We start from the raw sequence: 141,801 nt of genomic DNA, 5'->3' as shown, positions 1-141,801 counted from the left end.
AGTTCAGTTGACAGAGTGCTTGCCTAGCCTATACCAAGCCCTAGATTTGATTCCCCAGCATCACATAAAACTGGGTGTGGAGGTACACTTAATCTTGTAATTCCAGCACTCAGGAGGTAGAAGCAGAAGGATCAAAAGTTCAAGGTCATCCTGGGCTACAAAGAGAATTTGAGGCCGACCTGGGCTACACGAAACCCTGTCTCAAAACAAACAAACAAATAAATAAATAATAACAACTATATTGCTGATAGTAATAATAACAAACTTTAACACCAGATAGGTTGGGACTCAGAAGCAAATGAAGGCGGATATTGATTTGTTCTTCCATGGACAAGGTGAAGAGCTTGGGAAGGAGCAACTTTGAGGCTCTGAGCTCTTGAACTTCCCAGTGGCCAGAGGAAAATTTCCTAGGGACTTGAGAAAGCTGGCCAAGGATACCACCTGCCAGTATCCAGAGTGGGAGCTGTCAGAGGCAGAGCAGGGCTGAGGACAGTGTAGCTTCAGCCCTTCCCCGGGGTCAGCTGTGTCAGTGGAATGACAGAGAACAAAGACCAGCGACACACAGTGCAGACTGGGTGGGAGAGGGGCCTGCTTGGGCCCTGTTGGTGGGAAGTGAATTGGAACAGCCTTAGGGAAAGGCTTGGACCTTTCATGGGTTCATTGCTTGTCTAGCATGTATGTACAAGGCCTAGTTTTGCCTCCTATGATAGTTTCCTACTGTTGCAAGGAAATAAACACATTTAAAATTAATAAAATACTCCCCAAGATTTTTTATTTATCTTTTTTTTTTTTAATTTTTTTTTCCAGAGCTGAGGACTGAACCCAGGGCCTCGTGCTTGCTAGGCAAGCGCTCTACCACTGAGTTAAATCCCCAACCCGATTTTTATTTTTAATTATATACATAATTACATATATATATATTTTATATCTATGTGAAGGGGTGGGGGGTGAGGGTGGGGAGGAGAATATGTACATGAGTGCAGTGTCCTCAGAGGCCAGAAGGGGGCGTAGGATTCTCTGGAGCTGGAGTTACAGGTGATTGTGAGCCTCCTGATGTGGGTTTTGGGAACAGAACTCAGGACTCCTGGAAGAACAGCAAGTGCTCCTAACCACTGAGCCATCTCTGTCATCCTCAACAAAATAGAAATCCATTCTTCTGCCTTCCTCCCTCTGTGTGTGTGTGTGTGTGTGTGTGTGTGTGTGTGTGTGTGTGTGTCTGTGCGTGTCTGTGTGTGGTTTCAGTGTGACACATCCAAATGTTAATAGCAGTTTCCTCCTAGAATGGGGTTTAGCAATCCTTATCAGGAACTTGACTTTGTTTTGAGTTTTATGCGTTTCCTGTGTCCCTGGAGATAGAATCTAGGGCCTTGCATAGGTTAGACAGGCACCCTACCCCTGAGTTACATGGACCCCAGCAAAGGACATGACTTTCCCCTACATACCCTTGTGAGTCATGGATTATTTCGAAATTGGTTTTTGCAATTAAAACATTTTTGAAAACCCATGAGAATGAAATTACTTCACAGAGGTGCCTAGCACAAAGTGGGTGCTCACTAAGCATTCGTTGTGAGCAGGGACCTGGCACCCGTGGGCAGCAGCGCCAACCCCAACTTGGACTTAAGACTGGGGTGTGTGTGTGTGCCTGGAATGGAAGTTTCACGCTGGTCACCACGTTGCTCTGGGGGATTGCTGGAAGGGCCAGAAGTCTGTTTGACTGACCAACATTTTTATTTGTGGGGAGACAAAGACAAAATAAAATAAAAACATTTAAAGCACTGTAGCCTTCTTCTGTCCACGGGGGCATCCCGGGGCTTCAGGCAGGAGGTCCTGGCGCCTGCACAATCACAGGCCCACAAAACAAACAAACGAATCTTGGGGACAGACAGGGACATTATGCAAGGCCCCCTCCTCCCTGGGGCTGTCACTCTTGAGCCAGGCGCAGACCCCCCTCCCCTTGTATGCCAGTGAGGAGACCCTCCCCGCTCCACATCCCCCCCCCACCTCCTCCCTCTCCCACCTCCAGCCCCTGCCAAGGACTTTTTGAAGTTGATCAATCAAACATGTTTTATTTCGGGGCCCTGTTCCTCCGAGGGGACTCTGCGCGGCCTTCATTAGTTCCACATAGTGAAAGAATGGAAGGGTTCGAGGAGGAGGGGAGAGAGACAAGGGGGGAAATTAGAGTTAGGTCTGCACACTTAAAAAAAAAAGAGGAGGGGGTGGGGTGGACGTGCGGGTTTGCTAAATAGAGCCGGCTGCATTCAGGGAAGGGTCCCACTCAATCCTCTTAGCCTGACAATGTCAGGCCAGGACCGGAGATCGGCTGTCCAGCGGCCCGGTTCCTTGGGATGGCAGGGCAATGGACTGTTTAAATTGCTACTTAGGGTTCCAGCTGTTTTACCAGGGATTTGCCCAACTTAATGGCTCTTTAAAGCTTTAAACGAGAAAATAGGTCTTCTCAGGACTCAAAGAAGAGGCTCTGGCCAGCTCAGATGGCGTCCATTGTCCCCAGCTTAAACCCTGGGCGGCCCTCACCCCTTCCCCCTCTGTGGGCGCAGACTTTGTCCAGCTCGGCGGCGGCGGCGGCGAGACGATTTATCCTTTTCACATTCTGGGTCTCTGGGCCTGCATCCAGGGGACTTCCTAAGTACTTACATGAGGGGGCGGCCGGGCTGCTTTGAGCACGCCCCCACATCTTGACAAGTAAAGATGACAGTAACCACATCTCTCTAGGGAGTGCCTACTGTGTGCCAGGCCTTGAGTTTGGCACTGAAAAAATAAACGAATTTCCATTTTATTCTTACCTAGGTCTACAAAGGAAGTGCCAATGATGGCCATTTTACAAATGAGGAGATTGAAGCATGGGATGAGGGGTCCACTTGGCCACGTTCACACAGAGGCACCCCTCAGGGTGACTTGCACAGGCTTGCAGGCAGGTAGCGAGCCATGGATGCTTAGGGAGTTTAGCAAGCTAGGCAGGGGACTCCTGGGACAAGGGGCCCTAGGTTCATTTCTCTGAATGTAAGATCTTAGAGGCTGCTGGGTGGGTTTTCATGGAGGCTGAAGGAATGGGGCCTAAGAAGGAGAGGGGGGTCAGACACGTGGGAATGTCAGCCAGAAGGTGGAAGGCTCTGACCTTAGGTGTCTTTGCCCGGAACCCTGCTTCTTGCACACAAGACATCTTTACCTATCACAATTTAACCCCAGCACACGAAGAGGCAAGCCTTATTTTTCTGGTCATAAAAGTCATGGAAATATATCACAGACAACAGACAAAGCAAAGATCGAACCGTGAAGGAGGGGGGCTGTGGCTCAGCAGAAAAAGGCACCGATCGGCCTGCTCAGGTTTGAGCCCCACAAAGGTGGAGGGACGGAACCGACTCCACAGAGTTGTGCCCTCCGATCTTACACATACACACGCACGCACGAGAGAGAGAGAGAGAGAGAGAGAGAGAGAGAGAGAGAGAGAGAGAGAGAGAGAGAGAGAGAGAGAGAGCAGGCTATGACCGTACTCTGAGACTTACCAAGTCAGAAGGCTTTGATGCAGACTTGCAGATAGTCCAACTCTGGCCTTTGATTGCAAGCTCGGGTCATACATTACGGGGTGTGTTCGGAGCAGAGGCAGTTGCTGGAGATGGATGCAGGAACACTGCAGGTGACCGAGGCCAGGAGGAAAGAAAGAGCCCTCCCCGAGATATAACGTGCATGTTTAAAATCTGTTTGTGGGAAACGGAGACTGTGTGTCTGGCCAGACCACAGAAGGACGCTGGAGCCAGAACCCTAAGCCTCAGGCATTCAGTCAAGAAGTTGAGCGGAGCTTTCCAAGGCCGTGGGGAACTAGGTCGGGGTTGGGGGCCTAGATCGGTACCCGGTGACAAGTACCTCGAACCTCAGAAGCCAGGAAAGTAGGCCTGGGCACCAACACACCTTGTGGCAGGAAAGCCACACACTTTCAGTGAAGGAGCTGACGTCTCAACCTTCAGTGACCTCAGCTGGGGGATGGGACCAGAGCCAGTTCTGCCCAGGTGGTGACAGGTTGGAGGTCCCGGATGTGGCTGTCTCTCAGGTCACTGCCACCTGACCCCTGCACTCCAGACACTCAGAGCTTCACTCTTCTCTGTCATGTGCTAAGTAGGTGTGTGAAAAGCAGGTTTATTTCAGTCCCCTGCCTTCTTCTTCTCCCCCCCCCCCCATCCCCCTGCTGAAACAGAGTTTCTCTATGTAGCCTTAGCTGTCCTGAAACTCTCTGTAGACCAGGCTGGCCTCGAACTCATGGATATCCGCCTGCCTCTGCCTCCCAAGTGCTGGGATTAAATGCATAAGACACCACTGCCCGACATCAGTCCCCTGGCTTTACAGATGTGAAAACAGGGCCCGAGGAGAGGAGGGGACACACTGGGGACTTTATTGCAGGTCAGTGGCAGAACTAATACAGATTTCTTAAGTGTTAATCAATCAACTGTTTTATTCCAGGGCCTATTCCTGCGAAGGGGCTCTTCATTAGGTCTCGCTCCCCCAACTCCATCCTGCTGGGGTGTGTGTGTGTGTGTGTGTGTGTGTGTGTGTGTGTGTTCCTGAGTCACTGGGGTGGAACCAGGCATGGCAGACTAAGCAAGTGCTTAACCACAGGGCCACACCCACAACTTTCCTTTGTTGCTGTTGTTTTAGGCAAAGCACAAATGTGGCCTAGGTTGGCCTCGAATTTGCTATGTAGCTGAGAGTGACCTTGAACTCCTGTTCTTCCTGGTTCTGCCTCCCAAGTGCTGGGATTGCAGTCATGTGCCTGGCTTGTCTTGTCTCCACCTTTCAGAAAACACATTTGACAAAGTAATGTCATTCTTGGGTTGAGAGCTGTATATGAACACAGAAGTCCTCACACACAACGGTTCAGCATGACCTGGATGTTCATGAGATCTGTCAAAACTTCTAGGGTGTGGAGATGGCTAATGGGGTAGAGTGCTTTTTGTGCAAGTAGGAAGGCCTGAGTTTGGACCACCAGCATCCTACAGATGAACCTAGGTGTGGTGGCAGGATCCTGTAACCTCAGAGTTGGGGACAGACAGAGACAGGGGTCTAGGTTCAGTGAGAGACCCTATCTCAAAAATAAGGTGGAGAGCAAAGAGAAAGACATCTGAAATTAACCTCGGGCCTCTACATTCACAGATATAGTCTCTCTCTCTCTCTCTCTCTCTCTCTCTCTCTCTCTCTCTCTCTCTCTCTCTCTCACACACACACACACACACACACACACACACACACACACAGTGTTTAGGACTGGGGCTGAAGCTCAGGCTAGAACCCCTTAACAGCAAAGGCTGGTTCACCCAGTAACACGTCATTGAGAACTTTTCATATAAATCTATTCACACATGTCTGTAAAACTGTGCATGCCAGCCATTCATCACAGCAATGCTTCTCACGAGAAATCCAGGGGAAAAAAAAAAAAAAAAAAGCTTAAACGGAGACCGGTTAAATATTTTTTGTTATTTTCAAACACGGACTACTAAATAGCTATCAAAATATGGTATAAACCAAATTATATGTTTATTAATGGTGTTTGAGACATTTCTACAGACATTTGTGGGTTGTTTTTTTTTTTTTTGGTTTAACAGATCTTGGACAATTCTATCTGTCTGTCAGTCAGTCTGTCTGTCTGTCTGTCTGTCCATCCATCCATCCACCCATTCAGACTTTGTTATACAGCGCTTGAAACAGAACAAAAATCCTTGTCAATTTTGACCTATCTTTCTTTTGTTTTGTTTCTAAGTTTTCTTGTAGCTGAGGCCAGCCTTGAATTCCTGATCCTCTTGCCTCCACCTCACACGTGCCAAGATGACAGGCATGGTTCATCCCGTGGTATCATTATTATTATTATTATTATCATTATTATTATTACTATTATTGGTGAGTGCGATGTGTGTGTGAGTGTGTATGCCGTGCATCCTTATGTGTGCAAGTCAGAGAGAAATTTTGTTAGTTGGTTCTCTGCTCACTGGGGTACAAAACTCAGGTTGTCAGGTTTGCGTGGGGGATCTGCAAACACCTCTACCCACCCAAACATCCTGTCAGCCCCATATGTTTTTAACTGGGCTGTGTTTACAGAATCTAGGTCTTCATTTTATTTATTTTTTATTTTTTATTTTTGTCTTGTTTCTTGGCGATGCTGGGGCTAGAAACCCTTGGGTATGCTAGGCAAACGCTCTACCACTGGGAGGCATTCTCAGCCCCAGCCCTTGGGTTTTGGAGACATGGTTTTGCTCATGTAGACCAGGCTAGCCTTGAACATACAACCTTCCTGCCTCGGCCTGCATCCCTAGAGCTGGGACCACAGGTGCACGCCACCCTGTCTGGCAGGAAGAGGTTTTAAGGTATCGAATCGGTCCCGAAGCCTCTGGAATTGCTCGGTCCGTTTTAAGTCCCACAGCTCCTCATCCACCCAGAGAACTGCTTGGTGTTCCCATAGCATCAGAATGCCTTCTCTAGGACTTTGAGTTGAAATGGTTGATTTTCAGGCTAAACAGAGATGGATTGTTTTCCCTAGCATTTCCCAGAGCCCTTGTTCATCATCCAGACACTGTCCCATCTCAAGCCATCTTTTCACGTGGAAAAGCCTGGTTTCCTTCCCTCTGTCAACCAAACCCTTTAATACCAGCAAGCCCATGAGCACTTAACTCTCAGCTCTTTTCCCGGACGATGCTTTTTACCCCAGTGTGGCCTCCGAGTTCTCTCTTCTGCTCAGAAAGACATTTCCAAGACTATAAATAAGTTTACCTACGTTTTCTTTGAGAACGTTTATGGTTCAATTTTTTTGTTTGTTTAAATGTTGGCTCCATCTGGAATCTATTTGGGTATAAGGGGTGAGGTAGGGATTCTGTTTTATTTTTTCCAGCTGGCTGACTTCCAGTTATCTCGGCGCCTCGCTTTGAACAATGCATTTTCCTCTCCGATAGGAAGCACCCGCCCCCTCCCATTTCCATGCTGATTCTGCAGCGCGCTCCCACCAGCCTCTGCCTGGCCCAAGCCGGCTCCTTTTCCAGCGCTTTCAAAGAGGCTGCACCTTCCCATTCCCAGCGGCTGAACATCTGGCAAAGCCAGCCAGCGCGCCTTCATTACTTCTGTGTCTCCTTAACGTTTTCCCCTGCCTGGTCCCTCGTGTTTATTTTTCCAGATGAAATTTGGTATCATTTTGTCAAGTTCCAAAAAATAAAAGAAAATAAAAGCCTTGTTGGTTTAAGGCTTCCCTTACCAGGCAGGCTGTGGAGGTTAACTGGCTGCCCTTGGTCTGGTTGTCAATCTCTCCTCCCATCCCCCACCCTTGTTAGTTTTGTCTGTGACACAGAGAAGCCCTGTTTTCATACATCCAGATCCATTCCACCTCCCTTAAAAAAAAAAAGAGTATCCTCGATGGCTTTAAAGCTCTGCTCGCTTTCCACATAAAGTTTTGCTAATCTTCCCAGGGTTTGTTTTATGAATCATCTTTGTTCAGCATGAGTGGTAGGTGGGAAGAATGCATTCAAACTGATCTCTTTTTCCTCTCTCTCTCTTCTCTCTCTCTCTCTCTCTCTCTCTCTCTCTCTCTCTCTCTCTCTCTCTCTCTCCATTTATTTATTTATCCTGGGGGAAGTGCATGCCACAGCTCACAAGTGGAGGTCAGGGGACAGGTTGTGGGAATCCGTTCTCTTGCTCTGCCATGTGGGCCACAGGATTTGAACTCAGGTTGTCAGTCTTGGCGGCAAGCGCCTTTACCCACTGAGCCCTCTCTCTAGCCCTTGGATTGATTTTTTTTTTTTTTTTTTAATTTGCAGCTCCGTTCTCAGTCTTTGTCCCATGCTGACAACTGTGTCTTCTTTCAAGTTCTTTTCTGTCCAGCTGGATGCCTTCTCTGCTGTTTCAAGGGAGACATTGTCACACCTCCCTCAACACCCAAGAGTTCCGATTGCTCCTGTTTCCCAAAATATTCTTTGGATTTATCACCCTTTTATTTCCTTAAACAGGCATGACTCACGTGAAGAAGGTGAGAAATGCCTGCTTGGGCTGGGACAGTCAGGATGGCATGCCCCCATTAGCCCAGCTGTGAGAGAACAAGGAGGCCCTTAGGAGTCAAATCCCCATAGGAGAACTAAATCCCTTCCAGGGTGACTTCGGTGGCTGAGACTGACCTGGAGAGGGAGAAGGGGCAGAGGTGTATATTGTATCCCTTAAACTTCTATCTCAGACATCTGCTCTGGGGACTGTCACCTGTGACTCCTTAGGGACCGGGCTGCCATCCTCATCTGTGAATTAGAGCAGGGAGAATTAGGGGTGAGGGCCAGGGAGACCCCTTTAGCTTGGAGAGAGGTGACATCGTGTGGTTGGAGATGGAAAGAAGGGCCCTGTCTCCTGAGTACTGGTTCTACATTGTCTGTGACTTCAGACGTGGGGGTGTCTCTTGAGGACCACGTGTCAGTGGCTGGTCGTTAGCACCTTCTCTCAGACAGTGCAGGCCTGGGCCGAAGGGCCACAGGGAAACCTTGGGGGGGTGCTGCTCTGAGACTGGCTGTCCTTGACAGGGATGACAAACAGGACTAGGCAGATAGGTGCAGATGGGGTCAATGGGAAATGTCACTTCCCTGTGAGGCCACAGGGCCCGGAAGTGCTTTTCAGGTCAAAGGTCAAGTGTCAAGGTGGGGACCAGAAGATGGTCCCCCTTATGTCAGGCCACACGCTGGCTTGAAATTTAGCCTCAGAGCAGAAAAATTGTTTTTTTTTCCCCCTTTATCTTTGGCTTTTATTTTAGTCAACCGAATGTGGGCAAATTTTGTCAGGAAACACTGCGGTTGCCGGGTGTGATAGATCTCTGAATTAAAGGCCAGCCTGGTCTACCTAGAGAATTCCAGGATAGCGGAGCTACATAGTGAGACCCTGTGTCAAAAAAACAAAATAAAACACTGCAGTTACCTGCCCACCCCCTCCCATTGCTTCTGGACTATTGAATAATGTTGTTTCATGACTGTAGTTGTTGTTGTTTTGGTTTTAATTTAAAAAAAAATTCGTTTTACTTTCTATATATGGGTGTTTTGCCTGCTGGTACGTCTGTGCACTGTGGGTGTGCCTGGTGCCCAAGGAGGCCAGAAGTGGACCCTAGATCACCTAGGACTGGAGTTATAGATGGTTGCAAGCCACCAAGTGGGTGCCGGGAATCAAACCCAGGTCCTTTGGAAGAGCGGTCTGTGTTTTATCGTTAACCACCTTTCCTGTCTGGCGTATTGGTTGACTTTTTTTTCTCATCTTGGGGTGGATTTTGCTGGTCTCTCTCCTCAGACCTCTCCACATAGCTTCCCATTTCCCTGGATCCTGGGCATAGAGTCCGGAGCTGTGTGCCTGGCTTCCAGTCTCCCTTGGTCGCTGTATGCTCCTGGACAGATCCCTTTAACATTTCAGGTGACAGTCATCCACACAGATTTGTTGGCTGTAGCTTTTGCTTTTTTTTTTTTTTTTGTTTTTCGAGACAAGGTTTCTCTGCGTAGTTTTGGTGCCTGTCCTGGATCTTGTTCTGTAGACCAGGCTGGCCTTGAACTCACAGAGATCCACCTGGCTCTGCCTCCCGAGTGCTGGGATTAAAGACGTGCACCATTGCTGCCCGGTGGCTGTAGCTTTTGTGTGTGTGTTTGTTTTGACACAAAATCTAGGTCTTACTGTGTAGCCCAGGCTGGCCTTGAACTCATGGCAATTCTCCTGCCTCTGAGGGTCTCCCAAATCCTGGGATTACAGGCCTGAGTCACTGTGACCAGCCTTGGGCTGTATCCTTAAATAAAGTATAGGCATCAAACAGTAAAGTGAAGTCCCCTGCTGTGGTTGTTAGCCCCACATACTGTAGGCCCTCTTCCCAGGTACTATTTTTTGTTGTAATCCATGGCCAAAGGTGCTGCAGCCCACACTAGGGGCCCTATAACCCACACCAAGAGTGCTGTATCCATGGCCACAGGCTCTGTAACCCATGGTTAAGGGTGCTGAACCCATGGCCAAAGACTCTGTACTATGACCCAGAGTGCTGTGCCCAGAGCCAAGGGCTCCATCATCTGTGCCTTAATGAAGCTCTCCCAGAGCAAGGGTGGGCTCCCTAAGGAACCTCCCAGCTTCTTTTTCCTTAGGAACACAAGACAGCTGCCTAGCACTGCTCCTGTGTGCAAAATTTCAAAAAGTGAGGAACCCAAACCCCCCACCAAATCTGTGAAAAATGTGCCCACGAGTGGACGGTGGACAGGGTGTGTGAGAGCTGACACAGGAAGACAGTGTCCCTTCATGGGGTGTGTCTGGTAACTCAAGTGCTTTCTTTTCCTTTGGAGATGGTACCCAAGGTGGTAGGGATGCTCAGTGTTGACTGTGGTCCATCCATCCCAGAATGTGACTCTTACTTTCTCACTGGGCCTATGTCTGGGAAAGACCCTCAGAGACCTGCAGGAGAGTCGATTTGGAGATCCATGTCAGCAGGTATTCCAGCCCCCACATCTGGAATGCGTGATGAGGGAGGATCCTGCCTGTGTCTCCCAAGCTCTCACCCATGGAAAGGACTCCTCACTCTGGTCTCATACCGGTTGGTAGCCAGGCTCGGCCGCATTATCGTTGCAGACACTGTTCAGTAAGCTATTTTCTAATGATCGTTTGTTCTGGTGCACGGCTCTCCTCTGTCTGTGGATTCCCTGTTATCTGTTCATAGGGACAGTCACTGCTTGGTCTGTCCCCAAATACGAAGTGTCCAAGGTGAGCTTGTCAAGGAGCCCAGAACCTGGGTGGATTCAGGATTCACCAAGGCAATGTTCAGAAAGCCCTTTCCTGCAGGCTGCTGAGCCTCCCTGCACAAGCTTTCCTATTTTTCTGTGGATGGTAAAGCCAGAGTCAATACTCCAGGATACGGTGGGATGGGGTTCTGGGGTTCTCAGCACCCACCCATCCACTCACTTGTCCAGAGGTCCCTCTGCCTCACCACCTTCTGGGTACAGACCCAGGCTGCTGCCCCCAGAGGTTGGGGTTGGAGTTGAGGGCTGATGTTACATTTCTAACTATTTCTGGATCAGGGATCAGTTAACTCATTTGTGTGTGTGTGTGTGTGTGTGTGTGTGTGTGTGTGTGTGTGTGTACAAATTTGTGTGTGCAAGTGTGCATTAATTTGTGTGGGGAACCTGTGGTTGATGTGGGTGTCTCCTCTGATTGTTCCTCACTTTAGTCTTTGAGGGTCTTCTTGAACCTAGAGCTCACCGATTGGGCCAGTGCATCCTCGGGATCTTCCTGCCTCTGCCTCCCCTACGGCTGGTGCTGTCGTGCCTGTTGTTTGTTTTGTTTTTGAGACAGTTTCTCTGTACAGCCTTGGCTCCCCTGGGACTTGCTTTGTAGACCAGGCTGGTCTTGAACTCAGAGATCTACCTACTTCTGCTTCCCGAGTTTTGAGATTAAAGGTGCGTGCCACGGTGCCTGGCTTTTTTAGAGACATAAAAACTACAAGTGCTAGGCGTTCAGATTTAGGTCCTCGTGCTCATGTGACAAGCACTGTGTTGACTGAGCCGCCTCCCCAGACTGCAGAGACCATTAAAAAAAAATGACCTTAATCCCGCCTCTTTCTCAGATTCGATGTCTTCTACACCCTCCTTGCTGTTATCATTGTCGTCACCACCATCCCCCTCATCACCATCACCATGACACCATCCCTAACACCATCACCACACTCATCACCATTATCGCCATCACCGTCACTACTAATACCATCAACCACCACCACTATCCTCACTCACCATCACCCTTACCTCTACCATCGCCATCATCACCATCCCTATGATCACCATCCCCACCCATCATCTTTTGAACCTCGGTACAACATCCATTGCCCTCTGTTGTACCAAGTAGCCGGGAAGCATTCGGAACTTGCTTGGCACTCTGGTTCTGTAAGGAGGCGTAGATAACAACATTTACTCCGTAGGTGGGCTGACTCCTGAGGTTTGACCTCATCTTTGCTGGCTACAGGAGTGGAGCCCAGGTCAGGTGGCTTGCCCAACCCCACACTACTTTTTCAGGTTTCTACCTCCAGAGGCCTCAGAGTCTGCTGAGCCTCCAAGGTCCTTCACAGGCTCTCAGCACAGGGTGTGAAGCCGCGCGCTCAGGGCTGGAGGCCACCTTGTTCCCCCGAGCTAGTGTGTTTCTTTCCCAGCTCGCCTTCTCCCCGATTTCACATCCCAGGCCATCTTAGGTGTTTTTGTGAGTGGAAACACGCTTTCCCTAGGCTGGCAGCTCAGCTGTAGACTTTTAGACACTGTTTGGCTTGGCACAGCTTCCAAGCGTTCCCCTCCGCCACTGTTGCTCTAGATTTCTTTCTGCCAGAACCGGGATCAGAAATAACTCAGCTGTGAAAAAAAACTTCGAAGCTCTCGGGCAGTGCTTGAGGAAGACGAATTGCTGTTGGGTTATTTTCCCCTCTGAGTCAGAAGTGTGACGGTAGGCGGGAGGGAGCTGGAGGGAGAGCTTCAAAGACCCGGGGATATTTAGGGAGCAGGACGGAGGGCTCCATTTTAGGAAAAATGAGGGCTGAGGTGTTGGCGCCCACCATACAATCCAGCTTCCTCTCTCCCAGTCCTTCGGATTCCGGCCTCTAATACCCACCAGCCCAAGTTTGGTTGGTGTGAGACAGGCTTACATTGTTCCATTTCAGTGTTATGAGACTGAAGCTTTCAAAATTCAACTTCATTTTGTTTCGTTTTTTTGGCAGGGCTGTAGCTGGAACCCTGCCCCGCCCCCCATGTGCTAGGCAAGAGTTCTGCCACTGAACCACACACACACACACACACACACACACACACACCCTTACCCTTTTGGTTCTGAAACAGGGACCCGTCTAAGCTTGTAGTTAGTTTTCCTGCCTCAGCCTCCAGAGTGGCTGAGGTTATAGCTTATGCCATTAGGCCTGGGGGAAAAAATCCCTCTCTTTCTTTTTATTTATATACTTTATGTAAATGGGTGCTTTGTCTGTACCCCAGAATGTATGTTTGCACCCCAGAAGAGGGCCTCAGATCCCATTATAGACTGTTGTGAGCTACCACGTGAGTGTAGGGGAATTGAACTCAGGACCTTTAGAAGAGCAGCCAGTATCCTCTCTGAGTCATTTCTCCAGCCCTTTTTCTGATCTGTCTGTCATCTGTCTGTCTTTCATTAAACAGGTCCATTTGGAAACTTCCTGTGACTATATCCTGGTTAAATGTGGTCCTCAGCACAGAAGGAAAACCATGATTGACCTTGAACAAAGGGCACATATCATATACAAATGCCCTCCTTTCCCCTAGCAGTTGGGGGACCTGGAGATAGGCCTAGGGCCCTGGTTGTAACTTGACGTTCTCTTTTGGGTTGGGAGTTCCAACTGGCTCTAAATATAATCGCCTCTTCAGTCTATGTGCCGTTTTCAGGTACCTGCACAGCCATGCTGGGGTGAGAACACTGAGGTCCCCCTCCTCCTGGTCCTGGGGAGTTCACGCAAAGGGAACACAACTCCCGCAGAATCAATAACAACCACAGATACAGTATGTCACTGCGTGTGGGAAGGGGATGTAAGAGGAGATCCCTTCAAAGCGAGAGCCCACCGGGCCAGTGCCCCTCAGAGGCTGATGGCCATTCAAAGCGGGAGTCTGCCATGCCAATGCCCCTCAGAGGCCAATGTCCAGAGTGTTGGGAAGAATGAAAAAGAAAACTCACCTCGCTGAAGGGCAGAGAGTGAAAACCTGCTTGTCCTGCCCTCATCGTGGGGTCGAAGGGGACATAGCCCTCCTCATAATCGCCTTCACTAGCTGCTTCTCCCTTGACCTTAGTTTGAAGTCATAGCTCCGCCACCCCTGCTTATTTACCAGAAGGAGCCTGAGTCAGCATGTCAGAGACACTTGCATGTCCATTGCTGCAGCTCTAGCCTCACCAGCTAACCCAGAGGCAACGCAGGAGCAGATGCAGAGAATGCGGTGTGAATACAGGGAGATTGCATTCAGCCATGAAGAAACACGGAGTTACGCCATTTGCAAGAAAGTGGACCGAACCAGAGAGAATCCTATTAAGAAAATTAAAACAGACTTAGAAAGTCAAATACAGCTTTTTTATCTCATTTGCAGAATTTAGATTCTATAAAGAGACATGAAACGCGTGCGTGCGTGCGTGCGTGCGCTCACACACGCGCGTGCACATGCATGCACACACACACACACACACACACACACACACACACACAAGCTACAGTGTCACCTGACAGCATGTCCTTGAGGCAGTTTCCAAAGACAGTGAACAGCTCAGGGTAGGAGAATGGCAAAGTCTCAGAACAGAAGGGAAGAGCCTTGGAAACGGGCTGCAGTATGGGTGAGTCCTCACAGCCTTGGGGTCTGACATGGTCACATCGGGACTACAAACAAATGAAACACAATGATTCCTGTGGTTTTTTTTTTTTTCTGAGAAAGAAAGATAAATCTCTAAGAACCAAGCAGGGACTAAGAGACTGTATAGAGCAGTCATCTTTGAAAAAGAACCAGCTGGCCGGAGGCAGAGGCGGGCAGATCTCTGAGTTCGAGGTCGGCCTGGTCTACATGGAGAGCTCCAGGACAGCCAGGGATACAAAGAAAAAAAAGAAAAGAACCAGCTGGGAAGCCACCGAGCTCGGAATCGGAAACTCAAAGACAGATCAGCACAGTAGACAGGGCTGCGGAGAAGACTGGCGACAGACTGATGGAGTTGTCTAGAAGAGTGGAGTAGGAGGGGCCTAATGAACCTCTGCTTAGAGATCTAGAAAGCCATGGCAGACAGGGTTCCAGGCAGCAGAGAATAGCTGATGGGTGATACCAAGCCCCAGACCCAAGAGGTCAGTGATGCCTCAGTGAGGTCAATAAAGGAAGATTCACAGATGGATACGGGAAGTCAGACTGCAGCCATTGGAGGAAAAGAGACAAGGTTAAATACACCAGAGAAAACAAGGACCGCTTTGGGAGGGCGCGTACTATCATCAACAGAAGGCAGGATGCACTGGCTTTTTTTTTTTTTTTTTTTTTTTTTTTTTTTTTTTTTTAAAGATTTTATTTATTTATTATGTACACAGTAAGAGGGTGCCAGATCTCATTACAGATGGTTGTGAGCCACCATGTGGGTGCTGGGAATTGAACTCAGGACCTCTGGAAGAGCAGTCGGTGCTCTTAACCTCTGAGCCATCTCTCCAGCCCTGCACTGGCTTTTATTTGTTGTGGGGAGGGGATAGGAAGGGCCTCCCTCTGTAGCCTCGGCTTTGAAGCAGTGAGCCTCCTGCTTCCGCGTCCCCAGTGCTGGTACCAATGGCAGCTGCTTGCACTTTTGGGGTGCTGAGAAGCAGTGATTGACAGCGTGGAGCTCCACTCTAGTCTCCCAGAAGGAAGATGAGATGCGGCTGCATTCAGACAAAGGAGCACCATCAAGGGCTCCATGGATGGGCCCTTGTCATGCACGCATGAGGGCCGGAGTTCATGCTCCAGAACTCAGGTAAAAATGCCAGGTGTGGTGGCGCGTGTCTATAATCCCAGTGTTGAGGGGGCTGAGGCAGGCAGACCCTCAGAGTTCACCAGCCAGCCAGCCAGCCAGTCAGCCAGCCAGCTTCACCTACTTGAATCTATCTCAAAAAGCAAGGCGAATGGGATCTGAGGAATGACCACCCGAAGTATCCTCAGACCTCCACATGCATATACATGCAGGCACCCACCCCATGTGTACACACACACACACACACACACACACACACACACACACACACACACCCGTGAGATGCCTGCCACCAGAATAACCTCTCACCAAAGAAAGCCCTCCACACAACGTACTCGAGACAGACTCAAAATTATTCTGGAGAAAAGACCAGCTATATAAAAAGGAGCAGCGGGCACAGACATTGGCAAATATTTGGGGAGGAGATACATAAGTGTGGGCTGTACGACTCCGCAATAATGACTCCTAATTTATGGTGGAGAGAGACAGGCCAGCACTAAAATACTGGATGGTACCATATAATTTGGAAGAGGATGCTGAAAATTAAAGCTTTCAAATGCTTTCTGTTATTGAGGAGGAGGGCAAAACAGACTGGGCAAGCTTAGATGCTGTTAGGTGCTGTGCTAACATTCTTTCAGCAAGCACTGAAAATTAGCCCTGGGCTGCAAGATGGCTCAGGCAGTAGAGGTACTGGCTGCCAAGCCCGACTACCCGGTGTCAAACCCGGGAGGCCACAGTGGAAAGAACAGATTCCAAACATTGTCCTCTGACCTCCACACACCCACCATGGCACATGTGAGCACACACTAATAGAATAAAGAAGAAATGTGGGCCTGGAGAGTGATTAAGTAAACTCTGAAAGCTAAAAGGACCAAGCTCTTCTTAAAAGACAATTATTGGATTGAATTTTGAAAACACCTAGAGTACAAAGACCTACGTTTGATGACACAAGCATCTAATCTTGGCTACCCAGGAGGCTGAGGCAGGAGGATTGTGAGTTTGTGGCCAGCCTGGGCTACATAGTGAGCCCACCTCTCTAAAACCAACCAAAGAAACAAACAACTAGGTCATACTGGGTTCACAAGAGATGCGCCTTAAATACAAACACCACCCAGAAGTGTTGAAAGTCCACGTGTAAAAGCTACAGGCGAGATCACTGAGGCTGTGAATGTGAGCTTAGCATCCAAAAGGTCCTGGGATAAGTCCTCAGAAACAACAGAGACAGATGAGCAGGAAGGGAAGGAGGGGCTGGGTGATGACTCTTTTGGTAAACAGCTTGCCTTGCGGACTTGAGTCCCACCCACAGACCCTTGTATAAAAAAGTCCAAATGTGGTGGTGCATCCTGCTTGGAATCCCAGCACTGGGGAGCTGGACATAGACCCTGGGGCTCACTGGCCTGTCAGTGCTGCCTGGTTGGTGAGCTCGAGGCTCCCGAGAGTCACTGTTTCAAAAACAAGGTGGGTGGTACCTGAGGAACAACACTTGAGATTATCCTGTGATATGTACACACACACACACACACACACACACACACACACACACACACAGAGAGGGAGAGGAAAGGGAGAGAGAGGAGATGGAGAGGGGAGAGAGACAAGAAAGGAAAAGAAAAATTATAGTAGATAAGAGTCAACCAAAAAAAAGCATGTGTAGCTGTGTTAATAGATGGAGAGGTAAGGCCTGGGCCTTGGCACTGTGATAGAGTACCTGCCTGGCACACACAGGCACTGAGTCCTAGCCTCAGCACCAAAAAATAATGTGCGTGTGTGTGTGTGTGTGTGTGTGTGTGTGTGTGTGTGCATGTATGTATGCACCCATGTGTGTTTGAGTATGCATGCATTCATCTGTGTATGCACACATGTACATACTTGTGTGCTCATGTGTGTTGCATGTGAGTGTGTGCTCAAGTGTGTGTAAAAAATTGACTTTAAGGAAGAAAACTATTATCCTGGATGAGATGGTTGCTGGATAGCAATAGAAGGATCAGTTCTCCAGTAAATCTTAACTGCTCTCAACTCATGTACAAGTCCCCCAGTACCTATAAGGAAGGTTCCAGAGTCCCTGGAATGTATCACAATCCTTGGATGTTCAAGCGCACCTTTTTTTGATGAGGCACGGTGTGTGTGTAAACTGTGTACAGCTTCCTGTAGACTTCAAATGCTCTCTCAATGGCTTCCCTTCTGTCATACAGCATGGGGTACCAGTAGCCCTTGTGCTGCATAGTTCAGGAATTGGGGGGAGTGTCTACACATATTCAGTACAGATGAACTGGTTTCCATTTGTGGCTGTTTGGATCCGTGGACGTGGCACCTGAGGATGTGGAGAGCCCGTGGTACAACTGAAAATGAACACATGGAGAAAGAACACAGGTCCATGTTCACTGAGAGTTTGGGGTCATCTCAGGGATGATGGGGAAGGCTGAAGGAACACAACTATACATTTAACACAACGAACATGTCACGTCTGGAGTCCTCTTTTGGCTGGGGGACATCTTCTTTCCAAAGTATTCATGGGATATGTAGAAAATATGCCGGATCATGAAGCCAAGCTTGACACTTTGCAAAAGTTGGCTCTCTGGGATCGTGGGAGCCTGGCTTGGAGACCCACACTGGGTGCAGGAATCTCTCTCTCTCTCTCTCTCTCTCTCTCTCTCTCTTCTCTCTCTCTCTCTCTCTCTCTCTCTCTGTGTGTGTGTGTGTGTGTGTGTGTGTGTAGGCCAGTGGTCAATCTTGAGTGTTGCCCCTCAGGAGCAACCCACCTCTTTTCTTTTTCAAGACAGGCTTTCTCTTTGTCCTGGAGGTCACTGCTTAGGCCAGGCTGGCTAGCAAGTCCCGGGGACCCTCCTGTCTTTGCCTCCCCAGAGCTGGAATTTCAAGCATGTGCCACCATGGCCAGCTTTTTACATGGGTCCTAGAGATCAGACTTGGTATCAAGCACTTCATCGGCTGGGCTCTCTCCCCAGGTCCTAAGCACAAGGCCTTTAGTAAAGCTGGATCAGGCGCAGTGGACAGCGGGCAGTTACAATGTTTTAGCCAGACCCCCGGGAACACTAGAGCTGGAGGGCCCCTCAGGGCTGTTTGGGTGGGTTTGAGGCCGGGGGTTTATATTACTGCATTGAACCACAGTCTCATGGAGGTGTCCACTGAAGGAAGCCTGATGCTGTTTGGGAAATCACCAAAGACAGCTGATGGTCAGGGCCATCTCCCAGCAGCCAAGGAGGAAGGCTGTCAGGCCAGAAGAGGAAGTGGGTCACCCATACGGCATCCACCACAAGGTACATGTTGTGAACACAGTTCAAGTTCACAGAGTGAAGACATATAGTCAACCTGCCTCAGTTTACCTAAGTTGCCATAAGCCTGATAAGACAGAAGCATAAGGCACTTTCAAGTTCACATAGATTTCAAAAGTTCTTCTACATTATTTACTCAGTGAATTTAGCAAGAATAAAAATGCTGTATTACAGTTAAATTGTGTTCACTTGATACATTAAAGGTTGACTTAAAGTCAAAAAGTTAATTAGTATAATTTATCACATTAATGGTTTAAAAAAAAAACATAATTTCAACAGATGGAGATTTATTCAATGGAACTTTCCAGTCAGCCAGGTGTGGCGGTTCACACTTGTAATCCCAGCCCTTGAGAGGTTGAGGCACAAGGGTGGCCAGCTAGAGGCCAGTCTGGGCTACATACTGAAAACTTGCTTCAAAGAATAGCAAGAAGGCTGGAGAGATGGCTTAAAGGTTAAGGGTGCTTGGTGCTCATGCAGAGGACTTGAGTTCACTTCTCAGTAGTTCATAACTGCCTCTAAGTCTAGCTTCAGGGCATATGATGGTCTCTTCTGGCTCCTCTTTCTCTAGCTCTCTGTCTCTCTGTCTCTCTCTCTCTCTCTGAAAAATCCAGGAGGTGAAACAAAACAAAATTTTGATATTTCTTCACTATAAAAATGATTTATGCATTGAAATTCATGTCCTTAACTTCATAAAAATGTGTGTAAACAGGAATGTGTAAATGTAGATAATACCAGACGCTCCAGCACGATATAGGAAGTGTTAATTTAAGAGAAGAAGCTGATTGATTAAATTAGTTCTAGGAAAGTCTTTTCAACCCTGTGGTTTGGTCCTGGTTAGCATAGTAATATAGGAAAAAGTTCTAATTAATGCTATTTGCAGATGCTATGACTATGTAAACAGAAAATACAAATTAGAAGAGTCTAGTAAGTTTGTTTAATATAAAAAACACAAAAAACAATTTCATTCTTTTTTTTTTTTTTTTTTTTTTGGTTTTTCGAGACAGGGTTTCTCTGTGTAGCTTTGCGCCTTTCCTGGGACTCACTTGGTAGCCCAGGCTGGCCTCAAACTCACAGAGATCCGCCTGGCTCTGCCTCCCGAGTGCTGGGATTAAAGGCGTGCGCCACCACCGCCCAGCAACAATTTCATTCTTAAAGGTTTATTTTGATTATTTTTAATTATTTGTATGTGTGTAAGTGTGTATATGCACATGAATGCAGATGCCCTTAGAGGCCAGAAGAGGGCACCAGATCCCCTAGAGTTGGAATTACAGGTGATTGTGAGCCTCCTGGTGTGGGTGCTGGGAACCAAATTCAGATCCTCTGCAAGGGTGGCGAACGCTCTTAACTGCTGCGCCATCTCCAGCCCCCAATTTCATTTTTTTTTCCAATTTCATTTTTATATGCCATCAACAGTTAGAAACTGTAATTTAACAGTATATGTCAGTTATTATGAATTCTGGAGATAAATGGCATCTGCTGTACCACAATGGATACACTTACTGCTACGACACTGTGTGCTTGAAAGTAGTCCAGATGGTGAGTTTTATATGAACTGTGTTTTACCACAATTAAAAAAAAAATGAAACTCAGAGGTAGTAAATTTTTAAAGGAACACAAAGAAATGTTTAGCATGAAACTCAGGGCAGAGTCAGACCTGATGGCGTGCACGCTTGTCACCTTAGCACTCTGTAGGTTGAGACAGGAGGCTTGCTGTGAATTGGAGGCCAGCGTGAACAGCACAGTGAGATTAGACCAAGCAGGGGTACATCGTGACAAGACATCCTCAGAGTCAGCGTGGTGCGGCTTTTGCTGGACTCAGAGGGGTGAGCGCATCATGGGTGAGGACTTCGCTATGGGTAGGGATGTCATGATTCTAGCCACTCTTCACAGTCAGTACAATCAGATTTTTAAACACTGAAAGGTCGTAAACATATATGCAGGACCACCAGCCTTGTGGCCTGCAAGATAAAGTCTGTGCCGGGGCTGGACCCAGAGGCCGGGGAAGGGGCCAACCTGGATTTGAGCAGAAATGGCAGAAATGACGTGATTCTGGAAGGTTCCTTGGCAGAGTTGGGAGGACCTGTGTCATTTTCTGTGTGGCCGTGGAGTGAGGGGTTTGGGGGACACTGGATCCTTTCTTTCAGAGCAGCGGTCTGAAGATGGCTTGTCACCCCTGGAACTCGTGCTGATTCTGTGGCCAAGAGAAACCCGAGCCTTCCTCTTGCGACTGGGTCAGTTCCCGCAGCAGCGAGTGAGCTCTCGGGCCTGGGTGAGCCATCGAGAGAACAGGTTGTTAAAGGCGAGGCTGGCCCGAGCGTCTTGTGTATGTGTGTCGGTATTGCGGTGCACGTAAGTGTGGACAATCGTGTCCATACATGCAGAGCCCAGAGTGCATGCATGGGGGGGGTCCAGACCAGGGAGCTATGTGTCCTCCTCCATTTTCCTCTACCTTATTTCCATGAGATAGGGTCTCTCAGTTAACAGGAAGCTTTGGCCAGATTGGCTGGCCAGGGAGTTTTGGGGACCTGCCTGTCTCTGTGCTTGCTACTGTGCATGCTACAGCCAGGGCCAGCTTTTCTGTGAAGTTCTGGGGAGTCAAACTCAAGTCCTCATGGGCAAGAGCAAGTGTTCTAACCACTGAGCAATCTCCCTAGCCCCTCATGTTGGCTTCCTCGCACGGTCGATGCCCTTCCAACCTCTCCCAGGTGACATGGCGGCACAAGGGCCCCTCCGGATGTGACTGCCTGCTCCCAAACTTCCCAACCTTTAGAACTCTGAGCAGCAAGCAAGGAACGTGTTTCCTTTACGAATGACCAAGCCTCAGGAATTCTGTTACACAGCAATTAAAAACGGAGAAGACGGCGAGGGTTTGGAGGAAACATCCATCCCCACGAGGCCCCAACTTTGGGCGTGGGAAAAGGCATTCTGTGTATTGGCAGGATGTGGGGTGCCCTCAAGGAGAGCTCTCTTGTCCCTACATATGTCCCCAGCTCTCTGCAGGACCTGGGTGGCCCCAGGCAGCACTGCTCACCTGGCTAAAACTTGGGAGCTAGCTCAAGGCTTGCATTTGGGCAGGAGGCAGTGGAGGGCCGGGCGGAGGGAATCAGGTGTGTGTGTGGGGGGGGAGGGGCACGGAGGTGGCAATGACTGTAAATTTGATGGAGGACAGTGACCATACCCTTCCATGCTGGGGACTGGAGAGGCCACCTAAGTTAGCTGAGAGGACTTGTAAATTCCTTGCTGTTGGCCTCTCCTATCCACTCCCATCATGGTTGTTTGCTGTGATTCTGGCTGGGGCTGCAGACTTCCCAGCCTGTGGTCGTCAGGTGCCCCCAGTGGCCAATGGAGACATTGCACAGTGAACCACAGGCTAGGCCCTGTCAATGGCCTTCTCATTAAAGCAGATTTTCTTAGGCAGAAAATTGCCTCTGAACTTTTTTTCTTTCTCTGAGCGGACTGCTCTGACCAGCTTTCTTCCCTTCACGCCTGCTGGAGAAAAGCCCTGCTTCCTTGCACTGTAAAGGGCGTGCTTCGTAGCCTCAAACCGGCCAGCGGCTGGCAGTGGCCCAGGGGCAGGGGCCCACCACCAGGCAGGGTCAAAGTGTGTGTCAAGTCCCAGCGGACAACTAGATCTGCTTCAGGGTGGTCTTCATCATCCCACAAGGTGGGCCAGGAGGACCCACAGGCTTGGAAGGTGTGACTAGGATCCAGAAGTTGAGTATGACTCCGGGTTTCAGCTTTGGGACGTGACACACGGTGGTGGCACTCACTGAGAGGGTTCGGAGGGAGAGATGGTGTCTTAGTTAGAGTCTTTATTGCTGTGACAAAACGTCATGACCAAAAAGTAAGTTGGGGTGGAAAGGGTTTATTTGGCTTACACTTTGACATCATAGTCCATATTGGAGGAAGTTGGGACAGGAACTCAAACAGGGCAGGAACCTGGACGCAGGAGCTGATGCAGAGGCCATGAAGGAGTGCTGCTTACTGACTTGCTTCCCCTGGATTGCTCAGCTTTCTCTTTCTTTCTTTCTTTCTTTCTTTCTTTCTTTCTTTCTTTCTTTCTTTCTTTCTTTCTTTCCCCAAGACAGGGTTTCTCTGTGTAGTTTTGGTGCCTTTCCTGGATCTCGCTCTGTAGACCAGGCTGGCCTCGAACTCACAGAGATCCACCTGCCTCTGCCTCCCAAGTGCTGTGATTAAAGGCGTGTGCCACCACTCCCCGCCCCCTTTTTGGTTCAGCTTGCTTTCTTATAGAACCCAGGCCCACCAGGCCAGGGATGGCACCACCCATCATGGGCTGGGCCCTCCCCCATTGATAACTAAATGAGAAAATGCCTTATAGCTGGACCTCAAGGAGGCCTTTCCTCAGCTGATGACTTCCTTCCTCTCTGATGACTCTAGCTTGTGCCAAGTTGACCCACAAAACCAGCCAATACAACTGACCCCTTGTCAACCTGACACACAAACACATCACTACGAAGCCACAGCCCTTTCTTTCTTATTCATCTCCAAGATCTTAAGTAACTTTAATAGTTCCACAGTCTTTACAAATTCAAACACATTAAAATTTCAGTTCCTTTAAAATAGTCAATCTCTTTAAAAATCCAAAGTCTTTAAATTCAAAGTCTCTCAACCGTGGGCTCCAGGAAAATATGTCCTTACTCTAAGAGGGAAGAATCAGGGCACAGTCAGAATCAGAGCAAAACAGAATTGTAACCGTCTGATACCTGGGATCCATTCACGGTCTTCTGGACTCCTCCAAAGGGCTTGGGTCTCTCCTCAGGCTCTGCCCTCGGCAGCACACACAGCTCATCTTCTAGGCTCTGGCTGGTCCACTCCACCGCTGCTGCTGTTCTGGGTGGTTATCGCATGGTACTGGCATCTTCAAAACGCAGGTCTTCTGCTGTCACTGGGCTTCACCTTCACCAATAGCCCCTCACAGGCTCTCTTCACGGTGCCAAGCCTCCACTTCTCCGCATGACCCCTGCAGTCCTGGGCCTTCAACTGCCACTGAGGCTGCCCCTTCACCAATGGCCTCTCCTGGCCTCTCCCAGTGGTGAGCCTCAGCTGCTCTCCATGACCCCTTCATGCCTTCAAAACCAGTACCAGCCGGATGACTTACATATTCTCAAGTCTGGCTGCCAGCACGAGGTACGACCTTGGCCGCCTCTAGGACACAGCTTCTCTGTGTTCTCAGGAAACACCTCCTAGAAGATTTCACCTCAGTGATGCTGGCCTCTTCTTAATCACCGCTAATTTCTTAGCTTCATCTGAGCAGCATCAAGTACCCCAGCAAAGCAAAATTTTGCTTTAGTAGTTCCAGTATCTTGTTAATCACAGCCCCAGCTGACCAGAACCACAGACTCTTGATTCAAAATAGCAAATGGCCCCAAAATAGTCTTTAATATTCCCTCTGAAACTTCACAAGCCAGGCCTCCATCCTCTGCACTGCTCTCAATGTTCTTTATCTTCCAATTCTTTATATTCCCACAGAACACCCCACAGAGCTCTTAACACTCAGTGGCTCTTCTAGCCCAAAATTCTAAGTCCTTCCACAATCCTCCCCAAAACATAGTCATGTCTGTCACAGCAATACTCCACTACAATGGTAACAATTTCTGTCTTAGGGTTTCTATTGTTGTGACAAAACACCATGTCCATGGCAACTCTTATAAAGGAAACATTTAATTGAGGTGGCTCGCTTACAGTTTCAGAGGTTCAGTCCATTATCATCATGGCAGGGAGCAGGGCAGCATGCAGGCAGACGTGGTGTTGGAGAAGGAGCTGCTACATGTTGACATTCAGGCAACAGGAAGTAGACTTTCACTGGGTGTGGCTTGAGCATATATGAGACCTCAAAGCCCACCTCCACGGTGACGTACTTCCTCTAACAAGACCAGATATACTCCAACAAGGCCACACCTCCTAAGAGTGTGTCACTGTGGATGTGGGCTTTGAGGAACAGAATGGATAGAATGAATGTATATTAGACAGGAGATTCATTAGATTGGCTTACACAAGGCACACTGGGTAGTCACCAATGGCTGTCTGCACAGTGAAGAGGCAGAGGAGCAGGTAGCTGCTCAGACCATGGATATGGAAGCCTCAGCAGTTCCAGTCTGGCCCTGCGGCGGCGTTGGTGGTGGTGGTGGCGGCGGCGGCGGCGGCGGCGGCGGCGGCGGCGGCGGCAGCAGGGTGGAGGCACTCATCAATAAGAAGACAGGAAGGCAAACCTTTCCACCTGGGCCCACTAGCTGCAAGGTGTTGCCCACTCTGGGGGAGGGTTTTCTCTCTTCAGTTAACCCTTTCTGGAAACATCCCAGATTCAGCCACTGGTGTGACTCCTGGCCATTTCAGATTCCATCTAGCTGACAATCAAGATTAATCATCACAGAGGGACTGAGTTGTCCCTGGCTGGGTACTGTTAGTTCAGAATTTCAGGCAGCAGTCCAGAACTCTCCCCCCCTCCCCCCCCCCCGAGACAGAGTTGCTCTGTGTAGCTCTGGCTGTCCTAGAACTTGCTCTGTAGACCAGGCTAGCCTCAAACTCACAGAGATCTGCCTGCCTCTGCCTCCCAAGTGCTGGGATTAAAGGTGTGCGCCACCACACCTGGCTAGAACTCTTTAGAAGACGGAGAGAAGGACTATCTCTCCTGCACCAACCAGAGACAATTCATCTCTGCCCTTAGAGCTTTCCCTCTGCCACCAGGGACCTACTGACATCAAGCTACTGCTGCCTCCAATAGAGGAAGTGGTTCAAGGGTCCCTTTCATCGGCCTCCCTGACACTGGTTCCCACAACCTGGGCTGCTGTGGTGGAGACAAGTGCCCCAGCTCTGCAAGACTAGCCTACCGAGATCAAGCTGAGAACCCCTTCTCACGGTTTCTCTGATAGCTGGGTCACCTTGGGGTGAGCTGGGACCAGGGGTTCATTCGGTCTCTGGTGTCTTCCTAGAAAGCTGTGTTTGTTCAGTTGCATGGGGTCGGCTCTGGGTTAGGAGTGGGGGACTTCTCAGGCATCACTCCACTGGAGTGCAGGAGGGGACTGTGTGTGTCATATGCACATGTGCAGGGCCGAGGGCAGATTTACACACACACACACACACACACACACACACACACACACACAAGCTCACACTTCACTATCCCTCATGGCTATTTCTACAGAGGAAGAAGAGCGAGGTAGAAGAAAGAAGTCTGCGGTCGTGGTACCCAAGGCTGAGGCTGGCTTCATGGGATGCCTTCTTAGACTCCAAGCTTTTCTTGGGGTCAGCTAGGCAGGCAGAGGCCAGGCTTTCCAGGTCTGACTCCACCCCTGATAGCCCCTGACCTTCTCTATAGCCTGATCAGAGAACTGGGAATGCCCTAGATCCCACTTCTGAGTCGGCAGAGGCCAGAAGACAGGAGGGAGAAGGGAGGAGGGAGGAGGGAGGAGGGAGGAGGGAGGAGGGAGGAGGGAGGAAGGAGGCAGCCAGTCAAGGCAATTTTGAAAAACCTTGTGTTGGCTGAACAGGCTTGAGATTGTCAATTTTCAACCCCCCACTCCAAGTGACAGATGCATTTTACAAGGAGACCAGGGCCCAGAAGTGAGCAGGGACTAGTCCTTGTCTCATATCAAGACGGATACAGAACTCAAGACAGAACCTGGCCTCGGTTGGCCCTTCAAACCACCCCACCCTTCTTTGGTATTTGCGCCAAGGAAGCCAGGGGGTCTCTGCTTCCTCTGTTATGGGATTTCCTATCCCAGGCTAAAGTGCCTCCAAGCTGTGGATGGATGGGATGCTACTGTCCTCTTGTGGCCAAACTGAGGAAGTGCCAGCTAAGGTGTGGTTAAGAAAAGCAGTTAATTGTTCATTAGGCCAGGCTGTGGTCTCTCCCTGCTCCCCCACCCCCACCCCATGAGCGAAACTGATCTTGTGTGCAGACCAGGGTTTGAATCCCACAGTGCCCCAGGGACGTGTGACACTGAGAGGAGTGTCGTTCCTTCTCTGAGCCTCAGTTTCTCCAATCAAGGGAAGGCTTTTGGTGGGGCTGAGTGAGGTAATAGATTATAGGCGTGCTGTAATCATGCAAGGTATGATAGTGTTAGCATGTCCCGTCCTCACCGTACACTGTGGAGGCTGGCCCAGGCTGACCTGAACCACGCCCTCCATCGGAGCTGACTGGGTGCTAATGACATCCTAGGTGCTCCGCTGGACCATCTCATCTGGTCCTGACACCAGCCAGCAGGCAGGTCCCCATGGCCTGCTCATGACACATGAGTTCAGGGTCCTGCCCCTGGGCACGTGGCTAGGACGACAGTTCAGGGACTGTTTCTGGGTCTGGACCTGCCTGGCTTCCCATCATGGGTATAGGGGACACATGGCTTGTCCCAAGGGGCTTCAGACTCCAGCTCAGGGAGGTCAGGGTGAAGCTCAGAATGTAGTGTTGCAGTCGGTGCTTGGCCTGCTCAACCCTTCAGCAGGTGGCAGGTTGTGACTGCCCTATGGGAACAGGGTCTGCTGCCCATTCATCTCCACTGGCTGCACGGTCAGAGGGACCTGTTTGCCCCCACAGCCAGCAGACCATTTTGACTTTAGTCTTCCAAGGACGGATCATCTTGGGACCACTGAGTATATCCAGAACCCCTAGGGTCTGTGTGTCTCCACACTGGTGAAGGGGGGTGGGTGGGTGGAAAGGGTTAAACGACACTTCAGATAAACTTTTACACTGTCCAGGGTGACCTTTCACTCCTCAGGAGGGGACACTGAGGCCAGGAGGAGATGGCTATTCCTAGGTGTCCCAGGAATGTTGTGTTTTCACTCTAGGGCCCCCTCCTCATGAAGCCTCTGGGTTTGTTTGATGGAAAGGGATGAGGATGGAGGAGAGGAATGTGGTCCCAGAGGAGAGAGTTTGAAGACTCAGCATTCTACTCATTGTCCCGTAGCGCCTCTCTGGGAGGGAGCTCGGTCCAACCCTGGCTTTGGCTATGACTGGCTGAAAGCAGCTTCCAGAGAAACAGTTGTTCCCTGGGGCCTTGATAAGAGGAGCTTTTTTGTTTATTTAAAATGAAACAATATTTTATTATTGCGGAGGTGGAGGTGATGGCAGCGGGGGTGGGCGTTGCTCTACCCTGGTCGCGAGTGCGCTCTCCCAGCCTCCTGGGGTCTGGCGGTCTTGAGTCTCTATTTGAGCCCCACCTTGTCCGGCTGTGTGATAGTAACCATTAACTCTACTTGTAGACCAGGTGGGATGGCTAACACTGTTGCCCCCTCCTCGTTAAGCATGGTTATGTTGTCATTAAATGTTGTCTTGTGTAAGGACTTGCTGAATCTCGGCCTCCAGTCCTCAGTCTGCAGGGGCCACGACTGTCTGGTTGGTCTCTGCACCCCTGGTTTCCACCTGGCACAGAGCAGGCTGGCTCCTCCCATCCCACTTGGGGGGGGGGCGCGGTAAATGAGCAATAGGAGCAGAAACGCCCCGAACCTGTGAAAATAGCACATCTTTGAAAAACACCTGAAGAAACTGTTGGAGAAACTCATGGTGAGGATGGCGCTGTGTCACCCGAGCGCGCTCAGGATACAACTCTAGGGGGTAGGTTGGGACCGGGCGTGATCGGACCTGGCGAGAAAGCGCCAGCATGCAATTCTCACCTGTGCCAGCAGGTGGCGCCAGTTCTCACACGCTGCTTGTATGGCTGTGGGGGAGGTCGCAGTCCAGGATGGGCTTTCTAAGGTGAGGTCTGCTCTTAGCTCTGCAGGGGAAGCATTCGAGGACCGGTTGTGGGCAGCTCCAGGTGGGGCGATGACCACTCAAGGGAGAGCCTGGGGTTGGCATGGCAGGCGTGCAGGCGCCAGATGGAAGAGATCTGAGGAAAGGGGAGGAGCCTGAGAAACAATTCACTAGTTAAAAATGGGCACGTGTGACGGAGCGGGTGGACATCTCAATCAGAAAAGTGCTTGCCATGCACGATGGCTCACACTTATCATTCCAAGCTGGGGAGGCAGAGACAGGAAGATCTCCAGGGCTCACTGGTCAGCTAGCCTAGCGTGACAGCCTCCAGGTCCCACAGAGGGACCTGCCTCAAAAAGCAAGATGGATGACATTGGAGATTGTTCTCTGGGTGCCGCATGCCCACGCTCAACCTACACACACACAAACATGCACGCATGCATATCCACACACAAAGTGGCAGAAGACTAAATGCATAAAATCTTGAATACATAGGACGGGGGAGGAAGGAAGAAGGCTGGCGGGCAGCGGGAACACAGGAAGTAAGCTATACAGCGGCAGAGTACATAATGTGAAAGCTGTCACTCTCCTCTAGTCCCAATGCAGCTCCCCATCCCAGAGGAGCCTGTAGCCTTGGCGTCTGGCGAGTGAGAGAGAGAGAGAGAGAGAGAGAGAGAGAGAGAGAGAGAGAGAGAGAGAGAGAGGGAGAGGGCGCACTTGTGTGCACCTATGGGCATGTGGTGCACAGAGCCCTTTGATATACTGTGCAGGAGAAAACAGTCACCCCAAATTCCTCTAGTCCAGAAAGACTTCTAGCGAAAGTCTTCCTTGAGGGTTTGGAGGGGTGAGGACAGGGTGGGAACCAGAGTCTGAGCAGGCGTGCTGGGGTTCAGCTGTCCATGCTGGCTCTCCTCATAGGTCACAGTCCTCTGCAGTTTTCAGTTGCCCTTTTAGATTTACATTCAGTTTGGTCCCCAGGCAGCCCAGGCAGAGGAAGGGATGTAGGGATGTTAGTGGCTCCTCAGACCAGGACCATCAGAGCCAGAGAGAATAAGGGACAGCTATGTGCCAGCTGGCTGGTGGTAGAGGGCTGGAGAGTAGTTTGGGGTGTCCTGCCCCACTCCCCAAACTGTGGTGATTCTCTAGATGGCTGGGGGAAAGGCCAGATGTCTTGGGGTCCAGGACTGTGTGTCTGGGGGGACACAGGGCGGGAAACAGACGCCAGCCAGTTGACTCTTCTCCGGTCCCTTTGAGTCCGTGTTCTGACAGCTGCTGGAGAGCAGCTTTGAAATAGTCTCCTCTCCTCTTCCCTCTCCCTCCTCCCTCTCCCTCCTCCTTCTCCCCCCTTGTCAGGAACGTATAAGAAGAGTGGAGAGCCGGTTATAATTGCCCCCCGCGGAACTCACCTGCCGTGAAAGGGCGTTAAATAACACGCAATTTACATGTCTTCCCTGTAGGAAATTATAGAATCAGAGCTTTCAAATTAGCAATGGATTTTTCTAATTGAATCTGTTTCCTGTAGGGCAGGTGAAGTGAGGAGTCTTCAGGAACTTCACTCTTCCCAGCAAACAGACTGCCAGACAACTGAAGGAGTTCAACCCTCATTAGAGACACAGGGAAAGCTGACGCTGTGTTCCTGGGAGAGAGCCCTGCGCAAAGACATGGGGATGGGGCAGAGGGACCGTGGGATCCCTCTGGTGACAGGATCAAGGGTGTCTGCACCCCCAAAAGGAAAGAGGTGCTGGTGAGGGACGGAGCAAGGCAGAATAAAAAAATGGATATGAGTGTGGCTGGCTCACCTCTCCTCATTTCTCTCAGTCGTCAGCTCAGAGTTAGGCTCTGGGATGTCCCAGTGATTTTAAGACTTAGTGGGCCTCAGTTTCCCCATATGTGAACAGTACCTATCATGAGGCTGCGGTTCACAGGAGGAATGACTAGGCCAATCCGTGGGAAGCCTGGCACACAGTAGGCACTAACAGACGCAGACACGTTTTTACAGGATGACTCATGATTGTAACCTTTTGTACATGTGTGTTTGTAGATGTGCATAGTTCCACACTCAAGGTCAGAGGACAACATTGGGCGTTGTTCCTCAGATGCCGTTTTTCTTGAGGCAGGGTCTCTCATTGGTCTAGAACTTTCTGAGAAAGTTAGGCTGGCTGGCTGTCAGGACCCAGGGATAGGGGTCCACCTGTCCCTGCCTCCCCGGCATTATGATTGCAAGCATCTGGTGGCCTGTCTGGGTTTTTATGTGGGTTCTGGGGATTGAACTTGGATCTTGGTGCTTGCAGGGCAAGTACTTTACTATCTTCTCGGCTCTGTTATTGTTATTTATTCATTTTTATTATTTGGTGTTTTGCCTGCATGTATGTATGCTCACCGTGTGCATGCAGTACCCAAAGGGACCAGAAGAGGGCGCAAGATGGTTGTGAGTCACCACGTGCCTTCCAGGAATCCAAGGCGAGTCCTCTGGAAGAGCAGCTCACTGTTACCTGCTAAGCCGTCTCTCCACTCTCCTCATGGGATTTTTTTTTTTTTTTTTTTTATCTGTGTCCCAGTAGATTGTCACTACAGGATAAGTCCCACAAGCCTCATTTATTCTGTCACAGTTTCTTGGTTAGAAGTTTAGCTGTAGCCCCTGTGCATGGATCTTTGCCGAGGACACATGAGGGTGTCAAAGGCTCAGCTGGGGAAGGACCAGCCTTCCCATGCCAGTTCAGATTCAGTCCCTTGCTCGCTCCTGGCCCTGTGTGTGTGTCTCCTGACATGGTGGTCCTGTTTGTCCCCGTTAGCCCAGGGCCTCGTGCCTACCACTGAGCCACACTCCCAGCCCAGAGGTGGAAACTGGTCTCCTGGCTGGACAGGAGTTGCAAACATCTTATTTTGTCTGCCGTTGAATGAAGCTATAGCCCGGCGGCCCTCTGCCCCACGTCCCCAAGTCAGGATCAGCACAGGCTGGGCAGGTGTATGTCACTGGATAGATGATAGTCCATTTCAAATCAGTCCTGCCCCAGGGAGACCTCCCTGCCCGGGGCTTGTAGGGAAGCAGATCTTCTAAGTATACTGAGAACCCACCCACACCAGCTTGACCAGAAACATCACCGCCATGGAAACCCACTGGGACCGGAGCTAAACAGGCCTGGTCACCCTGCTAGGAAGACAGAATCTGCCAGGGAATGGGCTGTGGGAAACGGTCTCGGTAAAGACAAGCTTAGCATGGAGAGGAGGGGCTGGGAGATGGTTTAGTGAGGGAAGGGCTTGGCGTGCAAGCATGAGGACCTGAGTTCGAATCCCCGGAGCCCATATGAAGCCATGCACCTATAATCCCCATGCTCCAGCGGAGAGATGGGAGGTGGAGGCAGAATCTCTGGGAGCCCAGAGGCCAGCTAGCCTGGAACACACAGCAAGGAACAGCAAGTGGACCTGCCTCCAACAAGGCGTAAGATAAGGACAGACACCTGAGGTTGTCCTCCGACCTCCACACATGTGACAGTGCATACCTACATCCACACACGTGAATGCATGCGTGTATGGGTGTGCACATGTGCACACACACACACACACACACACACACATACAGAAAAGGAAACAAAACCTTTACTTTCTAAATGAATTAGTGGCGCTGGGAGTTGGACCCAGGGCCTTGTGCCTACCACGGAGCCACACTCCCAGCCCAGAGGGGGACACAGTCCACTAGACTTCACGGAACCACACTGAATCTGGGTAGTGGACGCTGTGTTGAGAAAGCCGGAGGGAGATGCTGGTTGTTCGTAGAAAAGGAATGGGAAGGCCGGGCAGTACCTGTTCTTCGTCACACCCCATGCTCTGCCCCAGCAGGCTCAGCTCTGCCGTTCTAGAACAGGAGCTCGTGAGGCTCTGTGGGAACGACTCCAACCATCCTTGGAAACTGCCCTGCGTCAAGATCCATCCCCTTCCCACAGCCTAATGGTAAAGAGTAAAAGCCCCGGAAAGTGCTCTCCTCCCCCGCATCCCGGGTTGGAGATGTGGCTTGATCCATTGCAGAGATTCAGGCATGAAGGACAGGTGCCTTGCCCTGGGCTCATATCTGGAGACATGGAGCCTCTAAGTCCACCTGGCCAGAGCTCGGGAGCCTAGAACAGGCAGTGGAGTGCAGGTGCCGCCTGAGGCAAGGCACATGGTGTGGGCGGGTGGGCAGAGGCAGCTGCCAAGCCCTGGACAGCTTAGGAATGACGGGCAGCAGAAGCTGGTGACTGGAGTGTGGGGACCTGTCCTCACTTTACCCTGGGTACTCTTGAGGAGAGAGGGATAAGGAAATATCAGGTAGAATGATATAGGCCTAGCCAAGAAGAAAGACAGAAACACAGGATAGCTTCGGGAGGACCTGGGTCAATACCCAATGGCCCAGAACTTTATTCCAAAGGGCTTTTTATAACAATGCCAAGGGGTGAAGCAAAAGACCTCCCCCTTGCTAGATAAAACCAAGTATAGACACTTCCAAACACCTAATAACCACACCTGTGGTCAAATCGTCTTTTTTTACCCAGCTCTGCTGGGTAAAGCAAGCTCGGAATTCTCTGACCCTGAGTAATTTGGGCCTCCATGCAGGAGCTGAGAAATGTCTATAAAAGGGAGGGGAGGGGCTGGAGAGATGGCTCAGAGGTTAAGAACACTGGCTGTTCTTCCAGAGGTCCTGAGTTCAATTCCCAGCACCCACATGGTGGCTCACAACCATCTGTAATGAGATCTGACTCCCTCTTCTGGCCTGCAGGGACACATGCAGGCAGAACACTGTATACATAATAAATAAATAAATCTTTAAAAAAAAAAAAAAAGGGAGGGGGAGGGGAAGCCAGGCTGGTGGCCACACACCTGTAATCCAGCTACTCAGGGGACTAAACCAAGTCCAAGGACAGCCCAGGGAGCTCAGCAAGGCCCATGTCAGAGTCAGAGAGAGAAGCTGGGATAGGGCTCCCAGGAATGCTTCTTAGCACACATCAGGCCTTGGGTTGGAGATCTAGTACTGTCAATCAGAGGAGGAGAGGGAGGAAGAGGAGGAGGAGGAAGGGATGGAGGGGTGAAGAGAAGGGGGGAGGAAGAGGAGAAAAGGGAAAAGGAGATGGGAAGGAGAAGGAAGAAGGGGGAGGGGAGGAGGGAGGGAAGGAGGAGAGGGAAGGGAGGAGGGAGAGGAGGAAGAGGAGGAGGGAAAGGAGAGAGAAGGAGAAAGAGGGGAAGGGGGAGGAGGAGGAGGGGGAGGAGGGAGGGGCAAAGGAGAGGAAAGAGAGAGAGGAGAGGACCAGCACTTTGGACATTCACAGTAGGATACAGACCCCACAACAAGCCCATTTTACAGACGAGGGCACAGGCCACAGGCAAGAGGACTGTAGGGCCAAGGCTGCTAAGGGGCAAGCCCACCCACCCCATCTGTTTCCTCATCTCTCAAATCCTTCCTCAAGCACACAGCCGCCTGTGGATGTCTCCCTTGGAGCCCTTTCTTAAGGATTAGCCCGCTCGCTCTCCAAGTCCTTCCTCTCATGAAAAGCGCCCTTGTCATCCCCCACCCCCCTGAAAGCCCCCTTAGAAGGGTTACCCCCCCCAACCCAGCCTTTGTCCCAGGCCACAGCCTCCAGGCCTTTCCCATCCTGGGCCCTGTCCCCTCTCCTGGCCATCCTGGTGAGGTCACCCTCCTGTCAGCAGAACTGCACAATAGGCTGGGCCTCCTTTCTGCTGGAGAAGGGGCTGGGGTAGGGGAGAGGGAAGCGGGAGGCAGCAATTACAGGTTACACAATGCTGCCTGTGCAGTGGAGGGGGGACGCACCGGGTGGGTGGGCCCTGCCAATTAGAGCTGCGGCTGGGGCGGGAGGCGGGGGTGGGGTGGGGTGGGGAGGCAGTGGAGGGGGAGGGGCAGGGGCTGGGCCATGCGGGCCAGGTAGTCTCTGACTTCCTTTCTTTCATTTGGCCACGGGTAAGCATGAGCACCTACTATGCGCCAGTTTATCTTTGTGCTAGACTTCAGTGACAGAGGGAATGGACCATGCCCGATTTGGCTGGGCCGATGCTGTGAAGTAAGACAGGAAACGGAAGAAGTCACCTGACGGACAGAAGTGAGTCAGCCATGCTGGTGACACAGGACGGGCAGGCTTCATGCAGAAGGGGACCTTTGGGCTAAGCACTGGGAAGATCTGTTCCAGGCAGAGGGCACAGCAGCACGTGCAAAGGCCCTGAGGCAGGGGCACGTCTGGCAGGGGTGGAAACCAGAAGCGTTGCTGGCACCATAGGAAGGCAAGCGGAAGAAGAGAGGGGTCAAGTGTGGGTGGCGGGGGAGGGACAAGTCCACAAAAAGGCACCTCTTCTATGCTGTTCAGACCATCGAGGGGTGCAGGATTATCGGGACTGGCACTAATTAAGTGCCTACTGTGTGCAGGTGCCTCCTCGACTCCATACACCATTTCCCACGGACTCCTGGAAAACCTGTTCAGAGAGGTTAAGCAACCCAATAGAAGTCACCCAGCTCTCATGGCAGCACCTCCACGCATGTGTGCCTGCCCTGTTCCAAGGCTTGTGCCCATACCCATCCTTCCTCACCGGAACTCACCAAGCTTCATGTGAAAGCAGGGGTGTGTATGGGATGCCAAGAGAGACAGCAAGTTCCTGCTGAATGCACACTGCAGCAGCCGTCCAGCATCTCCATCGCTAGTGTCTACCACAGTCCTGGGACATCAGCCCCCCTTTGCAGGTGCAATAAAGGTTTGGGGAGGTGGGCGCAGGACAGGGGTTCTTGGGGCTGGGTACAGCCGTCCCTGGAGGAAAGGCAAGGCCAACCTCAGCCTCGGTGGGCTTCTGCCACCTTCCCATTTCTGCCATTTCAAAGGTCACTGTGCTAAGTTGTGGAGATGGCTCCGTTGATAAAGCCTTCATCACAAGGGCTTGAGTTTCTTTTCCCAGCATCCAGGTGAAAAGAAGCCACGTGTGTGTGTGTGTGTGTGTGTGTGTGTGTGTGTGTGTGTGTGTGTATGTATGTAATTCCTGCGCTGGAGAGAAAGGCATCTGCAGATCCCCAGAGCTTGCTAGCCAGCCAGCCTCACCTGCAAGTTCCAAGCTAGTGAGAGACTCCCCCCCCCCAAGAAAACAATGGGGCAGCTCTGAGGAACAACACCCGAGGTTGACCTCTGCTCACCGTACACACAGCATGCAAACTTGTGTATACACACGCGCGTGCGCGCGCACATCTGCCATCCACCATCTTGCTGTGCTCTGTTCCAGTGGTGCTCTGTGCAGGAACCTTTGGAAGAGGCTCTGCCCTTGTGGGGACTTCTGTGGTTGCGCCCCTCACCTGCTTGTAGGAAGGGTATTGGTAACCTCATCATGGACTGAATTTAATCAAAAAGGCCAAGGGCAAAGGCCAGCCTGTGTGGTCCCTGTATGGTCATTGTCCCCAGCCTGCCTAGTATAGTCACAGTGAAGCATGAGTGCTCCGATGACATAGTAGCCTTGGGAAATACCAAGGTCCCTCTTAGGAAGGATACCTGGGCCCCAGGGACCAGTGGGAGGACCTGCTGCTGGCCCTGCTTGAGATGAAGTCAGAGGGCTGCCACCATCCCAAGGGACACAGGGGTCAGCCCTGATGGGTTCAGGTCCCCAGAAGCACAGTCTACAGTCCCTTCCACCCAGGCTCTACATAGCCCACTGGTTTCAGTGTGACTCATTCATCTTATATGAGATATATAGCTTTCCCCAGTCCTCTCCCCAGAACTTTTGGGAATGGGGAATTGGAGGTAGCCAGAGAACTGTGCCAGGCCTCCTCTGGACCCTCAGTCCTTGGACCTCTCTGGGTCTGCTCCCGTGATGACAGTGAGGTATCAGTGACCCTGTCTACCGAGCTGGCTGCTGGCCCAGATTCCTGAACACTGTTTGAATAAGGACACTGGGCTGGTGAGTGGTTTAGCCAGATGCTGGGGCTAGGAGCCTGGCCCCAGATCCTGTGTTTTCTGTGTCTCCTGGTGATTGCCTTTCATCCCTGGGGCTCTTAGTGCAAGGTCAGACACTGCTGTTAGCCACAGGACAGGGGATGGGCTGTGGTTTGCTGAGGACAGAGGGACAGTGGTTAGTGAGGCAGATGCCGAGATAAAGATGACCCAAAGGAGAGGACCTGGGGCTAGTAAGACTGCGAGTGGTGTGTGTGTGTGTGTGTGTGTGTGTGTGTGTGTGTGTGTGTGTGTGTGTCCCCGGCTGGAGCAGGGTGAGGCAGAGAGCAGGGTCATTCCACATCTCCAATAAGGCTACACTGCCTGTACCAGTCTCTACCAGCTGCATCCCAGGCAGTCAGAAGCCACTGGAAGGGGTGTACCACCCTAACAGCCCAGAGATCTAGAGACCCTCTGCCCCCACATAATGTGAGTTTCACTTGTTAAAGACCAATGGAGCTGACCAAGGCTTCGGGCTTGGTGGCAGGAGCTGGCAGACACTGGCACCTGGGTGCCCGCACCTCCCTGGTGCTGTGTGCACAGCAAACCCCAGCCCAGCCTCTGTTGACAATACAAACACCAGCTTTCCTGAGGGATGTTGCCCCATCCTGCCTGGCCTTCTGCAGTGTTAGGCATGAGCGGTGGGGGTGGGGGGTGGGGGGTGGGGGGGTCCACTGGCGTCTTCCACCTCTTGGGCCAGCGGGTGGTTGGTTGCTTTGAACATGGGCTCTAGATTGGCTGTGCGGCACCAATGGCTGTAGCCAGAGAGAAGAAGATGCTGGACATGGTGGACAGAGGATGACAGGTGGGCAGAGACAGTGCAGCCTTGTGGACCGCCCGAAGCTTCTGTGTGGTTTACACACAGAGCAGAGGCCGTGGTGCTGGCCAATGGAGGAGGCGGGAGGTAGATGTGGGGTCACAGTTAGAGGAACTTTAGGGATCCTGGAGGTCTGTCCTGCTGTCCTGATGGAGTGTGAGTTCCTGTCTGTCTGTCCTCTCCACACAGATGCTGAGTAAGGCCAGATATGTGCCGGTTATTTGCCTCCCTCGCTTGTCTTCAGGCTAACCTGACTGGTTCCTTCCGGTCAGTCACTTAGGCAACCGTTCAAGAGACTTAGCCCTTAGGATCATCCCAGTGGATGGGTATCTATGTACAGCCCATTCACAGATTCCGGAGTGGGGCCCAGACTCAAAGGTGGTTCAGACTTATCCAAGGTCAAGCAAGCAAGTGATACATAGCAGAGCCAGGATGTGGACCAGGGCCCGTCATACTCCAATGCCGGACCAGGATGCGGACCCTGGGAAGATGCAGTACTTGTGGGACTGTTCCCAACTGAGGGCCAGCCTGCTGAGACTCCTTCCTCAGACCACTAGTATGTACTTTAGCTGTCTCCTGGAGTCCAGTAGTTGATGCTGACCGGAGTGAACACCCACCCAGGATATCAGGGGCCTCATAGGAGCTTCTTCCCAGCAGATGCCTCCTCATGAAGGATGTCAGCAGGCCCGGGCTCTGCCTGGCCTCACCAGGATGGTGATGATCTCAGTAGAGCAGGGGCTCTGCTGAGGCTCCTGGGTAAAGTCAGAGGCCCAAGAAGAGGGAGTGTAACCAGCTCCCCCGACCACAGTGGCTGGACCGCTCACAGCCAACATCCCGGGGCCAGGAGAAGAGAGGACCGGGGATCCACCACTGTCATGCCGAGTCTCCTCATTTTCCCACCCGAAATGGGGGGAAACCTTTTCTAGGGGCTCCTACTAACAAGGCAGCCCCCTACCCAACATGGTTCAGACACTGGCCCAAGAAATGTCTGCCCTCAACAGACATGGGATCTTTGTTCTCAACACAACAGAAAATCACAACGTGGTAAGCAGGGCTAGAAGGATGTCTCTCCTCGTCTCCATTCCCCAGATCCTCTCCTGTGGATACCTCCTGGTGGTCCTGCCGACCTGTAACCTGCTCTCCAGAGTCACCACACCGCTGTAAGTGCCAGTCACCTCCAAGTTCTTTGCCGAAGTTTGGGTCTCTTCCTGGAGACTTCAGACTTCATTCTCTCCAAGATGGTTTCCCACCCTCTGCCCCGCCTTACCCTGCAGAAGCCACTTTGGAGATCTCCCAGCAGCCTCCCCTTCTCGACCCATCCCTGACAGCCCTGACCCTGCCCACTCCTTCTTCCTTCCCCATCACTGAGCCCTGCCCTCCTAGTCCTGGCATCACTAGTCACACAGAGACCCGGCGTGCTTGTCTTGTCATCCCCATTGGGACCCAGTTCCATCTCCTGACCCTCCTCACCAGCAGGACACACTGGCCAGGTCACCTTGGTCTAGATTGGTTCAAGGGCCCTGAGACATGCTACTGAAGGATGTCTTTTGGGGTCAACCTCCCATCTGTAAAATGGGGAGCCCCTCCCACAGAGCCTCCCTTTTCTGGAATTGGCCAAACTCCCTCTGTGCTGTGTGGTGTTTCTCCACTATGGCCGTCCTTAGTTCGCTTTTTATTGCTCTGACTTGGGGGACAAAAGGTTTATTTGGCTTAGACATCCAGTCGTGGTCCATCATCGAAGGAAGTCAGGGTAGGGACTCTAGGAGCAGAGGCAAGAACCATGGAGGAACGATGCTGTCTGGCTTATTTCCTCTGGTTTGCTCATCTACCTTTTTTTTTTTTTTTTTTTTGGTTTTTTCGAGACAGGGTTTCTCTGTGTAACTTTGCGCCTTTCCTGGGACTCACTTGGTAGCCCAGGCTGGCCTCGAACTCACAGAGATCCGCCTGGCTCTGCCTCCCGAGTGCTGGGATTAAAGGCGTGCGCCACCACTGCCCGGCTCATCTACCTTTTTGAGACAGCCCAGGACCACCTGCCTAAGGATGGCGCCAGCCACAGTGGGCCGGGCCCTCTTACATCCATCTAATCAAGAAAAAGCCACACAAACTTGCCCACAGGCTAATCTGGAAAAGGTATTTTTTTTTCTCAGTTGCGGTTCCCTTTTCCTAGATGACCATATTTTATGTCAAGTTGACAAAACAAAACAAAAACAAAAACAGAACAAAGACTAACCAATGCAATAGTTGGTCCAGGCTGGACGTGTAACCTAAGCACAGTCCACCGGGATTCTCTCCAGCAGATGTGAAGCCGGACGTCAGTGGGTACTGACAACTTCCTCTTTTACACGCTTTCCTTAACTTGTTGCCCTCCCAGATGGCAGCTTCTTTCTGCAGGATTCTCCAACGTGACTCCGTTTCTGCTTGTAAGTTTTCCTCTGTTCTGTGACAGTAGCCCTGGACAGCCCCCTCCAACAGACTCCGTGTGGCCGCCCCCTCCCCCACAGGCTGCCCATCCTGGTGCTGTCTATCCTGGCACTGACCGACTGTGTTCCACCATCACACCCTCAAGTGGCAGGCAGGGAGGAGCCTTGCCAAATGCCTGTGGGGCTGTAGACAGGGCGTTCAGCCGCCTGCCTCCTTCCAAGGGCCTCAGCTGCTTCCTTATGGGGAAATGGGGAAGGAAGGGTCTGGAAAGGGCTAGGGACTCACTATCACCTCCTCCTGCCCATCATCAGCCTGGCCAGAAAGAATCAGAATCCATTCAGCAGAGGAAGAGGTGAAAACTCAGAGACAGAGGGACTGGATGAGGGGACCCTGGAGCCCAGGCTAGTCCCTCTTCCTTGTCCTACTGGCATAGCTGTGGGACAGTTTCAGGGTCACTGGAGTCTCTGTGGATCAGATGCTCTCCTGCCCAGCCCTCAGCTGCTTCTAGGGGTCAAAGTCAGAATAGGGGGTACCAGGAATCAAAACAGCCATTCAGAAGAGCCACCAGTACAAGAAGCCAGAGGACAATGGACCAAGTAGAACCAAGGACATCCCATTCTTGTCTCTGACTGTCCTTAGCTGTTGAGTGCCCACCTAGGGTGATGACTGGTAGGGGAACCTCTCTGGATGCTGTACCACCTGTGCATCTAGACTGTGGACAGGGCACACTCACAGGGGGAGCTACCCTGTCTGACCCCCTGCGCGTTCCCCTGCTCACTCCACTGTAGCATCTCAGCCAGTTCTCAAGTCTGTTTTGTTGAGTCCCTGGGTTTCTACCCAAGCCCCTGCATGCACCTTCTGCAGACATATACCCAGGGCTGGGAGGGAGCCTGCCCTGCAGGATCAGAACCACAGAGTGGCCAGAGGTGGGTCTGTGCCAGGCTGCTGCTGCTGTTCCTGCTGGCTGCCTTGGGGTGGGGACAGTAGATGATGGCTTGGCAGGTAACTCTCAGGAGGTGGGATCCCAGCTGGTGTCTGGGCGGTGGGAACAGCAGAAGGGCCATTTGGGGAGGAGAGCAAAGCACCAGGGTACTAGACTCCCAGAAGTGACCAAGGAGATTGGGGAAGGGTGTGTGTGTGTGTGTGTGTGTGTGTGTGTGTGTGTGTGTGTGGCCCCTGGGGACCCCATAGAAGGTGTGAGTATAGGGTTTGGAGTCTACCTCATGGTGAGCCCTGGCTTGTCACTAGACCTCCCTGAGCCTCAGTTTCCATACCTGTATAGTTGAAGTAAGTGCCTTGAAGTCCATGGGCAAGTCTCTGGAGAAGCCCCATTGGATAGGTAAGCCCCATCCCCAGGCTCCCCCGGATATGATAAACTGTGTGGTAGACACTGAGGTGGGGTCTGGAGCAGGAGTTTCAGGCCTGGTCTGGGCACAGCTGCTGTCTACCCAAAGTGGGTCAGCTCCATATTTCTGTGCCCAGAGGTTGTCAAAAAGTCCTTCCAGCCAAGTGTTCTGGTATTCTGGGCCAGCTTTGAGTCTGATCCAGTGGAGCCTGAGCAGAGGGAGGTGTAGAATGATTAGATTGTGCTAGAGAACCGTGGCCTTGTCAGAGTGCCAAGTGGACCTTGTGTCCAGGGCCAACCCCATATAGTGGCTGCCTAGAGTCCTGGGCAGGAATTATGATGTTGCCCTTGGTTTAATAGGAGAGATTACAGGGATCGATTGGTGATGTCTGCTGTGGACACCCGGTTTTTTATTTGTTTCTCTTCCTCATTCTCTCCTCCCTCCTTTCATCTTCCTCCCACTCCAGTGCTGGGAGAAGGAGCCCAGGCAAACACTGAACACCGTCACACCCCTGGTCCCTGCACTTGGGTTTCTCTCAGGCCCTGCCTTGGTCCATCCATCCCTCTGTTACAGGAAGAAGCAGACAGCCATAAACCAGGAGACACAGTGGCTCTAGCACTGTGTCCCAGGAGTGACCAAGGGGTTTGGGGAATGGTGTGTGTGGTCCATGGGGAATCATAGAAGGTGCTGGCACAGGACTTGGAGGCTTCTAACCAAGGTGTAGTAGGAGGATAGCCTTGGGTAAGTCCATCCTCCCAGGGCCAGTGTGTCCTCTGCACACTGGAGATGCTGATGAGGATTCAAGGCATGCCATGGGAACAGTGCCAGCTCAGGGGCTGCTCTGGGGTGGGCTGGACAGCCAGGCTGACCCACTGGAGAGCGTTGGGAGCTGAGTGTCTCATCCATGTGGTACACAAACCCTGTTTTTTTTCCCCTCAGTTTCCCAAGAGGCCGCCACAGCAGGGCATACGGGGTGGGATGGGAGGTTATAGGGTTCTCCATGCACCCCATTTAACCCTGTCACTCAAACCTCGGACCTCACTCATGATTCTCATCTATAAGATTGGGATTATCTGTGTGACTTAGAGCCGGGGGTGATATCAGGGTCTTTGAGGAAACACATTTTAGTTCTATCCCTTTGTCTCACCTCAGAACAGAGGGCTCCTACCCTACACTTCTTTCTCTAACTGTGCCTCAGTTTCCCTTATTTGTGTAATGGAAGCTAATGTGGCACTGGAGTGCAAGAGCCAACATCCTCCCCCCCATTTCTGATGATTCAGATCCAAATACGCCTCTAGGAAACATTCAAACTAGAGTGTGGGTGTCTGCTACATGCCAGCTTGACACACAAAGGCCTGTTCTTGGTCTCAGCCAGCTACAGATTGACGGCCGGTATCTCTCACTGGAGAAGACACAGACAAAGGGCGTGTGGCCAGGCTAGTGAGGGGCAGCTGTGGGGTGGCTGGAGGGGCCTGGGAATGAACAGGCTCAGAAAGGTCCCAGAACAGCATTGCAGCCTGGGGGGGGGGGTTATGAGTACCAGGGGGAGGAGTCTGAGGCAGGTGGGTCCTGCAGGAGTGCAGAGGCATAGGCCTCCTTTCCCAAGAAGGGAACCCGAGGCTCAGCTGGACTTCTCTAGCCTCTTGGGTCTCCCTAGCTTTCTGGTACCTCTCCTAGCTTAGTGGACCCTTCACTAATCAGCTCTTCTTTTTACCTTTCTCATTCTGGGTCAGTGACTGCCCAGTAGACTCTATTTCACAATTCGGACACCTCCAAAAGTAAGGTGGTCACTGGGGGTGGTGGGGGTGGCTGTAAGCATCATGGGGGAGTTTCAAACTCACTAAGTACCTACTAGGTAGAGGGAATGGAGCTTGGGATCCAACAGGGGCTAACGGCCTCAGGGAGGGCTGGCCAGCCCTGCAGGCTCCCCGGGGGCCCTCCCTGCTCTGTGCATGTGGCAGACAGAGAGCTTGAGGCAGCTCCGAATCCCTGTCTAGCATAGTTGGCACAGCCTATGAGGCAAGCCTCGTATTACAGGTGAGGCAACAGGCCGAGCGCCTGGCTCGGGACCCAGAGGCATGCCCAAGCCCGTCTGACACCTCGGGCAGGGTTGTCTCCAGCTGGTTATGTTGCCTACCCCAGAAGGGAGGTAAAAAGGGACTTCTGGTAGGAGAGGGTGGGGCAGGGCTGTGTGGCACAGGCATTGGCTCCCGGGTATTCCTGGCGGCTGGCACTGCGGGATGCCAGGCCTGCCCAGATGCCCTCTTGGCTCCCAGTCCCACTCAAGTCTCACAGGCTCAGGCAGAGTTGATGCAATCTCCTGGAGGCTCAAGAGGGTTTTCTGGCCTAAATTATTTACCCTTCATATAGGATTTAGCCTATATAAACACAATGGGAGATACTGAGGTCCTAAGTGTGTGTGTGTGTGTGTGTGTGTGTGTGTGTGTGTGTATGTACCCTCACTACTGGATAGGGAACAAGTAGACAGATGCACAGGAGCCAAGGGATGACCAGGAGGCCCCCGGCCCCACTCGCCCCATTCTGTGACCCACGGACAAAGATGTTGAACACAGAGCACCTCAGCCCTGACCACTTGACCTGTGTCTTCTCCTTCAGTCTTCTTCTTCTTTTTTTTTTTTTTTTGGTTTTTCGAGGCAAGTTTTCTCTGTGTAGCTTTGGAGCCTGTCCTGGAACTCACTTGGTAGCCCAGGCTGGCCTCGAACTCACAGAGATCCGCCTGGCTCTGCCTCCTGAGTGCTGGGATTAAAGGCGTGCGCCACCACCACCCGGCTTCCTTCAGTCTTCTTACCTGTTCCGTTGACTCAGCATGGCGTGGAGAACAGTAGTGTCTGGAGCTGGGGTGCTACGAGGTCCACGGGCTGCCCAAAGCCCCTCCCCCTGGCTCAGCATCTTCTTCCAGAAAGAGGGTCAGGGGGGTTACATGAGGTGCAGCCAGCCATGTGTGACTGGGGACACTTTGTTCTACTGCTGGAGCCTGCGGGCGCTCACAACCCTCTCCCAGAACGGCCCTAGGATCATTGGATCCCTTGTGCCTCTCTGGAAAGACTGGCTCAAGAGCTGCCCCACCCAGGATGACTCCAGTGTCACCGTCAGCCCTGCTAGATCTCTCTCTCTCTCTCTCTCTCTCTCTCTCTCTCTCTCTCTCTCTCTCTCTCTCTCTCTCTCTTTCCTGGCCTACGGCACTGGGCACTCTGCAACTTCTTTTCTGTGTTTCCCCAGCCAGCGTCCCTCCCTGGTCAACAGGGTGTAGCAGTCACTTAGTTTCAAAGCTTCACCCCATCCAGGGCTTGTTCAACGGCAGCATGGGGCCACTGTCCCTCCAAGTTAGTGTCTTTGCCAGGCCTGTAGGTTGGGACTATGGTTGATCTTGAGTCCTGGCCTGCTCTGTGTTGCTCTCACTTTTCAGAAATGGCCACTGACGCCTTGAGCGCTGACATGTGGTAGGGGCTGGCCCAGCTTCAGATTCTGGTTTCCTTTTGATTTCCAGGAGGGAGGTGTGTGTGTGTGTGTGTGTGTGTGTGTGTGTGTGTGTGTGTGTGTAGGAGACAAATCAGAGAAGCCTTTGGGGTGAGACTGGGCCTGGCCAGGACCCTGGACAGCTCAGCTGAGCCCCACAGAGCCTGCCTGGGATGGTGGGGGCTTTAAAAATGTTGGAAGGCGTTGCCGGCACCAGCCTGGGGGCAGAATGAGCAGAAGGGATGGTGGAAGGTAACTGTAGTGTGAGGGTTGGCCTCACATCCCAACTTTAGACTAGCTGGACAGGTTTTGAAACTTTTGGAGTACCCCCCTGCCCCATAGTTTTTAGTCCATCAGCTGAAGCTTCCTCCCTTTCGTGGGGAGGCTGCCCCTTGCTGGGATCCATGCCAGACTGTTGTAAAAATAAGTCAGCAAGAAGACAGCTGAGAAAGATCCTTAGCAGCCACCACAGAGGGGCCGAGGACAGGAGCACCGACGCTCAAAACCATCTACCAGTGACTTGTAAACGGCCACTCAGAGGGCACCAGAGGCCAGGACCCATCTCCTTGGGAGCATTGGATGTGGCATTTTAGTCTCTGTAGATAACAGGGGTGGTTTCCCTGCCCAGACACACCCACATCTGGTTCCCACCCAGATTTTCATGGGTCACATGAGGTTAGTACTATGGTATTCAGGGGGCTTCTGTGGCCTGATAGAATCCTACATTTCTCTCTCTCTCTCTCTCTCTCTCTCTCTCTCTCTCTCTCTCTCTCTCTCTCTCTCTCTCTCTCTCTCTGTGTGTGTGTGTGCACATGCACGTGTGCATCCAGAGGACAGAGGATGACTGTGGAGTCGATTCTCTCCTTATATCCACCATGTGGGTCCTGAGGATCGAACTCAGGTCCTCGGGCTTAGCAGCAAGCACCTTTCCTAGCTGAGACATCTCGCTGGCTCACTATGAAATTCTAGCTAGAGATGGATGCAGAGAGCTCCCAAGGTCCTTTCCCCATACCGCGTCATGTTCTCTGTTACACCCCTTTCTCCTCAAGATGAGGAAATGGAGATTTAGACAAACACCAGAATGCCCAAGGTTCCGGACACGTTAGTGAAAAGCTGAGGTTAGAATTCAGATCCCCAGACTTGGTACCTAAAACTGTGACCGTGCTAGGTGCCAGCTGCACTGCCTTGAGTGGGAGGCCACTGATCAACTGTACAGAAGGAGAGATCAAAGTTCTGAGTCACAGCCCTAAGGGACAGAGCAGGAATCTGAGCTTGTGTTCAAGCCAAGGTTCAGGAGTTGGGGAGTGTTCACTGTACAGTGAACTTGGTGGTGAGCAGGATCCATCGCTAGGGGTACCCTTTCCTTCTTAGCCTCTGGGTATGGAGGAAGGTCTGAGATGAGGCCTGTGCCATTGAGCTGACCCTTTCCGGGGGGGGCTATGTCAGGATCCACATAGACAGACCTAGGCTAGCAGGGAGAGACTGGCGGTGTCTAAGTGGGGCAGAGAATCCACCTTCTTGCCCTCTCCCTGGGTCTTCAGCACACAGTAGGCACCCAGGAAATGCCTCCCATCAGAACAAGCATCCCTGGTTGGTTCAGTAGTGAGGATCGGGTGGTGTTTCCATCACTCTTCATGAACAAGACCACTGTGTTAGTAAATTTTCCCTTACACAGAATGTCTGCTGTCTGCCCAGATGGGCTGTTCATTTAGGAGCGGGCCTGTCCTGCCCACCCCACATTCCCCATTCCCTCATCTTTTAGGGCCATTCACTGACATTGAGTGGGCTACAGACCCTGTAGATGCAGCATCAGGTTCTGGGGCCTGACCTCTGGAGGTACTGCCTGGACCAGGAGAGGAGTAGGGGTTAACTGAGGCACGGTGTGTGGGGGATTGCAGGTGGTGACAGATCTTTGGTGGCGAGCTCATACTTGGTTCCAAACCACACGCTGAGTGCCAGGCATACGGTGGGTACTCAATAGATGCACGGTAAGAGACAATAATCTGGGAGCTGAGCTCTGGCGGAACCCAGCCTTTGGAGGACAACAGTCACAAGATGCCCAGTGTCTCTCTCTCTCTGCTCTTGTCCCCTAAAGGCCATGCCCAGCTGCAGTATTGTTCTTGGCAGGCGGCAGGCAGAGTCTGCTGACATCCTGTGCCCCAACCTCCTCTCCCAGATAGGCAGAGCAGTTTCCTAAGGCACGGTGTGGTGCTGCGGTCCTAGGAGGAAAGGGACTCTTCAGAGTGTAGGAGTGAGAGGTGGGGACCCAGTGGGAGAACCTCTGTATCAGTTCCTCCCCCCTAGCCTTTCCACACCCAGGCCCACACCCTGTCTGGGATGCCAGAGTGAGCACTATTCAAAAATGCAAGCAAGGCAAGGCAAGGATCCCCAGCCATAACCTTCCATGGCTCCTGAAGAACTCCACCGGCTTAATTTATCCCAGAACCTGACCCTCCTTAGCGTTCTCTATCTTCTAACGCCATAGAGCCTCACCAGCCCACCCTGGGTGGGATCCTGACCTGCACCAGCCTCTATCTAGAAGGTTCTTTCCACCCTGGGCATGCTCTTATCCACTGCCGCGTCTGCATCTCCACTTCCAGGAAGCCACCCAGGTAGCTGTCCCCTCCTCCCACGCGTCTCCCTCGGCCTCCCTCTTAAGACTGGGTTCTCCTTCAGAGCAGCCCCAGACCTCAAGTTCCCACCGAGGTGTCCTTGGGGTCTGATGCTAACCGAATCCAAGAGAGCTGGCTCAGACGAGATGGGCAAGTAGGACGCACAGGCATTGGTTAAGGGGAATTGGAGGAGCCTCCCTCCTAACTTCCATTATGGGGGGAGGCCCAGGCCAGAGTGGCTCGTTTCCTGACCACGCTAGGCCCCTGGAAGGCAGAGGCAAAAAGACCCAGAGGTCTGTCCAGCTTGGGAAGTTTGAGAGGCTGAGGACCCCTGACCCCTGACCAGGGCCTCCCTGAAACCTAGTGCTGGGTCCTCTGCCTCCTTAACTGGCTTACCTGCGGCCTCAGGGTTTCTGGGTGAGGCCACTGCAGGCCACCTAGAAGGCCAGAGGTGGGAGACTGGGAGACATAGGGACTCAGCTGGAGGATGGACCCAGGCCTGATCCAGTGTGTGTGTGGAAAGGGGGTGTGTGTCTGTGTCTCTCCAGGGACAAGGCACCCCGGTGGTCCCAGGCTGGGGTCGTGGCTATGGAGCGGGTGCCGGGGCACCAGAAAGGAGCCACGCACGCCCCTGCACGCGGTGCCTAGCGTGGCGCGCGGCTCCGGAGGTGAGGGCGCCCCGCCCCGCTCCCCTCTCCCGGCGCTCGGCGGCCGGGGTTGGGGGCTGCGCGGAGAGGGCGCGGGGCGGCCCCTGAGCGTCGGGATGCGGGCTCCGGGCCCGGGAGGGCGCCGAGGCCCCAGGCGCGGCCGGGGTGGCCGGGACCCGGGCGGGAGGGCGCGCGGGGCCGGGGCCCGAGGCCGCGATCGCGCTCCTGCGGGGCCCGTGCGCGCGGGCGGAGCGGCGCGGCGGCGCGCGGGGCCGGGGCGGCGCGGAGCCGGGCGGGGGAGGGGGCGCGGGGAGCCCCCCGCCCCGCGAAGGAGGAGTCTGGCTCCCACTCGCAGCCTCGGCCGTGCGGCGCAGAGGCCCCCGCCCCTGCGCGCCGCCCTCGCGGGAGCCGGGCCCCCGCCGCCCTCCGCGCGCGCTGCTGCTCGCGGCCGCCGAAGAGGAGCCCGGGGCCAGGTAGGACCCGGCCGGGCCGGGAGTGCGCACGGGCCGGGTGCGGGCGGCGGGCCGGAGGGGGCGCGGCCGGGACCCCGTCCCCGCATCCGGGCGGCTCGTGGCGCCCTCAAAGTTACTTTGGCCGCCTCTGCCTTACCCGGGGCGCGCGGCCCGGGTCGTCCACCGCCGCTGCGCAGCCCGCGGGGCCGGTGCGGGCGGGAGGGGGCTTGGCCGGGCCGTGCGGTCAGCGAAACTTTTCCCAGGCTGGCCGGCTGCCGCTGCCTGCTGTTGGAGTAACCCGTGGAAGGAGAGGGCTGGTGGGGTGCAAGTGATGTTGAGGGTGATAACAATAGCTACCCCCCGGTTGTGGAGAGCCTACTGTGTGCAGCCAGCCTCTGCCGACACTTGGAGAAGGGGGGTGAGGAGGGGGGCCGATGGCGGTCAAGTGGCTACTTTTGCTGGGTATTGCTAGGAACTTCACTAACACCCATCTGTCGTCCGTCCATCCATCCATCCATCTCTCCATCATTCTTCCTTCACTCATTCAACACACTTAACTGTTCTCTGCTGTGCCCCTTCAGGGGCTTCGGTGGCTAACCAGATAGCACCCAGTCCTCCAGGACGGTATTCCATGGACTGTCCGAGCTGAAAGCCAGTCCACCTCTTGTGTGTTTATTTTGGGACATGCTACCAGACAGATTAGGCAGGGGCAGGGGAGAGCTGTTGTGTGAAAGAGCCCGGGAGGCCAGTCTTAGGGATTGGAGACCCTCCATCTTCTTCCCCCTTCCAACCCTTTGGGTCCAGGCTCAGTGGTTCCTTGGGGTCAGGGCACACCACACTGGAACTGGATGCCATCCCTGTCCAGCTAGCCTGGCATGGATGTTTCTTCCTCACTATTGGGCTGTCCTCTCTCCCCCGGCATCCTTCCAGAAGTGCACCCCCCCTTCCACTTCTTCCCCTGAATGGCTAGGAGGAGAACGAACTGTTAACAATTATAAAATTAAACCCGGGGAAACAAAAGTGAGGCACCATTGAATGATTGGGCTGCTTGCCGGGTATGAATGGCAGTGGCAGACTTGTTAGCAGGGATCAGCTACATTGGTGGGCTGTTGGGGCACTCAGGCACTAACCATGTTAACACCCCAACTGGCCTTGGCCAAAGGAAAATTAAGACAACTTCACTAGTATTTGGCACAGGACTAAAAATGCCTTGGGGGGAGGCTGGACAGGTTTTTGGGGTGACTGCTCCATCTCAGCTAGAAGCCAAGGCATTAGGAGACCATCTGGGGAGGGTACCGAGGCAGGGGAGAGCACCAGGCTTTGGAGCCGGTGGTGACAGGGAGGCGTCTGGAGCAAGGCGCGTCTGCAGGGTACTGATCTGTGGGAGCATGCATACTAATCTCTGCACCGCCCGTCTCCCTGCAAATTGGCTTTCCAAGTGGCAGCCCCTCAACACTTATAAAATCTCCTTTTGCTCAAGATGGATTTCAGTGAAATGGTTGCATCTCTCCCAGTTTCCCCGAGAGCTGGAGCAGTGTTAATTGGCTGATGGCCGCTCAAAAGACAAGATATTTAGTCTTGAGAGGCTAATCGTGCGCTTGGAAACAGTGCTGAGTAGGGCTGCCTCCTGATTTACTGCTAAGCTTGAGGAATTTGGGGAGACCTGGGGTGAATTAGATGAGGGTAGGTCCTGGGTAGGATATGTGAGACGATGTGTCTAAGATGTAAGGACTGTGTGGTGTGCCTAGAACCATTCACACTCACCCAGGCTGATGCCCTGAATTTAGGGACTATTGGACCGGGTCTAGGCTTAGAAAGAAGATGATGGTAATTGGGGGGTATTTCTAGTAGGGCCTAGGTTGTATCAGGAGGACACAGTGAGACCCACGGAACCACACTCAAGCAAAGCGGCGTTATCAAAATGCCCGGTCTACCCACGGGGCTGCTAAATCTTCATCCATCTAAAGCGAATTCATTAATTCTCTCTTGAACTTGCTACCTGCCCACCCAGGCAGTGGTGGCTGGTTGTCTGTTCATCACTCGCCGGACCCACAGCTCCCCGTGCTGTCTGAAGAATTAGGGATGAAAGGTGGATTTCACTGAAGGAGCACATGGAAGAGGGGAGGTGGGTGAGCTCGGCATACTCTGCAGGTTCTGGACCTATGGAAAGAAGGAAATCATTGCCAAACTGTAGTGAGCTTTTAATCTTTCCAAATGCCTTCACTCTTCTAATCTCGGGCCTGTGAGTGATCATGAATAGCGGGGCAGAGGAAATGAATGGGCCAGGCAAGATTTCCAACAAGTAAATATGACACACAGAAAAACATGCAATTAGTGGAGGTTAGTGAATGCCTTTCAAGTCTTCAGAGCTGCAGTTAAGGGTGGAGTTTTCTCCCTTATCCCGGAACTGTCTGTCAAAATCCTTGAAGTGATAACATGACACGTCTCTCCCATTAACCCTCTCTCACCAGAACAAAAAAGGGTCCTTTGCATGTGGCCGCCCTTCTGTACGCTCTTGTTCCTGGAGTTCTTTCCAGTCAACCTTTGTCTGCACCTCAGAAGAGAAGGGGCCTGGGGCTCTGGCTCTTCTGGGGGCTGAGGCCTAGAAATAGGTTCCCAGACATGTCCTGATCCACAGAGCCAAGTTGCTGGCCCCTCAGGTGAGAGGCAGGCTTGCTCGTGGGGACTCCTTTCTGCTCCAGTGCTGTGCCCTCTGTGACTAGATACATCTGACACCCAGGGTCCAGGGAGAAAGGCAGGTAAAGGTGGCCCTTTCTGAAGCAAAGATAGTTGAGCATGGGCTGTGCCGGGCATGGAGAAAGCAGTCCACTGCAGCCTGGTGCCTGATGTGCGGCTGTCCACATCTCACCACATCACCCGTTAGCATCGCCCAGAGACCTACCACTGACATTGTTCAGGTTGGGTCTGAAGAGGAGACCAAGAAGTGAAAAGCCAAAGCAACTCCCAGGGAAAGAAAGAAAAATAAATAATCAGAAAGCAAGCCCCTCTCTGGAGGTGGCATGGGGCAGAAGCATTTCCAGATTCATTCAGCTCACTTTAGCACTCTTGGTGACCTGGCTGGCCAGTATGTTGCCGACACAAATGATTTTCTTTATTTCAATTTTTCTCCCCCAATGAAAGTAAGCTTAATTACGCTCTGTTTCTATTTTAAACACATGTGGGGCGATCGAAATTTCATCAACCCCCCCAAAAAAAACCTTAATAAACCAAGATTCTGTGTATTAGTTTAGAACTCAGATAGTGACTTGAGGTAGTTGTGGGTTTCTTTGTGAATTTCTCTTCCATCAACTTGGCCAGTATGTTGTCAGAATGTAATCATTCATGATATACAGAAGCACTTTCTCCTCCTCCTCCTCCTCCTCCTCCTCCTCCTCCTCCTCCTCCTTTCCGTCTTCTTCTTCTTTTTTAATCTCTTTTCTGGTGGATTGTGATCTCATGCAGCCAGGCCATTGTAGCTTCCTTTTCACACCACCGGATGGACACCTGCAAGATTATCCGCCTATTGCAGCCTCCCCGTTTCCTTCGCCTCCTTCCAAGAGGCCTTGCGGCTCTGCATTGATGGACTCGGAGGGACTTTCAGCGTCACCATGCTCGTTCTGTCGCTTTGAGGAGAAAATGATGTCTGCTTCCCATTTCCGACAGGCACATCCCTTCCCTTCCCCTCCACTTCATCTCCTTGCGTTTTCCGTACCCAGCTGCAGCCTGCAAAGCTGCATAATACACCGCACTGGCGGCCACTTGAGAAATGCAAGCCCTTCCCTCATGGTGCCTGTTCCCTCCTTTGTAACGAAGTGCGTTTTGGACACTTGGCGTCCGTGGAAAAGGCCAGTGTGCCCTCCCCCACCACACCCATCCCTGGTTTCCTGCGTTTGTCGGGGTAGGAAGTGGGGAATGGAGTTTGGCTTTTTTAGGTTTGTCATTTGGGCACGTTAGTTAATTGATCACACTTTAGAAGTTTAATCCTTAATTACAAATTCCTGAATGAGCACAGAAAGTTAGACCTGAGCTTGTCTCTGAAACAGCTCCCCCCCCCCCACTCCTCCCCGAGACTCCAACATGGAACCCTGACAGTGCTGATGTGGTTATCCCTCAGAGGCATCTATCAAATCCATTTCTACAAGAGCCTCCAAGCCACAGTTATTTTCTTTGCAAATCGGATTTACACGTGAAGCCACCAAGACCCCCATGCCTCACCCCTACCCCAGCCATATAGGTCCCCAACACCCTCAAGTACTGAGTATGAGTGTGTGTGTGTGTGTGTGTGTGTGTGTGGTGTGATGAGACGCAGTGTTGGCTCTCACACACTTAACCCTTGCTTCCTTTTTTTTTTGTGTGGGGATGTCTGTGCGTGTGTTGGAGCCACATCTAAGCAGCTTCCGACTGCAGCCCTGCAGGTGCCCAGGCCTCCAAGAGTTCTGTTTTGAAAACCAGCACCCAGTACTTTGGGGAAGGAAAAAAATGAAATGGGTCCTCTCGCTGTTATTTGCATGATTGTGGATCTGCTAGATGATGTGGAAGTCTCGAGAATTGCAGTCACTTCTGGAGTGGAGCGCGGATTTGTAGGCGTGTTTCTTTCTCTGCCTGGGCTGTGTGGCTTCCACCCATCTCAGGTCCCCATCTGTGCGATGGGAATGGAGACTGATCAGGATTCAGGGATGAACCCACCCAATCTCTGTCTTCAGTCAAGGGGATAAGTGAGCAGCCATTTGTGGCAGCCAGGACACGATCCAGTAAGTAGCGCTCGTGATGGTTCTGAAATAAAAGTACAGAATTGGAAAAAGGAAGTGTCACTGACTTGGGGGAGGGGCGGCTGAGGAATTAGAAAGGGGTATTTAAAATCGTGTAGTCCTACATTCAACATGGGCCCAGCTAAAAGGTTTTTAAGTGGTGAATGCTTTAAAAAGTCGCTTGTGGTTGAGCCTATCCTCTCTGGGGCTCAGGGTCTCACTTTCACTCCATCTGTGGATCTCTGCATCCACTCAGCTCCTCAGTGCACTCTGCCAGGATGTGGATGCCAGTTGCCCGCCAAAGTTTCTTGTCAATTGAGACCTACAGTGGATACAGAGGAAGGCTGGACCCAGGCCCCGCTATTGAAGGACCCTGTGAAGCTGGGTCTGATACTCCACTCTCCTCCACGACCACAGAGCTGTTTCTTTTCCCTTTGAGTTCTTTTCTGTATTTCATTTTATTATTTTATTTTACACCTTCTATGATAGTTCCCGTTCAGAACTAGTCAGTTGTATATTTTTTATGCTGAGACAAAATAAGAAAAATATAGCTGAAAGTGATTTTTGAGCGTGTGTGGAGATGACGGCTTGAAAGAGAATCCTCTGCAAACCTCCATGCCTTCGTACTTAAAAATGTCTATTACGTTTTCAAATATGTGTGTGTGTGTGTGTGTGTGTGAGAGAGAGAGAGAGAGAGAGAGAGAGAGAGAGAGAGAGGTCAGGGGACAGCCTGTGGGAGTCAGTTCTCTCCTTCCACCATGTGGTCTGGCGGATGGAGCACAGATCCTCAGATTTGGCTGCCGGTGCCTTTACTGGCCAATCCATCACTTCAACCCCCTCAAGACTCTGCTGGTTAGTGTTATCCCCTGTGTTTTGACCTGTGGCGACCACACAGAGTATGTAGGATGCTTTTTTTCCCCCTGTGACATTTGCTACATTCTAACAAAAGCCAGCAGAAGCAGTGTCTCCCCAGAGCTGGCTCTGTCTAGCTTTGCTCTGAGTCAGCACCCGATGTGATCATCTGCATGTTGGGCTGGCTGGTGAGAGAGGCTTCTGTGCTCGGTGCTCGCCTGACCTCACAGTCAAGGTGTGTGGAGAGTAGTCAAGGGAAGATAGGCTTGGGATTCTGATAGCTACTGCAGCCCGGATGCCGGGTGTTTTCTCGTGCAGTCATGGATGGTTGCCTGAGTTCCAGACTCCACACCGCAGTACTGTCGTCGCTTTGGTTCTTGTTAAAGGTGTCCCAGGAAGAGAGACACCTCGGTCTTTTTGATTTTGGTCAGAGGCAAACTTCGCCTTCCCAATCTGAACACTTCTGAGAGCCAGGTGGAGGTGGGTGGCCATGGCGCAAGGCCAGCAGGCTGGAATCAGCGCTGTCCAGGGTCCGCAGACTTCGAGGGTAGAGGTGGGTGCTCAAACCATGCAGTGAAATAAATGTGGCTCCAGGCAGTGCCAGCCCAACTGTCTGACATCTTCCGACTGGCTTCTGTTGTTAGATGACCTGTCATCTCCTCCGCTATTGATGCGCTGAGGATTTAGGGACCCTACTCAATCTCTCTCCTCCCTGGCCTTTGGGACACGCAGGTTGGCGAGCTTCACAGCTGGTTGGCGGCTTCTCCCAGGCCACCGACTTTTTGGCTTTGCTTATATGTGTGGGAGGCCCAGGGCATCTGTTGTTCCTGCTGACTCTAGGGCCTTGAACACCAGGCAGGTTCTCTCCCACCCAGCTTATGCCCAGCTCTGCCACAAGCCTGGGTCACTTGAGTCCCAGAGCTGGGTATGGCCCGAGGGGGACCAGTAGGTATTAGACTGAGCAGTGCTCAGCAGTGCTAGAAGAAAAAAAAAAAGATCAAGGGATGTGTACTGAGTGTGCTGAGCTAGCGATGAGGTAGGACAGAAGGGTTCTGAGGGCCCTAGGGCTCCAGGCAGAGGAGAGGGTTTGTGACCGTTTGAATATCTTGGCTGAATTCTCAAAAGTTCCCTGCAGAACTCTGGGCTTTATTGGAGCCATCTTACCTGAGCAGATGAGACACTTATTAAACACCTACTGTGTGTTGGAGCCTCAGGCATGTGAGGGAGATTTAGAATCTGCACATTTTCAAGAAAAGCCCCGATCTGGAGTAGTGAGTAGTGAAAGTTGCTTTTAAACATGGTCTGTCAGATGCAAAGGCTATGCGTGCCCATCCATGCATCCACGCACCCATCCATCTGTCATCCATCCATTCACAGTTCATCCACACATCTGTCCACCTATCCACCTATCCACCCATCCATCCATCCATCCATCCATCCATCCATCCATCCATCCATCCATCCACACACATCCACACATCCATTTCTGTATCCATGCATCCACTCATGTGTGCATCCATCTATCTGTCCATCTATGCATCCCTGCATCTATACACACACCCATCTCTATATCCATTTATGATGCATGCATGCATCCATCCATGTATTCATGCATGCATCCATCCATGTATATTCATGTATCCATCATCCATCATTCTATAGTTTGTTTCTCATTTATCTCAGATACAAGACCAGGACCAGTATTGGGGGCTTTGTTCAGGGAGGATCTGGGGGCAATGGGCGGAGGCTTTGATACAGCCTAGGGAGGCTTGGCAGAATGTCACCTCTGAGGCCTTGAGCCAAGAAACAGGTGGTCCATGCCAGGGACAGAGTGTGAGAATCTGCACACATGGAGGCTCCGTGCACATTCCTGATTAGGGTGGGGGAGCCCCAAGTGGCTGAGCTGGGGCTGAGGAGGGAAACTGGGCTGGTGTCCCTCTGGCGTGTCCAGATTTGCTGGCTTTCCTGGAGGGTAGCAGCTACTCCTAGGAGGTTGCGTGTTCCAGAGGGAGTGGGCAGACTGAGTTTTAAGCACCCCTAGAGGCTGGTGTGTTGTGGCTGTGGTGACAGAGTCCAGAACCAGCAGAAGGCTAGACAAAGCTAGGGGGTGGGGACTGAAATGGGACTTCTTCTCTGGGTGTCAGCTTCTCATACAGTGGGCATCTCAGCACAGCCTGCCCCTCCTTGTCCTGGTCAACACCATGGCTCCAGAGAAAGGCTGTCTTAGAAGAGGACAAGACTTAAGCTAGTCCCCCAGATGGAGGGAATGTGTCCACCAGCGCTGGACCAGGCAGGCCCAGAACCTTCAAACTCGACTTTCTTACTGAGGCTTCATGGACAGAGATTCCTCCTACCCTGTCTATAACTCCAAGTGGAGATGAGTAGGGATGCAGAAAGAGATTAAGTGATGTGCCCAACATCCCACAGGCCAGCATCACCTGAACTCATGCCCTGTGACCTCTTCACCCCAGAGGCCTGCTGGCAGACAGCCATGGGGACAATAACAGGAGGGTCATCACTGATGCCCCTCTGCCTCAGGGCCTTTGAATTTGCTGTCCCCTCTACCTTGGCTCTCTTTGCCCAGGCCTGGGTGTGGCTAGGTCACTCCCTATCCTGTTAGGTGATGCCTATTTGGAAACTCGGTTCACGATCATCCAGTTTATGGAGTCCTCACTGCCTTCTATCTTGTTTCTAAGCTCTGTTTTCTTCCGGATGCTATTATGTATACATTCTATGTAGACTCCCTTCACAGCCCAGTCTTTGGTGATAGGGACCTCTTTCTGTTTTCAGTGATTTTTTGTTTTTGCTTTTTTTGGCATAGGGGACAGGGACAGAAAGCAGGATCTGAAATGCGTTTGTTGAACAAGGTGAATTCCTTCCTTCCTCTTTTCCTTCCTCCCTTCATCTCTTCTTTCCTCTCTTCCTCCTTCCTTCCTCCCTCTCCTTTCCTTCCTCTCTTCTTTCCTCCTTCCTTCCTTCCCCCCTTCCTCCCTCCCTTCCTCTCCCCCTCCCTCCCTCCCTCCTTCCTTCCTTTCACACTGCTTCTCTCTGTGGAGTAGTCCTGGCAGGACCCCCCTCCTCTAGGACCTGTGAACTGGTTCAAGGTCACCCCACTGGACAGGGAACCAGTACTCCAGTCAGTCAGTCACCCCACCATGCACACATGCTACTCCATTTTGGGGACCAGGTGTGAGCATTTCCCAGCTGAAAGCCGTTTTCTGGGGAAGCTACTCTCCCTCAGTGGACTGCGGAGCTGAATGCGGGTGTGCTGGTGGCGGCGGCTGCAGCAGCCCCATAAACACGAAATGGAAGCTCAGAAGGAGGCCCCGGGTTCCTGGTTTCCTCGGTTTCTCTAGGCAGGACCTGGGGTGAGTCCTCTTTACGTGAAGTGTGGCATGGCACTGCAGGGCTGGCACCCGGGACTCCCTGCCCGCCTCCTCCCCCTGAATCTCTTGCTGCCAGGCACCTTTCCCACTGAGGTGTCTCTGCTGGCACCTGCTTCCCTGCGGGGCCAGTGTGTGTGTGAGGTCCTGGATGCCCCTTTGCCCAGGCTGGGCCCAGCGTGCCCGGCACCCTGATGGGCTGCTGGCATGGGGCTGGCTAGGAAAGAGGACTGTGGCTCCTCAGGCTTGGACTGGGCTGTGCGGACACCATCCTCTGCCAGGTGTGTGCTGGGTGCTAGGGAAGGAGTCTAGCCAGACACTGTCCATCCGAGCATGCATCTGTCCGTCCGTCCATCCATCCATCCATCCATCCATCCATCCATCCATGTTTTCAACATCTGTGAAGTTTTGTGATAGACCACCTGGGAGAGACTAAAGGAAGAATAGTAACAGCTTGCATTTATTGAGCACTTGCTGTATACCCCCAGGGCATGTGACAGCCAGTGTACATGGGTGTCATCTTGTTTACTCTTCACAACTTGGAGGTTGGGATGGTTGTTCTCTTAATTTTGTGGGTGACCAGACTGCCCTTGGGATTGTAGAGTACTTGTTTGTAGTCACAGCTCATAGCATACAGGGATAAGTTGTGGGGACACTTGCTCTACTCTCAGCAATACCCAGGTTTCTCACAGGCCCCCATCAGGAAGGTTCTTGTCCAAAGTCTTGTCTGCTCAGAGGTAAAGGGTGAGTGGTTGTCCCCACCTGGACAGGAGGACAGTGACTCAGACTGGGAGAGCAGGTTCGGGCCATGTGGCTGGTGTTTCATCTCTCACTGTGACTCAGGGTCAGATTCCACTTTACATTTCTCTCTCTCTCTCTCTCTCTCTCTCTCTCTCTCTCTCTCTCTCTCTCTCTCTCTCTTCATTTCTTTTCATTTTAACATCTTTAAAACTGATTTATTTATTTATATTTTTATGAGCCTTGTTGTTTCTTACCTGCGTCTATGTCTGTGTGAGGATGTCAGATCCCCTGGAACTGGAGTTACAGACAGTTGTGAGCTGCCATGTGGATGCTGGGAATTGAACCCGGGTCTTTTGGAAGAGGAGACAGTGTTCTTAACCACCAAGCCACAAGGTGTTATGTAGCCCAGGCTGGCCTCAAACTCGAATAATCTTGGACTCCTGACCACATGTTCCCCTCTTCCTCTCAAGTGCTGGGCTTGCAGACGCATCTCACCATCTCTGGTTCTCCTGTCTTTTTTGAGGTGAGGTCTGAAACTCACAACAATCCTCCTGCCTTAGCCTCCCGAGACTACTGATGTACCCTACCTTGCCTGACAGAACTGTCCCTTTCTTTCCATGTTTTGAGAGGGAAAGAAATTATTGCTATTTTATTTTACCTTGTATGGGGATGATTGAGAATTTTTTTTTTAAGAATTAATAACCCATTTCTTCTTGCACGTAATTAAAATGTTCTCCAGTCTCTAATTTTTGTCATTTTACTAATCTTATTTGTTTTCTGAGTGTGTCGATTCCCCTGCCGAGCACAAAGCAAGGGGGATTTTTCTTTCTTTAATGTGACTGGGATCCAAGTGTCCAGGAATCATTTCTCTTTGGTTAAATACAGTCCAAGCAGGGCCGTTGGAGGATCTTAAAAAGCACAATCCGAGAACAACAAGGCAAAAAAAAAAAAAATCTTCAAGTCACTGCCTGCTCACACAGTTAAAAAATTATTGGAAGCAGCGATGAGGGAACCACGGTGTCAGTAACCAGGCCCAAGCCCCCCAGGACAGGGTGCTGTCGCACTGGCCCGGTCTGTGCCTCCAGGCTCCACACAGCAAGCTCAGATTCTGCTGCAGGGAGGTTTTTGGTTTTTTTGTTTGTTTGTTTGTTTGTTCGAGACAGGGTTTCTCTGTATAGTTTTGGTTCCTGTCCTGGATCTCGCTCCGTAGACCAGGCTGTGCAGGGGAGTTAAATTAGTCCAGTTAAATTTACCTGTAAACTGCACCTTTCCACTGAAAGAGAAAGGAAGGAAAGAAAAACTACAGAATTTTCACTGTGTGATTAAGTGCGTTCTTGGATCCTGGGAGGGGGACAGGGAGATGCACAGGAAGGGAGACCCTCTCCAGGTTTCTCCTGGGGCCACCACCCTGCCTCAGCAGAAGAGCTTCATGGCCACTTCTTGGAAAAACCCCTTCTCCGGGTGCCTCCGAGAGATGTCTCGAGGCTAAACTGACGTTGAAGGAGGAATTTTCATCCCGTGCTGTCCCCACCTGCTCAGGCTTGCTGGGGTGTGGGTGTGGCCCTGCGGATGTGTTTGGGGGGTCTGTGGGGAGGAGGTGGAGTTGGGCAGGCATCCTTCCTGTTCCCCAAATCTGAAAAATAGAAATTTAACTTCCCTGTTGACAAAATACCAGCCATTGTCTTGTCTCCAGCTCAGCTACTCTGTAGGCTCCGAGAATCTTGTTGGAGGGGGAAAAAAAATGTCTGAAGTATTTAAACATGTTGGACCATGCATGCATCCGTCCATGGCATCGCGAGTTTTTTCTTTTTTTTTTTTTCTTTTTTCCTCATGCTCTCCTCCCTCCCTTCGCTCTCCTTTTTTTTTACCAAAGTATATTCATCAAACTGCTGAGTTGGAAAGATTTGTAATGAGTTTTTGAGCTGTGTGCGACTGTGTCCCCCCCCCCCCCCCGCTCTTCCCCCCACCCTTTCCCTCTTTCTAAATCTTCATCTGACATGAAATAAAACAAATCCCAAACAGATTAACTGTCGCATGGTTCTGCTCCGTCTCTTCAGTCTGTTTGCAGGTCTGGCGGGGGATCCGGCAGCAGCGGCAGCGGCGACGACGGAGGCGGCAGTGGTGGCGGCAGCGGCGGTAGTGGGAGATGCCCGGGTGGCCCACGGAGGTCCATGTGGCGCTCTAGGTGGGATGCTGGCATCCTGAAGGCCGAGGCCCTGGCCCTGCTCCCCTGTGGCCTGGGCATGGCGTTCTCTCAGTCACACGTGATGGCGGCGAGGCGGCACCAACATGGCAGGCTCATCATTGAGGTGGATGAGTACAGCTCCAACCCCACCCAGGCCTTCACCTTCTACAACATCAACCAGGGCCGCTTTCAGCCACCGCACGTGCAGATGTAAGTGCTGATGCCCGGGGGCCTGGAGGGGACAGGGAGGTGGGTGCCTCCTGGCTTCCGGTACATCCGTCAGTGCGCACTCAAGGGGCTCGTGGACCCAAACCCGCGCTGTGCTCTTGCACTTGGGTTGAAGTTGGGAGGGACCTGAGGGAAGCCCCAGACTGGTGGCCCCAGGGCCCCACAGTGTGGCCCCTCGTCCTGTTTGATTGGACTTGGCGAATGCTTCAGAAGTGTTTGAAAATAAGATGGTTTTACAGAGAGATCCAAGATTTGACGATGGAACCACAAGATTTTGCCACCCCAGGCTCGCTTGTTCTCGGGGGAATGTCTAGGGCTGAATTTCAGCTGTGTCGAAGGATGTGGCTCCCAATTCCTGGTCTGACTTACTCCCACGGGGAGACTGAGTCACAGATAGGGAGAAGGTCCTGCTGTAGGCCCATTAGTGGGTTAGGACCCCATCCCGGTGGAGTTGGCTCCTCTCCCTTTGTTTGACCCCCATGCTTCTGAAGTGTTCTACGAGGAGGTCTGGGGGTTCAGTACCACCTCATCTCAGTTTCACACACTGTGCTGGGTCAGGGTCACCTTGATCTCGCACAGAGGGGGAGGAACTGATGGCTCCCTGCTGACAGAACAAGGAAGTAGCAGCTCTGGCCAGCGTGACCCTGTGCTGTGGGGTTGCTAGAAGCCCCTCTCAAGAATGTTAGATTATCCCTGGGGGTGCAGACACTGAGCTTCCTCTAGGGGCTGGAGCCCTGCTTCTGAGTAGTGAATAGGTTCAAGAGGTCCCAGCAGCTGTCACTCGGGGACAAGGTACAATGGGTGAATTGCTCAAATCCCAGCGTGACCGGGTAGAGGAGTGGTGTGGAGCCACTCCGTCCACTCCGTCCGGTGTGGTTTCCTTCAACCCCACGTTCTGTTCAACTATGCGCTGAGGAGATAATTCATTGGGAGCAGGGCATCGAAGGTGGCCGTTGTGTGGTCTGGAAGGGCAGTTCCAACGTGGGAATGCCTATTTTCCCAGCAGCACTTGCTCGAACAATGCTCCTTCCTGTGGAAGCTTCAGCTCACATGGTCAGAAGGTGTAGTTTTTGGTGGATTTCTAGCCCAGTACTGCCTCTTTTTTAAAGAATTTATTTTTATTTACTTTTTTATTTGGGAACCAGACTGGAGGATTTAGGCAGGCCGAATGCACTGTTAAGGGCACACCTCTTCTTGGTCTTTGGGACCCAGCAGCCTGGCAGAGATGCTGCAGGCAGAGGCCTGTCTTTCTCTGCCTAGATTATCTTTTTTTTTGTTGGTGGGATTGGAGATGATGATACTGAGGTCCCTGATGCTGGGGTTGATCTTGTCCAGTGGGAATGTGGGAGAGCCCCAGACCCTCAGACAGAGCAGTGGGGCTGATGTGCATCTGTGTTCTCCGCACACCTGTCTGTGAGTGTCCTGGACTCAGAGATGCTGCCCTTCGGGGCTACTGTGGAATGTGACTGGACTGGGTAGGCCCGTGGAGACCCTAGCTGGAGAAAAAAAGCCATGCAGACAGGACGATGGGAGAGGAAAGCTGAGGAAGGCCCATCAATTTGGGGGTGTTTGGGAATGACCTGGATAAGATAGATTCTAGTTGAGACCTTAAAGAGTGTGGGGTGGGGGCGATTGGAAGGGATATTAGGATTCCCTGGGCTAAGCAGAAGGAGTAGAAAGGTAGAGCCCACAGAGGGCTAATATGGGAGAGGGGCCTGCTGGGTAGAGGGGCCAGACCATGTCCTGGGGAAGGGCAGTGGGTGAATTAGAGAGAGCGTGGCTGTTCCCATTTAATCAGGCAACAGTGGAGGGCAGGCCCTTCTCTCCCCTCTCCCTTCCTTTGCTCTTTCATTCGGATTCTTTGGGAACAGTTAGGCAGCTTGTGGGTGAGAAACATGGGTCCTGGGCTGGCCTATCTGGGTGACGCTTATGCCGCTCGATGCCTCAGTTTCCCCAACCACAAAGTGATATTTACAGTGATGCCGAGGGTGCAATGGAGAAGTCTCCGGGGCGGTGGAGTCATGTGAGTGGCTGATGTTCATTTCACCACTGTAGCAAGAGCCAGGCCCGGGCGTGGAACTTAGTGCTTGAACTGGGCTTGTGTTCCAGGCATCTGCTGCTAGGCAGCAGCAGGTTGTAAGAGCATGTCAGCCGTGACGCTTGTAGCAGCAAAAGTGTTTTCGGGTTGCTTGTCTGGCTGATGTCTCCCATGGTCTGGACCTCTCCCCTTTGGCCTGCTCTGTGGAATGCCTCTCCAGTCAGCTAGGGTCCTGGTTTCCATAAACAATGGGGCTGAGTGGCCACTGGGGTGTGGGTAGGGCTTAGGAAGGAGCACAAACAGAACTTTGGAATTCAACATTGCATTTAGCAGGACAACTGTCTGGGTAGGCACAGGACTCTGGGGCCGCTGCCTCCTGTCCCTTCCATTCAGACTCCAGATCTGAACTGGAGGAGGCCCTGCACCCTGTAGGGGATTTCCTTCTCAAGTGGCCACTCTGCCTTGGAGAGAGGTTGCTCCTGCTTAGTGATTTATCACCTCCACGGGCTTTGTCTCTGGAGTGAAGGAGTGAGGAGGGGGGGTCCTATTTAATAAATCCACAATTTATATTTAATAATAACAGTGACAGCTCAACATGGCCTCTGATTGAGCTTTGTGATTTACTCAGAGGCCCCTGAGACCCTGCTGGTAACTTGTCAGCCTTTGTCAAAGTGATGATTGTCTGCAGCTGGGGCCTCTAGCCCTGGGCCCTGGGGCTGAGAAATCCCAGGAGGTTTTTGGGAGAATCCTCCAGGCATCATGACCCTGGGCATGCAGGTATAACAGTGGGCAGTGAGAGGGAGGGGCCAGGGTTTCTGGAGTCTGCCATGAAGGTATCTGGGGTGGACACACTTGGTGTTAGCTCTTCCCTCTGCCCTTTGGGAGTCACTGGAGACATGGGCAAGACCCTTTAAAGACCCTGTGGGTCCCTCAGGTGGTACTGGGTGCCGGAGAATGTAGGGACAGGAATGGCAGAGCTAGGCTGAGAGGTCCCATCCTTGGCATTTGACTGGGTTGACACCTGATCCCTCCTTTCAGAGGGGGAAGCTAAGACTTTGGAAGGGGAGCACACGGAGCCAGGACACCCCCTTGGCCTTGTGTAGTGGGTTTAGCCCATCCACTAGCTGCGAGGCTGAGGACTCAGCCTGGAGCTGGGCAGGGGCCAGGGGCAAAGCAGAAGAGGACTCAGCCACATCCTGGGCTCCTGGGCAGCAAACACAGAAGCTGCTCGGGTTTCCTAAACCTTCCAACCTCCCTCCTGCCCCAGGTTTTATGTGTGCTTGCATGTGTGTGCATGTGGACACATGTGTGGGCACACGAGTGTGGTGTGTACCTGTGTATGTGCACGTGGTGGTGTGTATGTGTGTGTGGTGTATGTGAGAGTATGTGGTATGTGTATGTCTGTGTGTGTGTTTGCACATGTGTGTGTGTGAGTGTGTGTTTTGTGTGTGCACCTGTTATGTGTATGTGAATGCGTGGTGTGCGTGTGTGTGCATACTTGTGGAGGCCAGAGGTGTGGCTCCTCAGGAGCTGTGCACCTTACTTTTGGAGACCTGGATCTTACTGTTCAGGGTCAGTCTCCTGTCTCCACCTTCCCAGTGTTGGGATTACAGGTATGCATCTTTGTCCAGTTTTCTCTTGGGTTCTTGGGGTTGAACTCAAGGGTCCTTCTGCTTCTGAGGCCAATGATCTCCTGACTGAGTTATCTCCTCAGCTCCAGCCTCAGATCTTCACACAGGCTGTTCCTTTGGCTTCTCTAGCTTTTGACCCTGAATGCTCTGTAGACATCCTTCACGTGTCCCTGGAGCTGGGCAGGGTCCAGGGGCAAAGCAGAAGGAGACTCAGCCACATCCTGGGCTCCTGGGCAATGAACACAGCAGCTCTTCCTAGTCACAAATCTCCTGGCCCCGTCCAACTGAAGATGTTCTTTCAGAGGTGGCCTTGGTTCCGAGGCACCCCTGTACCCCCTGCCCCATATCTGATTCTCTAGTACAGAAGATGGAAAGAAAGAAGGGGATGGGAGGGAGGATGAGGCCAGGAAGAGCCCTGGGGATGCAGGAGGGTCTGGGGCTCAGAGGTGCAGCAGCATTTGAGGGAAGCAGAGTGGGCCATCCCAGCTGGAAGGACCAGCTACCTGAAGGCTGAGAGACAGTGGGAAGTACAGGCCGAGGGGTGTGCATGGGCAGGGTGGCCGGGTCACCTTGGAACCTGCCCTTCTGGGGAGAGCACCAGAAGAGGGAGTCAGGGCAGTTGTGTTGTGTGGAGCCGACCACTCACTGCCCGTCCTGGGCTTCAGTCTCCTCTTTTGCAGAATTCTCAAACAACATGGCCAATGCCCAGGCCCACAGCTGCATGTGTTACAGGAACCTCAGACTTCAGAGCACCCTTTTTCTCTGGGGCAACTGAGGGATAGCGCGTCTCTTATGAGGCCTGTGTGGGTGTTTGATGCCTGGCATGTTACTGTCTAGGATGGCTTTGGGGGACAGAGCAGGAGGCACTTTACTCACCGAGTGATCTCCCTAGGCCTCTGAAGTCAGCTTCTGTGGCCGAAACTGCGGGTGAAACAGCCTTTCCCCGAGGCTCAGTTTTGTCACCTGTAAAATGGGGGTGCGGGTAGGGTACTGTGCAGGGTTACAAGGAGGGAGAAGAGAGCAGACGCGGGGACACTGCTCAGTCGGTGCTGAGTTCCCAGACACTGGGAGCGAAGCTTGCTGTCTTTTCTTGCAGGGTTGGGCAAACAGCTTTGCCGTAGAACTGAGCTGGGGAAAAGAGACTTTAGCTCGCTTGCTCTCTGGGGATCTCTAGGCTTCTATCTTCACTGTGCTTGGAAGCCTCGGGGTGCAGGGAAATAAGGTAAAGTTAATTAAAGAGCTCGGGCTCCCACAATCGCCCCTGTTGATGGGAGCCCCCGGCTGCCTGGTGGCCGGGTCGCCTCTTAAGGAGAGACTGCCGGATCCCCCCACACTCCCAGCCTCCCCTGCTTCCTTTCTCTTGATCTCTTTGACTTAGTCTTTGTAGCTTTATGGCATCTGTAAAGTGTGTGTGTGTGTGTGTGTGTGTGTGTGTGTGTGTGTGTGTGTGTGAGATGGGTAGGAGAACATATGGATTTGTTTGGTTTGCCTGAGCTCCTGTGTCCACCGGTAGTTAGGTAGGTAGTCCAGCGCTGATTGGCTGCCTGTGGTCCAGTCAGCGCCGTCAGGATGGTCAGAGATCACAGGTGGGGGACCCCCACACCCCTCACCTGTTAGACTGCCTTGGAGAGGAGGTGCTGGGAGTCCCAAAGTACCTAGGAAAGGTGAGAATTGCAGGGAGATTTGCCTTCCAGGTCTGTTCATGCACTGCCTCCTTCTGGAAGCTTCCAGGAACCCAGAGCAGGTTAGGGCCCTCTCTGGTTTTCAGCCCTTCCATTGCTCTCTTACAGCTGGAGGCTGCAGGGTCACAGCCTAGTCGAATCTGTAGCTGCCTGCAGTCTGTGCACTCCTGGTGGGTGGGGCCCTAGCTCGCTCATCCCTCTGGCCCTCCCTGGCCTCGGAAGCTGGTACCTATTAGGTACTCAGTATTTGTGCTAATTGAACATGGAATGGGTGTACGGAGAGAGGAGACGAGAGCCCAGAACCTTCCAGGCTGCCCATCATTGGGCTCATTTGGCAAATTTCTCCGTCTTTCCAGTCAGCCTAGCTCCAAGCTGCCGAGGCTCCGTCTTGGCTTAACAACCCCCAAAGGGGGACCAAGGGGGCTCCCCGCTATGGGGTCTCAGAGATGGGGGAGAGGCTGGCGTGGCGCCTCCACCTGCTGCAGATCCAGCATGAGGAGGCATCCTGCACATTAGCATGCTGAACCCATGTCTCTCATAAGGTGTTAATTAAATTTCTTCGAAGTATATTGTCTGAAAAAAAAAAAGGATAATTAGAAAGATGTCTTTAAAAGTATTTATGTAACTGATACGGTACTGCTTTTGGTTTGTCGCATAATTAGATTTAAACACGACTCCTCGAGCGGCGTACTCGTTTGGAGAGGGCTGCTTGTTGAAATGTCATTGCGTTGTTTTTAAGCGTTGTGAGCCTGGTGAAGTCATTTAGTTGGGGATGTGGTATGCTCTGTGAAGAACACTGGACTGGGGGGCCTATGGAGGGCCCTCAGCCGCCTGCGAGGGCTCGTGGGGATGGGGATGGAGCTTATTTAGCTGTATTCCTTTTAATTTCTGGGGTGTTCTTATCCAGGGAGGTACAAACCCAGGCCATGGGTTCTGCTTGTGTCTAAGAGACAGTGGCAGAGCGGGGCTCAGGGACCTGGTTTTCTGACGGCAGGGGTGTTTTTTTTTTTTTTTTTTAACACAATCCTAGAAGGCTCTTGGTATCAAAATGACCACACTGTCTTAGTCCTGGGAAAACTGTCACCTGTCTTTTGCCCCCGCCCCTTCCCCGCGTGGTTCTCCGTGGCAATGGGGCTTCTGCATCTTTTGCGCTGGGTGCTGAGCTCACGGCCAGTTCTCTTGAGTGGACCAGGGATTGCAGGCCACTCATCGTCAGCGGGGCAATAGTGCCCCCCAGGGGTGGAAGCTGGTTTTGAGAGGTTGAAAAAGAAACCGTGGCTTGTGGACAAAGCCTAGACAGCTAGCACGGGAGACAGAGTGTTTCTGTGATGATAAAACTAGCAAAGCAGGGAAACGCTGCTTTCGTCCAGAACAGCTGGGCTGTAATTGTAGGCGCTGCACGTGGGCATGGCGATCAGGCTCTCACAGAGGCTCTCTGAGGCTCCCACGTTGCACAAAGCAGCTTAAGGAAGGGGTTATGTTGCCTCAGACTTGCAGGGTACAGTCTGTCATGGCTTGGAAGGCACGGTGGCAGGAACGTGGGGGAGCTGGTCCCATTCTATCCGGTGTCAAGTCGCAGGGCCAGATGACGCTGGTGTTCAGCTCTCAGGACACCAATGGTGCACCCTACAGTTAGGGAAGGGTTTCACAACTCCCAGATCTGTATTTCCATGGTGATCCAAAGTTCCATCAAGTTGACAATGGAGATTAAACCTTACACCATGGAACAGAGGGGAAACTGAAGCACAGGAGACAGGAACGTTTTGCTGGACCCTCCAGAAGGCTGGCCATTTGACTCATGTTCAGTTGGACACTATCTGCGTTGATGTGGCTGGGAGCATGGAGTGGCTGTATTTTGGAGACCCACCACCCCACAAGATCACAGCTCTGTGATTCCCCCCCCCCCAATAACCCACGGCATCTTCTCTCCCTGCAGGGTGGACCCGGTGCCTCACGACGCCCCAAAGCCACCTGGCTACACACGTTTTGTCTGTGTTTCTGACACCCACTCAAGGACAGACCCCATCCAGATGCCCTATGGTGATGTGCTGATCCACGCCGGGGACTTCACGGAGCTGGGGCTCCCGAGCGAAGTGAAGAAGTTCAATGAGTGGCTGGGTAAGTCCTGTGCCCGGAGCGCACCCGGTGCCTGGGAGGACATGGCACCCAGAGCCGCCCCGCCCTCTCCTAGTAATGTGTCATCCTTGCCTTGCCCTAGACTTCCTGATCCTGTGCCTTTCCCTGTCCACCGCCTTGGGGCGCCTTCCCTGGCTTCTCAGACTGGGTCTTGAACCTTTCTCCCATCCTGCCTTGGGTGTGACTTCCCATCTGTTTGGCTCACATATGTGTGGTCCACCCATGTGTTCAGCCTTGAGTCCCTGGCATAAGTGTTCACAAAGCAGCTGGTAAATGAAAAAAATGAATGAGTAGCTGAGTTGTTGTGTGAAGAATGACTTTCTGGGAACCATGATTTCAGGGCAGGTCCTCTACTCATATACTTGTGGTTCAGCCTCCAGTGAGGAGACCCCTCTGCTCTGTGGCCCCATGGGGTCACAGGGACCTGAGGTGGTTCATCCTGTGGGCACCAGCTGGTGTAGGTGGCAGAGCTTGACCCCACAACTTAATGGATAGGGCTTTGTCCTGGTGCTTTTTTTTTTTTTTTTCCAAATTAAAGATATGAACTAGCATGCCCCCACCCCCAGCACGCTCCTCCCCCAACAGGTACAGTAGGGAATTTGCATGTTCTGGAGTCTGTGGAAAAGTCACAATGAGGTGGCTCTGTCTCTGCCTTGGGGAAGGCTGGACAGATGGATGGCTCCTGAGTAGCCTGGTGCATAGACCTGCTGTCCTGGAGAGGAGACATAGGTGTGTTGATCCATCCCTCCCATAGGAAGCTCCCCAGTGGCCACGGCTGCCAGACTGTCCAGTCCTTTCCAGTCCCTGTGTGTGCCACACGCAGCTGACTGGGAGCAGGGGCCAGCCATGAAGCGGGTAGCTGTACTGAGCGAGAGGCCCGGCTCTGCCAGTGAGACAAATATTTACAAGCAAGGCTTTTCTTCCACTTGGCAGGCTTGGCACTTTAAATATTGATTTTTCAAATGGGAAATTTTAATCCAGGCTCATTTGGGCTAGAACATGTGAAGGCTAGGGTAGGGGAGTGTGTAGCCAAGGCCAGAGACAGCCAGGTGCTTCCCTGGACATGCTCTGGTCTGTCTCCTTCAGGGTTCTCCATGCCCAGGGTAGCTCTTTGTCCCTTCTGCTGTGAGTGATAAAAGGTGAGAGTTTATTCCCTTTGGCTGGGTCAGGGTCACCACAGGCCAGACACCTACTGTGTGCCAGGCCCGGTATGGTAGGTTCTTTTCTGCTCTGCCTTGGTGAAATGTGACCATAGCTTTGGTGAGATATTTCTTTGTGCATTCTCTTTTGACAGATGAGAATTCATGGACCCTGCAGTATGGCTCAAATACTTGAGCTGAGTGGTCTGTGGGCCCGGATCATCAAGGGACTATGGCTTGGGGACGGGCTGTGGCTTTCTCCAGGGAAGGGAAGTCTTCAAGGTGGACTTCTCTTGGAGGCTTGGGCCTTGACAGAGGAGTTGAGAGTCAGCACAGGGTGTGGCCAGATGCTTTGGGGCAAAGCATGGGACCCTGAAGGCTTCCTCCCACAGGCCTCTCTTTTTGGCTGCCTTGAGGCATTTAAAGAGGCCAGGGATGTCACTGCATAGGGTGAGCTGCAGGCTGGGGAGCTGGGAGCTGCCCTCTATTCTTGATCCAGGGCCAGGAACCAGCCACTTGGTGGAAATGTTATTGGTTGCTAGAGTGCTGCTCCTGCTGGGAGAAGAGAGACTTCTGAGGGCTTGGAGATTCTGACTGGGAAATAGTCGTGTGTGTGTGTGTGTGTGTGTGTGTGTGTGTGTGTATGCAGAGTGCATGTGGATACAGCATGTGTTTCCTGAGTGCCCACTCTGCCCTCCTCTGTAGAATCACCTCCTTCAGTCCTGATGACATGAGGGAGCAGCTATTGTTAGCTCCATTTCACAGAGTAGAAAACCAAGGTCCGGAGAAGCAAAGCAACTTGCCCAAGGCCACACAGCTAGTATGTGGCAGAGCTGGGATTCAAACTCAGGCAGTAGAATTCTGCGATGAGGGTCTTTGTTACACCTCTTGTTCTTAGTGGTCGGGTGCGTGCCTTTACTGTCTGGGGCTGACACCCTGAGTCTGCTTCCTGAGTGGGTGACTGTGGCAGCTGGAGGTCTTTCTGGACCTCAGTTACTCCATTTTGCATGGTACCTTGTCCACCTCCAAAGAGAGATCAGAGGCCGGCGTGGGAGAAACAGTTCATTAGGCTTTGTGCTCTGTAAAGTGTAGAGTGCATGTACGTTGCTTCTGTGAACTGGTATTTGCCATATCAGGACTCCCTCAGGAAAGGAGTAGGGAGCTGGCAGGGCTGGCTGTACATGCATGTTAACCTCTTTGCTTCCGAGTGTTGACATGTGATCTCAGCAGCCAGCCATCTCCACAGACAGAGAACAGACCGGAAGACTCACCTCTGGAGGGTCCGTAGGAGTCAGCATATGTCAGGGGCTGGGAAGAGTGGGGAGTAAGTGTCCGGGGCCCTGCTCAGTCTCTTGGGGGAGATAGTGATCTGGTTGATAGAAGCACGAATCTGCTGAGGATTGACCTGGGGACCTAGGGATGTGGTAGTGCAGGCCTTTGGCTGGGTGGTTATGGTGACTTTGGACCAGGCCTGCGAACATTGGGTAGAGTGTGGAGAGCTGGGGAAGACTGTGGGACTGGGGGCATGGCTGCTGTAGACCCGGAGGTAGGACAGAAAAAAAAAGAGAGCCGTGTGAGGGGGGCTGGTTAGGAATTGGTCCTGATTCTAAGTGTGATGGAGGCTTTCAGGTTTAACAGGAGTGGGGAGGGGGTAAGGAGGGCTCCATGACTTTGCAAAGGCAGATCTGGATAGTAGAGTCAGGGTGGTGGCATCATGGCCAGATACTCTGGAAGATTCCAGAATGGATGTCTGGGTCAGGAGAATCATTTCCTTTGCCATGGCACTGCTCTCCTCTAGTTCCTTAAGGGAAGCGTGTGCTACTCTGCAGCAGATAAAGACAGAGCTCGTGGCTCTGAGACCTGGTCTCCTTGGTGGCTGGTGCTGTCCATCTGTCCAGGAGGAGTGTCCCACCTGGCTATCCAGCCACCCCAAAGTACTCACGAGCCTTTCTCAGCCTGCAGGCATGCCACGGCCCGGGTCCTGGAGCTGAACCCCAGGGAATATCTTCCCTCCCTGCTGGTCTCAGGGATAAATGTGAAGTTTCACTCCAGGCCAGTTCCTGACAGATGGGAGATTTAAAAGCTAGCGTAAACTCTCAGTGAGGTAGGTTTAGGTACCTGACCCGGGCTGAACAGCCCACCCCACGCTCCCTCTGAGCTGCTGCCAGCATGCAGGGATGTCTGTGTTTTCATCCTTACAGGCGTCCTTCCAGGTCCTCGGAGGGGTGAAGGTGGGAGCCGCAGCAGCACCCCGGTTTCTCCTGTGACTGTCCCAGGAAGAAGTTTAGAAATGGCTGAGGGCACATCCGCCAACTTTTCAGAGTCAAAGGAAAAAGGCAAAACTTGCTGAATGGAGCAAAGGAGGTTCCTTCTTTTTCCTCCTCCTCAGGCGATGATGTGATCAGCATCAGGCAGCACAGTCATCCCCCCCACCCCCACTCCCCCAAGACTGGTTGGTTCAGGGTTCCCTGGGTGAGGACACCAGGCCAGGTTCTTCTGCTGCCAAATGATAAATGGTAGTCCCGTTGGGAAGATGTCTGCTTATTGTTGGACTGCCCAGGACCGCCTCCTGGCCCCTGGCTGGGGATACAGGTCTCTACAGCCTCTATTCCATTTCCAGCTTCAGGTCAGTCCCTGCGTGCTCCAGGGTGGGCAGGAGGCCAAAGGCTGCTCACTCGTTCCCATCCCTCCCTGTAGCCTCTGCTCTGGGCACCTGGCACCCAACGGGCACGTCTGCAGAGTTCTCCTTCCTGCCCCCCCTCTCCCCGCCTCCTTCCTCTTTGCTTCTCCATCATGTCTTTGGAGCCCTGTCCTGATCCGTGAAGGGGCGTCCCTCCATCCCCTCCCTCTCAACCACCTTAACCACAGACAGTGCCCCAGCTTTTCCTCCCATGCAGACCAGTGGGATACCTCGAGGGAATTAATTTCACTTTCTCCAGGGCCAACAGACAGTTCAGGTCACACACACACACACACACACACACACACACACACACACACACACACCCCACCCCCATGCATTGTGGCACAAACTGTGTCTTGCCACAATATAAACCAGTGGCTGGTGTCTGCCTGTCTGGGCCCAGATGTTGTCTGTCTCTTGGCCTACTGGCCTCTTCACTCACCAGCGTCACCTGCTGAGTGTATGTGGTGCTGGATGAGCCAATCCCAGCTGGCTCCCGTTCGTGCCGTGGGGTGGGCTCCCGTGAGCCTCTGAAAGGGCCGGAGATGGAGATCAGGCCAGCTTAGCCAAGGCAGCTTAGCCTTGGGCATGGAAGAAAAGCAGAGTGAGGTCCGCGAAGGGCACAATGAACCAGCTGATTCAGTCGCACACGGCCTCGGGCAGAGGAGGAAGATGGGGTGGGGGTGGGGGGCACCCTTAATGGAGTGTTTAGAAGTTATAATTAACTTTTCCTGGCGCCCTGGCATAGAGAAGACAATATAAAAGTGGGCCAAGGATTTAGTTAAATAGAGCTCGCTCTTCTGCAAGGAAACCCTTAATTAAAATCTGCGAGGGAGGAAGAGGGTGGGGGGAAGTGGTGGACGTACTGCAAACCCGGGTCTGGATCTTGCCGCATTGGTCGCATTGCCGTGGCTGTGCTGAAGGTCCGAGGATGGTACATTTTGCCTCTTTGTAGTTCAGGTGGGGGAAGGAGCCAGGGAGAATGAGTGGTCCTGCAAAGCCCCTGATTATTCCTGTCAAAAGGTGTTTCAGATGCTGCTGGAGTTTGATGACCCTCCTTAGCCACCTTCCCCTCCCTCCTGATTGGCTCTCTCTGCTAGGGTGGCCCCTATGGTCTCTCACTTCTTTGGAGGTCGATTTTGGACTTGCATGGGAAGGGCTCCATAGTTCTCAGTGTTGGGGTATCAGGGTGGGCGGGCCTTATGCTGACCCATGTCAGGACCCAGAGAACTTGAACTCAGGGCCCTGGGACCACTGGTGGCTCAGGAACCAGCTGTTCTCAGCAGCTGATTAACCAACCCAGTCCATTTCAATCAAATGAGATAGGCCTGAACCTTGCCTGTGGGACTAGAGTTTCCAGGTCCCATCCAGGGAAGCTGCACCGGGGTCCACAAGCCTTAGGATGTTACGGCCTCAGCGTGCATTAGTTGGGGTCTGCCTCTCCTACCTAGCTATGGGGACAGGCAGGGGTCCTCATTCAGCCCAGTGGGTACGTGTCCTGGGGGTCTGCTATGTTCCCTGATATGAAGAGTCAGCCATAATAGTATGGAGGGATTTGTTTGGACCCCTGAAGTAATGACAGGTAGCCCAGTGAGAGGGTAGGATCATTTAGTAACGGACAGAAGACCCTAGTCAACTCACAGTTAGCTGACTGTGGTGGGAGCTGCCTGGAAGACCCTCTGGGAGGGGCCTGAGCTGAGAAAGACCCAGCCATGAACTTCCTGGTGCTGGTAGATGGGGGAGCCCAGATGTAGACCACTTGCCGCAGACTTCGGAGTTTAGACTCAGTTCTGCTGAGGTCACCAAGGGCTTGGGGGTGGGGGGCGGGTGTCACACTGTATTCAGGAGCCCCACTGGCTGCAGGGTGGAGATTGAGTACAGGAAACAGAGAAGCTGCCGCACCTGGGACGTTGGCGTTAGTGTTGGCCAGAAGCCGTGGTGGCTCAAACTGACCTGGTAGTGTAGAGGGCTAGGGTCAGGGAGGCAAAAACGACAGGGGGTCGTTGCCCAAAGGTGTGAGAGGGGGAGATTGTGGACCTGGTCCTCACAAGAGAATGAGATGAGATAAACTCCCTCGGGGACAAGTTAGTTAGAAAAAAAAAAAAATCTCACCATGGGGATGCTCACAGACTCACGGCAGCTGTCTGTGTGAGACCTCCAGCCAGTAAGAGCAAACCTCCACGGGTGGGTGGTGGGCTCCTAAGGCCCCACTCCAGCTGAGAAGACACTGGCAGTTGCAAGTGGCTGGGGGAGGGGGAGTTATTTTCTTTGGGGCAGGTAGGTTGCAGTTGCTCTGGTGGGTGGCCCCCACCATATGCAACTGGGCAGCACTGACTGAACACAGAGGGATAATGAATGAATGAATGAATGAATGAATGAATGAATGAAAGGAGAGAGAGAGAAAGAAAAAGAGGAACACAGATTTGGGTCCAGGGGAGCTATAGGGGACCAAGAGAGGTGGTATCATTGAAATACATTTTATACATGTATGAAGCACTCAAAGAATAAGGTGAAACAAACAGTAAAAATGTCCACTGTACATTGTTTTCTTTTGAAAGCTAACAAGAGTTGTTGCCGAGCACGTGCATGGCCTGGAAAATGTATTGCACATTACGTCAGTGTTCAGACATTTTCAGGAGCCAAGACTCAGGCCTAAGGATTAAGTTTTGTTGTAGTTGGCTCTTGCTACTTATTTATTTATTAAAAATTATTATACTGGGTCACATGAGGCTATTTTTATGTGATTTTACCGCACCCCCTGTTTGAAATAATTATTATTTTGTGTAGAGGGGTTTGTGTGAGGTCACAAGCCAACTTGGTGGGGTCAGATCTCTCTTTGCACTCTTCAGTGGGTTCTGGGGATCAAAATCAGGCGGCCAGGCTTGCGTGGTAAATGCCTTAACCCCCATGAGCCACTGCGGTCGGTGACGGCGTTTTCTCTCTTTTTAACACTGGGGCCTGGCGTCATTTCTGGTGTCTTTTCTCTCAGAGTCTGGCAGTCAGGGGTTCTGATGGGGTAGTCACCGTCACCAGTGTGACAAAGAGTGACTGGTGTTCCGCTGCAGGACGGATGGATGCCAAGTGCTGTGGGGACTGGGATTCGTTTAAAAGTTAATTTTCTATATTCTTTATTAAAGAAAAAAAAAAAAAGAAACAACCCTTACAAAGCAAACTGTGTTTTAGGGGCTAAAAGGGAGAAAATTAACTTCTAATAAAGATGAAAGACCTGAGATTGGAAGTTGTAGTGGGCAATTTTGGCTAGCCATAATTACAGTATTTTCATGTTAATGCATAAGCCCCTTGAAAGGTGTGCTTAAGCGCTAATTACCTATTTACAACAGAGTGGCTTCTCAAATGAAATGAGACCCGCTGGTGTGTGTGTGTGTGTGTGTGTGTGTGTGTGTGTGTGTGTATGTGTGTGTGTGTGCATGCACATGTGCGTAGTGTGGTTCACTGTGGTATATTTTATATGTTTTTTTTTGTTTTTTTAAGGACCATAATCCAAAATATGTATGCCTTAAATAACAGCAACAACAATAATAATAATGTTCAAACAAGACAAATGTATTTCTCTGAAAGCCCTGGACTGCCCAGGAGTTCTTGCATGGTTTAGGGTTTTAGTTACTTGTGTCCCATCTTACATCCAAGGGTTTAGGATGGCTGATAAAACTATGACATAATAAAACATCTCAGTGTTCATGATGGATTAAAAATGTGCGCCTGGAGTATCAACACTTGGGGCTACGTGGCTCTGTGAGTGGGAAATCGGGGTTTGAGCTTCCTGGGGGCCAAAGTGAAAATGGAAATGTGACGATGCTGACTCTCCCCATTGACATGTCTCCTTTAGCTCTGGGTTCATCCCCAGGGTTCCACCCGAGTCTTTCCCTGTGGGAGGATCTTGTCAAAGGGTTTTATGTGAATAACCACAGAGGTTTGTTTAGTGTTTTCTAAAGTATAAAACAAGTCCCTTTCTGTCACTTATTTTGAGCTTCCTGTCCTCCATACCACCCCTGCTTTCTTTTAGACTGATGTTTATTTTTCCATCTGCTGGTTTGCGATCCTTCTTCTTCTTCTTCTTCTTCTTCTTCTTCTTCTTCTTCTTCTTCTTCTTCTTCTTCTCCTTCTCCTTCTCCTTCTCCTTCTCCTTCTCCTTCTCCTTCTTCTACTTCTCCTTCTCCTCCTCTTCCTCCTCCTCCTCTTCCTCCTCTTCTTTTCTGCATCTACTTGGTTACTCGTAACATCTTTATCTCCCATACGATTCAACAGTAAAATCGTCCAGCTGTGCCCATGGGCACCTGCACTGCCTCTTCCTGCCTCCTCTTGCCACCATCTCGCAGGCATCCTTGCTGCCCAGAGACTCCGCTTCTTGTTGTTTTGAAGCCCACCCCGAGGGTCACCCTGGGCATTTGTGTTCCGGTTTTCAGGGGCTGTTACTCAGCCGGCATTTGCTGAGCTCCTCATATGGGTTGAGCTTGACTCCAGGCACCGGGGATTCAGCAGGGAGAAGGCAGAGCCTACACACCCAGAGCTGTGATATGGCAAGGACGTCTGGAGCAGAGAGGAGCAGGAGAGGGTAGGACCCTCAGTGAGGTGAAGGCTGAGTAGAGATGTGAACGGTTGGGGCCAGCGCTGACCCTGTCCCGGCTCGGAGGCAGCTGCCGCCTCGGGCTGATATGAGGACTGGGAGGTCCACAGAGTGGCTGAGTGAGGGGACAGGGCGAAGTTCAGGAATTCAGAGCTTCAGGCAGAAGGCACTTTGGTGGCTTGGGCATGGGGTAGTGTTTGGACAGAGGAAAGGTGGGCTCAGTCCTTCTAGCTTGAACAGGTTGTGGGACAGTTGGGAGCTTAAGGCTGGCATTCCTAAACACTGGTGGCTGTGATCCTCTTCCATCTGGTGTCTATAGGGCACCTACCATCCTGACTCCACACTTCATGCTAGACGCCGGGGGAGACAGTGGCAGGAGTCCACGGAGACCCCCACCCCAGAGACATTAAGACAAGAGGATGAGGAGATAGTGGAGGGAGAGGCTGGGACCAGGTTGGGCTGTTCAGGCTTCAGTCCCAGCTCATCTGCCTTCCAGATGTGGCATGGCGGACAGGTGGCTGTCCTCTGCCGTGGTGAGTGGACTGGCCTTCTGGGTGGAGGACCCAGCGTGGTCCTGACACGTGGCCCGACCGTCCCTCTCACCTTCAGGCTCATCAGCTCTTGTCCGCTCTTTAGTTTTCTCATGAGTCTGACAAAAGCTGCTGTTGGGAGGCAGGCTTCCTTCTGGCTCAGTTCCAGGGCTCAGTCCATCGTGGCAGGAAGGCATGGTGGCGGGCGCGTGAGGCATCTGGTCATATCATGTCTGCACTCCAGAGGCGGGGGGGGGGAGACAGAGACAGAGAGAGATAAAGAGACAGAGACAGAGACACAGAGAGAATGAGACAGAGACAGAGAGACAGAAAGAGACAGAGAGAGAAAAGAGAGACAGAGATGACAGAGACAGAAAGAAAGAGTCAGAGAGATAGAGAGATAAAGACAGGTAGAGAAAGAGACAGAGAGAGAGAGAGAGACAGATAGAGAAAGAGACAGAGAGAGAGAGAGAGAGAGAGAGAGAGAGAGAGAGAGAGAGAGAGAGAGAGAGAGAGGCTGGTGCTCAGTTTCCTTCTTTTTAGGTCAGGACTCCACGCTCAGGGTAGGTCTTCCCCTCCCCACTTAAACCTCTCTGGAAACTATCTCACAGGAATACTCAGAGGTGTGTCCTACTTGATTCTGAATTGAGTCAAGTTGGCCACAAAGATGAACCATCATGGTGTGGACGGAGAGCTAGCCAGCTGCTTGTTCCTTCGGGAAGTGAATCTTGTATGATATGCTTCCTCTTCTGCACAGACGTGGAGGGATGTGTTTGGATGTGAAGTAAGCCCGTGGGTTTTTTAAATGTCATTTTCATATTGGATCATATTCCAGAACAGGAATAATCAGGAAGCCAGGAAATCCTGGCCAGCACAGAGCTAAAGTCTTCTGTCCCCGGGCACAGAGCTCTGAAATGCCTGGAAGATTCTGTTTCCTCTCTCCCACCTCTCCGCACCAGAATCCACACCTGGGCTCAGCATCAGCCTCCTGAGACTGGAGAATGTTGTTGTCACGCAGAGAGGCGGCAGGAGCTGGAGTCTGTTCCCGGCACAGAGCAGCCTCTTCTCACTAGAGAGGTCTGCTGTTCTGGTCTAGTCCTTGTGTGCATGTGGGTGCAGGTGGGTTCCTGTGGGTGTGGGTTGTGGGTGTGGGTGCATATGTGTGTGTGTGTGTGTGTGTGTGTGTGTGTGTGTGTGGTGCATGTGTGTGAGTGTGTATGTGGTGTGTATGTGTGTGAATGTGGGTGCGGGTGAGTTCCTATGTGTGTGTATGTGTGTGGGGTTCCTATGTATGTGTGTGGGTTCCTGTGTATGGGGTGGGGTGGGGGGATGCATGTGTGTGTGGGGTTCCTGTGGTAGAGGTGAGTGTGCGTATATGTTCTGTGTGAGGCACGTATGTGTGTGGGGGTGCGTGTGTGTATATATGCTTACGGAGGCCAGAGGTCAGCTCAGGTGTCATTTCTGAGGTGCTCCTCCACCTTGGTTTTTGAGACAGGGTCTCACGGATCCCCCTAGATGGGCTGGCCACAGAGCCCCAAAGATCCTCTGGTCTCTGCCCCTCCCAGTACTGGGATTACCAGTGTGTGCCACAGTGTCCTGCCCAGCTTCCTCACATGCGCACTGGGGGTTGTCACGTGGGTCCCTGTGCTGTGCCACGTGCACTTTACAATTCGAGTCGTCTTTGCAGTTCCTGGAGTTTTGTTTTAAACCTTTAAAACATTATCTTGTTTATACTTGTGGTGTGTGTGTGGGGTGTGTGTGCAAGCCATAGCATGCGTGGAGGTCAAAAGACAGCCCACAGGAGTCAATTGTCTCCCTGCCACGTGGGTTTTGAGGATCAAAGTCAGGCCACCGCTCTTAGCAGCAAGCCCCTTTAACCTACTGAGCCATCTTACCTGCTCATGTTTGGGTTTTTTTTTTGGAATCAAGTCTTATTATACATAAGCTATAGCCCAGGCTGGTCTCAAACATGCCACTCTCCTGCCTCAGTTGGGATTATAGGCATGCACCGCTTCATCTGGCTCTGGCCTTATATTTGCTTTCAGCCTGCCTCATCTCAGACTTCATTATCTGGCTCTCTGCTGGGCAGGTTCCCAGTGAACTCAAGGTTTCTCATGTCTTACAAGCTCCCAGAAGACATCAATTTTTTTTTCCCCCTGAGAATCACGCCGTGAGTATCAAGGCCCTAGACTAGCACTTTCTAGAACTTTCTGAAGTAGTAGAAATGTTTATGCCTGTGCTGTCCTTGGGATCCACTAGCCTCACGGGAGTGGCAGGCCCTTGAAATGCCAGTGTGACTGAGAAACCGAATTTTGCATTTTACTTCTTTGTAATTAATTTGAAATGAAGTAGCCACAGGAGCCTTATTGTCCGTGGCTATGCCGTCGGACAACACAGATGAGTCCGGAGGGATGTGTGGTTACTGTCTTTATCACAGACGAGGAAACAGTTCCATTTAACAAGATAGCGATGATGTAGTGATAAGGAATGATGTTCTGTTGCACTAACATCAATGAAAATCCAATCACATTGAAGCTGCTGATAGGATATGAGAATTCCAGCCTCCCGGGTTTCCTGTTGAAAAGCACATTTTTCTCCAAAGCCAAGTGTAAGCTCACAGGAGTCTAACGATGATACCACAATTCATAGGCATTTTCGTGTATTTTCTTTACTTCTAATTTGAGACAGGCAGCCTTAGGCCTGAGTAACACTGTCCCCATTTCACAAATGGGGAAACTGAGGTCCAGAGTGGGCTGGAGATCAGGAGCCTTGATACTCCAGGGTGATGTTCTCTCCTTAGAACTGTAGATAGTACCAGCTCTATAGGTACTTGGTGGTGTTATTGATTAAGTCTAGAAGGCACCCACTTCTTTGCCCAGTGGTTCTCAACCTTCCTAATGCTGTGACCCTTTAATACAGTTCCTCATGTTGTGGTGACCCCCAACCATAAAATTATTTTCATTGCTACTTCATAACTGTATCTTTGCTACTGTCGTGAATTATAATATAAATGTTTTCTGATGGTCTTAGGTGACCCCTGTGAAAGGGTCATTTGACCCCCCAGAGGGTTGATGACCCACAGGTCAAGAACCACTGTTTTAGCCCATAGTCTGACTTCTAAGTACATGTCCCTTCACAGACACAGTTACTCTGGGCCTCTCCCTGCATCCAGCCCCCTTCCCCCAGCAAGGAGTAGAACCCCCTGAGGTCCCTACACGTTGGGAAGACAGTTGAAAGCCCAGACTTGGGGCTGAACTCGAGTTGGACTCTCCCATGTGTTGTCTATCCCCCCAACTCCCCCACCAGCTGTGTGTCCTTGAGCAGGAGGGTGAGCCTCTCTGAACCTTAGTGTTTTTCTCTTCAGAAGGGAGAGTCACTGGCAGGCCCTCGGTGAGTCGGAATGAGGCAGTGCAGGGGCTGAGGATGTTCAGTCAGATGTGAGGTGAATTCCCCGCTTCTGCCTCTCCTGAGTGTGGTACCTTCGAGAAGCAGGGACAGTGGCTGCAGCTGGAAGTGTGGGCAAGATGGGATGTACGGAGCTGCCAGGCAGGTGGGAGCTACGTGTTGAGGCCCAGCCAGGTGGCAGTGGTTGACAGAGCCCCGGCGCCTTTCCAGGGACACCAACTACTCTGGAGATAGGATACATGAATGCCAGCACCTTGGCACGGAGACCAAGCATGTTCTTCCCAGGCATCGATGAAAATTGACCCCTGGTGGGACAGCTGGTACCCCTTCCACACTGTGTACCTGAAGCCCAGGGTCCCTGGGAGTCTTCACTTTGTAAGACTTCTCTGGTTTTCTTTTTTTTTTTTTTTTTGGTTTTTCAAGACAGGGTTTCTCTGTGTAGCTTTGCGCCTTTCCTGGAACTCACTTGGTAGCCCAGGCTGGCCTTGAACTCACAGAGATCCGCCTGGCTCTGCCTCCCGAGTGCTGGGATTAAAGGCGTGCGCCACCACCGCCCGGCACTTCTCTGGTTTTCGAAGGGAGCTGGGATGCGGCCACGTCCACCGTCCTGGCTTGCTTCATTTCTGAAATGAGGCCCAGGCTTTTGGGATGGGGATGAGATCCCCTCCCTGGCCTTGCCTGGCTGAGTGCTTTCTGGGAGCACACAGACTTGAAGAGTCCTCACTCCCCTGCCTCACTGTCTGCATCCACGGCCTTGATGGAGTTGTGTTGTAGGGTGCTGCAAGGTCTGAACACGACAGTCATTGGGAGCTGTTGTGTGTGGATCCTGAGTCCCTCCCCGCCTCTTTGACTTCTATTCCCAGCATGTGGCTTTGGATGTGTTCTGTCATCTCTCTGAGCCTCAGTTTTGTTCTCTGTAAAGGGGGCTGAGGTTGGAAGGGTTGAGCAGGGGGCAGTGGGTATTCAGGGCTTGGCACGGGCCTGGTGAGGGACAGATGCAGCGTAGTGGTAATAATGACTGCGGTGGTAACCGTATGCACACAACCAGAGAGCCTGGGGTGGGGTTTGGTGGTGGCTGTAATTATTAATACCATCCGAGTGAGCACCTACCTAGTTTCTCAATCAGACAGCGAAAAGTTCAGATTTAGCTCTTTGAAATTTGTTTTCAAAGAAAAGCAGATATTTGAAGCGCTGAAGTTTGTTCCTCTGATTTCTCTCAAGGAGAATTTCACACCTTTCTCAGAAAGCGTGAAGCAAATGAGGACCTGCAAGAGCGCAGGGCCTTTTTGAGCTAATTCTGGGCTGGGTTGACAGCCGAGAAGCTGAAGGGGGGAGCTGGGAGCTGACAGAGGAAAGCTGGATTCCGTCACATGGCGAACCCTCAAAATAGTCACTTCCCAACTGATACCGTCATAGTAGCATAGTACCATCGGTGGGTGGGTGGGGGGAGAAAAACATTAAAAAAAATTTACTGAACTGTGCAACAACCCTCTTGAGGTCCCCCCAGAGGTACCCTGCTGTGTCCTGTCATCTGATGTGAGGGTTCATTTTGTCAACTTGACACAACCTAAAATCACCCGGAAGGGAGCCTCGGTGAGGGGGTGTTTACATTGGCTTGGTCTAGGGCTGTGTCTGTGGGAGATTGTTGTAATGAAGTTAACTGATGTAGAAAGACCTAGGACACTGTGGGCGGCATCACACGCTAGGCAGGAGGGTCCTGAACTGGGTAAGAGTGGAGACATGGAGACATGGAGCTGGGTACGAGCAAGCAAATGGACGAGCCTGGATACATTCGTTCTCTCTGCTCTTAACTGTGGATGCAATGTGATCGGCTATTCGAAGTCCCTGCCTAGACTTCCCCACAATGATGGACTGTAACCTGGAATTCCAAGGTGAAATAAATACCCCTTCTTCCGAAGTTACTTTTTATCATGATTTTTTTTTTTTAAATCACAGTAACAGGAGTGAAACTAGACTGCCTGCTTTGGTGGGACTTCCCTGGTACCTTCAGGCCTGGCTCCACCCATCCTTTTGTCCACCATAGGCATCTAGGCTGTTGTCAAATAGGTTGCAATTGTTTCCTACCTCCAGCCTCTCCAGCACTGCTCTTCTGGGGCACCCCAACCTTTGCAGGGGGTGGGGAGCTGCTCTTTGTCCTTTATTATTGCTATTGCATATGCAGATCCGTCCCTTACTTCTGGCCAGAAAAAGGCCTCAGCTGCTTGCTTTTGCCACACTTTCCAGTGTCCTTGGGAGACTTAGGTGGGACCTATTTCCTGCTGTGACGGTGGGGGAACAAGAAAATGACTGTAGAATAAAGGACTGGGTAAACAGAGATGGCAAAGCGATTTACTTCCGAATGCCCAAGTGTCTAAGGTATATTTATTCATCCTGAAGATAGTCCATTTTACAAGAACTATATTAGGAAACAGAAGTCTTCAACCTTACTCTTGGTTTATTGTGTGTGCGCACGTGAGTGCGTGTGCAAGTGTGTGCATGTGTTTGGAGGCCTAGGTTGACGTCCAGTGTCTTCCTCAGTCACGCTCCATCGGATTTTTTGAGACAGGGCTCTCACCTGTCTCACCGATTTGGCTAGATTGGGGGCCAGTGAGCTCCAGCAATCCTCCTGCCTCCACCCTACCAAGCTCTGGGATTAGAGGCAAGTAAGTGCTTCTGCACCTGGTTTAGGGTACAGGGGACCTGAACCGAGGTCCTCACGCTTCGCAACAGGCATTTTACCACTGAGCTGTCTCTTCAGCATCCAAAACATTTAGGCTTACTCACTTCCTCATAATTATTTTGGCTACTGTAATGAACTTGGCTTTGGACGAAACCTTTCCCCTTTTAATAAGTTAGTTGACTGTGGCTGGATGGTGTCTGAGGAGCCTTTTGGAGCAATGCATCTTCAGTAACCCCAGGAAGGTGCCAGCCCTGGAGCCCTGCCTCCCCCCCTGAGAGCGCTGTGGAATCCTCTGGTAGGGAGGGAGGGGACCGAGGGCAGCTTTCTCAGAACTACCTTACTAGAACTCTGAGTACCCCACATGCTGAACCTCTTCCTGCCAGGGTCCAGGCGGCTCACCTTTACGATAATTTCAATATATAAAAAATTAGAAAGGAGTTGTGGCAAAGTGTACACATCATAGTACATGCTGCTGTAACATTTTTTTGATAGGTAATTTCGCTGCTGCTGGCTTTTAGACAGGGTCTCCTGTAGCCCAGAACAGTCTCCATAGCTGAGGATGACTGGGAACTGATTCTCCTGCCTCCACCTCCCTGGCACTGGGATTATAGGCTCGTATCACAACATCTGGTTTACCCGGTGCTGGGGATCGAACTCAGGGAGGGATTTGTGCTAAGTCATCTGGGCCCGCCTGTGGCCATCTTCTGGCCGTGACCTAACCTTTGTCACTGGGTCTGTGCCCATTCTCCTCTTCTTGTAAGGACCCTGTCTTATGGGATTAAGTCTCCCCTCTGGGACCTCATTTTATCTTAATTACCTCTTAAAGGCCCAGTCCCCAAACACAGTCATACTCTCAAGAGGTGGAATGGGTGGGGCCCAGTTCAGCACACACAGTGGTCAGCACCATCACTCGCTAGAGCCATTGTCTTTCCCATCATGCTTTGCCAGATGTTATAAGTGCCTTGCCTCAGTTGGAAAAGGGTGCTTTCCAATTTGATGCAGGGAGCACCGAGAGCAGCACTTCCCTTCCATCACGCTGTCCCCCCATGGTGCATTACCCTCCCCCTCCCTGCCACACCTGCTCGGAAGATCTCAAGTCCACCCCTCTCTCCAACTTGAAGTCTGTAAGCGCTAGCTTCCGGTGTTTTCATTGTTGCGTTTATCTCCTGAAGCTGCTGTAACAGATTGCCGTAACCCGTTGGGTTTGACCCAACAGGAACTGATCTGTTCCCAGTTCTGGAAGCGGCAAATGTAAAACCTGCATGTCAACAGGGCTGCTGTTCCCTCCCAGGGCTGCGGTGGGACGAGGGTGGGGGAACCTTGGGGCTTTCTGGTGCTTGTGGCCAGCTTTGGACTTCCTTGCTTGTGACCACAAGCTCTTGGTTGTTTTTATTTATTTATTTATTATTAATTAATTAATTAATTAATTAATTTTGGTTTTGTTTGTTTTTGTAAAAATACACAGTTTTCCTTCCTCCATTCCAATCTGGATGTTGTTTGTGAGTGTGTACATTGTGTGTGTGTGTGTGTGTGTGTGTGTGTGTGTGAGATGCATGAACGTGGGTGTTCAGAGACAGTGGCATGGGTATGGAGGTCAGAGGGCAACCTCAGGTCTCAGCTGCCAGTCCTCACTTTCCACCTGGAGAATGGTCTTTGTTGTTCATTTCTTTGTTTTTCCGCTGTGTGCCCTGGGCAAACTGGCTATGAGCTCCCAGGAGTCTCTGTCTCCCGACTCAGTAGGACTGCTGGGATTGTAGATGCTCCGGCCACTGAACCATCTCTTCCAGCCCGGTGCAGTCTGGGTGCTCTCGTGTCTTGTTCTTGCTCAATTGCACTGGCTGGAACCTCGAGTACAAGGCTGACTATGATTGACAGAGTGGACACCTTGTCCCTTCCATGGCGATGTTAGTGGCATCTTAATGACAGGAGGTTTATAGATGTTCTGTGTCAAGTGAGATGGCCCCTTTGCTGTTCCCAGTTTAAGTGTTCAGCATCATGAAAGGATATTGGATTTTGTCACATTTTTCTGTATCTGTTAAGACGATTGTGTGGGGGTGTCTGTCCCAGTGAGTATTATGACACATTACATTGATTGGTGTGCATTGAATCAACCTTGCATCCCTGGGACAAATCCCATTTGATCAGGTGTAAATGCTTTCTGTGTGTTGCTAGGTTTGAGCTGGTCATATTTTAAGTTTTGTTTTTATTAAATTTTTAAATCATGTGTATATATGTGTGTGTATGTGTGTTTGTGAGTGCAGGTGCCTGAACAGGCCAGAAGAGGGCGCTGGATCCCCCGAGCTGGAGTTACAGCTGGTTGTATATTGCCTGATGCAGGTGGTGGGAACCAAACTCAGGTCCTCTGGAAGAGCAGTACATGCTTTTAGGCCCGGAGCCATTTCTCCAGCTCCTAACCTAGCAGTATCTTATTGACATCTTGACACTCTGAAAGGACACAGTCTGTCGTTTTCTTGTGATTATCTTTGTCTGGTTTGATCTATGGGCCACATAGTAAGTTGGAAAGTGTCCCCTTCTTTGTGTTCGTCAGGATTGGTGTTAGTTTCTCTTGTGTTGTGTACATCCCAGTGAGGCTGTCTGGCACTTGGCTTTTGATCGTTACACAATCCTTTCTTCTCTCTAGTAACACTTCATCTGATGTTGGGGAAGCCATTTCAATGCTCTTTCGGTTATTGGGGCACGGTGTGTCTTCTTCTATCCTTTCATTTTTATCTTTTTAAAAAAATTTTTCCATTGAAATTTTCTCCTAGCCTGGTGTGGTCACTCATGCTTATAATCTCAACTCTTGGGAGACAGAAGCAGAAGAAATGCTATGAGTTTGGGGTCAGCCAGTGTTACAGAGTGAAACCCCAGTCCCAAGCAAACAAACAAATGAGAAAAGAAAAAAAAAGGATGTCTCCTATAAGCAGCCTGTAATTGTCTTTAAAAAGTTCTGTTCTTCTAATCCCAGCCTTTTGACTGTAGTTTCTAAGCACTTTATATTTAATACAATCACTGCTAGGGGGTTAATCTTCATTTTCTATCATCTCAGTCTCTTCCTCGCCCCCTTTCTCCCGTTTACACATTCATTTACAATAAACAGTGTTTTCTGGTTTATCATTCTACAGCTGTCCCCCTGACCTGTGGTTTCCCTCACCTGCAGTCGAGAGGCATCATCGTGGCTCATTGGTCCTCCACGGGAAGTGTAACTGGGCCATATGGTAGTTCTATCTTAGTTTCCATGCTGATTTCCATAGCGACTGCATCATTTACATCAGCAGCGTAGGGCTCTTCTTTCGCCATATCCTCACCAGTATTTGTCACTATTATTGTTGTTGTTTTAAGACAGGATCACTCAAACTTTGTAGCCCTGACTTTTCTGGGACTTTCTGCCCCCTGAGTGCTGGGATTACAAGTGTGTACCACCATGTCCAGGTTATTAATTTTTAAAATAGCTATTCTGACTGGAGTGAGGTAGAATCTCAATGAAATTTTAATTTGCATTTATCTGATGGCTATTAAAGATGAATTTTTTAATGTATTTTTTGTGTAAGAGTGTTGTGCTTGTGTGTATGATATATACACGTGGGTGTGTGCTGGTGCTCACACCTATGCACAAGTGTGGAGGCCAGAGGATGCCATCAGGTGTCATGTTCTGTCATTCTACACCCTGTTCCTTGGAGACAGGGTCTCGCTGAATCTGGAGTTAGGCATCAGCAATCCAATCGTCTCTACCTCACCCATCTGTCTAGCTCTATAGGCATGTATGCCCGATGCTTTATGGGTGCTGGGAGATCCAAACCCTGACCCCCATACTGTGCAGCAAGCACTCTTGCCGCTGATCTCTCTCTCCAACCTGTGTTCGTATTTTCTTGGAGGGAGTGTCTGCTCAGATCATTCGCCCCTCTAAGAACCAGGCTATGTGTTTTTGCTGATGGCTTCCTACAGTTCGATCCTCTGGATATCAGGTTATGTGTTTTGCTTATGGCTTCCTACAGTTCGATCCTCTGGATATCGGGTTATGTGTATTGCTCATGGCTTCCTACCGTTCGATCCTCCGGATATCAGTTGTCTGTCTAATGAATAACCAGCAAGGATGAGTCCCACCCTGTGAGCTGTCTCTTCACTCTTTTGATTGTTTTCTTTACTGTGTGAGGAGCTTTTTGGTTTGTTATAATTCTGCTCACCAATTCTTTTATTTCTAGACAGAAATTTTTTTGCCCCAGTCAGTATCTCTAAGTGTCCCCCCTCCCGCTCTCCCCCGCATCGGTTTCAAAGTTTTATTCTCTGCGTGTAGATGTCTAGTTTCCCCAGCATCTTCTTTTCTCTAACATGCGTCCTCTGTCACATGTGTCAAGAATCCAAAGGCGGCAGCTGCATAGATTGCGTTTGGGGCCTTTCTGGTGTTCCGCTGGTTTACCGGTCTGTCTGTACCAGTACTTACCATTTTCACTAGGGCTCTGTAGTACGGGTTGAAGTCGGGTTCTGTGCTGCCCCTGGCTGTGCTTTTCTTGCTTACGGTCGCCTCGACTCTCTGTCTTTTGTCATATGAGTTTCAGGATTTCCTTTTCTAGTTCTGTGAAGAAAGTCATCAAAGTCTTTATGGGGATGGCACTGACTCTGTAGACTGCTTTTGGTAACATAACCACTGAGCTGGGGAGAGGGCATCATGGATGAAATGATTCGCGTGCAAGCACAGGACCAGGGTTCAGATCCTCAATGCCCGCATAAATGCCACAGTGTGTGGTCCACATATTCCCAGTGCTCAGGAGGTGGAAAAAGGATCTCTGGAGCCAGCGGGCTAGCTTAGCTGGATCGGTGAGCTCTGGGTTCAAACGAGAGACTCTGCCTCAAAATATAAGATGGAGAGTGATCAAGGAAGACACCTAACATTAGCCTCTGGCAACTACATGCACATGGACACGCACGTCTGTTCACATGTATGTGTACCTGCACATGTAAACACACATAGGTACACCCACAAACACATGCCAGAGATGTCGTTGGAATTTTGATGAGAATTACATTGAATCTGTAGATGGCTGTTGGTAATATGGCCATTTAAACAATATTAATTCTCCCGGTCCAGGAGCCTGGGATGTCTTCCCATCCTCTCAGGTCCTCTTCAATTTCTTACTTTTATAGATTTCATCACTGAAGTCTTTCATATGTACAGTTTGGTTTTTCCTAGGTAGTTTGTTGAACAAGATTGTTTTCCTGTTTTTTTTCCTCTCAGCACATTTATTATTGGTGTATAGAAAAGTCAACAATTAAAAAATACTTTTAGAATTATTTATTTATTTGTGTGTGTGTGTGTGTGTGTGTGTGTGTGTGTGTGTGTGTGTGTATGCTTGCCATAGTGCATATGCAGAGGTCAGAGGAACAATTTGTGAGAAACTGAACTCAGGTCCTCAGACTTGGCAGCAAGCGCCACTGAGCCCACTTGCCAGCCCCACTTACAGATTTTTGCAAGTTGATCTTGTGTCCTGCTGGCTTTCTGGATTTGTTCATCAGTTTTAAGAGTCTCCTGGTGGAGTATTTAGGTACCTCTAGGTGCAGTAGATACCAACTTCAAACAGGGATCACACGACTTCCTTGTTGCCTATTTTTAGCCCCTTTATTTATTCTTCTAGGTTGGGTGCTCTGGCGAAAAGTAGGAATGGTAGGAGTGGACACCTTAGACTTGTTCCTCCATGGTTTTCAAGGAAAGTTTTTCTGTTTTCACCTATTTGAATATGTCTAACAAAACATTGGCTAGACATGTGCTCTGTATAGCTTTGATTATATTGAAGTATAATTCTTCTTTAGCTCCCTCTGAGCTTTTATCATGAAGGGGTATTGAATTTTGTCAAAAAGCCTTTTCTGCAGCTGACATGGTCATGTGATGTTTGTCCTTGATTCTTTTTATGTGTTGTGTCATATGCATATAACTCATTTGCGTATGTCGAACCATCCTTGCGCCCTGGAACGAGTCACCTTGGTCATGATCTTCTTAATGTGCTGTTGGGTTCAATTTGCAAAGTGTTTTATTGAGAAGTTTTGCATCTTTGAGGATATTGATCTATAGTTTCTTTTATTGTTTTGCCTGTATCCAGCTTGGGTTCTGTCTTAGTATTCTATTGCTGCAAACTAATGCCTTGACCACAGCAACTCTTTTAAAGGAAAACATTTAATTGGGGCTGGCTTACAGTTTCAGAGGTTTAGTCCATTATCATCATGGCTGGGAGCATGGCAGCTTGCAGACAGACATGGTGCTGGAGAAGGAACTGAGGGTTCTACATCTGAATCCTCAGGCAGCAGGAAGAAGAGAGAGCCACTGGGCCTGGCTTAGGCTTCTGAAAGCTCAAAGCCCATCCCACAGTGACCCACTTCCTTTAACAAGGCCATACCTCCTGATCCCTCTCCAGTAGTGCCTAATGACTGACAATTCAAATATATGAGCCTATGGGGCCATTTCTATTCAATCCATCACAGGTCTGAAGGCAGTGCTGTTTTCCTGGATTAAGTTTCAAAGCACTCCATCCCTTTCTGGTCTGTGGAGGAGTTTGAGGCCCAGCAGTATGCATTTTTCTTTAAAGATTGAGTGGAATTCAGCAGTGAATCTACCCAGTTATGGCTTTTCTTTATTGGGAGACATTTTAAAATAACAGTTTCAATCTCATTGCTTATTATCCCTCTTTTTTTTAGTAGTTTCAATCCTCTTGGCTCAATTTTGGAAGATCACATGTATCTAGATTTTTTTCATGTCTTCTAGTATAATTTCTGAAAAATATTTCTTAATAGACCTGTGGCGTTCATCTTTGCCAACAACCAATTCTTCGATTTCTTGTATTGTTCCTTTATTCACTATTTATTTCTTTTCTCATGTTTATAATTTCTTTTCTTGATGATTTTGGTCTTTTTTTTCTTATTTCTCTGAGACCTGGAGAAGTATGACCCAGACCAGCATTCAACAAAAAGACACAAGAGTTAAATTACCTTGTAGATCAAATGGACCTAAAAGACATTGATAGAATATTCCACCCAAAACCATAGAGGACACATTCTTTTAATCTGCTAATGGAACATTATTCCAAAATGGATCATATTTTACTGTGAAGCATCATTGCAAATATTGTGTGTGTGTGTGTGTGTGTGTGTGTGTGTGTGTGTGTGTGTGTGAATAGGCCAGAGGCCAACCTTGGGTATCACTCTTCAGGAGCTATCAACTTTGTTTTTTAAACTGGCCTGCAGCTTGCTAGTTAGGCCAGTGAGCCCAAGATCCTCCCTAGACTCCGCCTCTCCATTGCTGAATTACAAACACACACAGATATGCCCAACTGTTTCCCCTTCCCCACTTTTTTCTTCCTTAACATGGGCTCTGGTGATCAAACTCAGGTCCTTAAGCTTGTGTGAGTTGTTTATTGACTGAGCCATATCCCCAGCCCAGCAAAGCCAGTTCTAAGAGGGACATTTATATAAGTACTTAATCCACAACACTAGAGAGATCTCACAAAACATAGGTGAATGATGCTCTGCTGTCTCCAGGGGCTGCCAAGACCCACCTTTGAACCTGATTCAGAACAACCCTAATGCTCGACCCTCAGAACCACCGAGGAGCCAGCCAGTGCAGGTTCATGGTGCACCTGTCTTTACATCAGTGTGATCTGTGACACAGCTTCAGTTTTGTTTGGAGACGGTCTCATGTAGCCAAGTGCTTTCATTTCGTTTTCTGCAGACGTGATAAAATACCCTGACAAAAGCAACTGGAGGGAGGATTTTTTTTTTCCCCTTTGGGCTTTACCATTTCAGATGACAATCCGTCATGGAGAAAGTCAAGGCAAGAACTTGAAACTTTCAGTCCCAACCCATCCCATCAGGAGCAGAGAACAATGGACTGAGACATGTGTGTCTTCCACTCAGTGTGCTTTCTTTATCCCCAGGCAGCTTAGAGTCCCCTTCCTAGGGAATGGTGCCGCCCATGGTGGGCAGGTATTACCCACCTCAATTGATGTAAGCAAGATAACCACCCATAGATTTGCCCACGGGCCAACCTGACAACTCTAGATTGTGTCAAGTTGACAGTTAAGACTAACCACCCCACCTAGGCTGGCCTCAAATTTCCTATGTAGCGGAGGATGGCCTCAAACTCCTGATCCTCCTGCATCCGACTCCTGAGTGCTGGAAATACAGATGTGTACCACCATGCCCAGCTTTCATTCTGGCTTTTGAGCGACAGGCAAAGCAGATGAGAGGCCAGTCTGTCTGTGGACGAAGTTACAAAGTGGACGGTGAACTTCTTTTTATTTAATTGAAATGGTGTTTGCTTTCTGGCAGTATCACAAAGTCCCCCAAGGCTTACGATCAAGGCAGTGGTCCCTGCATGACACCTCCCCTTCCCGATGCCCACCCCCGGCTTCTGCTTTAAAGCACCTTTACTTATTTTTTTAGTTTTGAGATTATAATTTGATTACAACATTTCTCCCTGCAGCTCCTCCCACATACCTGCCCCCGACTCTCCTTCAAACTCACGGCCTCTTTTCACTAATTGTTATTGCATGCATTTATGTATATCCGTACACATTCCTAAACATAACCTTGTGTGTATGTTTTTAGGGCTGACTATTTAGCACTGGACAAACAGTTGGGCGCTCTGCCCTGGGGAAGGCCACCTCTCCCGTTCCCAGCTTTTCTCGGTTGCCTATAGCTCTTTGTGTAGGGTTGAAGCCTCGTGGGATTTTCCCATCCAGTTTGGCTTGTCCACTGGTATCATCCTTGTTCAGCTCACATTTGGGCAGCCATGTTGGTGAGACTTTATGGGTATAGCTTCTGATATTACTAGGGGACACAATCTCCCAGCAAACTCCCTGATGCCCTGGCCCTTACAATCTTTCTGTCCCTCTTCCAGAATGTCTCCTGAGCCTTAGGAAGCACTTGTCTCTTTTAGGCACAGTTGGGAACTGCTACTTCTGATATTCCCATTTCAGATATCACTTTAGCATTTGTTATGACTAGCAATGGTGCTTTAGAAATGGGGCCTCTGTACCTTTGTCTTGAGCATGGTTGGATGCGCATTGTGAAACATCTTGCTTTCCCCAAAGCAGCTGACTGTCGTGTGTGTGTGTGTGTGTGTGTGTGTGTGTGTGTATGTGTGTGTGTGTGTGTAGCTGCTGCAGCTCAATATCATCACCCTCAGCATCCATTGAACAAGGACACACACACTGAGTGCCTATTGGGTACCAAGCTCCACACTGGGCTTTGTCTCACAGAGAGCTTGAAATGTCCCTGGATGATGTGGGGTGGGGATGGTGGGTTAACTCAGCCTTCTTTTCTTGCTTGCTTCCCCTGGAGCAAGGTCTGTACCTGCCTGGACTTCGTGAGGCCCATCCTGGCGTCTCCTTTTACCCTCTCCTCACCTTGCCCCATCCAGGTCTGAGGTCAGCTCTCCAGGGCTGTGGCCACATCTTGTTAGCAGCTCCCCGCTTCCTGCTCTCTGTGCGGTTTCCTTGGCTCAGCCCAGGTGGTCTGCTCATGCATCTTTGTAGCTTCCAGACCTCTGTTCTTTCAAGAGTTGTCTTTTATCCTTGGCTGAGCTTTGTTAAGCTCGGGGAGTGTCAGCATCAGCAGAGAGGAACATGAATGTGCCCGGTGTTCTGCCCTATGGAAGGGGCTTTCAGTTGGCCTGTTCCACCTGTACAACTGCCTGGAGGGTCTCGGGGAGCTGAGAGGGTCCTCGGCATTCAGGATCTTTGCTCCATCTCCAATGCAACATTTGGGGAAACAGAGTCTCTGGAAGATTGCAAGGTGAGATAGTTGCAGAGCTGAACTGGTCCCTCTTCCTGAGCCCTAGGCTCTCTCTCCATAGCCTCACAGTGCCAGCTCCACATGGGACTTCATGCCTACCCCTAGCATGGAAACTAGTACGTTTTCCAGACTGCCACCAGAATGACCAAGCACATCTTAGCCATGGTGCTCACCATCTGTGGCCACCATTTGACCTTCTGGAATGCCCTCTGCCCTTCGCTGGGGACACTTTTGTGAACTCATCTGATCTTACTGGCTTTGGTTATCTGTTGTATGGGGATGGTAATAGCACATTCATTCATGTGTGTTGGGCCCTTGCTCGATACCAAACCCTGCACTGGGCATGTAGAGAAGTGTGGGGCAGGGGCCATCTCTGAAGGAGTGAGATGTGAGTTTTTTTTTGTGGAAGCCCAGTCCCAGGAATGGTTGGAGAGGGCTTGCACGGGAAGGCAGCTTGGGAAGAGCAACACTGATGGACACAGGGTGAATCAGAAAGAGGGGCTGGAAGGAAAGGGTGTCTGAGGTGCATGGATCAGGATATACAGGTGACCCAGAGGTGAGGCGTCTGATTGGATGGGGAGTCAGGACAGAACAGCCCCAGTGGCCACCACAGTCTCAACACAAGTGCCATTGTCACCAACTGTGCTGGGTGGCTTTTTGTTGATTTGACACATTTGGAAATGAGGAACCTCAGTAGAGAAGCTGCCCCCACCAGACTGGTCTATGGGAAAGCCCCTGGTGTGTTTTCTTTATAAATGACTGATGTGGGAGGGGCCACCCCTGGGCAGGTGGTCCAGGGTCATATAAAAAAGCAGGCTGAGCAAGCCATGAGAACAAGCCGGTCAGCAGCATCCCTCCACAGTCTCTGCTTCAGTTCCTGCCTCCAGGTTCCTGCCCTGCTTGAGTTCCCGCCTTGGCTTCCCTCAGTGAACTGTGACCCAGGATACATAAGCCAGGTGACCCCCATCCCCATCCCCCAGGTTGCTTTTAGTCTGTGCTTTATCACAGCAGTAGGAAATCCAGTGAGGACACCAGCCCTCCCAAGGCCACTACAGGTCTTTTGTGAATGTGCCTGGGCACCTATGCTCTGCCAGATCATGGCTTCTGGGGATACAGGGGACCCCACAGACTCCTTTCATCTGTGGGGAGCCTTATGAAGGGGTGTGGAAGCATAGGCACCCTTCATCCTGACGTGGTCCACACTGTGGTAGCACCAGAAACATACAATTGAAGACGGCTAGGACTGAGTGTCCCTGTTTGAAAAACATTTCCCAGGGAAAACAAATGTTGGAAAGTTAAACATTTGGGCTATTAGTGCGGAACAGAAGAAAAGCCGCATTTGCCTTTTAAATATGGGCACCAGTGTGGCACAGTGGTTCCAGAAGCATCCCACGCAGGACCCGCAGGAGCCATTGGTGCCTGCAGTAGGGCCAGCCTGCAGTCTAGAAGAGCAGGTGCTGTGCCAGCACACATCCGTCCACAGCGATGTCTTTGCAGCGGGAAGCTGAGGGTGAGTGCGGGTCCCTGAGCCTCTCTCTGCTACCCTGGGTAATGCTGGGACTTTTGGGAGCCTCTGGTTTTAACCTCCACTGTCTTGGCTCCCATTTCTGGGCTGTGTAGTGGATGACAGTACTGAATTCCCCAGAGAACCCCGAGATCCGATACCATCAGCCGATGTCCAGGATGTGTCCAGGATTGGCTTTTCTGTGCTCTGATATATTGATACCTTGGAGTCTCACCGGCTGCAGAGATGGACTTGGCCAGGGTTAGCAGCAGCCTTCCATAGGCAAACCGAACACACAACCCCTTTGCGGGGCTCTCAGCTGGGACCTCTCTCCACTTGCCCTGATTATCCAAGGTGCCATACTGTGAGGAACAGCTCCTATGCCCCAGAATTAGCCACTGCTGAGGCTCTTGTCCACATTTCTACTTCATCTCCTGACGGGCTGAGCTTCCCTGTTGGTCCTGGGGCGGCATGGCATGCTTCTTGCACTTAAGCAACTGAATGCCCTTTGTGCTTCTGACTTATACGGCTGATAGACCAAGTCTTGGGTGGGGAAAACTTGTGACTCTGTGTCTTCACTGGCACACGATGAGCTTAGTGAGCATCCAGGTTACAGGTGAGGGTGCCGAAGGCCCCTCTTTGATCAGCCAGCCAATGGGAGGTAGAGATGGGATTGTACTCCACAGCCTGGTACCCTGCCCTCCTGCCTTCCTCTGCATGCTGGGGACTGTGGTCCTTGCTTGCAAAGGATGTCAAGATGCATCAAATATACATTGCTAATCCTGGTGCCTGGCCCAGAGAGGTCACTACAGGGCTGCAGGCATATCCTCTGTCTCTTGGGCCCTGCTCCCATGCTCTCCTGCCTGTCCAGGTCACACATGGGATTCCCTTCACCTTACATCACTGGCCCACATTGTCTACACTGCGTGCATGGCCCTATGACTTGGTGGTCGCTGGCAGCTTGTTGGCTGATTTCAGAGCTAGCTTTTTTACAGTGTTCCCCTAGACTGTGCACCACGCTCCGCCGTCTGCTAACTTGAATCGCCCAGACATTGGCAAGCGTTTAAACACAGAACTGTCAGCGACGCACTAAAAATGCAATCAGAGATCGTTACACCGTCCCTTCATCCCACCCCCCTCTGCTGTGTTCTGTGAGACGGGGAATGGGCAGGGAGAAAAGCAGTAAGTGGGCATTTTCCTGATTGTCATTGTGTTTAGAGCACAGTAAAACCCCGCTGGGCGCAATGCGCCACTCCGGGACCGGCACTGATAGTGCAGAAATATGCACGCCTCTCGTTGAGTGTGGAGATCATGCCGTGTGGAGGAAGTACTTCCTGTGGGATGGGACATGTTAGCAGTAAAGGATGGTAGCCTCTTTGGAGGGAGATTAATGTCAGGACTTACAAAGCAGGCTCTCCCAGGAGTCCCCCAGCAGGTTCTGTGCACCCCAACCTGGCTGCCCTTGGAAGCTTTGTGCGGATGCTCTTGGACTCCATGGCTCTGGCAAATGAAAAGGAAAAAACACACGTCACCCTCATCTGCTCTCCTGATTGACAGTTCATGGTCTCTTTACCCACTGAGAAACCGGCAGCTAGCAAATGCCAGGATCTCGAGTAAGCTGGAAGATGGCTTCTGGGTGGATAGCTGAGTGTCACCTTGCTGACATGGTAGGGTGTGCCCACCAGTTCCGAAAAGCCAGGGGTAGAGGCTGGTTTTGAGGTCAAGGGTTGGGGGTGAGCATTCCAATGCACTCCGCAAGGCCACCTGGTATGTCTCCTACTGTGGGGCTTATGATATTCTTCAAACCACTGCCCTATTCTTCTTGAATGTCCCCATAGCCTTTCCTGTCTCTCAAAAAACCACCCTGGGACTCATCCCAGTAGAGACTGGCTGTGGTGGTCCTGATAGCCTCATGTATCTGAATGCTTAGTCACCAGAGAATGGAACTCTTTGATAGGATTGGAAGGATTAGGAGGTGTGGCCTTGATGGAGGAACTGTGTCACTGGGGGTGGGCTTTGAGGTTTCCAAAGCCCATGTCAGGCCCAGTCACTCCCTGCTGCCTTCCAGTCAGAATGTAGGACTCTCAGCTCCTTCTCCAGCATCATGTCTGCCTGCATGCTGCCATGCTCCCTACGATGATAATGGACTAAACCTCTGAAACTGTAAGCCAGGCCCAATTAAATGCTTTCTTTTGTAAGAGTTGCCTTGGTCATGGTGTCTCTTCATGGCAACAGAACAGTGACTGAGACACTGTCATCAGGACACTGTCTGAGCAGGAGGCCAGGGTTCAAGACCTAGGTCTCCACTGTCTCACTGTGTGACCTTCAGCAACTCCATGTTCTCTCTGAGGCTTAGCTTTCTACTCTGTCCCGCAAAGGGCATGGACCTCTGCAGGTCACTAAACTGCTCTTGTCATCTTTGGGGCCTTAGAAGGAAGTCTTCCAGGGGCTGCAGCACAGAAGGCCTGGACTCGAGTTTCTAGAAGAGTCCAACTTCAATGAAGAACATGGGCTTCCAGCCTAGCATGCATTTGGACGGGCTGACCAGAGCCTCAGCTGCCTCTGGGCTGAGGAAGACAGGGAAGAAGAAAAGGCATTTGGACTTTATCTGCCACCCTGAGCCTGGCCAGCTGTCCAAGCCATTCACTCCCTCGAGCTGCCCCCAGCTGGGACCTTCCAATGGCTGCCTCTTCTGCCTTCCTGCATGTGCCATCCCCTGGCTCCACAGGGTGACAGTGTGACCTGGTCTTAGATGGTGTGACCCAATCACTTCCACCTCTGCTTGTGGAACATCCCCACCCCAGGGGGTCATGCTCCTCTCTGGGCACTGGAGGGTCCCCGGCTGTCAGACCTCTTCTCTGCTGTGGGTGGGTGGGGGTCAGGGGTTTGCAGCAGCTGGGCCCTGGGGTGGGGTACACTCACTTCTCTGTGTGCAGGTAGAGGGTGGGAAGGCGGTGCTGCCCGAGAATGCTTTTGCCACGAGCTTCTGGAATCTTAACCACACTCAGATTGGTGAGAGGTTCTGGGTTGTGGGACTGGAGAACAAACCCGTGACGAGGGGTCATAGCCCTAGAACAGAGGAGGGGGCTTCACCCAAGTCAGTGATGACGAGGCCATTGAAGAGCCTTAGTTCGGCCTCCATTCTTCCCATCTGCCACAGATGGACAGTTAAGATGGATGAAGGAAGGAAGTCTGAAAGCTATCCCCTGGCAGGAACAGTTGGAGGGCAGGGAGGATCCAGAAAAACGGAGATCATTTTGATATGAAGGAAACAATCATAGCTATCTCAGGGTGGACGGATTGATAAATGTATCCCTCCACCCATCTCTCCACTCATCTACCTATTTGTCCGTCTACCCACCCACCCACCCACCCATGCATGTAAAATCATTTAGACACCTTTCAATCACCCACCCTTACACATGCGCCCCACCACCTACCATTCACCTACCCATTTACTCTTTCACCCACCCACCAATCCACTTATCCATCCTCCCTCTCACCCCCTACCTACCCACTCATCCATTCACTGTCCACCCCTAATTATCCACCCAGCTACTCATTCACCCACCAGTTACCCACTCACTCATTTTATCTGGTCATCCATCTGCCCATCCATCCATCCATCCATCCATCCATCCATCCATCCATCCATCCATCCATCCACCCTCTCACCCTTCCGCCTACTCACCCACCCATTCACCCACCCACCTGCTGAGAGACAAGGCAGCATGATGGCTCAGAATGTACCTCCATGCTGTCACACGTGCCCAGTGTCTGCTGCCCTCCATGTTTTTCAGTAACTCAGTTGCTGACTTGTCTTAGGCTTAGGCAAGCCAAACCATTTCCCTCGGATGTCAAAAGGGAAGGAAAACGCTTAGAGTCTGTGGAGGTCACGGGCAGCTGGTGAACTGCCAAGTCCAACTGACCACCCAGACTGATGTACTCATGGCTAGACCTCCATCTTGTTGATGGGAGTAGGTGTTCCACCCTGGGAAGGTCCAGCTCCGGCCTGGGTGTGGGAGGTAATTCTTTGTGCCCTGTCATCATGATGGGAGAATGTGTTCTTCAGCTCTCCTTGTCTGCTGGTGGGAACCCCTGAGGGGAGCTGACAGCTTCCTGCACACCCAGCCCCCCAGGGAGTCACCGCTGCAGAAGCAAATGGAATTGTGCAGTTGGTGTAATTTGCTGATTTGCTTAAGTAGCACCCCCAGTTAGAGACATGACAGGAATCCATTAGCGTGGCTCCGCCCCCAGCTTCACCGGCACTGGAAGTGGGATGGATGGGTGGTGAGACGTGGAAGCTAGGATGAGTCAGGGATGCAGGCAGCCAGCGGTGGCCCCCTGTCCACCCTGCTGGATTCTCTTGTCACCTGGTCTGGTCCTTGTCCTGTGCTTGGGGGAGGGCTGGTGAGGCTCCCAGGCTGACTCTGGTGGCCTTGAAGGACTCTGAGTCAGTGACCCAGAGGTACCGAGTTGGTCAACACTTGTAACATCGCCCCTGTACCTGAGCCATGGGGCCCCTCCGTCTACTGGGTTTAGCTCCGAGGCCCTCAGATATGGAGTGGACTTGATGACATCTACCTTGGATGGCTCTGTGGGGAATGAAGATCTCGATGGCACTCGGGCAACTGTCCAGGGCAGGGGGTCTGTATTGCTCTTCCCTGCTGCTCTGTCCACTCTGTCCCCAGCTCTGTCCCCATCACTCAGCTCCAGTGCAGCAGGTGGCTTTACTCACCAGACTTACGCTGGGAACAGAGATGGGTGGAGCTAACATGTTCACTCCCCTGATTCTGGGGCTTCCCACCAGGGGCTAGGTTGTAGTAAACCTCAGGATTGAGCTTGGGGTCTCCCATCTCCCACAGCTTCACTGGAAACTCCCAGGCCAGGGCACAGTTATTGCAAGGCTCCGAACCCCAAATGCCTGTGTCTGTGGACAGCACCTCAAAATGAGTGAATTGGACTCTGAGAGGATAGGATTGATGGGGACTGGAGAAAATGGGTATCTTCATCCTGTCTAAGGGGATACATAGACAATACTTCATGACTGCACCAGGAGCACCACACGTTAATAACAATAAAGTAACAATAATAATAACGAAATAAGAAGTGAAGTTTTATTGGGAATCTCTCAAATTTTTATTTCTGGCAACAAATTCAATTAAAAAGCAAAGTAGTACCAAGCTAAATATATCTGGGAGGAGGGAGAGATGGGACTTGTAGCTTCTAGTGTACAAATTCTGTCTCAGAGAAGTGAATTTGTTTTTCCTTTTGAATATCAAAAGGTTTTGTCCATTTCCATTCAGTGTGTTCTGTGGTGCCAGAGATTTCTCAAGTGTTCCTGTTCCCATCTTATGTGTGAGGAAACTGAGGCACGGTGGGGTGCCAAGCCCCACAAGGGGTTAATGGTGGAGCTGAGCTGTGGACTCAGACCTGTCCTGGTACCATGGCTTCCTAGAGCTGATAAACAGGCTTGGGGGCATCGAGTCAGTGTGCAAATCAGGCATGTGTGCACCTCTGGGTTCCCCCACTGCCACACTGCCAGACAGAGAGTCAGTGGCTGCACACAGCGCTTTGCCTTGACTGTCAGGCATGTGGCTGAGCAGATTGTATAGGTCTCAGCTGGGTGGGCTTGGGAAAGTGTGTCACTGTTGTGTTGTGTCAGGGGGAGCTGGGGAGTTCCTGCTGGAGAATCCCTTTTAAAAACTCTCCACTCAGGCAAAATTATAGAAAAGAATTTCAGGATGAATCAGTGAGGAGCAGAGTCAGGGTTTATTAGGAGATTTGAGATTGTGGGTATGGGCCTATGAGTGCAGCAACTACAGAGGCCAGCAGAGGGCATCAGATCCACTGGGGCTGAAGTCATAGGCAACTGTAAGCCTCCAGATGTGGGTGCTGGGGACAGCACTGAGGTTCCCTGGAAGGGCAGAAGCATTTTTTTAACTGCTGCGCCATCTCTCCAGCCCCTAGAAGATGTTTTGACAGTTTTAAGTATGGGTATTAGAGAGGAGTGTGTAACTTGGGAAAAAGATAGTGTGCAATACTGTATCCCAGGTGTGGGTATGTGTTAGGAGGGAGAGAGAGGGAGAGGGAGAGAGAAAAAAGTGGGGGAGAGGGAGGAGGGAAGGAGAGAGAGTGAGTTGACCTTAACTGTCTTTGTGGTAGTCATGTATGATTTAGCGGCTTCTGAAGTTCATCTCCAAAGGCTTCTAAGGGTCTCTCTCTCTCTCTCTGACTTCAGAGGGTGGTTTGTGAAATACAGTAGATAGGATTATGGTTGATAAGGTAAAGCCCTGGGTCACAAGGGTTACACAGGGAGTTGAGAGTTGTTTTCACTGTGAACAAAGTTAATCGCCTTGTTAGTGAGATTCCCAGGAAACTGCAGGTCACACGCGGAAAGAAATAAGGGCATGTTCCAGATCACATGCACGGGCTTTGAGCACAGCTCGCTGCCACTTTAACATGATTTGAAGTATCTCTATGTGGAAGGAACACTGACTATGTGGGCAACCTTGATCCTCAGCTGTCAAGAAGCTTCAAACAGACCTGGTGGGTGAGGGGCTAGGGTGGGTGAGGGGCTAGGGTGGGTGAGGGGCTCCTTCCCATTCCTCTGTCCCCTGAATTTTTCACCTTTCTGTCTTGCCTGGGTTATGCAGCAGTGAATGCGTGGAGTCACATGATATCACATATCACAAGGCCCTAAGCCTGATCTGCCTGTCTTGGCTCTCATCTGAGGCTGGGACCAGCCTTCTTCCCAGAATGCACATGGCGGCTGAGTCTTAACAGGGTTGTTGAATCTGATTCCAGATCCTGAGTGTGGGTTGCTCTGAAGACAGGCAGCAGACCAAACTTGGTTCTTCTGGGAATGCTCACACATAGGTTGCATGCGTGTTTGCATTTGCATGTGTGAGTATGTGTGTGCGTGTGTGTGTGTGCGTGTGCGTGTGCGTGAGTGTGTGTGTGTGTGTGTGTGTGTACATAGGCCAGAGGTCAGTCTCCAAGTCATTTCTCTGGCGTTCTCTGCCTTGATTTTTAAAATTTTTTTGGGCAGGATGTATCATTGACCTGGAGCTCATTAGGGGGGCTAGACTGGTAAGCTGGTGAGCCCAGGGACCCACCCCTCTCCACTTCCTCAGGACTGGGATTACAAGGGTGTGCTACCAGACCTGGATTTAAAAACAACACAGCAGCATGGGTTGTGGAGCTGGAGCAAAGCAAACAATCAGTTAAGCTATCTCCACAGCCCAGCATCTCATGTTTTATCCACCCAGGGCTTCCCAAGCCATCGCAGCTTCCTGAGTGCAGCAGCCGAGCCGGAGGGCTGAGCAGTGTGGAGCCTGGGCACGGAGTGAGGGCGGGGTGAATGGCTGTAGGTGGGCACTGCCCCGTCCTCTGAGGCTGTTATCCTCTTGTTTGTTTTTTTTTGGTAATATTTATTTATTTATTTATTTATTTATTTATTTATTTATTTATTTATTTATTTATTTGAGACAGGGTCTCTGTGTAGCCCTGGCTATCCTGGAACTCACTTTGTAGACCAGGCTGGCCTTGAACTCCCAGAGATCAGCCTGCCTCTGCCTTCTGAGTGTTGGGATCAAAGGTGTGCACCGCCACCACCTGGCTTGTTTTTTTGTAACTTGATTGTGTGGTTCTCAATGTGAACTTTGTAGATGGCATCACCCGTAGTGTTCAAAAGGTTGGGCAATCCTGGACCTTATTTTGACTGTGAATTCCATATTGGTGCTGCTGGGCCCTGGGGTTTTCCCTGAGTGTACCATCTCTGAACCGGGCTCTACAAAGAACTTGCAATATCTGTTGGGATGTGTAGGCTGAGGAGCCTAAGATAGAGAGGCTGAGAGACTTGGTGGTAGCCTGGAAACAGAGAAGGTGAGGCTGGTACCTGTGGCTTAGGTGCTGGGGAGGACCCTGCCCTTGTGCTGAAGGACTGATGGTCAGTGGTGGCCCAGGCAGGCAGAGCCAGGGTCCGGGATCAGAGGGGCGGCTGCCTCCTCTTATTCGGGGCACAGGATGGGGCCAGGGGACATCTTTGCTGAGGGATTATAGTGGCTGTTCCCAGCTCTCTCCTTTGGTGGCTCGGTGGCTTCCAGAAGCGCTGCCAGCAGCCTGCTCTGTGCGTGTCCATCCCACAGGCAGCCTGCCCTACGAGTACAAGATCGTGATTGCGGGCAACCACGAGCTGACCTTCGACCAGGAGTTCATGGCTGACCTTATCAAGCAGGACTTTTACTACTTCCCATCTGTGTCCAAGCTGAAGCCGGAGAACTATGAGAATGTGCAGTCGTTGCTGACCAACTGCATCTACCTGCAGGACTCAGAGGTCACTGTGCGTGGCTTCAGGATCTACGGCTCCCCGTGGTGAGTGTGCCCTGCCCCATCTTCACCACCGGTTACAGGGTTACATTGAGAGCGGGTGGTGGGGACCCAAAGCTGAGGCTCAGGGCCAGTACAAAGCAGACAGAGGATCTGGGATTTGATTTTGTCCTTCTCACTCTCTGTCTAGCTTCAGGCAGGTCACTGTTACCCCTGGGCCTCAGTTTCCCCATTTGGAATCAAGGAATGGTAGCATCACTTACATCCTCTGTGCTATACACTGTTTTACAAGCAGGCAGGTGCTATTGTCTCCAGCTGTCTCTGAGGTTCAGAGACAGGCAGGGGAGGGACTTCCTGTCTTTCAAACATCAAACATGAGCCTCGAGCACTAGGGAGCGTCCCCTTCTGCCTGTCTTCTGTCCTCCCACAGAACGGAGTGTGGTTGTGGGATCCACCTCACTGAAGAAAGGCCTTCTGGATCTTCAGGTGGATTCACTATGCACTTTCCTGTGTGGGGAGGGTAGCCGTCTGAAAACAAATGCATAGTGAATCCTTACTCTGATGGGGACACAGTGACCGACTGGGCCTTCTCTCAGAACTCACCTGGTTGGGTGGTGCTCAAGGTGACCATGGGTCCAGACTGTCTTTGTGATGTCTGTGTGTGTCCGTGACAATGGTATGGACTGTAATGGTGTTGCTGCTGATAACCATGGTGGTCGTGAGGGTGATAATTTATAGTGCTGATGGTGATGATTGATGGTTGTGATGGATGATGGTGATGATGATGATTGTGGTGGATGATGGTGATGGTGGTGATGGTGGTGATGGTTGTGATGGTGATGATGGATGATGGCGGTAGTAATAATAATGATGTTGGTTATGAGGATGTTGTGACGGCAGTGAGGATGACAGTGGTGATCATGGTGATGATGTTGGTGGTGCCGAGGATGGTGGTAGTGATGATGATCAGGTGGTGAATAAGATGGTGGTGATGTTGCTGCTGGCTGTGGCATCATGTCATTGGTCCATGGACCAAAGCCTTCACAATGCTCTCATGGGTCTGATGTGTTATCCACTTTCTACAAGTGGATAAATCTGTTGACCCTTGAGTGGCCATAGGGTGTGAAGTGCTGGCCGGGTGAGGGGAAGCTCGCCAGAGGAGGTGGATGACCCTAGCCTCAGGGGGAGACAAGGACTCGCATAGACAGGGAGGCAGAGGCACTGACTGGGGACACAGGTGCCTGCAGGGTGAAGAGCCATGCAAACAGCACATCTGGGAAACCCAGGGCCTTCGTGTTTAATGCCCCCTGGTGATTTGAGGCTGAGGTGGGTTGAGGACTTTGTCTGGATCTCAGAAAGCCCAGGAGAGAGGGGAGGTGCCAGCCTGACCCCTTCTCCAGGAGGAGCCTGCTGTCTGTGCCCGGGGCTTGTGGTGCTCAAGGGTTTGATGTACTCCCCTGGTTCTTTGGCACTCAAGGATGCGAGGGACTCGAAACCAAGGGCATGGAGGTGAGAAGGTGACTGAGGCTGCCTGGCAGGCCACGGGGGCCAGTCTGGAGAAGCCTGCTCACGCAACAGCTCATCTGGGAGGCGTGAGCAAAGGCTTGGGTCCTGAGGCTGGCACAGTCTGGGCAGGGCAAAGGTGGGGTGGGGCCAGCAGGGTGAGAGGTGGAGGCTTTGTGTATGAGGTCAAGAACTAGGACCAGCTCTTTGCTCTGTGGTTCACAACCTCCCACAGACACACACACACAGACACACACACAGACACACACACACACAGACACACACACAGACACACACACACACAGACACAGACACACACACACCATACACACACACACACACACACACACAGACACACACACACACCATACACACACACACACACACACACACACACATACACACACACACACACAGACACACACACACACCATACACACACACACACCACACACATACACACACACACACACACAGACACACACACACACCATACACACACACACACACAGACACACACACACACCATACACACACACACACACCATACACACACACACACACCATACACACACACACCATACACACACACACACACAGACACACACACACACCATACACACACACACACACACACACATACACACACACACACACAGACACACACACACACCATACACACACACACACACACAGACACACACACACACACACACACAGACACACACACAGACACAGACACACACAGACACAGACACACACACACACCATACACACACACATACACACACACACACACACACACCATACACACACACACACACACACACACACACACACACACACACACACGCATCCCACCTTAAGAAAAGGTATTGTAAAGATTAGAGGCATGGCTTGGGGACCAAAAAAGCTGAGTTTAATTTTAGCCTCACATTTTGTGTGACCCTGGGTATCACTGGGTGACTTCTCTATGCCTTAGTTCACTTTCTTACAGAATGGAGGTGGCAGTGTGTCCTCCCCTCCTCCAGTGGGTGGCTGTAAGGCGTCAGAGTGCTCCCCTGAGTTGCCATAGTGCTCAGAGACTGGAGACCTGTTTTATTTGCTTGTCCTAGGGATGCCCTTCCTACATGGTCTAGCAATGAGGGTGAGGGGGATGGGGATATGGACAGGGCTCTCAGGGTCCCCCCACTCAGCAGTCAGGCTCATCAGAGCGCCCCTGATAATCAGCTGGGAGACTCGGTCCTAGGGCTTCCTAGGTGTGTGGTCCTCTGTCAAAGGGAGGTCACACCCCATCACTGAACTGGCCATGAGGATGATGCTTGGGTGAGGCCAGCTGCCAATTCAGCTATTGTCAGTTGCTTTGAGCTCCAGCCACCAGTGGCCCCCACTGTGGCTTTCAATGTGGACATTACTGGCCTCTCTCGTTCCTGGCTTCCCCCAGGCCCAGAGATCAAGGGACCCTTTCTTCTTGACCCCAGACCTGTGTCAGCGGGAGTACAGGCTGGCCAGCAGAGCAAATGAATAGAGTGTGTGGGGGGCAGTAAGCTGTGCAGTTGTGCTCATGAAAGGGCATGGTGGAACCCAGGATACTTCCTGTTGGAATGGGCTTTAGTACTGGGACTAAAGGAGGTGTGGCTGGGGGAGGGGGGCACTTAGATTTCTCAGCCTGGCTGTGCTTGGCCTGGTGACATGAACAGTCCCAAGACCATTCTGTGTTCAGAGTTCGGCTCGTTTCTTTGAGGTCATGCCACCTGGGGCTGGGAGCAGGTGACAGGAGGTGACACACAGCCTGACAAACTGGCCATATTTCACCATACAGTCCACTGCTGGGAGCCGATTGCCCGGATCTGCTTCTGTGGTGTCGCAGAATTAGTCCTGAGAGCGGTCCCCTCCCCTCTGGGACCCGCACACTGGGGAAGCTGGGTCTCTGGCAGTGTGCCTCAAACACAGGCTGTGAAAATCAAGGTACCACCACTCCAGGCAGCCTGTCTGGTCCCACTGTGCCATGGGAAGATGATGCCGCTGCATTATATCGGGGCTTGAGGTCTGTCCGGATGAAGGAACAAGGGAGGTACCATCAGTGGTCTCATACATGGTTCTTATAACTCATGATCAAGGGGGCATCCTCAGAAGGGCGTTAGCTCTATGTCAGCTGAGGGTTAGGCTGGCAACCACCCCCATTTTATAGATGAGCAAGAAGAGGTTCAGGTAAGCACATGGTTCAGCCAGGGTTACCAAGGCAGAGGCACCCCAGGCTCCTGGTGAACTCTGCCCTTTCTGAAGTGGAGATCATACAGTATTTTCCTAAGCACTACTTGGGTGCCCCAGGGAACATGGAGGCCTGAGAATCATTCTCCTGGTTCAACAGTAAATGCATCGAGTCAGCCATGAGTATTTATTGAGAGCCTGGCACCCATTGAACCTCCGTGGACGTGGTGAGAACTCAACCATTGTGGGTGCTGCTGTCCTGGGTTCCTACCCTGGTGGCCAATGGCAGTCAGCAGCTGTCCCGTGATTCAGGAAGAAGTCCTGGGAGTTGGGGTCTGGGGAAAGCACCCATGGAGAGAACTGGGAACTGAAGAGACCACAGAGCTAAGGAGATGCGGAAGGGAATGGTTTGTTACAGGCAAAGTCCACGAGGCTGGAGGGGGCGCCAGGCTTGTGGGCACTGTAGTATTACTTCCAGGCCCTGGGTGGGTCACAGTAGGAGACAGAAACCACAGACTGAGCAGAGCCTCTACCTCGGGTCCTTGGCTGGCAGCTCTGCCCTGCCTTCCTCCAAGCTATTGGGAACCAGGCTTTCCAGAGTCACCTCCCTCAGTGTCCCTCCAGGGAGGGAGTACTTGCGGACCACTGCAGTGTTGAGATGGACAGTTGGGACCTGCCGCCTCCCTGGGGCTCTTTACCAGGAGAGCTGTATGGACCCTGTCCCACTCTGTGCCTGTGCGCATGTGGGTGCACAGGGGGATGCTCACCCTGGGAGCTGTGTCACTGCTGGTGTATATGCACCTGTGGGTTATGGGTGACTCCTTCCTCTATCCTCTGTCTCAGGAGGCCCTGGGGGGGGCAGCCATCATGCCCCCGCTAGTGAGGCCTCTGCATCTCGCCAGTGTTCCTGGCCTGGTGAGCTGGCTCTGTCACCTAAGAGTCAGGTCCCAGCCCTGCCACTGAGCTGCAGAAGCATTGGCCAAGCTGTGGAGCTGTCCTGAGGCCTATGTATGGCTAGGAAATGTGATGATGTCACAGGTCACAGGATAGGGATGTTCATTACCTTCCAGGTCCCTTGGTGGAGAAGGAACCCACGTTGGCTGGTGTCCCAGGGATGCTAGAAGCCACACACACAGAAGTGGTATAAACCAGCCCTTAAACATATGTTCATAGCTTAAGAACCTCCTGGCCTGGCTATGGACTCCACCCAGACCCGGGTGAGGTGTGTGGGATGGAATCTCCTCAGCTGTATCTTGAGGTTTGAAGTGGACACACTCAATTTCTGGGCACTGGTCAGCTACCCCCAGGGCAGCTTATGGTGGGACAGACTGACTGAAGGTTATTGACATGCTCCAAACCAGCCTAATCTACAGTCAGTCCCTCATTGCGACTCTCTTCCCAGATGACTTTATCAAGTTCTTGACTAAAACTAAACAGCACGTGAGTGGCAGGATTATTGCTTCTCCCTCCCTGGACACATCAGCTGGTGTGTGGCATTCAGGTATCCTTCAAAGCTTCAGAGGCATGGACGGCTGTGCCAACAGGGGGTTGGAGTGGACCACACAGCATTGGGGGGGGGCAGTGATAAGCATGTCATCACCAGGGTGGGCCCAATATGAGAGCCCCTGCGGCTTTGACAAGGGGTGATCTGCTTGCATGAGGGGTCTGCGAGCAAGCAGAGATTGCGTGGAGCCCCCCCCCCCCGCGCCCTCCTGCTTTTATGTGAGTGCTGGGGATCCAAACTCTAGTCCTCATGTTTTCACTAGCCCTTCATCCGAGTCACTTCCTCAGCCCTGCGTTCTCTTCAGCAAAGTCAGTTTGCCAAGTGATGTCCTGTGCCAGCAGCCGCTTGCTTACCTGTACCCCTGCCAGCACTTGGTACCATAAGGCTTTAGGCTTTACTCACTCTTGGGTGGGTGCTGGTGCTACGGTGGGGCTTGGCACCTGTAGGTTTCTGGCCGCCTACATTCCTCTGAAGCATTTATGCCTTTTGCCTAGTCCATTATTTGGGGGCAGGGGTGGTCTGTCTTTTGGTTGGGGTGATGTGGGGATGAAACCCAGAATCTCATGCACGCTAGGCAAGTTCCCTTATCACCAGGTTGTGTCCCCCCCCCCCATCCCCCGGCTAGCCCTGTTTTTTCTCTTTCTTACCGCTCCCTGGAGAGTCGTGGTGTGTTCTGAGTGGGGGACGAGTCCCTGGTCCTTGACACCTTTCAGATTGCCTTCCGTCTTCTTGACCTGCCTTCTCCTCACCCACAGAGCCCATGAGATGAACAGAAGCTTGGGTTTGGGTGTGATCAAATGTGTGCACTTTTCTTCCTGGCAAGTGCTTCCTGTGTCCTGCTGACAGGGTCTTCTCTCCATGTTCCCCTCTTGCTGTTCCCCTCTCCCCCTCTCCACAACCTTACTGATGGCTTTTCAGGCTTGGGCAGTGGAGCCACTGGCAATGGTGATGCTTGATGTGAGGTGTGGGGGGGATCCCCACTTTGTGTTTTTCCTTGTGCACACCCCTTGGCAGACACCATGAAGGGGAAAATTCATGCCCTGCTCTGACGCCTTGACTCTGCAAGGGCCTGGGTCTGCTCTTGCCCCTCACCCCACCTGCTCATTCAGAACAGGATGGGGATGTTGTATGTTACCCTAACAACTGGTTTCTTCGATATCACCTCTGCTGGGACACTTGAGACCAGGGGCCGCTTTCACACATAATCTCTGTTTCTGACTTCAAAGCCCGATACCGAACCTGGCTTATGTTGATAAATGTTTCTCCAATGGATGAATGTGTAGGTGGGAGGGGCCTTTGCAGAAGGCTCCCACTGCAGCCCCATCCTGGCCTGTCTGCCTGTGTGTGCATCTTTCTGTGGTCTCATCCCAGGTCCACTGCAGCCCCATCCTGGCCTGTCTGCCTGGGTGTGCATCTTTCTGTGGCCTCATCCCAGGCCCACTGCAGCCCCATCCTGGCCTGTCTGCCTGTGTGTGCATCTTTCTGTGGCCTCATCCCAGGCCCACTGCAGCCCCATCCTGGCCTGTCTGCCTGTGTGTGCATCTTTCTGTGGTGGTCTCATCCCAGGTCCACTGCAGCCCCATCCTAGCCTGTCTGCCTGTGTGTGCATCTTTCTGTGGCCTCATCCCAGGTCCACTGCAGCCTCATCCTGGCCTGTCTGCCTGTGTGTGCATCTTTCTGTGGCCTCATCCCAGGTCCACTGCAGCCCCATCCTGGCCTGTCTGCCTGTGTGTGCATCTTTCTGTGGTCTCATCCCAGGTCCACTGCAGCCCCATCCTAGCCTGCCTGCCTGGGTGTGCATCTTTCTGTGGCCTCATCCCAGGTCCACTGCAGCCTCATCCTGGCCTGTCTGCCTGGGTGTGCATCTTTCTGTGGCCTCATCCCAGGTCCACTGCAGCCCCATCCTGGCCTGTTTGCCTGTGTGTGCATCTTTCTGTGGCCTCATCCCAGGTCCACTGCAGCCCCATCCTGGCCTGTTTGCCTGTGTGTGCATCTTTCTGTGGCCTCCTCCCAGGCCTACACCAACTCCCCACTCCTAGTCCACACTGGACTCTGAACACCATGGTCTGAAAATGCCACCTCCTGTCTCACCATGCTGCCCACTCTTCCTAGCACCCCTACACCCAAGGCTGGATGCCCACTTCCCTGTGCCCTTGACCTGGGCCTGTCCTCCTCCAACATCTGGAAGGGAAAGAAGGAGCAAAAATCTGGGAAAACCTGCCTCCCTCCAGGGCACGTAATGACTCTGTGGGACTTTGGACACTGTTGCTGGTCCCCTCAGCTACAGCTGGGCATATGTCCACCACCTAGAGTGGCTCTGGAGCGGAACTAACTCCAGGAAGAGGACGGAGTCAGTTTTTGCAAAATCCTGACTGTTATTTTTTTTAAATCCTGCATATATACCCTATTCATTTATGGGTTTTGGATGCATTTTTTGTTCTCATTTAACTAAAAACGGCCTTGATTTAAAAAAGAGAGAGAGAGAGAGAAAGGAGTGAGGGAGAGAGTGAAATTGGCACGCAGCAGGCCCATCTGCTCTAATTACTTCTGGTATTTTGAAAGAAGGGATCTAAACCTGCTGAGACACCGAACTTTGGGAAGCGGCTTTCGGGCCTGTGCCTGGGAGGCTGGGCTCAGATACCGATTCTGTGCTTGGCTGGGCTACCTCCTGTCAGGGCTGGCCCCTGAGGCCCAAGGAGGGGACTTCTCTTGTCTCTAGGAACCAGGGCCTCAAGGGCCAGCTCTGCAAGGCTGGGCTGAGAACCCAGCCTGGTGTGTGAGTGCTAGCAGTGTGGCAGTGGCTGGAACCCTGGCTTTGTGAGATGGTGTCGCAAGGAGTCCCCTTGCCCTTAGCATTCAAAGAGGCCGGATATAGACATTGCCTGGCACACAGTTGGTGTCTCATCATGCTGCTGACTGTGGCCACGCGGTATTGGGGCCAGGGATAATGAGGGTTGCCTTTACATAGCCAATAGCCACAGATAACCCTCCTTCATTCAGGCATGGGACAGCGAGTGCCTGGTGGCCTCTGGGAGCAGGCCCGGGGTGGGCACGCATGCCATCTTTTCTGTGCCATTCTCCTACTTTGTACAGTTAAGTAGGCCTGCTGCACAGCCTGGGGCAGGAATGGAGCAGCCTGGGAACTTTGTCTGTGATGGCGCTCGGGGAAGCCTGCTGATGTGACAGCTGTGTGTGTCTGTCTTCTCACAACCCCCAAGACAATTAGTGAGGTTCCCTCCTCTTCCCTCATTTGACAGAAGGTGCTGAGACTCGGGAAGCAAGTTGACTTGCTACGAAGGAAGGCCCCACAAGGATCAAGGGGAGCCGGGCCAGGGAGGGAACTGTGTGCCCTTAGGACAGCCACAGCGAGGTGCTCGATGAATGTCGTTCACCAGGGGAAGAGCACAGCCCTGTTTGGTGCATAGCACAGTTTAGGGTATTGCCTGGTTTTGTGATGTTCTCAGAGGGTCTTGCCTGTCCCAGTCTGTGAGTGTGCCGAGCACGAGCTACCTTATGCTGGTGTCTTGGCTTGGGACACCCTGACTGTGGGCTGGGGACCCATTGCTGGAGGTCTGGGCTCTGGAGTCTCTGGTAGAGGATCCTGCATTGTATCGGGGTGAGGGCTTTGTGGTCTGCTCTTTTACTGAAGGCCCCAGGGTCCAGCTTGAAGAAGGTATGCCACACGCCTGTTCCCCTCCCTGGCTTGGTAGCTTCTTGCTGTCTTACTGACTTCAAGGACTATTCCCACGAAGCCCCCACACAGCATTTGTCTTAGACTGCTGCATCTTTGGGTGGTGTTAGCCTGAGGTTATGGCCTTCATAGCACCCAGGCTGGTACTTGGTGGCTTTCCCCAAACGGCTCTGTTTGATCTTTGTCCTGATGGGACAGACAGGACTATGTCATTTTGTGTCATGGCTGAGCTGGGGATGTGCAGAGATGCTGAGGGACTGATTGGCCTGTGCTCTCAGTGCTGTTAGGAGGCAGGTATGTGGGTCGCTCTGCTCAGGCAGGGTGATAGCCTCAGCTGGTGCTGATGTGGGTAGCCTCCCCCTGACGCTGGCCTGCCCTCTGGTGGTCCCTGTGGACAGCAGAATGGGCGGGGCTTCAGCTCTTGCATCCCTGACCCTCCTATGGCTGATCTTATTCTGCATATGAGAGGGGAGGCAGCTGCTGAGCACCCAGCCACGGGGATGGTCATTGAGGCCACCTCAGTAATGTCTATCCTTGTCTTCAACCCACACGCGGTCAGGAGCCACATGTCTGTTCAGGGAGCTGTCTACATGACTGGGTAAGCTCAGATTCTTCCCAGGAAAACAAGGGCAACCTGTGATAGCCACATGGGAGCCAGCAGCACATGACACGGCTCAGGCCCCCAGAGACCCTGCCTGTCACCCGTGAGTGGGTCCACTGTTGCTCACCCTTCTCTCCCCTTCCTGGTACTCAGCATTCCAGGCCTGGCTTACTGTGTCTATGATGGTATCTGAGACAGGGAAAGAGAGTCCTTGGCTTCTGGACCCTACTGAGCTGATTGTTCATATATCTGTGTACATGTACACATTCAATCCACACACAGGCCTACACATATGTAATATAGTCCATAAACAAGCCTGCGTACATATTCATGATATACATACATACCTGCACACACAAGTGCACACAAACACATGCATGTGTCCACATGCACCGCTGGACAGTCACACACACACATTCAAATTGATATGCTTGATAGGAGTGTACTCTCAAGGACACACACACACACACACACACACACACAAGCACACTCACGATCTAGTTATGTATGTGCACACATGCACAGGTGGACTAGGGAGGTCCTTAAGGACATACACACACACACAAATGCACATGCACACACACACACTTCATTTCCCTTTTCCTATCCTTATCTTCTGTCTCTTTTCCGGAGCTGCTGCTTCTCTGTTGCCTCTGTCCTCTCGAGCAGGCTGCTGTGTGCCCGCTCACTCTCCCACTCAAGATTAACGTCTGAGACGAATCATCTGCCATCTCTGCACAGAGTCCCAGCAAAACAAAAGATGAGCGATTCCGCATATCAGAAGGGTGGGGAAAATTAATTAGGAACGACAAGGGACCCGGTCTGCAGCTCCACACTCTCCGCTGCTGACTTGCTGGCTGCGGTTGTGGCCGCATGAGTGACAGACTTCTGGACGCTGGGCGGCTGGTAGGACCCTGTCCACTCTCAGCAGCCTCAGGCCATACTGCCTACCACCTATCCACTTCCCTCAGCCTCTGGCCTTAGCATGCCAGCACCCAGGGACATAAAGGGGACAGCTGACTTAAGTGTCTTCCATAGTAGGAGGTGATGTCCCCAGTAGATGGGAAGTCTGCACTGAGGTGATGTCCCCAGTAGATGGGAAGTCTGCACTGTGCAATCGGGATTCTAGGCTTGGGAGCTATCATCCTACCCATGGTTTTCTCGGCTGTAAAAGGGGGTTACAGCCTAGCTGGGGTGCTAGGTGTGACTGGGGCTAGTGACAAGTAGCAGCTTCATCTGAGACACTAATTAGCTGTGGCTGTGGCTGGCCCCTTGGGAGTGGCTTAGGAAACCTGTCTTTCAAGGGGCTGATGGGAACATCATACAGGTGAGTTGGCCCCTCAGAGGTGGGACCTGGGCAGGCCCTTCTACATCTCCCCAATAGCTGCCCCAGCCTCTAGGCTGGGAGGTGGCCTCTGTTCTGAGCCAGTGTGGGAAGGTAAGACACCAGGGAGCCTCAAGAGGAAGGAATGAGAATTAGCGGCCGGCGGGGGGGGGGGGGGTCTCCTGCAAAGGGCTACTTTGGGGTCTGAGGAAGGCTACCAGGAGTCCAGCTCTCTGTACCCGAGTCCACCATGGAGGTAGTGAGGGGTCCCCTGGGAGTCAAGCTCTCTGAACATCAGAATGCAGGTGGCGACACTGGGGTCCAGGTTCTTCCTTGTGAAATGGGCGCACAGTGCCACCTGGGCAGGCCCTTGAGAGGGGGAGGCAGCAGGCCCTTAGCAGGTAGCAGGCATCCCTGCTAGGGTGGTTGTCATTTTGGAGCTTGACTAGCAAGTCCCAGGGCAGGGATCCCACTAGGAGAGTGCAGAGGGGAGGGTGCAGAGGGGAGGGTGCTAATACGTACGTACGTTCTTTCATATCTGCAGCCAGGCAGAATACCTGCTGGCTTAGTCCAGTTTTTATTCATCTTTCACTCATGTGCTCTATAAACAGACCTCCCCTAAGGGCCACCCAGGCTCATCCGTCTGCCAGATACAGGGGACACTGGACCTGTGCTGGAGGAGCAGACAACAGACCATCCAGGTGGGGATGAGGAACCTGTGCTTAAGGAGGGAGATGATCAGGGGACACTTCTGGAAGAGATGGCCTTTGAGTTGGGCCTTATGGATACGAGAAGTTAGGAAGGCCCTCTGATGTGGGGACAGCAGGGGACCAAGCCTGGGGATAGGTACAGAGCAGAGAGGGACCATCAAGGCTGGTGTGGGAACTTCATGGAGACCTGGGCTGGACTGTCTGAGTCAACTGGGGTAGGTTCAAGGGCCCTGTGTGTCATGAGGACTGTGTCCTGGAGGCCGTAGGGAGCCATGGAGGGATTTGGAGGAGTCACAGGGAGCCTGTGAGGGATTCAGGCTCATCTTTTCTCTTCAGTCAGCCTGAAGGCTCCAGGGAGCCTGTGGGAGACGCTTGGGCAGGAAGCTCCCCTGGAAGAGGGAGCTGGTGCCTGGCCACCCCAGGGGGTTCTTTGCATCAGCCACTGGCTTGGACACAGAATGCAGGCGTCTGGGATCCTGGCCTAAGTCCTTTCTGCTCCTGTGCACCTTAAGACACGCCACTTGCCTCCTCTGTGTTAACACTTCCTTGTGCCTCATTGGGGGGTCTCCCAGCAGTTTCACCCCAACAGTTAACTGAGCAATTATACATGGAGGCGATAATGTAGAAGGGTGGTATTTTTATCATTTTGGGTTGGAAGAGGGAGTCTGGCTCTGGACTATGTCACTTAGGTATGGCTCTGCACCCCAGCTTGTGTGTCTGTGGTAGCCATGGTGACACACACCTCCCCCGGTAGGTGTGAAGACTGAGAGGTCCCTCTGTGGATGCCCCCTCAGTGTTCAGGAACACCTGTGGCCTCCACTGCCCTACACTCTAGGCCCAGGAAATGGGTTCAGCCAGTGGTCACTCTACCCCAGCTGAACCCCAGGAAACATGCTCACTAGGGGCTGAATGCTTGCCTTGGGGAAGTAGAAACTGGAACTCGGCTTCAGCTGCTCGCTGTGGATGAGTGCTGGCAATCCCGTCAGCTACCAGGGAACCCAAGCTCACGCTTCAGGGGAACCCCGTAATGATTGGCCACGCGGAGGTCATTTATATTGGCTAAGCGGGCCTAATTAGGCTTGATCTGAAGGTTAGCAGAAGCACACAGAAAAGCTGTTAAGGGGTTAACCTCGGAGAGATTACGTTGTATTCAGCGCTCTGTTAAAGTTTGAATTAATTTTTCCCATGGGTTTGCTCACATTCTAATTTTCAACTAAATGAGACATCTGTTTCAGAAAAGGAAAATTTGCTCTGGTTGTCATGGCAACTATCATTCTGTAAGAAAATTATTCCAATGGTTACTTTAGAACAGAAAGACAGAGATTCAGGACATAAAGCCGCCTTCGGCTCAGTCGGAATTCTGATGGGCCACCCTCCATGGCCATGAGGTGCCTTGGACAGTGAGGCCAGCGGCAGGTGGAGGTGGCGCCAGGCCCAGGTGTTAGGTTGTGGTGGAAGTTGGTCCAGGGGCTCTTGGGCGCCCCAGTATCATGGCTTGAGCATTCATGGGTAGGATTCCAAAGTTGGATGGCAGTGAGGGCCGGGGCAGTGTGGGTGTGTCCTTCCTAGGAAATGTCAGGAAGCCATACAGAGAGCTGGTCACTGTGGCTGTTCACAGTGCTAGGCATTACTGGATAGAAAGGATTAGTGCACCCCCAAACAGCACCCCAGGAGGCTCCAGTACAGACTGTATGCTGAAGATGGTCTCTCCTTTGTCTCCTGGGTCAGCATCAACTGGTGGTGGCTGTGCCCGGGGCCCTGGTGGCCCAGAGGCCTCAATGTGGCCCCTGGAGTCTGCTCAGGCCTTGCTGACCGGCACAGCCACCCAGGCCTGCCCACTATCCAGGGAAAATCCTTGCTGGGACCACCTCAGAAATATCTTCCAAAAATTTCCCTGCAGGCTCTGCCTCCCTCTGCTCCCCAATGTTAATGGTAGAAAATGGCATCGGGGCATTGCCTGGGTGCAGATAGTCCCCTGAGGTCTCCAGCCATATCCCTGTCGGCCCCTCTTCTTCCATGTTGCTCTTAGGAGGGCACAGCAGCCGCCCTCAGGGGTCAAGCCTGGGAGAGGTGAAGGGCCAGTCTGGAGCGGAATCAGCGTGACTCTGCTTGGATGACATTCCAACCTGAGCGGGTGTGTGTGTGTGTGTGTGTGTGTGTGTGTGTGTGTGCGCAGCCAGCCTCCAGACCTCCAAAAGCTGAGGTCCTGATGATTGCTGCCCCTGGCCAGGAGCAAGGCAGAAGCTTTGAGGGTTGGAGTGGGGGGGGGAGGTCTCATGGCCCACAGGTGGGTGGGGTAAGACAGAGAGGGGAGGGGAAACATGGGACAGAGGTGGGGAGGGGAAGGGGAGCAGTCTGGGGCTAGATGTCCGGCTGGGGTCTGATTCACCACCAGGCTCAGCCTGGAATGCTGTGTGGTCCTGGGGTGTGGAATGGCTCCTCTGGGCATCCCCACGAGTGGGTCTGTCCAATTTTCCCTCCAGAGCAAGGCTCTGTAGCGCTGGGTGAGGGGAAGCTGGAAGGCAGGGGTGGCCTGGGCTGGGTTCCGGGGTCCCTGGGATATCTGCTGTGTTTCTGAAAGCTACCCGCTGCAGTGGCTCAGGACGAGGAACACTAACGGGCACCTCTTCTCCATACTGATGAGGCCTTGTCCTGCCCGTGTAAATATTTGATGAGATTTCTGAAAAAATGAAACCTGTGTTTAGAAGACAGCACCAGACAGACACGGTTCCCTGCTCTGTGTGCTGGCCGGACACTGAGTGGTTTCTAGGCTGCCATGGTCTTTCTGACTCCCGCCCCACCCCTTCATCTGCACAGTTCTGAGACTCCTAGGCAGTGAGTCAGAAAATGCACAGCCCTTGGATTCTGTAGCGAGGGGCTGCCAGTGCCAACCAGGGCCATGGCAGAAGAGGACCCTTACCTTGTGACCAGGGTGTGTGACTTGGGGGCGAGAGGTGTAGGTAAAGCTGTGTCAGCTGAGGTGCCCCTTCCTGCTCCCAGGCTCTCTGAGGTCTCCTAGTGTGCCTTTCCCTTTAGAAATGCTCTTGCTGGCCATCCAAAGTGCAATTTGAAAAGCCCTCCCCTAGATAAAGCCTTACACCCCGACTTTGTGGGTGGCTTTTAGGAGTGGTCCATGGTGATGGCTGTGTTGGTGATGATGGTGGTCGTGGAGGGGGTAGGGACAGTGATAGTAATAGTGGTTTTAATGAGAAGTGATGATGAAGGTGATGGAGTTAAGGATGATGGCGGAGGTGATGATGGTGACATGGAGGTGGTAATATGGATGGGAGTGGTGGCTGAGATGGTCGAGGCGATGGGGGTGGTAAAAGTGATGACGGTACTGGCTACGGTGGAGGTGATGGTGGCGACGGGGATGGTGATTGTGGATGTGGTGATGAGGATGGTGGAGGTGATGAAGGGAGCGATGGAGGTGACAGCCATAGTGGAGGCGATGGTGACGGAGGGGATGAGGATGGTGGTGCCAGGGCAGAGCACCGAGTTCTCATTGTTGAGCAGACAGGGCCACCTCCATTTCACAGAGAACTCCAGGCACAGAGCTCTGGAGGAGTCAGGTGTTTGTCAGTGGCGGTCAGCCTCACCCTCTTAAAATTCACCCTTTGTTCAAGGTCACCTAGGTGGCAGGTGGTTGACCCTCCTAACCCGAGTTTGACTCCGGAGTCCCCTTGAAGCTGTGTGTAAAGTGTGTGTGTGCGTGTGTGCGTGCATGTGTGCGTGCGTGCGTGCGTGTGTGTGTGTGTGTGTGTGTGTGTGTGTGTGTGTGTGTGCGTGTGTGTGATTTTCCTTCAGAAGAATGCTTAGCTTTCTGCAGATGGACGGGAGCAGGCCTGAGGAAGCATGTCTGAGGGAGGAGGCATCTGACAGGGCCACCTCTGCCTCTGCTGCTCTTCCAGTGGCCAACCCCGGTCTAACCACTGCCCCCTGGTGGACACCTCCCATGTGTGGGAATCCTGGGGCAGGTGACCATTCTGTACCTGGGCCTTGATCCCTGGTAATCCTCGCATCTACCTGAAGTGAGAATCATGGCCCCCATCCCATCCCATCCCAGGGACAGGGCCACCTCCGGAGGCTCTGGAGCCAGCTCCAGTGGGTGGAAGGATCAGGCGGAGCCACAGCTGCCTCTCAATGCCTGGGGTTTGGGAGTCAGGGCAGGGTGGTGGTAGCTGGTGTGTGCTGCCCGACTCTGGCGAGCTTCCCTGGAGGCTTGTGTGATGAAGAGCCAGCCTTAGCTTTGAGGTGCTGGCTATGACACAGGGCACCAGGTCTGCTCAGTGTCCTGACCATGGCAGTGACCAGAGGGCCCTCAGCACCATCCATACAGCATTTATCTGCCTCCAGGGCTGGTGTCTGACACAGACAAAGGACCTTTGATCCCCCAAATGACCCAGGGTGGCCACCCATCCTTCACACGCCCAGGTCCAGCGCTGCAGACTTGATGTCAGAATAGCAGTTGTAGGTCTAAGAGTGACGGCTCCACTGTTCCTACGTCCCCGGGGCACCTCCCCTTCCTCTGTAATACCCCGCGGAGACCTCAGTCTTACAGCTCAGAGCCTATGAGGATAGGGCTGGGAGTTCCGACGTGGGGTTCTGTGGAACCCCTGGGGGTCCTAAGGAGTCACGTTGGGGGCTGCCAGCAGTGTAGAGCCCTTGGGTTCACAGCCAATGATGTCAGCCCTGTTGGCCACGGGTAGGATTCAGATGGCAACTCTGGGTACACGAGGGGCCGTGGGGGCGATGCCTGGCCTTACCCAGCTCATGGAGTGTGCTGGTAGGCAAATTAAGGGGTTACCTGCGCTGCCTGGCTGCTGCTCCTGGAGTCTGCCTCACCGCGGTCTGGCTCCCCTGACAGCAGCTGGTCGCTATTCTTGTAGAAGTCCTCGAGACATTCCCAGTTTTATTTTGACTCAACTTCCAGGTGCCAGGTTAGTCCTCATGACCTGTACCCTCTCTCTGACTGTGCCATACTCTTGAGACTCCCCCTAAAGTGCCCCTCTTCTCTCCTAGGCAGCCCTGGTTCTATGGCTGGGGCTTCAACCTCCCACGAGGCCAAGCGCTGCTGGAGAAGTGGAATCTTATCCCGGAAGGTGTTGATATCCTCATAACTCATGGACCGCCATTGGGTAAGCTCTTTGATCTCTGGGTTACCTGCCCAGGCTGGACTGGGGGCCTTGAGGATGGTGTGTCCAGTGTCTGGGACTGTGCCCAAATGAGCCCTGGGTTGGTCAGCTAGATCTGACTTGCTGGGGTACCACCCTTACCTAGCCAATGTCCCCAGGGCTGAGGGCTCCATCTTCCAATGTTGCTCCTACCTGCTGGGCCCCTAACTCTGGTCGGAGCTGATGATGTTGCTCACCTGCTGCCACTTCTAGGACTCACTGGCTTCCTGCCTGGGGCCCCACAACCTGCCCCAGCTGGTCCCTTCTCCTTTCCTTCTAACCTGCCTCCCAGTTCCTTCCTCTTTTCTCTGACGATGCTGTTGGTCCTCCGGGCTTGTGTCTTGTGTTGACTACTGTGGCCTCCTCACTGCCCTTCAATCCTAGGCACCTGTTCCTACTCCATCTTCAGTGGAGGACACCCTGAAGCCCAGGCCTCTGCTGGGACAGCACAAAAATAGTCACCAGGCTTGTGCCCCTCCCCCACAGGGCCTCCGGGCCAGTGGGCCAAGTCTTTCCTCAGTTTCATCTGAGCTGTGTGGGTTCTGTGGCCTTCCTCTCCCTCATCCTCTGTATTTCCTGTTTTCCTCTCCTTACTTCCTCTACTTTCTTTTCTTCCCTCCTTCCTGATTTCCTCCTCTTCCTCCCTTCTACTCTCCTGATTTATCTGTTCACCCATCCATCCTTATCCATCCATACATACATCCTTATTCATCCTTATCCATCCTTATCCATCCATCCATCCATCCATTCATCCATCTTCATCCATCTACCCATCCTTATCCACCCATCCACCCATCTATCCATCCATCCTCCATCCACCCATCTATCCATCCATCCTCCATCCATCCACCTATCCAGCCATCATCCATCCATCCATTTTATCAATTCATCTATTCCTCATCCTTCCTCCATTCAGGCATCCATCATTACCCATCCTCAATCTTTATCTCCCATCATCCACCCACCCTCTATCATCGATTCATCTATCCATCCACCCATCATCCATTTACCTATCCATACACTCTCCCACCTGTCCATCCGTCCATTTATCCAGAACTACACCCTTTGGCTTCCTGCTCTCCAGGTGCCCTGCCCCAGTCACAAAGCACACTGCACACCTGTTTTGGGAATGCTCATGCACGAGGTGTCTCAGCAGGTGCCAAAGCACTTCATGTCACCAGGGCAGTTGGGTGACTACAGTTAGAGACCCCCACCCCCAGCCCTGCCTTAGCCCACACTGTCACACAAAGATGGGTCTGTGTGATTCCAGTTCCTGGGGCAGCACGTCTGACAGCTGGGTGAAGCCAAGACACAGAGACATGAACCCGTCTGCACGGTCTAGGGACTGCAGAGACTAGGACCTAGCTGTGTCGAGAACCCCACGCCACCCCATCACCCCACCACCCACTGCCCGTGTCTGTCTCCCTTCTCTGCTCCCTCCCTCTTTTCTCTGCTGGACTGTGCTCTGCCTCTCCTGGTGAAGCTTTCTGGGCGCACTGAGTCGAAGCTCCACCAACCCTTGCTGGCGGCTCCATAGCTTGTCTCACCCACCCAAACAGAGAGGGGCCGACAGAAACCTGATTGCTCACTCGAGTCATCAATTATTCTTCGTTTGTGTAGCCATGTAAGGATAATAAGCCACCACCATATGGGACGGCTCCGGGAGGCTGGCGGCCAACAGACACAGCGGGCACCATGAGAGCATGTCTCAGCCAAGGAAACTGGCTTCATGCTTCTCTGCACCCCTTCCCGCCCCCCCATCTCATGCATCCCAAGCTGGCCTCAGACTTCTGATGTAGCCAAGGATGACCTTGAACTCATGATATTTCTGCCTTCACCTTCCCTGTGCTGGGATCACAGCCATGCGCCATCAGTACCCCAGAGCTTCACGCCTGATAGGCAAGCAGTCTACCAGCAGAGTTACGCCGCAGCTTTCGTGGGGTTTTGTAGAGAAAGTGTCTGAGTCGGAAATCCCCCCCTGAGGCTGTGGAGGATCCACTCTGCTTCTAGCCACTGGGGTACCGTGGACTCAGTTTGTTCTTCTCTGCAATGGGTGGCTACAAACAACCCTTGGGGCTACTGGAGCAGTTGTGGGCTGAGATCTGTAGTGGGGATATGCACCTGGGCCCAGGTGCCTGGCCTCCCCTTGGCTCTTGTGATAAGGAGCTTATCACAGCCCTGCCAAGGAAGGGAGGTTGAGCCTCCAGGAGCTGCCTCGTGACTGGGCTTTTCTTTAAGGTCAGAGGCAGGGCAGGGTTCTGGAGCTTACTGCACTGGGAATAAGGAGCTGTGCTGGGGCTGTAGCATAGGACTCTAGGTCCCACCCAGTCTACACCAACAGATGCCCACTGTCCCCGTCAGTGACCCCATTGTCTTCCCACACAGGCTTTCTAGACTGGGTCCCCAAGAAGATGCAGCGTGTGGGCTGTGTGGAGCTGCTCAACACGGTCCAGAGACGAGTCCAGCCACGGCTGCATGTCTTTGGTCACATCCACGAAGGTGAGTGGGCAGGCGGGGAGGGAACCTCATATTGGGGTGCTTCTAACTGGCCCTTCTGAGGGGTTTCCTGCCTTCCTTTAGTCCTGCTCACCAGCTCCCTCTCTGACTTCCGCAGGAAACAGCCTGCTCCTGTGGTCCATGCGTAGACTGCCTCACATGCTTGCTGCCTTGGTTAGCATGGGAATGCTGGCTGGCAGAAGGTGAATTCATTTGAGGGGCAGAGATGCCTACACTGTGGGCAGGTGGCTCACAGCCCTGACCACCCACACCGTCCCACACAGCCAGTCCCTGCACACTGGCTTACCTTCTTAGTCCTCAGGCATTCCTCATAGAGCCTAATCTCAACAACTGATACAACCCCACCCCACCCCCCGGTGCTTTCAGACAAGGACCAGCAGGTCTCACAGTCCCATCTCTGACAGGAACTTCGGTGGCTGCTTGACGTGGGGTGGGGACTGACAAGGCTTGACAAGGCTTGCTGCCCCAGGAATGTTTACTGGTCTGCTGACCCTGTCTGTGGTTGGACCGGGAAGGCTCCTGGGCCTTCACACTGCCTGCAGCTAATAGTTTTCTAACTTGGAAGTAAGCAAACTCGAAGCATTTCCTGAATGTCTCAGTGGTGTCCTTGCGAGTCAAGATAGCAGACCACACTTGTCTCTGGAGAAGCTTCCAGATTGCTGAGCAGCAGTCAGGCAGTCAAAGGCAGAGCAAGGGAGCTCGTGGGACAGCTCGTGATTCCTGAGTTTAGGATACTGATTGTCTTCTTGGACCCTCCTGTGTGTACGACATATGTAAGGTTGCCTGTGGCCCAAACCACACCCCACCCCCTCCATATTTGTATAGGCCAAAGGGAGCTCCCGAGAAGACAGGGAGCGAGTATCCCTTCGGTGTGAAGACAGTCTGAGCTGGAAGAAGGGATGCCAGCAAGCAGAGGTGGTGGGGGAGGGAGTGTGATGGGGAGACAGGAAGGCAACAACGGTAACTGTGGTGATTGTGAGGACAACGGAGATGATGATGAGGCTCTCGGTGATGCTGCTGGTACCCAGGACAGTGGCGGTGGTGACCCGGACGACAGTGAGGATGGTGAGGATGTCATGACCGGGCAGTGCTGGTCATGAGGAGGGCGTCAGTGATGGGGATGATAGTGTGGCGATTGTAACAATGAGGGTGATGGTGGCGACGGTGTTGATGCCAATGGCCATGAGGTGGTAGTGGTCGTGTTGATGGTGATGATCCTGTGGACAGGCATGAGGACTGAAGAGGAGGAGAACCTTCAGTTGTGAAAATGCTGATGCCACGGTGATAATGGCAGTGTTGGGGACAGCCACAAGGGTGGTAGTGATGGAATCCAGAGGGGAGAACTGATGATGATGGTCATGGGGATGATGATGTCATGGTGGTGATGGCAGTGATGGGATGGGGACAAAGATAATGCGGCTGCCGATGCTGGTGATGCTGATGCTGGTGGTCATGGGGATGATGGCAGTGATGGGATGGTGATGGTGGCTATGATGATGATATCATATCTGGTATGATATGGGGATATTGGGGACTATGGACATACACCTGATCACATCTGATGATATCATGATGCCAACAGTGGTCCTAGGGACCATGCTGATGTCGCCATGGTGATGATGCTGGTACTGAGGAAGACGACATGAGGATGAAGACAGTGACTTACCATGTGCTTTTCCTGTGACATATGCACTGGCCTAAGCCCTGCACCGGGGGTGGTGACCTCAGCTGGCCCTCCTGGCAGGCTCAGAAGAACCCTCTTACTTTCACTTCCATTTCACACGTAGGAAGACCGAGTTTGAGAGCTGCGGTAGCTTGCCCCAGACATGTCCTGCCCACAGTGGCAGAACACAGGTAGCTGCCACAGCCACGAGATAGCTCCAGATCCTGGTCTGACAGGTGTATGCTTACTTTCCAGGGTATGGTGTCATGGCGGACGGGACCACCACCTATGTGAATGCCTCCGTGTGCACTGTGAACTATCAGCCTGTGAATCCTCCCATAGTCATCGACCTCCCCACGCCCCGGAACTCCTGACTGCTCCCCACTCCAGCTCTGCCTGCCCGTGTCAGCTCCGTACGTCTGGCCGAGAGCCTGGATCCCCTAACCCACTTCCTCCCGTGCTGAACAGCCCAGATGGTCCATCTGGCCATGGGACCAGCCAGCAATGAGCAGAATCCTTGGGATAAAAGAAATTGCCTTTGACTGTCAGCCTTCTGTCTTCTGCAGCCGGGGCCTTGAGCAGCCCCATCGGGGCACTATGCTCACTTCTGTTTTCTGTGTGTACATCTGTCCTTCATTACAGGGCCTCACAGGCTCACAGCCCTCTCTCGCTCGGGAAATGACAGAAGCATCATCACACTCAGTTCAACGCCTTCCTGCTGTGAGAAGCCGCTGCCCTTGGATGAGTTTGGGGAATTTTTATACACAATGTCTCGCTACCCAAGTACATCTGTGTGGCTGTGGGCCCCAAGTTTGGGGGATGTGTGGCCTGGGCACAGACAGCCTTTCCCTGGCTGGAGGGAAGGAGATAGGCCTGCTCCTTGTGTGCAGGGATCTTGGAGTGTTCAGGGACATCTCAGGAATTCTGACAGCCCCTGGTCAGGCCTACAGCAGTTGGCTTGGCTTAGCCCCCCTCTTCCTTATGACCCTGCTGCTGACATGGACAATGGCTGAGTGTCCCCAGCTTCTGCTCAGAGCCTGGATTTGGGGGGCTCGGTTCTTCTGGGTGGCCAGAACTTGCTGGTTCCTCAATAATAGTGAGGCCATCTTGGGTCCCCTGGGACCACATGACTATGTAGATCATAACATCCAGGGGGTTCTGCAGGCTGAGGCCCTGTGCCTGGTCATATGTGTGGGGCACATGTGCCCCTCCAAACCTAACCTGGTTCTGTTAGTGTCCACCATGGGCTCCATTCCTTGATGAGATTTTCCCTTCAGAGGATTGTTTGCTGGGCTTGTCAGTACCATTGGTTACCGGGAGGTGGCGCAGTGACAGAGCAGCCCTGGCCGCTGATGTCAATGCCACCTGGGGCCCACAGCCTTTCTTGGGGGTAGGCCTGGGTGAGCCCATCTGCAGGGGACAGAGCCAGCAGTCCCTGGGGCAGGGGGAGGCAGGGTCAGAAGTTGTCTTTATTTAAAATGCTGATATTTGTTCTTTGTGGACTATTTTTGCACTCATTCTGATTCTTAGTAACACGTCACAAAAATAGTATTATTTGTCCTGATTCTTTCCGTTTGACACCCTTTATGTCATGCATATGATACGAGGGCCTTGCTTCCTCGGCCTGGCCCAAGCCTTGGGGACCAGCTATCCTGGTACCTTCTATTCAGAATAATCTTGCTTTATCTACGTCATTCCTGCAGGTGGGGAGGTACTCATGCCCTGGTGTAGAGATGAGGCCACTGAGGCCAGAGAGACGAGGTCCCCTGAGGATGCACAGCACAGAAGGGGTAGCGATGAGATCTGGACCTTATCTCTGGCCTCACTGTCACCACCAGGGTTCTCTCCCTACAAAGCAAGGCATGGGCCAAGACTGTTTAATTTTGAAGGGTCCAGTTCAAAACCGGCTCTCGTTCATTCTCAATTGAGAGTCCCTTCGACCGTAAGGAATTCTGAGCTTTGGGCTCAAAATCCCAGCATCCTGTGAGACCCACTCCCAATTCTTCCCCTGCAGGTGAAGGAGCTGGGCTCGTGTGGCTCACTGTAGGTGAGGCTGCATTCCCAGGAGGCCTGTGGTGCCCTGCGCTGGCCAGGACAGTGGTGTCACATGGGCCACGGGGCTGCAGGAATCTTGCTTGGGCCAAATGGTTCTTGGTGTGTGGGGACATTTACAAGGTCTCTCTTCTGTGCCTCAGATGCATGACATGTTTGGGGCAGAGAAAACACACCTCCCGTGTGCCGTCTCGGCTCTACAGTTTCTATGTGGACCAAGAGCTATAAACTTTAAAAAAAAAAAAAAGTTTTTCCTAGGGCATCTTCAGAATACGGCATATTTTTATGTGGAGAAGAAAGGCGGTGGAGGCAGCTATCTTTACGAGAAAATTCATTCAAAGTCCTCAAGATTTGAAAGATGGTGGCCTGCTCCTCAATCATTTTGGCATAATTTGATTGTGGCTGTAATTTTTTTGTCAAGCATGTCAGACAATAAAGTCTTTGTAAAAAGAAAAGAGCTGAGTCTGCCTGGATGCTCTTTCTGTGGGTGTCCCTGGGTCATGAGGGGGCAGAGGGAGGAAGAACTCCAAGTTCTAGAGGCTGAAGAATCCCTCCCCCGTGTGTTGGTGACTACGCCCTCTGCTTAGCTCCACCTCCCGTGTGCACAGGGGCTGCAGAGGTGGTGTCATGGGCGGGGCTGTGCTTGACTGGATGTCTGAGCTCCTAAATGAAGCACGGCGGTGTGGTCCAAGTGCTGGTTTGTTCTGAAAGCGACATGGCAGACCAGCCCTAGACAGACAAAAGGTTCACATATTTCCTAAGTGTAGCATGAATCTTAAAGGTCTTATTAATAAAATCAAACCTGAGGCCAGTTATTGGGGTGAATGCTGGAAGATCAGAGAAGCAGAACAAGCCACAGCTACCTCGCCTCGCCAGTTCCTCAGCTGATCCTGTTTCCTCAGACTGGAAGCTTCTCAGTCCTTATCCAGAATGAATCTCAGCTGAACTGCTGCTCGAAAGCCTGAAAGCTTAACCAGCCAAATGCTTCTAGTTTCTGGTCTTCACGTCTTATATATCTTTCTGTTTTTGCCATCACTCCCTAGGATTAAAGGCTCACTTCTTGGGATTAAAGGCATGTGTCACATGCCTGGCTGTTTCCAATGTGGCCTTGAACTCACTGAGATCCAGAGGGATTTTTACCTCTGGAATGCTAGGATTAAAGGTGTGAGTGCCACCATTTTCTAGCCTTTGTATCTAGTGGCTGTTCTGTCTCTGACCCCAGATAAGTTTATTAGGGTGCACAATATTTTGGGGAACACAACACCACCACACCTAAGTCTCTTCTGGCTACAAAATTTCTATCATTTCTACCCATCCATCTACCCAACTATTCATCTTTCCACACAGTCACTCACTTGTTCATTGGTTCATATTTTCATATACTCATCCATCTACTCACCCAGCAAGCTATCCATCATCCATCCACCATCCATCCATCCATCCACCATCCATCCAGTTATCCATCCATCCATCCATCATCTATCCATCCATCCACCATCCATCCATCCATCTATCCAGTTATCCATCCATCCACCATCCATCCATCCATCCATCCACCATCCATCCAGTTATCCATCCATCCATCCATCATCCATCCATCCACCATCCATCCATCCATCCATCCAGCCAGCCAGCCAGCCATTCAGCCAGCCAGCTAACCATCTATATCCATCCACAAAATTATCCATCTTTCTATGCACCAACCAAGCTATCCATCTCTGTACGCATCTGACCATACACTACTGATGGAACCATTAATTTACCTGACCCTCTCAGGCTATCCCTCCATTTATCCACCCACTCATCCATCCACCCATCAAGTTATCCATTCTTCAATCCACCCACCCATCCTATATAACCCGCATCCAGCTCTTTCTTGATCCAGACACAACCCTTAGCACTTCCCAAAGGGCCTGGCTTGGATTACACAAATGGTGGTGGTGACGGGAACAGATGTAGAAGGGAAGATTGGTAAAGGTAGATGTGAGGACCAAGGCCACAGAGAGCGAAGGATGGCAGTGGACATGGGCTGCTAGTCACTGAAAGGGGGTGTGGAAGTAAAAACGGGTAAAGCCATGGATCTGGGGCAGAAAAGGCCTGAGGAGTGGCCTAGGACAGCTATATAATAACCACCTCATAAACCTTTCCTCAGACTGGTTCCCTGCCCAGGGCCTCACGGGCCTGCAGCATCCTGTCCTGGGACCTTGACCATTGCTCCTGAAGCCCTGTTCAGTCTGAGGAAGCACCAACTTCTGCCTATAACCACTGGAGCCACAGTAGGCTGCCTGGGCCCTCTGAGGCTGTTGCCTTAGGTGCCATCATCACATTGGAGCTGCTTTGGTGCACCAGAGTCTCTGGAGCCCTCCCTCCCTCCCTCCCTCCCTCCCTCCCTCCCACCTCCCTTCCTTCTCACTTCACACATTAGGCAAGCACTCTGCTCTTGAGCTGTACCCCTCCACAGCCCTGTTGAGATGGTAACAGGAGTCAGCTGACAAGAACTCATCAGAGCATGTGGATGTCTTGGCCCTCCTATCTCCATCTCCTGAGGGCCGGACTCACAGGGAACTACCAGGCTCACGGGGCCCTGGGGGTCGGAACTCTGATTCTCTTGCTTGCACACATGTGCTTTAACGAACACCAAGCCATCTCTCCCGCCTCTTGCTGATGATATTTAAAATCTCTGTCTATTCTCTCCATCTGTGGGTTAGTCTTTCTAGTTCCATTCTCAGAGCAAATGTTGAATTTTTTCTATTAAGCCCAATTTGTCATTTTTTCCTCTCGTTCCACTGTTCTTTGGATACTGTTATCATTTGTAACAGGGGTTTCCCAAAGTCTCATGTAGTGACAGGCAGTCATCAACCTGTGGCTCTACTGGGAGGCGGGGTCTAGCAGGAGGAAGTTAGGTTACTGCAGGCATATGGTCAGAGAGGGTGTTGGGAGCCCAGCTAACTCCCTTCCTGGCTGCCCCAAGGTGAGCAGTCCTCTCCACCATGCCTTCCTGTTACATGGACCACACAGCCAATGGCCGGGACCTCTGAGAAGGTGGGCCAAACGGAACCTTCCTTCCTTAGAAGTGTTCCATCTTGGGTGTTTTGTTACGGCAAGGAAAAGCTGACGAATGCAGGTGTTGCTTCCAAACTCAAGGCTGTGCAGGTTTCTCTCATGTTTCAGTTCTGTTTCACACACCTGTGCATTCCAGGATCGTATTACATGGTGTGGGGTGTGCCAAGGTTCACGTTCTGCACACAGGCATTGTTCCTCCACGTGTCAGAATGAGCTGGGTGCATCCGTGGGGGACATTTCTGGGCTTCTCATTTTGTCCCATCATCCTTTGCTGACACTATCCCTGAGTACCGTGCTTGGGTGTGGATCTTCAGATCGGCCCATGTGAGCCCTCTAATTTTGTTTGTTTCTAATTTCTGCTTTTGAGGGAGAATACTCTAGCCTTCATTTTCTACATACATCGTTGGGTTAGCTGGTTGCTGTCTATCAAAAACACCCTCTGAGATCCTGGCTGGGACTGTATAGAAGGCACTGTTCAAACTGTGCGGGGTTGGCGATGACTCAGTGGTTAAGGGCACTTGCTGCTCTTGCAGAAGTCCGGAGTTCAATTCCCAGAGCCTACATGGGGTGGTTCACAACCACCTGCAACTTGAGCTCCCGAGGATTTGACTTTCTCTTCTAGTCTTTGCAGGCACCTGCACACATGTGGCAGACAGACACATATACACACATACGATAATGTAAATCTCGGGGAAGACACAACTGTGAAGATGTATCCACAGTCTTCCCACCCAGGAGCACCGCACATCTCTGCACGTTGATCTCTGGTTTTGTTTTTCAATGTTCCATAGTCTGCCACTGTTCAGGAGGACCTGTGGAGTTTTTTTTAGGTTTATGTGTTCTCCATTCCAGTTGTGCCTGCTAACTGGAGATGCTAGTGACGTCCAATGACCTGGCGGCACACTGCCTACTTAATTCTAGGAGCGTTCTGGCTCTTAGGAATGTCCTGTGCAGTCAGTCATGCTGGTTCAGCACAACCATTCTTGTTTCGACTGCTGAGAGAAGTTTGTCTGTGTGTGTGTGTGGGTGGGGGGGGTAACGAGTGTGCACAGGTGTGTGCCTGCATGTGTATGGGCGTGCATTCGAGTGCACATGTATATGTGCATGCATGCATGTAGACCAGAGATCAACCTTGGGTGACTTCCTTGGTTGCTCTCCACCTTATTTTTGAACCAGGGTCTCCCCTGAATCTTAAATCACCAAGTAGGCTAGGCTGGCCGCCTGATGAGCCCCAGGGATTTGCCTGTCTCCACCTCTCCCAGCGCTGAATTCCAAGCACATGCCACCGCGCCGCCCTACTTTTAAATGTTTCCTTTGTGTGTCTATGAAGCTGCATCCCCTGCTTGGGTAGGGTCCTTCGCGAGCTGTGGTGTTTCTGCCATTCTCCTCTCAGCTCTCATCTTTGGCCATCTGGGGAGAGGTGGTTCCTGGGAAGAGGTGTTCGGGTCTTCACCCTGGCCCTCTGCAGGCAGTGGGCCTCTTCCCTTCGCGGGTTCCACATCTGTCTGGTAGGACGCACCAGGGTGTGCGTGTGGCTGCACCCGGCCCTGTGTTCTTCCTTCTGGTGTTCAGTTCTTCCTTCTGGAGGTTCTCTACCGCACACTCCTTCCCTGGGTTCTCTTTACTTTTCTCCTGCCCGACAGCTCCAGTCTGTCGTTTTCCAGGCTCTTCTCTCTGCATCTATCCACACATTGCCGACCCACTACCGTGTCCATTGCCGACCATTGCCGACCCGCCACCGCGTCCATTGCCGACCATTGCAGACCCGCCACCGCGTCCATTGCCGACCATTGCTGACGCGCCACTGCGTCCATTGCTGACCATTGCCGACCCACCGCCGCGTCCATTGCGTCCATTGCCGACCCACTGCCGCATCCATTGCTCCACTTGCCGACAAGCCCATCATGTCACTGCCTTGACATTTGCAGCATTTGTCTTGGTCCCCGGGTTTTCCTCTGTGCTGGAGTTTCCTGTGTAGTCATGTTTACGGTCTTCCTTTTCCATTACCATTTATAACAAGCAGGTCTGCTTCTTCAACCTTCTGGTAGTTTCCAAAATCCACGCTGAATCTGAGCCTCATGCTTGTCTCTGTTGGCTTTGGAACGTCGGGTCATACTTATGTTGAAAGCTGGGCGTGTAGACCAAGGGGCTTGCACCCTTTCCCATTCAGGGACAGGAAGTGAGTATTCTGGGCTTTGTGGGCTACCTCAAGTCCCGCCTTCTTCTACTGCTGCCATCCTCTTCCTCTCTCAGCTCCTCAACAGTGCTAGACAAGAGTGTCTCAGCCATGGGAATCCAGGGGTTGGCTTTGCCTTCTGAGGAGGAACTGGCGGAAGAAACAGCAGGTTCTGAGTTCAAGGTTGTGTGAGAGTCAGTGTGGGGAAGATGAAGGCCAAGGCACCGGATGAGATGAGTGCCAAGTTCTAGGCACACATGTGAGCACCCACCACCGCCTCACTCCAAGCCCCACACTGTGGATTTCAATAGGTTACTCAACAAATGCAGGGACCCTTTTGGTTTCTGGGGTTGGAATGACACATACCAGCTCTCCTAAGAGCCCAGCGTCCCCTGGTCTGTGTTAGTGAGGGACTGCAGTGTAACCCTATTGGAGGTGTCACACCAGCCTTCTGGCTGACAGTGCTGGGAAGCTGGAGATGTGGCCAAGTTTAGAGAGTAGGTCTCCCTGTGCCAAAAAGTCCGGCAGAGCGGATCCCTGAACCCAAACTACCATCCACTTTGCAGCTTCGCTTTCTTCCTGAGAGAGGGATCCAGAGGCCAGGCCTGGCCAGCCTAAAGACCTTCCCCAGGTGTGGGTGCAAAGCAGGTCTGCATTCTCACCCTACTAGCTGGACTTGGTGCCGAGTGCTATGGTCAGGAGGGGAGGGGTGGGGGTGCGCCCTGCATGGGGATGCTGCCCCCGACTGCCCTCCCCAGAGGTCATGGGAGGCTCCCCAAGCAGGTGACCTTAGAGTTGGACCTTGGAAGGAATGTGGGACTCAGCAGAAGAGGGTAGGGACGTTGACCTAGTTTGCTACTGCTGTATAAACACCATGACCAAAACCAATTTGGGGAGGAAAAGGTTTATTTCATCTTACAGCTCTCAGATCACTCTCCATCACGGAGGGATGCCAGGGCAGGAACTAGAGGCAGGCGCTGATGCAGAGGCCATAGAGGAACGCTGCTTACTGGCTTGCTCCCCATGGCTTGCTCAGACTCCTTTCTCATATGATTCAGGACCACCTGGCCAGGGGTGGCACTGCTCACAGTGGGCTGGGCCCCCCATATCAATCATTAATCAAGAAAATGCCCGACAGACTTGCCTACAGGCCAAGCTGATGGAGGAAATTTCCCCGTTGAGGCTCCCTCTTCTCAGATAACTCTAGCTTGTGCCAAGCTGGCAAAAAAAAAAAAAAAACTAACCAGGGTGGACATGGACATAGAGATCCAGCTGTCCTCTGATCTAAGATGGAAGAGGGTGGGCAGAAGCAGCCTTGGCCCTTGAATAATAGTGCAGGGACCGTGGATGGGAGGGGGTGCCCTGCAGGCAATCATGAACAAACCCCCAAGAATCCCAAGTTTTGAAACATTTTATTAGTAGTAGTTCTTTTAAAGTCTCAAGAGTCATTCCTGCAAAGACTATTTTATTTGCTCAAACTAGTGAGTGAGGACGCCCAAGGCCAGCGGCCGCCCTGCTGTTGTGAGAAGCCCTAAAGGGGGTTGGAGCGAGAGCCTGCACATCTCAGGAGCCTGATGCTGGGTAGGGTTAGGCTCTGAAGCCGCTTTGGGGAATTCACTACAGCCCTCCATGGTCTGGTTTTGCTAATCTTGGGGACAGACCCTGAGGCCCCATCTGTCCCCAGTGCAGCCCTGCCTGGATGTCTACTGCAGGAAGGCACGCAGGAAGTCATTGTAGGAAATCTTGGAAGAGAGTGACTTGTCATAGTACTCGAGCACGTGGAAGAACTCCTCCTCCGACAGGTTGATGCTGTACTGCCGAAGCACCTGGTGGGCGGGAGGCTGGTTCAGCAGTACTGGTGGCTGCAGGTGACTCCCTCATCCCTCACCCGCAGGTTCAGGGCGCGGAGGAGCCCCGGCTGGAGATGCTATGTGCCCGCCATTACCACCTCTTTCCTCCTCAGTGGCAGGACCCAGGGCACCTTCTCTGAAGGGAAGGGGCATGCCTTTTTTCTTAATCTGGGATGAGGTGGGGGCTCCAGAAGCCACCTTGGACCGTGAGGTGGGGAAGGAAGCTGGGTGTTGAGGGTCGCAGGACAAAACTGGATCCCTGACCCCACTGCTGTGCTGGCTCGGGAAGTCCCACCTCTGGCCTTCTACATGGTAAGGAAGAGCCTTGCTCCTGATGCTGCTACTGCCTTCTTACCCTCACAGTCCAGACAAATCCTGCTAGAGATTCCTGATAATGAGTAGAAATTAGCTTATAGTTTCTCCTCTGTGGCTGATGTTATCATTCATTCCTAAGAAGAGCTAGAACATGGGCTAAAAGACCCCAGGGCGCCAGGATTAGAGCAGCTGGTGGCCATTGTGCCCAATGGGAGAAAAGCAGAAGAGGAAACTGAGGCCCCACTCACACCTCTATGTCCCTCACCTCTGGCTCTGCTGAAGACATTCCCATCTCACTGTCCTCTATGCTTGCCACACCCTGGGTCCCTGGGAAGGGGAAGAGAACCCTAATCTTATTGTCTCCCATCCGTGATGGACTAAGACAGACTCCCTGGCTGGGATGGCACCTGGCCCCAGCGTGCATGGGAGGCTGGAGCGGGGTTTGAGGAGTTGGGTTGTGGGTGGGATTCTGAGGGTGGCACTCTCAGAGTTATGTGGCACCCAGGATCAGCTGAAGCCAAATGGCACCACTCTACTGTGCACTGTGGGGTGCCGTGGAGCTCCCCGTGTGGGAGGCTGTATCACATACACACTCTTGGGCTGTCCCAACAGTCCCAAGACCCTGATAGGACACAGGAAAAGAAGCTGTAGCCTTCAAGTAAGGAGTGAGAAGGCCACAGAGCCAGGGCCTCCATGGGCAAGCACAGGGGCTCTTTTGAGCTTTCCATGCTACTGGCCTTTTCATGCTACCTGCTCCAGGCGCACAGCCACAGAGAGCAGAGTCTTACCTTCCTGAAGTCAGCCACACTCAGGAGCCCTGTCCCGTTCTCATCGTAGGCCTTGAAGGTACGCCGCATGGGCCTCCAGCAGTGAACAATCTTGGGCTGGATCCGCAGCAAGGCTGAGTAAAAGGATGGAGTCTCCACACCGGCTTCTTTCTAAAACCGAGATTAGGGAAGCACTTGGGAACTGAGTGGGCCTGGAGGACACACTGCACACCGTCCCCTCAGCTGGTGGCCTGGAGGACATACTGCACACCGTCCCCTCAGCTGGTGGCCTGGAGGACACACTGCACACCATCCCCTCAGCTGGTGGCCTGGAGGACACACTGCATACTGTCCCCTTAGCTGGTGGCCTGGAGGACACACTGCACACCGTCCCCTCAGCTGGTGGCCTGGAGGACATACTGCACACCATCCCCTCAGCTGGTGGCCTGGAGGACACACTGCACACCATCCCCTCAGCTGGTGGCCTGGAGGACACACTGCACACCGTCCCCTCAGCTGGTGGCCTGGAGGACATACTGCACACCGTCCCCTCAGCTGGTGGCCTGGAGGACACACTGCACACCGTCCCCTCAGCTGGTGGCCTGGAGGACACACTGCATACCGTCCCCTCAGCTGGTGGCCTGGAGGACACACTGCACACCATCCCCTCAGCTGGTGTCCTGACTCTGCTCCGTGTCTCTGCAATGAGGGCTGTTCAGATCGACCACCTCAGGGTGCAGAGGCTTGTGGGAACACCTCAGAGTTACCACAATCTGGGGGGAGGGGCCTTCTTCCTACCTCCAGTTCTCAGATGGAACCTTGAGGCTGAGGGAGGGAACATGATCCCAGCTCTCATCCAGTCACAGTAGAGGTCCCATGTGCAAGGACAGGGCCATGCAGACACTAGGCCAATTTCAAAGTCATGCAAAGAGGAGGCCTTCTAGGAGGTTCTTGTGATGCAGGGCATTGGGAAAGCTACAGGGTGTGAAGGGTAAAGGGAAGTACCACCAAACTGCTTATTCCTTTAGGTACCATGGGATGAAAACAGGATGTCTGAGTATTTTATCCCCAACACACATCTGCATATCATGGAGGTGATCTACAGGCAAGAGCAGGAAGCCAGTCCCAGGAAAGCCTAGTTGCAACCTGGGGCTACCTAAAACAAACTAGCGAGGTTACACTGCTTCCAGTTTGTATGTAAATTAGCACCTGGGAAGAAGACACCCCCAGGGCCCCAGAGCTTGGCTAGCTCACAATCTGCCCACTTGTGAGGGACCTGCCTAACCTGGCTCACCCATACCAGTGCTCGGCCCAACCCAGCCCAGCCAACCCTGCTGCTGCCTGTGGCCCAAACTGTCTCCCCATGCCACGTCTGTCCCCTCTGTTGGAAGTTCTGAGCAAACTGGAACCTCCAAAGGAGGAAATCTCCCTTTCAGCTTCTCTGCCATGTGGCTTCTGAGCTGAGGCTGTGGTACACCGTGGCCAGGATGGCACAGGGCTCCTCTCTCTTAGGAGGGTTGGGGGGGGGGGCAGGGAGTCTTTCCAACCAAGGAAGGAGAAACCATTCTGTACTCGATGGACACCTGGGGCAGGGGAGTCCAGTGGGTGTGTTCTGGGACAGCTGGCCAGAGCCCAGTCTCCTGTGCCACTCAGAGCTCCCATCATGGCCCTCCAGACTGTCTAGGGATGGGGAAAGGTCGGAAGGCGCCCTCTACTCTAGAGAGTGGGTCAAAAGAGGCATCAACACACTCCCACAGAGACCCATCATCTGCTCCTCATAGACCATTCTAGCTCATTTCTAGAAGGGGAAACTGAGGCCAGCGGAGCAGAAGGAGACTAAAGTAGGGGAGGCTTTGCCGGGTACAAGATCCCCTATGGTTCTCCAACTAGGTTCCTGGGTCCCAAGAGACTCCACGGAGGACCAGAACAGCATCTCCTGCCCATAGGGCTGGGCTAGCTTGAGGCACACACTTGGCTTTGCCTTTAACTGGCTCCTACAGGTAAGCAGCATCAGGTACTGGATCTCACCTAGAACTTTCTGTGTGTGGCTTCCTGCATGGCTTTTAGGACGGACCATTTGCTCCAGTCCCTCTGATGACTGCCCAGGTGGGTGTGTGGGTGGGGAGAGGTCATCAGCCCCCACTGAGCTATAAGGAGATTGGAACTGGATTTGCTTGCTCCTGGGCCTCGTGAGCTATTCAAGCAATGCTCCCCACTCTGCTGCCCAGCAGTGCTCCCAGCCCCGCAGCGGCACTCGGCACTCCTCATCTGACTCAGCATCACAGACTATGGGAGAGGGGCCTAGAATGCACTTTGTAGTTCCACGTTCGGGAGAAATGTGAGCAAGGCTCAGGGTGTCATAGAGCTTGGGGAAGCGCTGGATGTGGTTTTAATGACTGTTTCACAACTGAGAAGGGAAGGGAAGAGCCAGGGCTGCTCCCCTGGTTGGGTCGTAGTGTCTTTGCCATCTTTTGAAGCCACAGCTAAGTGCTGGTGATGAGGCAGGAAGATTATTGCAAGGAGTTTCAGGCCAGCCTGGCTTACACGGTGAGACCCTGTCTCCAAAAGCTTTGTCCACCAACAAAGAAAGAGAAAAGGCAAGCAAGAATAAAATGAAGGACAATCACAGAGGATGAGCAGGGGTGGTGGTGGGGTGGGGTGTGGTAGGTGTGGTGTGGTGTGGTGGTGTGGGTGGTGGTGGGGTGTGGTGGAGTGGGTAGTGGTGGGGTAGGTGTGGTGGTGTGGGTGGTGTGGGTGGTGTGGTGTGGTGTGGTGGGGTGGGTGGTGGTGGGGTGGGGCTGGTGGTGGGTTGGTGGGGTGGGGTTGGTGGTGTGGTGGGGTGGGTGGTGGTGTGGGGTTGGTGGGGGGGGGGTGGTGTGTTGGGGTGGGTGGTGGTGTGGTGTGGTGGTGGTGTGGTATGGTGGTGTGGTGGTGGGGTGGGGCTGGTGGTGGGTTGGTGGGGTGGGGTTGGTGGTGGGGTGGGGTGGTATGGTGGTGTGGTGTGTTGTGTTGGGGTGGGTGGTGGTGTGGTATGTTGGGGTGGGTGGTGGTGTGGTGTGGTGTGGTGGTGTGGTGTGTTGGGGTGGGTGGTGGTGTGGTGGTGTGGTGTGGTGGTGTGGTGTGGTGGGGTGGGTAATGTGGTGGTGTGGTGTGGTATGGTGGGGTGGGTGGGGTGGTATGGTGGGGGTGGGTGGTCGTGGGGTAGGTGGTGGTGTGGTGTGGTGTGGTGTGGTATGGTGTGGTGGTATGGTGGGGTGTGGTGGGGTGGGTGGTGCTTGGGTGTTAGAGAGTTGCTCAAGCCCCACCCACACTCAGCCCGGGCTCCACCCCCGGCTGTACATTCACAGCCAAGTTTTGAAGATTTAATTTGGCTGTGAGCCCTGGGCCCCCACATGCCCACTTTGCCATTTCTTTAACTCCTGGGGCACTGTGCAGGGAAAAAGCACTGCCCCACCCCGAGAAAGACCACTGTAAATGACTCCCACCAAAGACCTTCAGCCTCCAGTTCCAGAAGCAGAGAGAAGACTTCTTTCCATTATTTTTAAAGAAATCGAGCTTCTAGGACGTTTTAAATGTCACAGTTAGATCTGATGCCCCCCAAGTCCCATCTTTGCCCCCTTTACCCTACCTGCAGGAACATGCCTTGACATACACGCCCCGCCATCTTAGCTGACAGACATGGTGGCCACCTTCCACCGTCCTGGCCTTTGGGTAGTGGGGGATGAAGGTGCAGGGCATCACTCCCAGAGTGAGTGGGTAGCCAGAGATCCAAGGGGCATTTGTGGGGAGGTTGCAGTGACATCTGGGGACATCTGTCAGGTGAGTCCTGGCTGGTGGCAGGGCAGGGCCAGGCTCTGACCAGCAGCCCCCGGGGATCCCGTGTGTCCAGGTCCACCTGTGCCTGGTTCAGGACACCACCGTCTCCAGGACCAAACACCTACCATCTTGTCCGCATTCTGGATCCTCATCCTCCGCATCAGTGAGGTCTCCTTGGCCTTTAGCAGAAGGACGCAGCTCTGGATGAAGTCGCAGTAGGCGAACTTGCCATTGCCCTTCAGGTCATACTTGACAATGAGCTGCTGGCTCTCCTCCTTGCTAATGTCCAGCTTGAACTTCTCGACGAGCGCTGAGGACCAAGCAGCCCACAGTGCAGTTGGTAGGGATTCAGGCATTTAAGCGGGCATTTAGCTAGAGGCTGGCTCCGCCCATGAACACGCCCACAGGCTCCTCCCATCTCCCCCCCCCCCCCCGCCCCCGCAGGGCTGGCGGGACTGATGGATGTCTCCCCAGGAGGGGTGGAGTCAGACGGACCCAGGAACTCCGTTGCGGTCACGCTCCCTTGCTTGTCAATGTCCTTCTCCTTGCATTCCTTCAGGAGCTCGCGCCAGCAGCCCTGGATCTGCTTGCGGAGCTTGCTCTCAATGGGCTCGCAGTTCTGCAGGGGTTGGGTGCCCACTGGGGTCTGTGGGGAGGGAGACAAAGGGTCTCTCAACTGGAGGTCTCATGGGGGCAGTCATGGGAACCACAGAGTGGACCTGAAGGTCAGCTCTGCAGGTGCCAGGAGAGGAGATGACCTTACTTCCACCCGCGAGCCACCTAAAGCCAACCCATAATAATCAGAACAGCTTTGGAAACAAATACATAGCCATGTTTTAGAGGAGAGCACTTCTTCTTGCCCTTCCTAAATCCCAGGAACTCCCTGAATTCCTTGGCTTGGGGTTCTCTCCACCCTCAAGAGGCAGCCTTTCTGGGGCCTGCCTCCTTAATGCTATGTGTATTTCCCCGGATTCCCAGTTCAAAGCCCCTGAGTGCTGCTGGCCAGCTCTCTGTCCAGATCTCAACAGACCAGCAACCTAATCTCCCTCCCAACACAGGGAGATTAAGGAATGTGATTCCTGTTCTACATTCCTCTGACTTCCCTGGAGACCACTGTCTGTCATCCTGAAATCTGTGACACCATAACCCTCTTGAGTGGGGACCTTTGTCCATTTTGAGCTGTAGCAAAACCCAGTGCATAGTAGGTATACAGAAGACGGTGGTAGAGCACACGATGGGCACTCTGTCTGGGGCCATACTACTCTAGAGACAAGGTATAAGCACACAGCAGCTGCCTTGTGGGCACTTGTAGTGCGTTCTCAGTTGCCCTGCCCTGGAGACTGTCGTTCAAGGCAGGCATCCCCAGGAGCCTCCTTCTGGCAAGCCTGGGATGACTCGGTCTAGGGCTCAGGGCTCTGTGTCACACTGAGGACTGAGGCCCAGGAAAACACCCTAGGCCTCACCTGGCTCTGGTGTAAATTGGGAACACATTCATCAGTATGGATGGTGCCCAAGGTCAGGGGACTGTCCCTCTCAGAGCCAGGTTTCCTGCCTATGGATGCTGTGCCCTTCTCCTGTCTCTTCTTCCCCTTTTGGCTCTTTCCACCCTGCCCCGCCCCCACCCTTGCTCAAACTCGTCCCCCCCCCCCACCGCCTAGAGCCTCCCCCAGACTCATGAACCCAGTCTCTCAGTCACCTGCAGTCTGAGGGAGAAACACCGGGGCCCCTTTGTGTGCATGGACCTGCCCGGAGGTGACATGGGACCCGTATCAGGCTGGGAACTCACACAGGGGTGACTCCGTGATTTCGACGCAGATCTGGAGTCCCGAGAAGGAGAGCAGAGGGTGGATCTGGTTCCCTGGGAGACCTCAGGGGCACTGCTTCCCCTCTGGGCAACGGTCGAGTCTCCAGAGTCACCTGCGGCCATGGGCGGCGAGGGTGCTCGCTCGGTACCGAACCTGCTGAGGAAGTCCTGGTACTTGAGCCTCCCCTTGGTGTTGACGGGCATCTCGCTCCACAGCCTGTCAAACTAATGGCAGCAAGTCAGTCCCAGGGGAGTGTGAACCCAGCGGGAGAGACTCTCCTCTGGGGAGTCCTGGAGGAGTGGGACCAGAGGTGACAGGAGGTGACTGGGGACCAGGGATCATGTCATTTACAAAAAAAAAAAAAAAAATTAAGAAAAGAGAAAAAAAAATCCATTTGGTCTCTGCAGGATAGAAGCCTCTGGAAGACTGGGGGGGGGGGGGGGGAAGGCAAGACAAGGGGATTATTCATGGCTTCTGCAGGACATTTTTTAATTGAATTGGGTCCTCAGTGAGCAGTTTAAGGCCATTAAATCTTGTGATTAGTCACAGTGACCGAGCTGTGGTGCATAAAAACATTTTAGGAGAAAATGCAAATCAATCCGGGCCCCACCTGCATCCCAGGGAAGCTGCCGGCCTCATTTCTCAGCCGTCCCTGCACACCTGGGTCGCGGCGGCTCTCAGGTGCCGCCGCCTCAGCCTCTGCCTTTACATCCACAATTTATTTCACCCCAAAGGTAAGAAATGTCCCTCATGCAAGATGGAAAGGAAGCATTTGGAAACCGGGGAGAAGTTTATGGCTTTGCGTGGTGGCTGACTGATGCCGCAGACATGGAAACTACACACAGCACGGGACAAAGTGACAGGAGGGCTTCCCACATGAGCCCCCTCTGATGGCTACAGGACTTTCAGGGAGCAGAGAAGAAGGGCTCTTGTCCCCCCCCCTACCTGACTGCTTGCAAAACCCCCAGCTGACAGAGCCTGGCTGTCAGCCTTCCAAGGGACAGAGGCCAGGAGGCTAGGGTGGGGACAGTTTCCTGTTCCCCTTGCAGTCTAGAGGTCATTGGAAACTTAGTTTGCCCCTGGGTGTCTCCTGGGTTTATCCACAGCAAATGAATGAAAGTGACCAACTCTTGGGCTCTATCTAAAGTCCCCAAAGGCTTGCGAGCTGCCACACCAGCCTACCCTTGGGGTCAGACATGTGGGTGCATCTCTGGGATTGGAGTTAGGGCATCTTTAGGTCTGTACCACCCTGACCTGGGAATCCTCAGGCGGGAAACTGCCATGTGTGGGATTTACAAATAGACATACCAAGTATATTCCCAGAGGTTGGTGTCTGGAGCTGAGAGGATTGGAAGTCATTGAGAAAATTAAAAACAACCCATGATGGGTAATAACACTCCACACAACTGATGAGCTTGGAGATGGACTAGTCTAGGGCTTCTCCAGCTCTAGGGAGCAGAATCCTCCAGGAAGTCTGCTAAGCCCTGCCCACAGAGTTCTGACTCAACTTCAGAACCTACAGGAAGATTAAAAAAGAATATATTGAAAATGGACAAGATTCTGCCAAAAAGCAAGTGAAGTGGGCCAACACACACCGGGGACAACAGGACCCCAGTGTTCCACCAAGCAGCCTCTGCTTTACCCCAGGCTAGCTCTGGTCTCCAGATTCAGCCAGCATCTTTCACAAGTCATGTGTAGTTTTTTTTTTCACTCTTTGGGGGCTACCATCCAGCTCCCAAATAAATACATGGAGACTTATTCTTACTTATGAATCCCTGGCCTTAGCTTGGCTTGTTTCTAGCCAGCTTTTCTTAAATAATCCCATCTACCTTTTGCCTCTGGGCTTTTATCTTTCTCTATTCTATATTCCTTTCTTTCCTTCTTACTCTGGGGCTGGTTGTGTGGTTGGGTAGCTGGCCCCTAGTGCTCTCTCTTCCTCTTCACCATCCTCCCTGTTCTCTCTTTTATTTATTCTCTTTGCCTTGCAGCCCCACCTACCCCTCTCCTGCCTTGCTCTTTATTAGACCAATCAGGTGTTTTAGGCAGGCAAAGTAACACAGCTTTACAAGGCTAAACAAATGTAACACATCTTTGCATATTAAACAAATATTCCACAGCATAAATGAATGTAACACATCTTAAAATGATGTTTCACAACACTGTGAGTCTCACAGTGTTCACCCATCTGGCCACTGTGTAGACATAGCCTCATCCGCCAGCTGGAATGACCACTCTCCTGAGCCATTTGGCTGTAGGCCTCCCTTCTGCCCCCTCCTTGTCCCTACTCTCCCATGGAACTCTGAGGAACTCTCTCCATCATCACAAAACCCACATCCTCAAACTCCCTCCGAACCCAGCTCTGGCTGAAGCTGCTCCTGGGGATCATGGGAGTCTCTGAATTCCCACAGCTCCTGTGTGTCAGGTGCAGAGCTGGTCAAGGCCTCCTCTATTTGCCTCCCAGCATGGATATATGCAGCAACATCTTGCAGGCTCTGGCTTTCTCTTCACCATGCCTTCTGTTGTCATCTTTGGCCAATGCACTCCTGAAGACAAGTGGCAGGTCCCTGTCAACCCCGACTCTTTGTCTTAGTAAAG

At 52.2% G+C, this 141,801-nt stretch overlaps 2 protein-coding genes across 4 annotated transcripts in view; one reads left to right on the top strand and one right to left on the bottom strand.

Moving 5' to 3' along the window:
- Positions 1-60,065: 60,065 nt before the first annotated feature.
- Mpped1 (metallophosphoesterase domain containing 1) lies at positions 60,066-125,829 on the top strand. 2 transcript variants are annotated; one of them, XM_059247612.1, is made up of 6 exons: positions 60,066-60,322; positions 67,628-67,809; positions 102,284-102,509; positions 119,031-119,146; positions 121,568-121,681; positions 123,618-125,829. In XM_059247612.1, exons 1-6 carry the CDS (start codon positions 60,099-60,101, stop codon positions 123,734-123,736), a joined length of 981 nt encoding a protein of 326 aa, XP_059103595.1. In that variant the 5' UTR covers positions 60,066-60,098; the 3' UTR covers positions 123,737-125,829. The 2 variants fall into 2 exon arrangements, with proteins under 2 accessions (XP_059103595.1, XP_059103596.1); XM_059247613.1 differs by having other exon boundaries at positions 67,628-67,813; positions 102,288-102,509.
- Positions 125,830-132,046: 6,217 nt separating this feature from the next.
- Efcab6 (EF-hand calcium binding domain 6) overlaps positions 132,047-141,801 on the bottom strand; it is a 188,341-nt gene continuing 178,586 nt past the window's right edge. For both annotated transcript variants that reach the window (XM_059248006.1, XM_059248008.1), the window contains 5 exons: positions 139,188-139,430; positions 137,897-138,047; positions 137,527-137,711; positions 133,607-133,756; positions 132,047-132,479 (listed from right to left, as the gene is read on the bottom strand). In XM_059248006.1, the coding sequence (XP_059103989.1) occupies positions 132,357-132,479; positions 133,607-133,756; positions 137,527-137,711; positions 137,897-138,047; positions 139,188-139,430 (852 nt within the window). In that variant the 3' untranslated portion in view covers positions 132,047-132,356. The remainder of the gene's footprint in view (positions 132,480-133,606; positions 133,757-137,526; positions 137,712-137,896; positions 138,048-139,187; positions 139,431-141,801) is intronic.

This window comes from Peromyscus eremicus, chromosome 20 (assembly GCF_949786415.1).
Source record: "Peromyscus eremicus chromosome 20, PerEre_H2_v1, whole genome shotgun sequence".
In the NCBI taxonomy this organism is placed as follows: domain Eukaryota; kingdom Metazoa; phylum Chordata; class Mammalia; order Rodentia; family Cricetidae; genus Peromyscus; species Peromyscus eremicus.
This window is presented reverse-complemented; position numbering and strand designations above follow the sequence as displayed.

Coding starts and splice junctions, on each gene's coding strand:
- Mpped1 (XM_059247612.1), top strand. CDS start 60,099: ATGTGGCGCTCTAGGTGGGATGCTGGCATCCTGAAGGCCGAGGCCCTG. Junction 60,323..67,627: donor CAGCCACCGCACGTGCAGAT/GTAAGTGCTGAT, acceptor CTCTCCCTGCAG/GGTGGACCCGGTGCCTCACG. Junction 102,510..119,030: donor AGGATCTACGGCTCCCCGTG/GTGAGTGTGCCC, acceptor CTTCTCTCCTAG/GCAGCCCTGGTTCTATGGCT.